Source organism: Ovis aries, chromosome 3 (genome assembly GCF_016772045.2).
Source record: "Ovis aries strain OAR_USU_Benz2616 breed Rambouillet chromosome 3, ARS-UI_Ramb_v3.0, whole genome shotgun sequence".
Classification (NCBI taxonomy): Eukaryota; Metazoa; Chordata; class Mammalia; order Artiodactyla; family Bovidae; genus Ovis; species Ovis aries.
In genome coordinates this window covers 138,437,860-138,561,201 of record NC_056056.1, presented here as the reverse complement: position 1 = coordinate 138,561,201, position 123,342 = coordinate 138,437,860, and the positions used below count along the sequence as shown (strand labels likewise).

Here is a 123,342-nt window from a genome sequence, read left to right as displayed (position 1 = left end):
CCAAGGGAAGGTCACTTCACCTCATTTGAGCCTCAGTTTTCTCATCTGCAGGATGAGCGTGATGACCACCACCTCAGATTCTTGTGGTCCTGTTATCACGCCCTTCCCCGCTACCCCCTCAATCCAGATGGTGCCCTGAGGACACGCCTCTGTGCTGTGTATTCTTCTGTCTCAGGCACCTGAAGCAGCACATAGCAGTGGATGCAAAACAGCAATTTGCTGAGCTGAATTCTATGGGATATGATGATGATGAAGAAATGAGATGTGCACGAAAGCTCCAAGCACGGTGCCTGGCTTTGGGGAGGCATTTAGCAAATGGGAGTTAAAGCTGAATTTGAATGACTCTCTCCTATGGAAGCAGAACCGGAGCCTCTGGCCCGGATTGTGAGATGGAGCCCCAGGGATTCAACCCTCTCCTCCGGACCCCCTCCGGACCAGTCGCAGAGGACCTTTGTCTGTCCCCCTCGCAGGGGCCCCTCCCCCAGCGCAGACCTCCCGGCCCCTCTCCATGCGGGCAGCAGCTTCCGCGGCCCCTCTGGGGCGGTGGGCGTCCCTGTGTCGGCACAGCCGGCTGGGCCCCTCTCCAGGGAAGGGGCTGAGGGGTGTGAAGGGCTGGTGTGTGTGACTTTGTTTATTTTCTCTGAAGGATCCTGCCTGAGCCCTGCTATAAAAATAACCTGCCTGGAAACCTCATCTCCGAGGGGGAGAAAGAAGCTTTTGTATCCAAAGAAGTGGCTCTGAGAGCCTCCCTGTACCTTCGTCCCAGCCCCACACATCAAGGAGGAGCTGGCCTAGGCAATGGGGGGCGAGGGCCCAAGTGAGAGGGGCGGGAGGGGGCGGCTGCTGATGGAGGGCATGGGGGGCTGCGAGGGAGGAGAGGAGGGGGCGGGGGAGGAGAAAGGGGAGGGGAGGCGCTCAGCAGCCTCTCTGCTAGCATGGCTGAAGCATCTCCATGCCTGCTTAACCCAGGAAGTTCTAAAGAAGGAGAGAGAATGAGAGAGGAGAAAGAAGAAATCAACAAGAGATACTCTGGATACCAAGAGAGGAACAAAGAGGAAAATCAAGTTCAGTGGAGAGGAGAGACACAGGGAGGAGACCAAAGTTAAAGCAGAAAGAAAACCGTGAGAAATGTTGTGAGAAACAGACCTGGAGCTCGAGAGACCAGAAGAGGCCACGGCCATGTTTTCAGATGAAGCTAAGGATCTGGTCCAATCCCTGGGATCCGTGCTGTCTGTGCACCAACCCCCAAGCCACCCTCACATCCCCACCCAACAAGGGGGAAGGCCGGGCCGGGCCAGACCTGGGCTCCAGGGGCCCACTTCTGCTCAGCTGCACCAGCTTCTGCTCTGCCTCAGGCTGGGCAAGGCATGAAGATGAGACTGACTCGGGTTTCTCAGCATATTCCTTCCCCAGAGCCAGGTCCAAAGGCAAGAAAAGAATCCTATAGGAGTAAAGGGAACAGGCCTCGGATTCAGGAGGCCTAGGTTCAAGTCCCAGCTCTCCCACTTTTGAGCTGGGTGGTCATGTACAAACCATTTAAAGTCTTATCTGTAAAGTAGAAAAATAATAAGTCCCCGTGCCCCAACCTCCCAGGGCCATGGGGCAGATCCACCGAAGGGTATCCAATGGACTCTCTAAGCTGTATGGTGCCAGCAAGACCACAGGAGGGAATGGCCCAATTGGACACATTTCTCTAGGCACTGGCAATGGGCTGATGTTGACTCAGGAATCATCAGAGTCTTAGTAACCAGACCACGCATGCCACCTGAAAGCTGCAGGAGAGGCTCTCCCTGCTGCAGAAAGAAGGTCAAAGAGGAGCCTCCAGTATCAGTCATTTGGAAAAGAATAGGTTCTAATACTAACCATGTAAGTGAAGTCCCTTGCTGTAAGAAATCACCCATAGTTCTTCAACACCAAATCTTGGGATGGAGCTACTTAGAATCAGAGTTTGGTAGGACACGTGCCATTCAAGATACCCTTGAAACTTCTGTTTAGGAGGAAAGTTTATGGGGCCAGCCGAGGGGGACATACACTCTCCCTGGGACTTGGAGCTGGTGTTCTTTGAGTGACATGGATTAAAGAGAAGAGGGGAGTCTAGGATACCTTACCTCTACTTCTGGAGGGAGAAATTAAAATGTGGAAAGTCTATAGAGGAAGCTCTACTTTGGGAACAAAGAGCCACGCAGCACAGCTGTCCAGCAAAGCTAGGAGAGGGCTCAACCACGACCACAAGCAGGCTGTTGGCACTGCAGGGCCTAAAGTGTTCCCTGTAGCCTGAGGCTGAACAGAGTCTTAAGGAAGAAAGAAATAGGGAGTGGGGCTGCCACAACAGGGCTGATGTGAACTAGAAAGGAGAAGGCTTGGTGGCGCTTCTGGGGCTATACCCCAAACTGGTCATCAGCAATGCATCTGAAAACCGACTCATGGCATGTGCTCAGGATGCTAATAACAATGATCATTCCAAAACAAACAAACAAAAAAAATGGTTAGCACTCCTATTTGCAGGGCAGGACTAGAGACTCAGACATAAAGAACAGACTTAGGGACACAGTGGAGGAAGGAGAAGGTGGGATGAACTGAGAGCGCAGCATTGATATATGTATATTACCAGGTATAAATTAGATAGCTAATGAAAGACAGTGAAAGTCTTAGTCACTCAGTCGTGTCTGACTCTTTGTGACCCCGTGGACCGTAGTCTCCTCTGTCCATGGAGTTCTCGAGGCAAGAATACTGGAATGGGTTGCCATTTCTTTCTCCAGGGGATCTTCCCAACCCAGGGATTGAACCCAGGTCTCCTTTGTGGCTCAGCTGGTAAAGAATCCGCCCCCAATGTGGGAGACCTGGGTTCAATCTGTGGGTTGGGAAGATCCCCTGGAGAAGGGAAAGACTATCCACTCCAGTATTCTGGCCTGGAGAATTCCATGGACCTTTATAGTCCATGGGGTCACAAAGAGTCAAACACAAATGAGTGAGACTGGCTTTCACTCCTTTTTTGCAGGCGAATTCTTTACTGTCTGAGCCACCCAGGGAAGCCTCAGATAGCTAGCTAGCGGGAAGTTGCTATAGAGTGCAGGGAACTCAGTCTGGTGCTCTGCGACAACCTGGACGGGTGGGACGGGACGGGAGGTGAGTATGAGTTTCAAGAGGAAGAGGACATGTGTATACCTATGATTGGTTCATGTTGATGCATGGTGGAATCCAACACAACATTGTAAAACAATTATCCTCCAATCAAAAATAAATAAATGAGTGAATGAAGTGGTTAGCACTTACTGCGAGTCAGGTGCTGTTCTGAACACTGCATGTCTTATCTTATCCGGCCCTGACAGTTATCCTCTGCAGAGGACTCCCCCAGCATCCGTCACACCCTGCCCCCACTGTGGAGCAGACTTGCAGTTTGGTAGGGTTGATGCCAGGCCGTTTCAAGGGTAGGACCTGATAGATCTGAGCCAATCAGGGTAATCTTATCATTCATGCCTGAGAAACTCCTTCAGCATGGTCCACGTGAAGCATAGGCAGAAGTTGATTTAATGATGAGGAAGGAAAAAATCACTCTTCTCTTTCATTTTTATGTTAGACTGTGATAGACACAGGTGTGGGGGCCTGGAACTGCTGGTAGCCATCTTACAGTTATCATAGGTGAGGTCAAATCAACATATCAGCAAAGCCAAGCCAAGCCAGGAGAATCAGAGAACAAGCTGAAGCCCTGATCAGACTACTCCTGAAACCCTCATGACCTTAGGATTATCTGTTATGTGAGTTAATGAAGTCTGTTGTTACTTTAGATAGTTGAGTTGGATTTTATTTATTTATTTATTTTTGATAACTTGCAAGTATCCAGACTGATGCAGAATATGAGGCCTAGGGAAGTTAGCAATTGTTCAAAGTCAAGTATGATACAAAAGTGATGGAGCTGGGATTTAAATGGCAGCTGAGAACCCAGGGGCTTCCCAGGTGATGCCAGTGGTAAAGAACCTGCCTGCTAATGCAGGAGTCTTAACAGGCGCTGGTTCAATCCATGGGTCGGGAAGATCGCCTGGAGGAGGGCATGGCAACGCACTCCAGTGTTCTTGCCTGGAGAATCCTATGGACAGAGGAGCCTGGCGGGCTATAGTCCATGCGGTGGCAAAGAGTTGGACACAACTGAAGTAACTTAGCACGCACGGACACTCGCAATGTGAATCCAGAGCTGAGGCTCTTCCAACAGCATCAAAGCTGTACTGGTTGCCTTCTGATGATACACCAGCTCTGTACTTAATCGCTTTTCATGTAATCTCATTGCATCTTCACGAAAGCCTTTAGAGGTGGAAACTACTGCTACCCCTGTTTTTGCAGATGAGGGAGCTGAGGTTCTAATGTGCTCACCATCACATAGCTCTCAAGCTGGAGAGTGCCATTTGAATCCAAGTGTCTGTGATGAGGCTGCCAGGTCTGGTCTCCGAGTTGGTGGCAGAGGCTGCCCGGGAGAGACCCAGGACCGTCTGCTCCAATCCTTTTGAGGATGAACTGATTTCTAATTTGTTCCCCGTGGGTCAGTTGTATCTCTCCATGGAGACTGCACAAAAAGATGAACCACAAAGGGAGGCTCAGGTCAGTTTTAGCCCAGTATTAGGAAGAACATTCCTCTTGTTCCAGCAGTGGAGCGGGCTGCCTGGGAGAATCTGAGCTCTCCACGGCTGAGAGGCCAGCGGACCAGGGGGAGTGGTACCTGGAGAGGTTAAAGCAAAGGCTGCCATTCTCCAAGAGCCTCCCCCTCCTTGGGCCTCAGTTTCCCCATCTGCACAGAGGTTGGGGCAGGACTAGATGACGGCTGAGGTGTCTTCCAGCTCTAACATTCTCAAAGCCTGGAATTCCCGGAGGCAGGACTCCAGGCCCCAGGGTCTGGCTGAGAGAACAGAGCCGTGGCTGTTTGGCCGACTCCATAGAACAGTGCAGCTCATTGAGCTAGCGGGTCCCTGAAAGAAACAGCCACAGGGCGCACGCAGGGAAGATAAATCCATCTGCGGGTCTGGTGAGAGTTGGTGAAAAAAATGCAGTGCTTGAGGGCCATCCAAGGAGAGCCAGTCTTCAGTTAGCAGGCTGTGACAGCGCTCTCACACAACAGCAGTTGCTCATGGGGGGCTGCGCTCTGCCCCGGCCAGAGGAAAGAGGGTGAGCGTGGAGATGACGGTCCCCACCGACAGACACCACAAGGATCAAGAAGCCCTACCTGCACAGGGCTCCTTACTGTGGGGTTCACTTTCTCTGGAGGTGCCCTGGGGTTGTGATTGTAATTAGCAAAGGGAATCCTTTTGGAAATTTACCTTGAATTAAACGGCTGTTGTTCATGTAACCCAAAAGGGTTTATTTCAGCAATATAGAGAGACCACCCTCACAAGGTGGTGAGGCCAGAATTAGACTGAGAAGGCCCCTGGGGTCTCCTTCCCTGCATATCTTTGGGTTGGACTAGAGACTCAGAGGTGGGCAAGACACTATCATGAATCTTCTGAGGGGCTTTCTGGGATATTTTCTCCACCCTTTGCTCTAATGATGACTCCTCTTTATGAGGTGACTATTTTCAACGTGCTTGGACATCTGCAGTCCTACTGACCTTCATTACAATTCACTGAAGTAGAGTCAGATAATACCATGCTGCCTAAGAGAGAATGCAGGGTGCGCTTCCTTCAGGAGCCTGAGCCTAAGCCCCTTGGCCCCAAAGCCTATGCCCCTTATTTCTGGCTTGCTGCCATCCCTCCACCCTCATTTTGGGGGCCACAGAGGGCTGATTTTTCCAGGCTGATTTTCCTCCTGCTTAGGGACAATGCAGAGCCCTTGGAGCTGGATTAACATTTTGACAGGTGCCAGCTTTGAAAAAGATAGGTATTCAAAATAAAGCAACTCAAACGGTAAACTAAGTATAAAGAAGTCCAGCAAAGTTTTGCCTTTTATCCTGATGACTACCTGTGTGCTTTTTTTAAAAAAGTCAAATATCAGAAATTACATGATTGATCTTTTGTTTAGTGACTCTGCCCTACTGGTGTCCCAAGTAGTTCCTAGCCCATTTTGGACTGCTCAGCCCTGAGGATATCCCACCATTACAGGTCCCTGGGCCCCTTGGTCACACACTGCTCTGCACTGAGAAGAAATCTCTAGAACTATGAACTTGGGCAAGGAAGCAAGATGTCTGTGCAGAGCAGGAGGTGATGCTGAAGGGAGACCAGGGGTACTTGAAGGGGATGCTGCATGTGGGGGCTGGCAGGGGGTGGCAGTCAGGTAAGCAGGAGGAACAAAGCCTGTCCAGGAACAGCCTTGCGCCCTCCCTGGCAGAGGGGGCAGGGAAATGAGGCCTCAGAAACGGAGGTTCTGCCGAGCTGTCAGTCATGTTCTTCCCGGGCTCAGGAAATGCCACCATGACCACCATCCTTACCCTCAGGGAGAAGATGGAGCCCAAATCTGGACGGGCCGAGGTAACAGCGTGAGAAGAATGGAGTTTTAAGAGTGTCCAGCAAGGGGACCAGGAAAGGGGGTGGAGATTCCCTGACCCCAGCTCCCTAGCGGAGTGGACCGCCTCCTCCAGGCCTCCCTCGAGGTAGACCTCCTTCCTAGCCCTAGGAATGAATGAACCTCCTTCATTCAGTCTCAGGTTCCTTCTAGACTCCAGTCTGGGGATAAGAAAGCTGAAATTAAGTTCTGGGATATCTATCAAGAATCCAGGGACTTCCCTGATGGTCCAGTGGCTAAGATTCCAAGCTCCCAGGGCACAGGTTCAATCCTAGTTCGGGGAACTAGATTCCCCCATGCCACAACTAAGAATTCGCCTGCCACCACTAAAAATCCTGCATACTGCAACTAAGATTCAGTGCAGTCAAATAAATAAATAAAAATAAATATTTGAAAAGAACCCAACTGGCATATTTTCCCACCTTTTTTCATTGCTGCAGAGGTTGAAGGGGGGCCTTGGGAAGGATTACAGGCAGAAGAAGATGCGGAGCAGTATTAACAAGTGGGTGGAGGAGTTCTGAGCCCTTTAATAGGAAATTAATAGGAATTTGCAAAACTGTTTTCTAAGTCATACAGAAATAAACAGCTAATAAGTCTTTGAGTCTCTGCCTTAAAAGAAGTAAAAGGTGTTTGTTTGGGGGAGCAGCAGGCACACAGTCCCTGCACACTGGTTCTTCCTGACACAGTCCTTCCTGCCTGCCCCATATCCTGATGTCCTGAGCCACCCATCCTCGTAGGGACCCCAAGGCATGATGGGTGCTGGCTGAGGCTGGAAGGGACTGGAGACCACCCTATGCTGGTGAAGCAGCCCAAGGTTCCTGAGGATGGAGACGGAGGACCATGTAGAATTCAGAGCAGTGGACAAAGAGGCCTTTGCACCAGGCCTTGGGGAGAGCTCTGAAGAGCCAGTGCCCTTGACCCAGCTTCCTTGCTGCCCTCAGACCCTCAAGGACCAGCTCAGGCAGACTTCAGACTCCAGCGCTTCTCTCCAAAGAGTGTTTCTTGTGTAGCTTTGAACCCCAAACACGGCAGTGTTGTGCCCAGTTCCTCTGAAATGTCACTGGAGATGGGCTTATCCCCTCAATGTCCTTCTGTTTGAAAAATAAAGCCTTTGGGGACTTTCCTGGTGGTCCAGTGGTTAAGGTTCCATCCCTGGTTGGGGAACTAGGGTCCCACATGCCATGGAGGGTGGACAAGGTTTTTTTTTTTTCTTTAAGATTGCTTAAAAAACAAAGTAAAGACCTTGGACTCAGGGAGTCCTGCTTTCAGTGTTAGTTTCCACCACTTAACTAGTTAAGTGATTCTGAGCAATGGACAATCTCCCTAAGCCTGTTTCCTTATCTGTAAATGAGAATAATGATATTATTCACTTTGACAATTGGTTGGTTTCCCAAGGCCTGGCACACAGAAAGCACTAACTAGACATCAGTATCATGGTTATTATTCCTAACAACTACCCCATCCTCCATTCTTTCTTGTTCCATGACCCATACCAAGCTTGACCCTCCAATCTGATGACCCCACCCCAGTACATGAGTTCATCAGATAAGAGCATCTCAGTCTGAGCCTGATCTTGAGTCTTCATGGAGGTAATGGGCATGGAGTTCCCCACCTGGATTTATGCAAATAGCGGTCATATGGGAGGACTTCCGACACTGACCTTAGATGATAAATGGACTTTCAATGGCTGCATTTGTGACACTTACAAAGCACATAACTTATGCATGTAGAGTCCTGAAATTTCAGGAAATTCACTGATCTTGGGGTTTTAGGGAGTTAAAGGGACTTATGAAAAGCTGGCTAAACTTACGAAATCTCTTTCCAGCAAAATATAAAATTCTACATGTTTTGCATATAACTTCAGTAAGTGTCCCTGTGGACCTTAATTTTACTTCTATTCATCTCCCAGTCCAAAGACTGAAGCCCAAAGGGGTTAAATGACTTGTCCGAGGACACACAGCTGGCAGAGAGCATAGCTGTAACTTGAACCCAGACCTTCAGAGTCCTCTCTCTTCCTCCACTTGAAGGAATGCCTCTATCCAGTTCTTTGGCTGAGTTCTCTCCCTGATACACCGAGGCTTTGGAGGTCCACGGTGGGCTCCCTGGGGACCGGGAGGAGGCTGTTCCAGGGTTAAATCAGGTAGGGCCAGGCTTCGGTAAAAGGGATTGAGACAGGCAAAGCCAGAGCCCAGGCTAGGAGCCAAGAGGTGCCCACACATGGTGATGAAGGGTTAACAGAGCCCAAGTGTGGCTTTTTGTGTGTGCTCGAGGGCAAGTTGGCGTGTGCGAAGGCGCACGTCTCCCCTCGGGTGTGTGGGAGCTACGGCCCGGGACAGCAGGCCAGCCTGGGAGAGAGGTGCCACCGTGTCCTGAGATGAATGGGCCTCTGTCTTCAAGGCTGTGTGAGCCTCTGTGTGTGCAGGTCCCATTAACTCGTCCTCAGCCACATGTGGAAGGAGGAGAGGCCTGGAGAAGCCCAAACCACTCAGAGTCCTGATTTTAGAATGAAGCAGAAGACAGCGAAGAAAGAAAATTATACTGATTCTAACTCACGTATTACTAGAGCTAGAGCTGCCGGGCACACACACGCATGCACACACACACACTCACATGCTCTGGTGCCCTGTCATAACCTCCTCTTCTCAACCCCATTGTCACCCTCCTGTTGCCCAGCTGAGTCCTTTGTCTGCTCATAACATTTTCAAACAGATTCTAGAGAGTTGACCCTATTTGCTTTTGTGGTGGTTTAAGTTTTGTATGGTGTGTGTCTGTCTGTCTTCTCCTTGTGAGTCTAGGCTTCTCTTTCCCCTGTCTCACCTGCAGTTCCCATGATGCACGCCCAGACCTCCAACCCAGCCCACAGGCCTCACTTGCACCATTGTGCCTGTGATGGACAGGTTTGGCCCAAGCCCTGTCCTGAGCCCCATGTTCCCGCCTTCCCCCCTTCCAGTCCTCCCTGGGCCCTTGTTGCCGTTGGCTGTGGTTTGTGTAATAGAGTGACTCCTGTCTGGGAGCAACCCAGAGCTCAGGACACAGGGAGACACTTGTCCAAACTTGGTATTTTTTCACCAAAAGAGCCAGACCACAGTGATGGGCTCAGTGGCCTGGCTGGGAGCCTTCCTCATCCCTCCAACCACTAACCTGGTCTCCATTCCCCTTGCTGGCCCTGGTTACCTTTGGTTCAGGACTTCTAGTTAGCCACTGGGACAACTCCTCAGTAGGAATCTGGCTTCTTATGTGAGGGGAGAAGGGAGATCTGGGTTCCGTGTAGAAAGAGCTGAGGCTGAAAGAGATGCCCTGGGGACCAAGGAATAGGACCACAGAGACCAATGACCAGCCGTATTCATCCCTCACTCCCCAGTGCCTGGCCCAGAGTAGGTCCTAAAAGAATTAGTGAGTGAATGTTGGATGGATGAAGGGATAGATAAGCAGATGTGTAGATGGGTGAATGGGTAGAAAGATAAATAAACAAGTGAGGACTCTTAGATCCAAGTAGACATTCTGATAAAACTAACCCGAGATTTTGGTCCAAATGTGGGAAAGAAGAAATCTGGGTCTAGAAGGTGCAGCCAACTTATTCCTGAGTCTCAAGGAAATCTTTCTTCCCAGGCCTTTTATAGCATGTCCTTGAGACGCTCCTGGAGGGCTGGGTTGGGTGAAACTGGCCTTTTCTCCAACTTCATGTTTTTCTTCAGGCCCCTTCTTTCAGAGGCTTCTCTGCCCACCAGGAAAGGTGCTCTGCAGCTGGGTGAAGTGGCTCAGAATCTGGGAGGAGGTCGATGGAGAGGCGAGGCTCAGGCTGATAGGGATGCCATGAAACAGGGCCCCAGACATAAAATGTTTCTAGGCTGGGGCTAGAGAAGTGTTATGTGCTGGGACCAGGAGTTGGACAATATTTTCCAGAACCCAACACAGAGGTCTGATGTAGGTCACTTGTAATTTCTGAATGAATGAATAAAACATTTCTACGTCCTCTTTACTCTGGATAATATCCCCTTTCCCAAAATGTATATAGAATTCTCAAGAGTGCTAGACCACTAAGGACATCTCTGCCCCCATTTGAACTCTTCTCACCGCCCCCTCCATTACCCATGGTCCCTCTCCCTCATCTTCCTCCTCCAGTCCCACCACTAGCTACTATGGTATTGATCCAGAAGCTGGGGGTGACAGGAGGGAGCAACACAAAGCCGCCATGTGTACCTGTCTGCATGTGTGCGTGTATGAGTGGCTGTGATGAGCTCAAGCTTCAGCAAAGGGCTTCCTCAGTCCACTCAGGACGGGGCTGAGGGTTGTAGGGGACGGGCGCAGTTGGTCCTCTGGTGCTTGACTGATGAGACGGCCAGCTCCACACCACCAAAAGCCGGCGCTATGGGGCTCAGAGACACCTTTCAAGGGTTCTGCCTCTGGCCAGATCCAGTAGATCTCTGGTGCTGAGATCTCCATGGAAGGAAATACTCCGAGCTCCTCAGGGGCTCTTGTCGCTGGAACAGACTCCTGAAGTTTAATCACTATTCCCTGCTGCAATTTGCCTTGAGAGAGTCGAATGGAGCCTTCCCTTAAAAGTTTATCCATGGTCAAATCTGTCCTCTGAATTAGACCTAGAAAGTCTGAGTTTTGACGCCTGAGAGGGCTTGCCTTTGGCCTGTGCTAAGCCCATTTTCTGAGCAGACACAGGACTGTTGGTTCAGGGCTGGCGAGAAAAGGCCTAGTGCGCCAAGGGAAAACAATTAGGAGTAATTACCATCAAGAGCGGCCCCCAGTGAGGGGTGAGGGTGGGAAAGGCCGTCTGTTTAAGAGGAAGCTGAAAGTGGCAGACAGATTTTGGGGAAAAAACCAGGGAGAGAGAGAGTGGGAGGAAGGGTTAAGTGTGTGTTGTCTTTCTTCTCCGGGAAGCCAGGAGGACCCCTCCCCCTCGGCCTCTACAGGGGCTCTGTGTCCGGAGGCGGCAGGGGAGAGCAGGAGGGCACCGGGATCCACATTCCTGAGATTCTCAAACCAGTCGGGAGAGGAAACTCCATACTGAGGGGCAGAGCCTGAGACACACTCAAGAGCGAAAAGATAAAATGGAGTGCCCTGTGCTGTGCTCAGTCGTGTCCAACTCTTTGTGACATGTATTCTTGCCTCGACAATCCCCAAGGACAGAGGAGCCTGGTTAGCCACAGTCCATGGGGGTTCTCGAGGCAAGAATACTGGAGTGGGATACCATGCCCTCCTCCAGGGGATCTTCCCAACCCAGGGATCAAACCCAGGTCTCCTGAATTGCAGGTGGATTCTATACCATCTGACCCACTAGGGAAGCCCAAGAATCCTGCAGTGGGTAGACTATCCTCTCCAGTGGATCTTCCTGATGCAGGAATCGAACCAGGGTCTCCAGCATTGCAGGTGGATTCTTTACCAGCTGAGCTACCAGGGAAGAACAGAGCACTCAGAATGCCTCCAAATGTGCCCCCATACATACCCCCTTGATCCCTGAGCCCCGGTAGGTGTGCATGGGGTCTGCTTGGTGTCTCCCTACTCACTACCCTCCAATAATATGGGTGATCTAGGCTTGGGGATGAGAGTCGGGGTCAGAAAGAAGGGCAGGTGGGGAAAGAGCTGTCAAGGAGGGTTGAGGAAATTCCTTAGTACTTCTTTCTAAAGAAGAAGAAATGAACCCCAGAGGAGAGGTGCCATTCCCCTTGATCCTCCTAAGGTGAGGAGACAAGTAAGGGCCTCAACCTTGCTCCTGAAGGAAGTGAGGACAGATTGGCCTGGGCAGACCTCATCACTGGAGGCTCTCCTTGGCTTCACGCTGGTGGGGCCTGTGAACCCTCCTGAGATGGAGCAGTGACAGGTCACAGACTTCTGGAACTCAGGCTCTTGGCTTGGAGTCCCTGTTTCTGTCAGTGACAATCTGTGAGACTTTGGGCAAGCTACTCTACACTCCTTGTCTTCTCATCTGAGAAATGAGGATAACAGAACCTACATCATACATTTGTAAGGATTAAATGAGGTAATATATATATATAAAGATTTGGTATATAAGGCTGGGGCCAGGCCTCAGTAAATGCTCACTCTTATTATTATTATTGGAAGAAGACAGCTCTAAGTACTAAGTGGATGATGAATTGGAAGCCAGAGGCCCTGGGGAGGGTGCACTGTTGACCACAAAAGAGGAAGTGAGTGAGGACTTGAATAGGGTGGAGGCTCTCAATACATAAGAGAAGCCCTGCTCAGAGATGCTCAATAACTGTAATTCATTCATTCTTCGACAGTTCTCTCCTGCAGCTGTTCTAGGCACCTGGGATGCAGCATAAACAGAATAGACATTTTGGTGGGAGGATGACAAAGCAAATGAGTAAACAACAGAGCCAGATATGAAATGCTACAGAGAAAAGATGAAGGGAGCTAGGGAGTGTGGGAACTGGGGTGTGGGATGATGGGGGAAGTAGGGGAGTGATTCAAGGAGAAGGATGTCTGGGGACAAGCCCTCCAGCTGTAGGAAGCTACAAGAAGAACCACCATGAGAGAGAAGCAAGGTGGGTTTGTTAGACAAACACCAAGGAGGCCGTGCAGCCTGGGGGGAAGCTGTAGGAGAGGTGGTGAGCTGAACATGCAGGCCTCATGAGCTGCGGTAGGCATAGATAAATTGGCTGGTGATGGGCTGATGGAAAATGGGGCACAGGTGTACAAGGAAGCAAAACTGTTTTTTCTGGGGTTCAGAAGAGCATCTGGTACAAACACTATATATAAAATATCAACAGGGTCCTACTACCTAGCACAGGGCATTCAATATCTTGTCATAAATTACAATGGAACAGAGTCTGAAAAATAAAAAATAAAAAGAGCATCTGGAACACAAGTTCATTAAGGAATGTGACTCCCATCCCCACTTCCCTTTGTGACTTTTTGCAGTGCCCAAGACCAATCCCAGCACCTGCTGGCAGAGGCTGACTGACCGCCATCAGCTCAGGTCCCCACTGTGAAGGAGCCTTCTCCCTGTGTAGACCCAGGTAATCATCAGCTATCTTTAGCCACACTGGGGAATCAGAAAACAAGAGTGGCTTGAAGGTTTTCCTTTCCACTGCAATCATTTTCATATAGCTGAAAAATTTTAACCATGTTGGAAAAATGTTAGAACTCAAGAATGCCCTGAAGATGACAAGGGACTCTTTTAACTCAACACAGATAAAACTATTTCATGGTGGGAGGTGGCAGAGAGGGAGGGAACTTATGTATACCTATGGCTGATTCATGTTGATGTATGGCAGAAACCCATACTACATTGTAAAGCAATTATCCTTCAGTTAAAAATAAATACAACAAAACTAAAAAGAAAAAACTGTCACCAGGATAGTAGAAGACTTTTTAGATGTTGGTGGATTCTTGTTTTATTCTTTGGAGTGTGAGTTTAACAGGGAGAGCAGTGGAAGCAGTTCCCGGAGGCTGGGTTGTGAGGAGAAAGAGGCATGGGAGGGGGCAATGAGACAAGGGACACTGTCAGCAGGGTGGTTGGAAGTCCCAACCGGTGTGCTTGGCTCAGGAGGGCTCTCTTGCCAACTGCACAGACAGGTCTGGTTTTAAAAAGTGCCAGGGAGCCACAGATTTGCATGTTATTTGTGTTTCAGGCTTCAATTCCAGGTATGTGGAATGAAATGAATGAAAGAACAGTATTCAGACTCCTGGTTAAGGGGTGGACTCGGGAATCCAGACCACACTGAGGATCCAATCACTGGTCCAACTTGGATCAGGAGACACACAGACACAGACAGAGACAGAACAAACAGTCAAAGAGACAGAGAGACAGTCAGAGAGACAAACACCATCGAGTTCTTTTTACCAGGGAGTTTCCAGTCAAAGCAAGAAAACGAAATCTACAGAACTTATTTTCAATAAATCAGCCCATAAAAACTAGGGACAGAGTCACACATGGATAGTCAGATTAAGGCAACATCATCTTTGACCTCTCCCCACATCTGCCCTCCATCATCTACACCCAGCTTCAAACTGGACCATATGCCTGTGTCTGTCTTCTTGATAATGTCCATTGCTTGGTACCTGCTTGGATTTCTAAATTAAGTTCTAAGGTTCCTGAGGATGGGTGGCTTTTATTTCCTTGGTCAAACCATCTCTTTACTCCACCCTTCAGGGCCCCCCAAGCCTAGTGCTTTAAACACAGGGCTATTTAAACACCTAGCATAAGGGATGAGGCAAATGCCCTCCAGGAACTTAGCTCTGGCCAACAGACAAGACACAGGCAGCATGTGAAACAGTCCATTTAAGGGACAAGGCTAACAGGAGGGGACCCACAATCCATGATGGATGTACTGGAAATAAAAAGATGGAGAAAACTGTATACAATAGAAAGAGGTGTGGTTAGGGAAAAAATACTTGCTTAGCTTCCTGGCAGAGACTGAGATCCTGAAGGGCATGCTGAACTGCTGAGGAAGTGGGTTTTGTTAAGTGGGGACTGAGGCATCAGGTTTGGGGCACAGAGGAGGCACAGCCTCACTGCAGGCTTCTGTAAATGGACCTTCTTCCTTGACTCCTGCAATGTTGTCTAAGTAAATGTTTAGTCAGTTGCCCCTACTCCTCCCTAGCAGGCCAGAGAGAAGCAACTGGAACTCCTGGCTTGAAAGAAGAGCATCAAATTATTCATCTGCCTTCAGCGGTTGCACAGATTTCAGTCCATTTCTGATGTAAAGGACAGATTACAATACATATGCCACGTGGAGTTGTACTGTTTGCTGATTCTAAGGGCTGTGGCTGTCCAGGTAAGAGATTTTGACATAAAGTGATCAGGGAAGGTTTCGAGGAGGCGGGCTTTGGGTGTGTGCGCACTTTGAGTGTGTGAAAGCAGGGAGTATAAGCTAGTAAGCGGTGCTCTGGCCTCCCTGTGTACCTCTCCCCACACGATTTCCTTTCCCAGCACCAAAGTTCTGAGGATGGAACCAGACTCTCCAGAAGTCAAGTGGTTGATGGTTACCCCTCAGTTTAGAATGGAGAAGTCAGCAGCTACAAACTGTTCCATTAGGGAGGACTGACCTGGGCCTTACCTCTAAGATTAAGCCAGTGCTAATACTGACCTTAAATTTGACTTTGAATCTCTACCTTGACTAATTTCTATTCCAAGCAGCATTATGGGCCTCAATATCATTTAAGAATCTTAGACCTTGACAAGACCCTGGACATGCAGTCCAACCACTCCCAGTTGGAATTACCCCACCCTCTGACAGGCCAGAGCAGCAGCCTGCACGAACATTTCCTCAAGGCTTATCCTCCAGCTCAGAGTCCCTTAGTTTCACATTTCTCTCTCACATTCATGTCTAAGCACTCCCTTCTCTTAGTGTTGACCAGCATGACCCAACTTACCTCATGTTACATCTCTCCCCGCCTCCACAGCTGGGAATAGGAATTATGGGCTCTTAAAAGACTACTGTTAGAATTCAGCAAGGCAAAATTGGCCTGGGCTGTTAGGAAAGATACTGGGCTGAGCCCTACTCATCCCTTCACAATTGTTAGGATGAATTTGAAGCTATGGATAGATTTTTCCTGGGCAGGGAAATATGGCCACTCGGCCAGGAGCTCAGCAGTAGTATGTCAACAGGGTCCAGTAGTCTTACACATCCTTTTCTGATGCTCTTGGGTACGTGAGCTTCCCAGATGAAAGCATCATATTCCATTCTCTCCTCCCCTCTACCTTAGCCCATCCAGGTGGAACAAGGGAGAAGACAAAGCCCAAGTATCAGCTGTCTCTTCATCCAGGTCAAGACGTTCGAGAGCTGGAGGGATGGCATGGGAGAAGGACCAGAGGCTGAAACATTACAAACACTGGGGCTCTGAAGTGAACGCTCCGACTCTATCCACTGGAGCCTTTCATGGGCCACGTAAACCAGGTGGTGATGGACAGACTATGCAATATAGTTGCTGGCAGTGCTTTTCCAGGTTTCTGTTTCTATCCCAGAACTTTGGGGCTAATATCACTAGAGGTAGTGGGCAGAAGATGCTAGCGCAATTACAGGGGCTAAACAAGAAAGAAGTTGACACCACAGAGAAGGATGAAGCACCTCATATACAGAGGAGTTAATTTTCACAGCTGCCAGGCCAGATGACTAAAGTACTCTTGCTTTCAGCCCTAAACAGGGCTCCAGGAAGCAACAGTGGGTCTCAGGGGGCCCAGTGACAAATGGGATGGAACTAGTCTTGAACCATGTATTCATTCTCAAATGGGCAGGAATGGTCTTTCTTCATAAAGGGTCCAGGAGTGATTGGTGAGACTATTTCTACTGAAGGTTACATATCTGGCATCTAGAGCTTATCATCCATCAATGTTCCTTTTTTAAGAGGCAGGTAATTATGGGGCTTCCCTGGTGGCTCAGTGGTAAAGAACCCACCTGCCAATGCAGAAGACACAGGTTCAATTCCTGGGTGGGGAAGATCCCCTGGATGAGGAAATAGGCAACCCACCCAGTATTCTTGCCTGGGAAATCCGCTGGGCAGAGGAGCCTGTGCAGTCCACGGGGTTGCAAGGAGTCGAACATGACTCAGCAAGGGAATAATGACAAACAACAAGGGAATTATGAGCATTGGGCACAGCAGAGAGGGGAAGACTGGAGAAAAGGAAAGCAGTAGGCTTTAGTTTAAAGCAGGTTAAACAAGATGCTGATAACATGCCCTTGGCCATGGAAGGCAGGAACGTCACATTCTTCCACCCTCCCACCCCAGTCATCAAGGCCCACCCTCAAAATGAAGAAGAAAGTTTTCAGATGCTAGTTCTGCTCTTCTTGGGCAGCTCTCTGGAAAGACTGGCCCCCACTATTGGTTCCCACTCTGGACCCCAGTCTGTGTCTCAGCCTGGCCCACTCACGGGGTGGTCTCAGGATCACTAACTTCACCTTGTACAAAACTGTATTGGTCAGAAAGCGGGGCCAAATTCAGACAGGCTTAACAATTCCTTATATATTTTTCAAAGTGCTTTTGTTGCATGTTTCATTTTCTGCTATACATGGCAATAAATATTTGTTGCTTTGGTCTGTACAAAAAGTCTGTGAGAAGGTAAGACAGATGTTATCTAAATGGACAAACAATAAATACAGAGAACTATCTTGTTCTGAGTTCCCCAGACAATAGCAAACATGCCTGAAAAACTCAGGTCTTTTGATTCATGGTCCAAAATCTATACCATATTGCCACCTTTCAAGTTGTCACTTCAATACATTAAGTACCAAGAATCAATGTACAGGAGTCCCACAATGAGCCTGCATGCCATAGCTTTCTAAGAGAATGTGAAAAGTCCCAGCAACTCATATGTAGAAAGCTATTTATTACCTACAGAAAACACCAAAAAAAAAAAAAAGGAAAAAAAGGGAGGAAAAAAAAAAGGAAGAAAGAAAAAAAAAAGAAAACAAAAAAAGGTGGTCTTCCCCCCAAAGGCAGGCAGTATGAAAAAGGTAGGACATCTAGTTGCTGGAGTGGAAACAGTAACATTCAGTTAACAATGGAATATTTAAAAAAAATAGTTTTCTTTTCAAATTGTAACCTGTGGTAACACATAGAAAAATGTACTAAACAAGCTTGATATAAAACAGAGTAAAATTTTCAAATAAGCCCAGGGAGAAAGCACAATGTTGGAAAGGATGAGGTACAAGGGAAGAGAAGAAAAGATCTCATACAAAACTACCTATTACAATACAGAAAAAAGTATAAAATGTTCCTATTTTGGAACTTAGGTACAAAATGACACTGGCATTGGATCGTTTCACTATCTAGCCTGAGGAGCGCTCAAAAGGTGGGGGAGATGCTACAAGGAACAAAAAGAATAGCAGTTTTTCAATCTCAAGTTGATCAGTCCAAATTCCACCCGTTTTCCAGTTGAAAATCTCGTCTTTCTCTGTAACCTCTACCCCAAGCCAAAATTCATCCAGGCCTCAAAATACTCTTAGGAAGTCCACAAACACCCTACACATAGGGGCTGGGATCTGTGTATGCTGGAGCTAAATTTGGAAAATGGTAATAAATCTACAGGCTAAAATGGTGAACACATTCAGCCTTAAAAAAAAAAAGCATATCCCTGTGAAATATATATATATATATATATATTAAATTCTCTGTGGTTAGAAACATATTTAAACTAGCTAGCCACAGACCAAACTAGACCTGCATTCATCCAAAGCTGGAATTTTATGCTAAAGACTGAGGTCCTTCTTCTTCTTGGTCAGAAGTAGGTAGCAGTAAAAGTGGCGCCTTTGTTACTCCACTAAACCACTCCCTGGGTGGGTCTTCCCCATATCATGTGCTGTGAGCACATGCAAACCACTGCTTTTAAGGAAAGGACTGCCTGGGACTTTGGGGTCCACCCAGGGCGCACATGTGGTGCCTCAGGAGGGGAAGAAGCTACAGATAAAACAGCCTTGTACAGAAGCAGACGGACTTCACAAGGGGCATGTAAAAAGGACAAGTCCTGGAGGACGGCCTTATGCAGGTGCCCCAAAGTCCAGTTTACAGTCACTATCCTGGTGACACATTTTGAAAATCATGTGTGTATGTATGTGTGCGTGTATATGCTGGTGGTTTTCATCCCTACGTTTTTACCCACATCCATTCCTACCTCTTAGTAAGGCCTAACAACAAGAGTTTATACGAAACCAAGAGTCCTTCCAAGCTTCTCTCAGGCCCCTAATTAAGAGACTGAGTGAGGCTGGAGCCCTTTGAAAACAAGATGGCAGAACTGAAGAAGTGAAAAGCAGTCTCTCTCTTCAGATTAGGGATGTCCCTCACCCCTTTCACAGCACCAAAGTTTCTTTGCAAAAATAGTATCTGAGATACAAAAGGAAAGGCAGATGTGCTTGTGAGTGCATCTCTCCAGGGCCTGGTCCAGGGTCAAGGACTTTACAAGAAGAGAGGGGTGGGAGCAGCTGTCTCCAAGGTCTCTGGCTGTAGACAACAAAGAGCTGGTCCCCCGCAAGTCCATGTCTGCTAACTGAGACGGTCTTCACAAGAGCTTTCGGTGGAGGATTTCCCAGACCATCCGCTTCCGGAAGTAGGGCATGTGTTGCTGTAGGGACAGAGAGACACCTTTATTTTCATTTCCTGCACGCAGACCTAACACTCCTTTCCTTCTTGAGGTTTTCACCTAAAATAGTCTCAGCTGCAGTTTTGGTCTTTCAAATTGCTCATTCTTCATTATGTGTGATTTTTTTTTCCTAGTGCTTTTTCTGATTACTATTGCTATTGCTACTTTTCATTGTTGTAAACCTAGAAGTTTAATTAGGTATCACCAGGAATCCCCTGGTTAGGAGTAGGAAATGGCAACCCACTCCAGTGTTCTTGCCTGGAGAATCCCAGGGATGGAGGAGCCTGGTGGGCTGCCGTCTATGGGGTCACACAGAGTCGGAAACGACTGAAGTGACGCAGCAGCAGCAGCAGCAGCAGGAATCCCCAGGCTATCATCCTCAAATGTCTCCAAGAATTCTGAGAATGGTGTCTAAATTCAACAAAGTCCTCTGTGTTGAACTTTTAAGAGGCTATGAGATCTGAGGCTTGAAAATCAAAACTCATTTTGCCCCAAAATTAAATGAACGGCAACAGTCAGCTCAACCCAAGGGCTGTGATGGAAAATCTAGTAAAGTCATTACTTTAAACAGAAGCAAAGGATTAAGTGGAGGACACCAAATAAACTATAATCTCTAGTCTCAATTCACTTAGGTCTCCAAAGGACCACATGGACAGAAATTAACGATCACAAACTGTAAGGAAGACTGATCAGCTGCATAAAGCGAGGGGAAGAGGGCAGCAAACTACACTAGATCAAGGTGTGGCCTGTTCCAAAACTTCACTGCTACCAAATACAGCGCAACTGAGGAAACTTGCTCTGGTCCCAGTTCTCTGCTTCTTACAGGATTTGGGGTAGGCAGTGTGCATGAGCAGAGACGGCAGCTCTCCTATTGGCCGGGATTCCTTGCCTACAATATGGGATGTATGGTGGCCCAGGATGTGGCCTATCATTGCCTTCCTTTCCCTACAGTGCGGCACAGGTAGCCGCCACCCTGGCTTATGAGCCACAGAATGAAGCAGAGCCCCTAGGTGGAGCAAATGGAGAGAAAAACATCTATCAGGCAGCCTGGAGACAGGGTGGTCACAGAGCCCCCTCCTGAAGGCTTGGCTTACCTGTGTGAAGTTGATTGGTCTGTCTTTGGTAATGCAGTCAGCATATTTGCAGGCAAACATGCCACAGTCGCTTCCATTCATCTGCTGTGGAATTTCCTAAAAGGCAAAAAATAACAAAAAGGTGACCTCTTTCCAAGTTTCCTTCCTTATTAAATTATAAATAAGAACCAAAGGATATAAATTTTCCAGGTTTCCCTGAATTCTGAAGAGATGATCCTGGTCCCCCACTCAGAATAACACAGGCTCAGAGAGCAAAAAATTCAGCATCTCAGTCCAGCCTGTGTACTTCATGTTTATCACACAGGAGACTATCTGAGATTTCTATGATCCCAAGAGTGTAAACCTGGTCCCTCCCACAAGGGTCAAGCAGCCTGCAAACATTTTCTCCCATAGATTAAAGTTTAGCAAAATAGCTGGGCGTGTAGAAAACCTAGTTCTTCATAAGAAATACGTTACTGATTTTCCCACAGATAGCTTACTCTACTCTATCTTCCCTGGCTGAGGTCAGGCCAGACACTTAGAAGGACGCCAGGGCCCAAGCAGTATGCTCCTTTTCTAACCAATACTCCAATCTCAGGATTTCCATCTCACCAAGATGAAACGTACCTGGCTTTTCTTGCTGAAGAGCTGCCAGCCATTGGTATCAAACTCTTTTCTTTTCTTGTCAATGCTTTCTTGCTTCAGATATTGCCTAAGGTATTGGGAGAGAATGAGATGAGCTTGGGGAGCTGCCACTGCAAGAATGGGGCTGACAATCCTCAGGAAGAATTTTCTTCTGCCATGTCTAAGGAAAACAGTATATATTGCTGGACAAGGAATCTTTAGAACTCCCACAGTTTATGCCCACTCTGTCAGCTCCAGAGAAGCAAGACCTCTGACTTCAATACCCAGGGTCCCTCTTCCTACTGTCCCCACTGAGGAACGAGTTTTGATCTTTTCCTTGGTTTATATGGTCCTTTAGAATTCAATCTAGTGGAAAGAAAATGTTTCTCTAGGAATGCTGGGGTATATATTTATTTATAGTCTTGATTCTTCTGTATAAAAATTCAATCCAAATCAATTAATCCACCTCATGGAACCCACCCCCTCCTGACCACAGACATTTTGGAAAGAGAAACAGGTGGAATGTAAACCAGATTTGCATTCTGGTTCCCAGTTGAGCCATTAAAGTAGGACCTGAGCAAATCAAAGTCATCTCTGTGGGTCTTGGTTCCTTTATCTGAAAAATCAGGAGGTTGGGGTAGATGACTTCTAAGTAGTTTCTGTATCTGTATGTCTATATCCACTCTTTATTTTCCTGCACTGGGACAGTAATTATGCCCATCAGGATGTATTTTGGGTATTACTATATTATTATTAAACTTTACTTAGATGGAAAATACCCATCTTAATCAATATAAAGATTTCCTTTATTAACCACTCCATTGAAGGTATCAGAGAATTGAGTTCAACAGCTAGAAAAACAACATATATCCAACACCAAGCTCTTTGTCTTTAACTCCCTACTTACAAGAGGATTCTGCAGGCTTCATTGTTTATCCCACCCATAGAGTCGTAATAGGTAATATTCTTCTTTCTAAAGTCCACAACCTGGGAATAAAAAAAAATCTGTGTGTTTATGAACTGAAGAAAATCTCAGCTTTTCCCTTCCCTGGAACTTGGAACCTTCTGCCAGATTTCCTATGAAATCATGACAAGTTTGATGGATACTTAGCATTATACCATGCTTCATCTGCAGAGGAAAGAACAACAGGGTGATTATTTACTCAGAACTATGCTGGGGGCTGACTGACTAATTGCCCTGAAACCCTTTTCTAGTTTCAGGGTCTCCATTTGCAACGGAGGCAACAGTGAAGACACGACGTGCTCTTCAGAGAATGTAAACTAAGTGAGATCATTTCCACACATTTTCAGAAAGATGGTAAAAGATTCTAGGTTTTGTTTCTTAGAGAATTTCCTTTAGACTTAATGCTTTTCAAATATAATTCAAAATAGGCTGTAACTTGTATACTTTTATTAATATATTAAGCTAATGTATCCATGTTCTCAGAGTCATGTTTGTGTTAGTTGCTCAGTCATGTCTGACTCTTTGCAGCCCCACAGACTGTAGCCTGCCAGGCTCCGCTGTCCATGGAATTCTCCAGGCAAGAATACTGGAGTGTGTAGCCATTCCTTTCTCTAGGGGATCTTCCTTACCCAGGGATTGAACCTGGGTCTCCCGCATTGCAGGCAGATTCCTTACTGTCTGAGCTACCAGGGAAGCAATAATAAATTATCAACTATGCAAGGCAAATCATGATTAGGCAGAAAATAATGGTCACAGAATCTGAGTTGGCAGCATCGTTAAGAAGTCACTTTTTCTCCCCATGTGTTCCTTGCCTTTAGGTTGCTTTGACTATAATTCCATTTTTAAGTATTTCCAGAAAAAAAAATTTCATAGCTGTTTTCAAAGTCTAAGTATCTCCCACTCTTGACAGGGAGTTTGCTAATCTATCCAATTTTTAGATAATTAAATGCTACTCTTTCAATCATCTATGTAGAACTAATATTCATTGCTCTCTGTGTATTCTATTATGTAGACTTCTTTTAAATTTTATCAGCAATAAAAGAGGCACTCACAGCAAGACACCAGTGCACTCCTAGGTGAATAGGCACCAAAAGAATGTCAACAGAAAAGACATCCACTTTCTTTGTCCAACGTTTCACTGCTTGATAACCAGCCGTTTTTAACTTAGTAAAAAAAAAGGTATTAAATGCATGTACACTCGGCAATCCCTTCTCTTTACTTCGCTCCATCAGCATATTCATGTAGAAATTGATGATCTGTGGAAAGAAAGTATATGTATTAAAATAGATACTCCAGCCTTTCAAAGCAGTTGTGTTGTAAGAAGGAAACACAGCTGCCATACTGCACAGCATAGGCTAGTTCCCTAACCAACTCAGTTATGACCTCAACACCCAACAGCCTAATATCCCTATATCAAATTCTGACTAGAAAAGAGGGGGGCTGAGGTGGTTATAAACAGTGAAAACATAAAAGGCTGATACATATATATATGGTTCAGGATACATTTGGGAAGATGTTGGCCAGACTTGTAGAAGGCTGAAGATCAGGTTAAAAAAAACTGGAAAATGAGGAGGAAAAAGTACTACAAGATTAGAGTCAGAGAAAAGGAAAGGAAGGAGTATGTGCAGGTACACATTACAAGCAGGAGTTCAGCAAGGTAAACACCAGCAGTTCCTCTAGTCTGCTGGGACTGTGCAAGCAACTTAAATAAACTCTGAGCTCAGAGTCTAGTGTTAATAAAAACTAAGATTAGTAGTTCAATCCTTCTATGTAGGTCTCCTGATTTTGCACAAAGATAGAAAATTCTGCCCCATAACTTAAGACTGTATTTTCAGCCTAACAAGTTACTTAGCAGAAGCAAACTGTTTTGGTCTCAAGTAGAACTGAGTGACAGAATAAACCATCAACTATATTGGAACAACATCTCTAAACTTGTAGTAGCTTGGCAACAACACCTTTATCCAGACAGACATGGATATACTATAACCTACATTATGTAAGACCTGAAAGTAAAACCACAAACATGAAGAGTCAAGTTTTCTCCTAGAATCTATAAGGTTAGCTGCCTTATATTTGTTGATTCCACTTATTTCAATATCAAGTATGAGTGAAAGAGATTAAAACGCTTGACATGGGAGATATGTTAATGAAACGATGTGTTCTCTAATAGTGACTACGTTGTCCACAGTTCCTTTAGGTCTAGGACTCCTTGGTATTAAAGCCTCAAAGTTACTGTGCCGGAAGTTACTGCATACTTATTTTATATGGCCAGCTGAGGTCAGGCCAGTGTCTGTCAACTGCAAGGAATGAATGGGCTAACTGATCCAAAGCTTGGAAATATGACTAAGAAAACAGGCACATTTTTCAGAATGCTTTTTGGGGAATGGGAAAACACCCCCGTCCTTTGACAAATATTTATACACTAAGATGCCAGAGCAGTGAGCTACTGCCCAACAGTAGGCAACTACATACTGGGTAGGCAGTAAGGAACACAGCCAGGAACACACTGGAGCGTGGTCTAGACTAGAGAAAGGGCCTATAGATGAGGATGCCTAGGCAGCTGCAGGGAAACCACATTCACCAAGAAGCAGCACTCTGAGGGTGGTGGGAAGGAAAGTCAGGACTGAACAAAGACACTGTTCTTCCTGCATCTCTGAAGATAGAGCAATAGGCTCAGGTTGTGGTTGATTCTTTCCCTAGTATGCCCAACAGGTAACTAGAGCTCAGTTATATAAAACAATGATAATGAATTAGGGCACAATTAGGATTGTAGGTTTCTCCAATTCAGGTTTTTAATCTCACTCTATCCTTGAGGTAAATGGTGCTAAAGGATGCTTGTAGGCTTGTGAAGGCAGCCAGGAACGCAGGAGGATCTACCTGCTCAGCAAGCACAGATTTCTTGGCTATAATCTGCATCTTCTGGTGAGAGAAAATTAGCAAAAAGGGATTGATTCCTCTGGTGTTCTATCCCATGATATTACCCATGCCATGAGGCTAAATCCTTCAATTCAAGAGGTGAAGCGAATAGGCAGACAACCTGTCAATCACTATAAGCCAAACCCTCCATGGGGGCAGATAAGTTAAATATTGCAACAGGCAATAAGGACTTAAGATGGAGGTGGAAGGAACCAGAGAGATAAGGACAGCCAAGCACATGAAAGCCACAGAGATATATCTCCCCCAGGTGCCCATCAGAAGGGCATATCTGGGATCATTACCCTGAAGTGAAAAGGGTGATATAAATGAGCATCATGCTACATACACCTATCCTATTTTTCAGGGGGAAAGTGTCAAAAACCAATTAAGCTTAGCTGCGCCTATACAGCCTGACTTGCTTGGTTTCTTATGTTACTTTATTTTGTTATTTTGACAGAGTGGACCTCTAAAGTTAAAGACCAAGCCAGCTGAACAGGAACAGAGACCTAGTGATCAGGGCACCACACTGAGAACCCCTCTTCTCTGCTTTACTTCCCCCTCCCACCAAGGTTTCTCCACTGTGAGGGAAATGGCCTCCTCCAAAGTCAGCTCATTACTTAGCTCTGGGGAGTGATCTGGGCTCTTTTTCATTTGCCCTGCATTCTAGGAGGAGGGGGCTTGGTGGCCTCACTGTTCCCTCCCATTAGCTGAGGATGTGTAACCTGACATCTGAAGCAGAATTTAGATCCAAGTTTCTCTCCTCAGTTTTTCAGCTATCACTCAGTCCAAATAAGGAAAATTGCCATAGTTCAGCCAAGACACAATCACACCAAAAAAAAAAAAAGCTAGAAGTTAGAAGAACAAAAAGAATCCTACACATCATCTCACAGAGGAGGGCTAAAGAGGAAGGAAAAAGAAACGAGAGAAGGGATCACAGTGTCTAAGATGAAAGAGAAGCAATGATGGTCAGAGCAGTCGCTTGCATTTTGTGACGGCAAGGGTCCCTCCCCTCCTGTGGCAGAGTCTTTCTGTACAAGGCACTCTTCTTAGCTCCAGAAGATCTTGAATTCCCTTTGGAACTGGGGACGAAGAGTAACAAGCCTGTTTGTCTGTGCCTACTGTTTGCCTTGCACTTGCCACTCTTTTGGGGGCCCACACTTGCCTCTGCTTGCTGCAGTCCCTGGTGCCTGAAGAACTGCCTTTCCTGCTGCCTTCACAGCCTTCGCTGTGAGCGTCTACTTGTCTATGCAATCCTGTTTGTGGGTGGAATGATTGTTTATGGTGTCTTGTTCCTTTGTGATTTTATGTGAAGAGCTGCCAGGCTAAGTTGAAAAAAGTGTTTCTTTAAAAGAAAAGTCTACAGTGTTTTCAAACTTAGCACTCAATCCTTTGCCTGTATGTTACCACAATGACACAAATGACTACTGCTATCTGTATCCTTCTCAAGCAGTAAACCAGACAAACTATTGCCTTCTCATGCATTTAGAAGTAAAATACATCACCAACAGTAAAGTCTAACTTTTAACCCTTCCCGATTTCACAAACTGAACCCTTATAACAGACTGGAAAAAAGTGTTCTAAAAATCCTGAGCATGACAGTGTTCTGAAGCAGAGATCAAGATAACTTTTAGAAAAGAAAAAGCTGTTTTCCTACTTTATCCCTCCAGACTTTCCCCTCTACCTCCTCATTCTTATTTTTAAATTAGACTTATCTGCCGGGGGCGAGCGTGACTTGTCAACCACAAACCCCAAAAGACTAATTAAGCAACAACCTCTGAATGTTATAAATCAGAAGGTCACTCACTCCTAAGACCTAACCTAATAATACTATAGAAACCAAGATAGCAGACTTAAGGGAAGCTCTGAGTTATGGCATCCCTCACTGTGCCCAGGACTTTTCTCAGACGCAAATTAAAGTAACAAACAATTAGAATCACTGCAAAAGTTTTAGAGAAAGACAGGTGGCGTCTACTTTTATGGAGTCATGACAACTGTAATTACTATTCTCCCTGTGACCTGACATAAATCCCTAGTTTATCAAAAGGACTAGTTCTATTACAAAACACTTTAGAGAGGTAATCTATAATGATGCGGAATCGTCCAATGAGTCATGTTAGAAAGACTACACTGTAACTTCCATTCTGATCATTAGCATATGGGAGACACCATCATATTCACTTAACTAATTTATTTCATCTAGTCTAATTTTCTTCCCTTCTGACTCAATCAGTTTTTATTTCCTAAGAAAAATCTATTTCCTGTGCTAGGTTTGTCTAGCTGAGTTTAATGTTTTATAGGCTGCTGCCTCTCTTACTGAGCATCACTTAGATTTAACATCTCCTTGGAAGCAATTAATAATTGAGACAGAGGTGCTGAAATCTTCAACATTCATACTTACGTATGAATTTGTCTATTTTCCCGTCCAGTTTTTTCAGCTTTTAGTTCGTGTATTTTGAAGTTCTGTTATTAGGTGCATACATACTTACGTTGTTACTCCTTTTGATGAATTTCCCCCTTTACCATTATGAAACGTCTATCACTGGTAATATTCCTTGTTCTGAAATCTACTAGTGTGATATTAATATAGTTACTGGACGGAGGAGCCTGGTGGGCTGCAGTCCATGGGGTCGCTAAGAGTCAGACATGACTGAACAACTTCACTTTCACTTTTCACTTTCATGCATTGGAGAAGGAAATGGCAACCCACTCCAGTGTTCTTGCCTGGAGAATCCCAGGGACAGGGCAGCCTTGTGGGCTGCCGTCTATGGGGTCACACAGAGTTGGACACGACTGAAGCGACTTAGCACCTTTCCTTTGTTTACTGTTTGTATGGTATGTTTTCTCCACCCTTTTACTTTTAACCTGTATGTGTCTTCACATTTAAAATGTTTTCTGTAGACATATTTTTAAATCTAATCTATAATTTCTGCCTTTTAACTGGATGCTTATATTGTCCAGTATGGTAGCCATTAGCCAGATGTAACTCTTGAGCACTTGAAATTTGACTAATTCAAATTGTGTTGTAAGTGTAAATGCATCTTAAGTGTAAAATACATATATTTTAGAGAAGGCAAAATATACCATTAATAATATTTTAATATGTATTACATGCCAAAATAAACATATTTTAGATTTATTGGGTTAAGTAAAATATATTATAAAAATTAGTTTTACTTATTTCTTTTCCTTTTTTAAAATGTGACTATTAGAAAACTTTAAATTACATATATGGCTCACATTATATTTCTACTGGGTATGTTGAGTTTGGTCATTTACATTTAATGTATTGAGATTGTTGTTTAGTCACTAAGTCATGTCCAACTCTTTGTGACCCCATGGACTGCAGTCCACCAGGCTCCTCTATCCATGGGGTTTCCTAGGCAAGAATACCAGAGTGGGTTGCTATGCCCTCCTCCAGGGGATATTCCAGACCCAGGGATTGAACTTGAGTCTCCTGCACTGACAGGCAGATTCTTTACCACTGAGCAACCAGAGTATTGACAAGGTTTGTTTTAAATCTACCATCATGTTCTTTATTTTTCTGTGTGTCTCATCTGTTCTTTGTATCCTTTCTCTGCCTTCCTTTGGATTGACTATCTTTTAATTGCACCTAATCTCCATTACCAGCTTCTTAAAATACCTCTGTTTTTTACTGGTTGCTCTAGCATTTATGTCTGTAACTTACTGTAGTCCATCTTCATAAAACATCATACAACTTCATACATTGTACAGGAATCTTAGACAAGTATATACTTTCATTTCCCCCCTCTTTTGTGTTATGATTATCATATATTTTACTTTAACATGTTATAAACCCTACATTGTTGTTGTTTTCTTTTTTATTTGACTAGTCCCTTGTCTTCCAGAGATAATAAAGGATGAGAGCATTTTCACTGCTCTTCATTCCTTGTGTAGATTGAAATTTTCAACTCAAATTTTTCCTCTGCCTAAAATATCCTTTAATATTTCTTAAAGAAGAAGTCCGCTGGTGATGAATTCTTCAGCATTTGCTTGCCTAAAAAAGTATAGACTTATTTCTTCAAAGATATATTTGCTGGTATAGAATTTAGGTTGACGGTTTTCTTTTTCCTTCAGTATTTTAAAGATGTAGCTACACTGTCCTCTGGCCTACATGGCTTCTGACAGATCTTGGTTCCTCTGTATATAACATGTCCCTTCTTCTGGTTGCTTTTTTCATTATTTTTCTCTTTATCAGTGGCCTTTAGCAATGTGATTACTATATATTTCAATATGGTATTTCTCTTTCTTGGGGTATGTTGAATTTCTTGAATCTGTCAGTATGCTTCCAAATCTGGAAAATCTTCCACCATTATTTCTTTAAACATTTTTTTCTGATACCACTTAACACCCCATCTTCCCTTCTGGGACTTCAATTACATGCTTAAGACTTGATACTGTCCCTGAGCTCACTAAGCTCCAGTCATCTTTTTTCAGCATTTTTTCTATTTCACTTGGATGATTCATACTGCTCTATTTTCAAGGTTACTAATTTTTCCTTCCACAGTATCTAAACTGTTAATCTCATTTCATGTATTTTTAATATCAGATACTGTATTTTTCATCTCTAGAAATTCAATTTGGATCTTTTTTTATATTCTCCATTTTTCTCCTCATAATGTCCACTTTCCTCTATTTACCTGAACATGTGGAATACTATTTATGGTATCTGTTTTAATATCTTTGTTGGCTAATTCTAACATATTTTTCTTTTCTGGGTATTTCTATAGTGATTGTCTTTTTCCCTTTGTTATATTTTTCTTCTATTTCATGCCTGGGAATTTTTAATTAGATGCTAGACTTTGTGAATTTCAGTGTTGTTGGGTTCTGTTGTTAGCAGAATTTGTTGTATTCCTTTAAATATTGCTGGGTTTTGCTCTGCGATACAGTTAAGTTACTCAGATCAGTTTTAAGCTTTTAAGACTTGTATTTAGGCTTGTTACCATGGGTCCAGAGCAGCCTTTACCTTAGGGCCTGCCTGTCTGGCCCCACTCTTGAGGCAGTGCCCTTTTGAGGACTCGCTAGTCAATGCTCTGCAACTCTTCCACTCCAGCTGGTTGGGACATAAACTGTTCTTGGCACCTGTGTTAGCGCTCAGGCTTGTTATGATTTCTTCTTTCTGGTGGTTCTTTCCATAGCCACTGGTAGTTTCTTGCCATATATGTGCAGATCAGCACTCAGCCAAAGATTCCAGGGGGGCCCTCTGCACATCTCTGGAGCTTTCTTTTTGTTCAGCAACTTCCCCACCAGTATTTATCTCACAAACCTTAGCCGCTTTGGCCTTCATGAACACTGTCTCCTCTACTCAGCAAGATTGCCAGGCACTGCCAGGTTTTTACCAGCTCTCTCCCTTTAGCACACCACCCAGGTAAGCTGTGGGAATCATAGGTTCATGCTTTTCACTTCTGTCTTCTTAGGAATCACTGTTATCCAGTGTCTGAAAATTGTTGTTTCAGGTGTTTTATCTACTGTTCTATTTGAGAGAATAAATCTGATCTACTTTATTCTATCATGACCAGAAGATGTCAAATTTATTTGTATGCCTAAATAATTTTCACATATTTCTAAATTTATCTGATGCTTTATAAAACAACTATTGGGCCCTCTAAGAGCAGAATTAGCAGGCCATAAAGAGAAACACAAAGCCTAAAGTAGTCCTCACTTCAGGATCATTAACGTGAAATCTTAGAGTTGGATTCCATAAGTTATTCAACTCTATCTTCAGGAAATAATACACAATTTCTGTTTGTTATTTCAATTGACATTTACTTAAAAATACTTCCTTTTGTTTCTTAACTGTGACTTTCAATCTACTTTTGCAACTAATTCCTCCTCTCTTTAACCCTGTCTTCCTTCCCTTAATTAGATATTTCTATCACTAATCACCAGACCTGGACTAGAAATCTCCATCTATATGTTCTCACCTTTCCAGCCTCATTTTGTAACTCTTTGTAAATAGCCAGTTCCCACATTCCAATTTTGAGAAGTTTCATTTTCTTACAGTGAGGTACAATGTTAATACTGTCATTAGTCCTCTGAATTTGCATAGAATTTAGCTATTCACTTATATATAAATCCATTCTTGCAAATATGTTGGAAAGCTTATTGCAAGAACAGGCACTGTGGCCTACTCTTCTTTTAGCAAAACGACCTGAGAAAGAGTAGCCTAATGGCTATTTGTACATATCTCAAATATAGGACTTCTTGATTTTATTTTCTTTATAAGCTAAATCTGATCCCTTTCATTTCTAGGATCTTATATTCTTTGTCTGTAAAATGTCAATCACCTTTCTTGGGAGAAAACTTTAATGAAGTCTATAAAACTGACATGAGAAACAAAAATAAAAGAAAGGCTATTAATGAAAATATCTATTTGAGGGAAGGAGACCAGGATTGAAGAGAGAGCAAATTATTTGCAAAATATTGAGGGTTCACAATTAAGAAACAATTAAGTATTTCAAAATGAGTATGAATACTTAGGATATCTACTAATTCCCCTTCAGAATGTTATCAGCTTTTTAAGGGCAGTAACTCTGAAAGTGTGAGAAGTGTGGTACTTTGAAAATGCTGCTTTTTAAAACACTTATTAAAGTACTTATTAAAATAGTTCTCATTATCATCAAGGACATGTGAACTGGCACCTGGTTTCAAAGTTAACATTATTCTCCACTCAGAAGATAAGGACTCCTTACAAAAGTTACGGGTAAATGTGGTAGAGATAAAGTAGACAAGGAATCTTTCCTTCCCCTTTTCTCTTCTAAATAATGTAATTTCCATTAACTTTGCTTGCTAAAAGTCCTCTGGTGGACCCAGGGAATGGAAAATATGTCCTGATGAACGCTGCCTCTGTAAGGGGGCTCACTGAGGTAGCTACCACAGTACATATAGCAAGAACTCAGCTCATGTCCTGCTCACTGCTGCCCCCTAGAAGTTTTTGGATAATTTACAACAAACAAGCTGCAATCCCAATAAAATAACTGGGTCTTCCCCATTTAAAAGCAGCAGGTAAAAATTGGCCAGAGACCTCACATTAATATCTTCAAAGAAAAATACTTAATTGGTGGATACTTTTGACTGCTCTTGATTTTCATTTTGCTCTTTGATTTGGTGAGCTCTTTTTTTTCCTGTTATTTTGACCAATGTTCTAATACCACTATTCTGGGCCACAAGAAGCAAGAGTTGTTTCCTGTAAAGCAAGATGGTATCTCAAACCATGCCTTCTTTACTATTCTTGGTCAAAGATATTATTCAAGGAATGATGGACTTCTGAAATTTTATCTTATAAACTCACCAAAGGCAAAGAATGGGCTAGTTCAACAGATCCCACAGAAAATCAACCTAATGGACATGATATACGGCTCTAAAATTCTCTCTATCTAATCCTGAAACAGGATCCAACTTAAGATTCTAAGGCAGTATGCTATAACAGATAAGACCCAATGCTTGACTCTGAATCCTGGCTTGCTATTACAAAGTCATGTAACTTTGCAAGTTTCTTAATCTTTTTATGTCTTATTTCTTCATCTATTAAATGGAGATGATAAAACTATAGCATCCATCTCCAAGAGTTGTGGTGACTATGACATAAGCAAAACACACAAATCACTTAGATTAGCGCCTAACATGAGGTAAATGTCCAACAGATGTTGGCCAAATATTAATATTTGGAAGGTCATACACATACAAGGCCAGGATACTGGTATCTAGACTATTTTGTTTTTGTTCAGTTGCTAAGTCAGGTCTGACTCTTTTGTGACCCCATGGACTGTGGCCTGCCAGTATATGGGATTTCCCAGGCAAGAATACTGCAGTGGGTTGCCATTTCCTTCTCCAGGGGATCTTCCTAACCCAGGGACTGAACCCATATCTCCTACATTAGCAGAAGGATTCTTTACTGCTGAGCCACTTGGGAAGCCCCCTAGAATATCTAGTGCTTACTATATTGAGTATCTAAAAAGTTTCCATAGTGATGAAACTTGAGTACACCCAAGATTTTAGGCAGGAATGCTCCTAGTAAGGAGGCAGGTACTTAGGGAAAAACCCCAACCTAGTTCTCTTCTTTTGCTATGAAAATATCCTTGTGAAATAAAACAGGCTCCTACAGGTTTAGGAATAAGACAGATCAGTTGGAAGATTCTAACACAAATAAGCTACATAAAATAATTAGAACATTCGGGAGCCAAGAGCCATAACACTTTTTAACTCAATACCTCAAATATTTAATAAAACTTCTTCAATGTCAGTTTTAAAAATATCATGTACAAATGTAGGCTATTTTAGAAAGCTTACCATTCATACCCTAAGTGACCTAAATACAGAGAGAAAGGTAACAGAAATGGATTTCTATATGGAAATCCCAAAGTATTCCTTCATGTGCTGTAACATGGTCAGCTATTAAATATTTGCTTAACAAAAGATGTGAACTGCATGGCAGGTAGCTTAAAGAGAGTAAAAATACCAATGAGTAAATGTCCTCTCTATCAGTATCCAAATCTTTGATACATAAAAAGGTAAATCAGCAGTTCCCAGACATTAAGGCACATTAAAAAAAAAAAAATCACCTGAGATGTTTGTTTAAAATGTGTTATCTCTACCATACTGCCTCATACTTAGTCAGGAAAATGGAGAAAGCTATGACAGCTGATTCTGAAGCAGGTCAGCAAGGACCACACTTTGAGAAACAGTGAAATATATAATGCCTTTAGTCTGTACTTGATGTTCACTTTCTATTTGAATATAAAAACAAGTGTTAGATTACCTCATCGTTGAGCCAGTTAAGGTGATTTAGAGTTTGAATATCTTTGCGTGTGATGGTCAAGCGGAATGCTTCACTCAGAACTTCATCCTGGTTCCCATTACGAAATACATTCTTTATTTCTTTCTCCATTTCCTAGGGAACCAAGACGTGTCAGAGATCAGGCATACATGGCCTCGGACGTACCAATTTCTCATCAATGATTCCCATGCAATCCTCAGACTTAAATCAACCATTTACTCCTAACATTTTGGTTATTATTCCTTCCAGTAATCTCCTTCCTCCCTTCTCTTTTTCAGCACATTTCAGACCCTTATTTCATATTATTTCTTGAGTCTGAAATAACTTTCTGCTATCAAATTTCCTAAGCCCATGAAAAGACCTAATTATATATCTTCAGTCCAAACAATTTCCTGAGAAACAGAATCTTTCTCAAAGGTAATAAGGAAGTAAAAGTAGTGATGTCTTTCAGACACATTTTCCCAGAAAAATGTGTTTTTTTTAATGTAAAAATGTAGAATTCAGCACAACTTTAGTGTTAATAAATGTGTTATACTTACCAGCTATATGACAGGTTTTCAAACAGAAGAATGAACTAAGAAACAGATTATTTTTAAATGTATGCAGACTTTTAAATTTTTAAAAATTTCCAAATTTTTATACTGAGTTTTTATTATTTAAAAAAAATAGTAAGGCTCAACTTACTATTTGATGTAAAAGTACTATACATATGCATTAAGTAAAAATGCACAGGAAATGAAACAAATTTACTGAATGCTTTTTCACTGAAATCACTACAAGTCACCCATAATTCTTTCCTGAATTTTCAGTAATCTTTGAAAAACAAAGCCAATATTGTTATGCAATACAAATGAAAGCAGGAGTATGGAATGCAATTTAAATACCAGGTGATCTACTACTGTTTTTTTCCTGTCTGTTTTTTGGCTGCACAGCTCAGCATTTGTGATCTTAATTCCCTGACCGTGGATCGAACACCCTGCAGGTGGAAGCACTGAGTCTTAACCACTGGACTGCCAGGGGAGTCCCTGGTCTATTACTTTTACGTTTGAAATTTGTCCAAAGAATTCTCTCTAAACACAACACTTGCCAGTATAGGAATTTATACTATATAATTTACCTCTGTAATTTCAGGAAATTCATCTTCGCTGTCAGTCAATTTATGACCTTTTTTCCCTGTTTCCTGGGCGATCGTGACCGGGATCTCCTTTTCAAGAGGCACACGAAGATGCAGTTCTACTGAATCATGTACTGAATGTTCCTGTTCCTGCAGTCTCTGAAAGACAGACCTTCAAAATAAGTGGAGTACAGAAATCTACTGCTTGTCTACGAACACTGAGGAGGACTAGCTGGACAGACTAAGAACACAGAGCATAGCAAGGCTATGCTACCATACTATCTTGCAATTCAACACCTTTGATTCCAAATTCAGGTAACCTTCCAAAATTAGTTTCAACTTGGATGTGCTATTCATTTGTATCTCAAAAACACTTTTTACCTGGTTTTGAAGCTGTAATGCCAGTGCTTTCTGCTCTTCAATCTGGCGCAATCTTTCCCGTGCTCGAGAATCATAAACACTAGTTCTAGGAAACAAAAAATGCAGACCACTTACTTAGCATCAAGAACACTGCTGATGCCCAATGAGCATTAAATATAAAACTCTCAGAGAAAAACCCTAAAACCCTTATACTAACTTATCACTACACTTGCTTTAAGACAAAGTGAAACTGCATGGTGTTACTGAAATTACCTTACTAGTTTTTTGAAATGATGAAAATTATTAGTTTGTTGCTAAACACGAACAAGTGACTTTTGTGGATATTTGTAAATGTGTAGTCTTTTTTTTTTTTTTAAACCATGCTTCTAAAATTAAGGAGAAAGTGAAGCTTCATTCTGGAAATCCAAAAATGAGATTGAATCCCAAAGATGAAAATAATACAAAAGATGCGGGTTCCATTGCTGGTTGGAGAACTACGATCCCACACACCCTGGGACAACTAGGTCCACATGTCACAGCTACTAAGCCCATCTGCTCTAGAGCCTCATGTCAAGGGTAGAGAGCCTTCATGCCACAATGAAAGATCCCATATGACATGACAAAGATCTTGCATGCCATCACTTAGACCCGACACAGCCAAAAAAAAAAAAAAAAAAAAAAAAATCTACCAGACCAAGGGATTTAGATAACCAAAGTGAATCCTTGAAACTAGAAACTAAATTTTCAGTGATTCTGCAAACTCCAGAAATTATATCCAATAAATTAGTTTTATCAATATGAAAATAAAGACATTTATTTTCCTTTCTGTTTAATAGCTAACTGAAACATTTTTCCAATTCAATTTAGTTTCAACAATTGTTACAGATTTAATAAACCTGAGCATAGAAATGTTCCAACTCCAAAAACTTTTAAAACTCAGTAACTTAGAAGTTATTTTATAAATAAATAGGAAATTTTTACTGACTCAAAATTGGTAGCAAGATTGGCTAATTGATTTCTTCTAACTGAAAAGAAAGTGATGAAGAGGCAAAATGATATTAAAAATAATTACTTACAATTCTTTGATCCACAGCTCTGCCTGGAAAAAAGTAGGACTATGGGCAGGAAAAGAAAAATGTGACAAATGAACAGACTTAAAAGAGTATCAAATATTTTCATCAAGAAAACAAATCATTTAAATAGTTTATACAAATGCTTTATAAGTATGTGATAAATAAAAGGACCTAAATTACATAAAACAATTCTAACTGGGAAGCAAAGGAAAACAAATATGAGTCATTTGCACACATATAGTTAAAAAGATGACCCAACATTCAGCAGAGAAATTTAGTTTAGCATGCTCCTTATTTGCAAGACAGACCAACATGATGTGAAAAATACATTATTTATCAAGGTAATATATTAAAACTAGAATGTTCCTCTTTCCAAATGGCTCAGATTGACAGATTTATTAATGGTTTAATAAAATATTATGGGTTGTTGGACTTTTTGTAGGTCTGCTTGAGTCAAAATACATTCAACCACATCACAGTAGATACTGAAAATTCCCACTCACAGAGTAGCCCATATTAAATGGCTAATGAACCAATGAACCAATATGGATAATTAGCAATACGACTCCCTTCCAAAGATGAGAGACTGCTTTTATTCCATGCAGCTCTTGCTGACAACCCAAGGGAATAAGGCTAACAGAGTCACAGGTATGTTATCTGTTCTAGAGCCTTTTTGCTCTTCTCAAACTTTCTCATGTCATTGCTCATCTTCCCTCTAACTGAAGGAGTTCTCACAGAACCAAATGAAAGGCAAGTGAGCACTTTTCCAAAGAAAACTTTCAGATGTACAGAATAAGTTAAAAGAGTGTCAAACTCGAAGTTAAGAGACTGGAATCTCTTAGAGCTGCCTCTGATTAGCTTTGTGACTTTGAGCAAGTCACTTCCCTTTACACGGGCCTCAATTTCTGGGTTTGTGAATATGGAGATGAGAGTCCCTTTCAGTTTTTAAACTTCTACAATCTGTCCTGTAAAGGCAAAAATAAGGGCTCAGAGGTAATCCTTTGCTCCTAAGCCTAACTTCTGAGAATCAGTATTCCCAGTAACCCTTAGTTTTGGGCTTTAGTGATAAAAATGCTGTTCTATTACCTATTCACTGTCACTGAGGTCAATAAGAGGAGAACACAGAGAAGGCAGCCTATCTCCTTAATGCAGTCAACAACTGATGTAACAGCCAAGAAAGAAAGTCACAGAGATCAGTGGAAGCACTCTGAGAGACTACTTAGTGTGTGATACTAAACATTAATGAACATGAGAAGACATCTATTGCACAATATGACGACGTGACAAGCAATCACCCAGAATTTCATGGTACTGGATCATGCTACTCAAATCTGCTCCCCATGAAAGTGAAAAAAAAAAAAAAAAAAAAAAGAAAGCCGCTCAGTCGTGTCAGACTCTTTGTGACTCCATGGACTACATAGTCTGTGGAATTCTCCAGGTCAGAATATTGGAGTGGTAGCCTTTCCCTTTTCCAGGGGATCTTCTCAACCCAGGGATTGAACCCAGGTCTCCTGCACTGCAGGCAGATTCTTTACCAGCTGAGCCACCAGAGAAGCCCAAGAATACTGGAGTGGGTAGACTGTCCCTTCTCCAGCAGATCTTGCCGACCCAGGAATCAAATCAGGGTCTCTTGCACTGCAGGCAGATTCTTTACCAACTGAGCCATCAGGGAAGCCCAATGCTCCCCATATTAGAATATAAACTTGATGAGGATAGGAATTTTTGTCTTTTGCATTTACTACTGTATGCTCTGTACCAAGAATAGTGCCTGACATCTAGCAGGCACTCAATATTTGTTGAATAAATAAATAATGTAAAGGACAAGCACTTCTCTTTAATGCATCAAGGTATCTATTGGCGTAGGAAAGCAACACACAGAAGGAAAAGCAAAATCCCTTTGCTTTTCAGAGATTACATATTACTTCTCATATAACTAATGCAATAAGCACCTACTTAGTGCTTTGTGTATGAAACTCTCTTAGAGAGATTTTACGTATTGGCAAAGCCTTATGATAATCCACAAATTATTAAGCCTCAATATAATGTGTAATAGGGAAACACTACTTATACTGTACAGAAAAGGAAACTGAGTTCAAAAGAATTATTTGCCCTGGAAGAGTCAGGGTTAGAAACTACTTCAGTCCAATTCCACAGACTGTGTTGTATTATTGTAAAATGTCTTCTAATAAACCAAAGCATTAAGCCACAATGGAGATGATGAGTATTTGGACTACTCAAGACAGTATTTCAAGCTTTCTAGGAAATTTGTTATTTAACAAAGATTTATTTACTAAGTACTTTTAATGCGCCACGTGCTATTATTGAAAGCAGGAGGCGGTGCAAAGATATTAGTAACACAAGGTACAGAGACAGAAGCACTGGAGGAAAAGACTAATGATATCTGGAGAAGCCAGAGAAATGTCCTGAGGAAGAAACCAACACCTGAGCCAGAGTTTAAAAAGCAAGCTAAGAGTGTAACAAGTCGACAAGGAGAGAAAGCAAACTCCAGGCAGAAGGGGAAGGGGTTGGAATGTATAACAACACAAAGGCATAAAATGCACGGCATATTCTGGGAAATAAGGGCAGATCTTCATTGCTGGAACTTAACCGAGAGGCAGTGGTGGGAGATTAAGGAGCCAATGAACCAAGCCTTGAGAGACTAGGCTCCAACTTTGATAGACAGCATCATCCAGTGAGCCTCACCCAAGACTACTTCTCATCCATCTCACTGTTCAGTCATTAGTAAAAGAAACTCTCCATAAAGGAAAGACAGACTCAGGAAAGAACTGAGAGCACACATTATATGAAATCAACTTTTTCCCAAGAAAGAACACCTATTTTTGTACATACATATAGAACACTTTTATAAGTGTTTTATCTATAAGTTTACCTTCACAACAATTCAATAGTAAGATATTAACACTGGCATTTTATTGGTACGGAAACTGAGGTTTAGAAGAGTAACTTGTTCAAAGTTACATGGAGCCTGGAAAAGGCAAGATTGGAACCCAGGTCTCACTCAAAAAAACCCCCTAAAACTATAAGGAATCTAAACTGTAAAGTCTCCTTGAGAAACTATACTAACCAGAGAATACTTTTTTTTGAGAATACTTTTAAAATATCCAAAAAGTTTAGAACATACTGGGAAATTGCAAAGATGTAGGGGAATTGAGATAAGAAAGAATATCTTATTATCCCTAATCGTTTCAATAGAAAATTAATATTATTATTATTCTAGCAACTGATTGCCAAGGCCCCATATGGCAGACATAGCAATCTAAGTATTAACAGTAACCTACTGGGTTATAATACTGGTTCAGCAATACATGAACTGTGAACTTCAGATGTTCAAGCTGGTTTTAGAAAAGGCAGAGGAACCAGAGATCAAATTGCCAACATCCGCTGGATCATCGAAAAAGCAAGAGAGTTCCAGAAAAACATCTATTTCTGCTTTATTGACTATGCCAAAGCCTTTGACTGTGTGGATCACAATAAACTGTGGAAAATTCTGAGAGAGATGGGAATACAGACCACCTGACCTGCCTCTTGAGAAACCTATATGCAGGTCAGGAAGCAACAGTTAGAACTGGACATGGAACAACAGACTGGTTCCAAATAGGAAAAGGAGTACGTCAAGGCTGTATATTGTCACCCTGCTTATTTAACTTCTATGCAGAGTACATCATGAGAAACGTTGGGCTGGAAGAAGCACAAGCTGGAATCAAGATTGCCGGGAGAAATATCAAAAACCTCAGATATGCAGATGACACCACCTTTATGGCAGAAAGGCAAGAAGAACTAAAGAGCCTCGTGATGAAAGTGAAAGAGGAGAGTGAAAAAGTTGGCTTAAAGCTCAACATTCAGAAAATGAAGATCATGGTATCCGGTCCCATCACTTCATGGCAAATAGATGGGGAAACAGTGGAAACAGTGTCAGGCTTTATTTTGGGGGGCTCCAAAATCACTGCAGATGGTGACTGCAGCCATGAAATTAAAAGACACTTACTCCTTGGAAGGAGAGTTATGACCAACCTAGATAGCATATTCAGAAGCAGAGACATTACTTTGCCAACAAAGGTCCATCTAGTCAAGGCTATGATTTCTCCAGTGGTCATGTATGGATGTGAAAGTTGGACTGTGAAGAAAGCTGAGTGCTGAAGAATTGATGCTTTCGAACTGTGGTGCTGGAGAAGACTCTTGAGAGTCCCTTGGACTGCAAGGAGATCCAACCAGTCCATCCTAAAGGAGATCAGTCCTGAGTGTTCTTTGTAAGGAATGATGCTAAAGCTGAAACTCCGATACTTTGGCCAGCTCATGCGAAGAATTGACTCATTGGAAAAGACTCTGATGCTGGGAGGGATTGGGGGCGGGAGGAGAAGGGGACAACAGAGGATGAGATGGCTGGATGGCATCACTGACTTGATGGACATGAGTTTGGGTGAATTCTGGGAGTTGGTGATGGACAGGGAGGCCTGGCATGCTGTGATTCATGGGGTTGCAAAGAGTCGGACACGACTGAACTGAATTGAACTGGATTACAGAGGAAGAAATACTTGGTACCTCTCAGAGGGGTTAAGTTTCATACAGAAGATCACATCTGACCTGAGACTTAAAAGATAAGAAAAAGACTACTGCTTGATAGACAAGTTGAAGGGGGAGAAGGGGAACATATCAGGCAGAAGAAACACTTCACATATTCATGTGAAAATATGAGAATACCTATCATCTTGTAAGTCAGCATATAATAAACACATGAAAGAATCCAGTATTTTGCACATGGCTCCTTCTTTCACCTCCACTGTGTCTCTCCGCAAATGTCAGCTTAGCAGAAACTCGTCGTGACCATCTAGATAAATGGCACTCCCAATCCCCAGTCTATATGTTACCCTGCTTTATTTTTCTTCATGGTACTTATCACCACCAGGTATATGTATATTTAATTATTTGTTATTATTTGTCCCCCATCCCTCTCCTTTGTTGTTGTTTAGTCACTAAGTCATGGCTAACTCTTTATAAGTCCATGGACTGCAGCGCGCCAGGCTTCCCTGTCCTTCACTATCTCCCAGAGTTAGGTCAAATTCATATCCATTGATTAGGTGATGCTATCCAACCATTTCATCCTGTCACCCCCTTCTCTTCTTGCACTCAACCTTTTCCAGCATCAAGGTCCTTTCGGTACAATTAGGATGTACACTTCTTGAGAGCAGGAACTTCATTTTGTTAACTGCTATTACCTTCAATGTCTGTACCAGTACCCGCACCCCTAGGCTATTAATAAATATTTGTCAAAGAAAAAATGTATGACAGGAAGCAAGGCATGTGGAGGAAGAGTGTTGAATACCATACTAGGAGTTTGGGCTTGATTCCACATCTTATCAGGCACTCTTGAGGGAGTTTAATGAATGATTAGATAAGCATTTTAGAAAGTTCACTCAGCAGAACTGAAGGTGGACTAACGAACAAGGCAAAGAATGGGTTAGAGAACACGGTGGAAAATGGCATGAAGAATAAAACGGAGGTTGGAGGAAAAAAGATCAATTAAGAAGTTACTAAAATAATTCAAACGACACATAAGAGTGGTCTGAATTGAGGCTGTTTTATATTACTTAACTCTTAGTGAAGAAATTGTGATTAAAGAGAGGGAAAACAATGTTAAGAATGTCCTTTAACCAAAGTTTACCTGGGAGTTGGAATCTGGGAGTCTTTCACTTTGAGTAAAATCACAGAGTCTGATCCTAAACAAAAAACACAAGAGCCTATCATTAACAAAATTCCACATGGCTGTACCTTCTAGATGTCTACGGCTTAAGTTCCCATACTTTGCTATATTCTATTTCCATAAAAATAACACAGCATAAGGATAAAGGAAAGACAGGAGAAAGACAGGCAGGTCCATTTTCACTGAGCCACAAACAGGGCTTAGTGAAGAGCCCGTCTCACAAATAAAGCCAAAAAAAAAAGTATATATGCCCTTCAGCATCTTCTCCTGGACTGCGCTTGTTCCCTGTGCTTCTTCCTTCTATTCCTGAGAAATAAGAACATGCCAAGATTTCTCAAAAGTCTTTAGTTCATGAACCAGTATGAGACTGAACAAGATGCAAGAGGGAAGGGAAGGAGGAAGGGAAGAGGGGGAAGGCAGAAAGAAAGAAAGCAACAGCTATGTGAGAAGCACCAGAGTCCAAACAGTACAAATTCTAGCATTTATTTTCTACTGATAAAGGTAGGAATCATATCCTTCTAAAGCACTATGATTAGAATCTTATTTAGAATATTTAATAAATGGTATAGGGAAGTAACTAAACCATTCAATATTGTATATTTGTTCCAGTTGAGTTGTATCTAAGCATCTGACATAAAATAAATGCTTCTGAAATTAAAGGCTTTTAATAATAATTCTCAGTAAATCACCTCACAAAATTTTAAGTTTCTGTGAATTTGTGTAGCCATATATATAATGACCCCTAAAATTTTTATCCCCAAGTGAGACTTTTAAGAAAGTAAGGAACAGATTAAAAAATTTGCTTTAAGTTACATGCCTAAATACATATCATAAATACACACATAATACATACCTAAAGGAGGGGAAAACTAAGCAAACAAACAAAAAACTACCATAGCAAAACCTTTAATTAACTGGAATTCCAAGAGACTAAATATTTTGGTTAGCTGAAAGTTAGACAGAAAATTCTGTTTTCAAAACTTGCTGACAAGCATTCCAAAATGCATAAACCTACTACACAGGTTTTATAAGTACTATTTATTTAAGAAATTTTACTTCAATTCTTAATTGATATTTCAAAACTCCTAGAACTTCAGGGTACTTAATTTTCATTGTAAAGTACTAGAAACAGAGACAGTACTAAAGTAGGTGGGCTTAATATACTCTGACACAAGACTGTTCAGGAAGTTAACCTTTTAAATATTATATGAAATCATTTGCCTCTCAATCATTTGTAAGAAAAAAGTAAGCTATTTATATGTTTCATTTACTCATGGCATGGCTAACTGAATTAAATGTATTTAAGGTATCTTGTATCTTATATCTTAATTAAGTTACATGTGTATTACTACCTTGCCTATAATTCATACAATTCTCATAGATCCAATAAACCGTTCATTGGTTACTGAAACTATAGTGATACAATTCCATTTTTACCTTCAGATTCTGTATTTGAAGCTGGTAAGTTATTTGCCTGATGTGAAAGAGAGTGGTCATGTTCGGGTTGATGGACAGGATCAGAATCTTTGGATCCAAATGTACCAGCATCTGGGGTGTAAGATGATAAGGAAAACACACTGTGGGACAATTGTTCCTGGGCAGTTAAAATGCTGGCAGATCCAGATGAAGAAGTATCAGAGCCAACGATCTGAGTTGCACAAGAGTTTCCATTTTTAAACAGTGGGTCTTTCAAAGTATTCTTACTGGAACTAAGACATCGAGACCTAGCAAGAAAAGAAAACAATTTCAACATCCAATAACAAAATGCAGAATAAAATTCATTTGAAATATGTTTCTGTGACTCACAGGTGTAAAGGAAAATGTGTGGTGGGTTTGGCTATAGAGAACTGCTTCCCTGTGACCATCTGTAGCAGCTGTCTGTAAATCTCTCGTTCTTCCTCTTGAACTGTCTATAAATTAAGAAAAAAAAATCTTAAATACATTCAATGAGGCAACGTTTCTCTAGGTAATATCTAGACTCTGAGAGCTCTCTTAAAGCTCTGGCAGTGTCTTGATGATAATTAAGAATTATGGTTCATTAATAATATTCTACAAAATTATAAAGCACATATAAGAGGAGTGAAGCAAATACTTGACAGTGTATTTTGGAAAATTATGGGGCATATATGTAAACAGCAGCACACAGAAACTGTAGGATATGAAACTAGAAGGCCATTTTTGCATCACTGATTGTCCCAGAAATAAAACATTAAAAAAAAATGAGGACCTCTAAACAGGACTCTAACAAAGTCCTTGACTCCTGATACCCGTTAGAAAAATCACAAGGAAGTAATTGCAACAGTCAAGATCAGAGCTGTTTCCTATTCTACCCAATTTTTAAGAGTGTAAGTACTTTCCAAAGATGGTTTTCATTGCCAACTTTCATTTATTCTTTTTTTTTCCCATGAAGTTCCAATACTGAATTTAGAGAAAAGCATATATTCCACAGCATAGTTCACTTACCAACCTAAACACCTACTATGCTCCAGGCACTAGAGATGCTGCGCTGAATAAAATAATCTGTGCCTTGGGGAGCTTACATTAAAGCTGAAGGACTGACAAAAAATAAGTCAAGTAGTATGAAGAAAATTGAAGAGAACAGAAAGCGATGGAGGAAGAATAGCAAGAATGGATAAGACTTCTCTAAAAAGGTGATATTTCTACAGAAGCCTAAATCAAAGGAATAAATCAGTCATAGAAATTTATAAAGAGTATTCCAGGTATTGGCAGAACAAATGCAAAGGGCCTCGGACAGGAATATGCTTGATGTGTTCAAGGAATAGTAAGGTCAGTGTGAATCACGAGAACAACAGTGAGAAATGAGGCCATTTAGCAGAGAACCAGTTTACGTGAGAACTTGTAACTAATCATGTACCTACTCTGCACAGATCTCCTGAAGTAATGGGCTGAATTCATGAAATAACATGCCCCAGGATTTAAAAAAAATCTTATATACAGTTTAATACAATCTTCAATTTTCACAAAATAATCTTAAACTTCATGCCAGTGCTAGCAACATACTACATTGCCATATTTCAATATGCACATAAGCATTTCATTCAATTACAAAAGTTTGTTAAACGCACAAAGAATAAAGCAAAGATTGAGGCAAAGGTAAAGAGACACTAAATTTTTTCTTCTTCAATCTTTTTTTTCAGTTCAGTTCAGTCACGTCCGATTCTTTGCAATCCCATGAACCGCAGCACACTAGGCCTCCCTGTCCATCACCAACTCCCGGAGTCCACCCAAACCCATGTCCATTGAGTTGGTGATGTCATCCAACCATCTCATCCTCCGTCATCCCCTTCTCCTCCTGCCCTCAATCCCTCCCAGCATCAGGGTCTTTTCCAATGAGTCAACTCTTCGCATGAGGTGGCCAAAGTATTGGAGTTTCAGCTTCAACATCAGTCCTTCCAATGAACACTCAGGACTGATCTCCTTTAGGATGGACTAGTTGGATATCCTTGCAGTCCAAGGGGCACATAGTAAATTTCAGTTACATTGTCAATATAATGTTATCAGTCTAACAAGATACACCTTGCACTGTGCAACTTGACAACCCCTTATGAGAAAGAGCTATCCTTAAATCTGAATAGTTGAGTGATCACAAAACAAAGAAGTAGTTGAGCATTTGGTGGCAAAATAGAACCAAGAGAAGAAACAAATTTGCAATGTTCTCTATGAAGAAAATAAATACCATTATCTTACCCCTTAGACCTTAATATATTCAAGACAACGGTGGTCCTTTTTTTTAGTGTTTGTGAAGAGACTGTCTATATATTTTTATAATTAAAAATCATAATTAATGCCTCTTTATCCAACTCCTTGCAACCCCATGGACTGTAGCCTGCCGGGCTCCTCTGTCCATGGAATTCTCCAAGCCAGAATACTGGAGTGGGTAGCTGTTCCTTTCTCCAGGATCCTCCCAACCCAGGGATCAAACCCAGGTCTCCTGCATTGCAGGAGGACTCTTTACCATCTGAGCCACTAGGGAAGCCCTTATTAAAACACAAATTTTCTATTATGAAAATTCTTAAAGTACATAATTGAAAGAAAGCAGCATCATTACAGATTATCAGGGTGTAAGAGAGATCTTTGCCAACTAACTCCACTGTGATCTATATACTGGAAAGCTGTACTATCTGGCACTTTAATGACTGAAATTCTGAATACTCTTCAATATAAATCTTGATTTCACTTTCCCACCATACCAAATAACTGAATCCACGATACTATGGGGTTAACAGTATGTTGTCTTAGAGGGTGGTAAAATGGAGGGAGGGAAGGGAAATCGAGGGAGGGAAGGGAATCAAAAGTGGAGTACTACACCTGGGTCATGGATATTAACTCTAAATTTTAGTTCACTTCCACTATCCCAACAAATTACATCTTAAAAAGCTTTGATTGTATTATCTTATCACAGGAAGAAAAGTAAAGCAGATATATTGGTGTAAGAGGCTACTCTGCATATGAAGAGAAGGCAAAGAAATATCCCCATCACTTAAAGACCTCAAGAGAACACCAAGAATAGATGAGATAGAAAGGATCTTTGTGGTACCCTAAATACTACAAACAAAAGGGGAACGTAGGCGAGGAATAAATCAGCTTGAGATGAACATATATGCACTATGACTACAAGACACACAAGGAGCAAGGACCTGCTGTATAGCACAGGGAACGCTAGTCAATATTCTGTGATAACCTATATGAGAAAAAAATCTGAAAGAAGAATACATATATGTATAACTGAATCACTCTGCTGTACACCTGAAACTAACACAATATTGTAAATCACAATTCAATACAATTTTTAAAAAAGAATTAAAAAAGTTAGAAACATTTCCCTCCTCCCTCCTATCACATAAAAAATGTTTTCTTGGAATAAATTTTTATATTTATAAATAAAACATGAAGAACCAACATGCCATTAAGTGACTCATCTAATGCAAATTATAAGAAATCTAGATTAATTCAACACAAAGTTGACTTTTAAAAATAATTTAACATACACAAAAGTCCCCAACAAATCATTTTCTTCAATAAATATATCTTCAAAGAAAAGCTTCTGTCTGAGCCTGAACAACCTCAGTCATTAGACAACAAAAAACGAACAGAAGTAAATGTCCAATACTCCAAATTATCTGAGGTCTCTTCAAGCCCCATACTGTCAGTTTAAACTGATTTATGATTTAACAGATGCTTGCTCCTTGGAAGAAAAGCTATGATAAACCTAAATAGTGCATTAAAAAGCAGAGACATCACTTTGCCAACAATGGTTCATACATTCAAAACTATGTTTTTTCCAGTAGTCATGTCTGGATGTGAGAGCTGGACCATAAAGAAGGCTGAAAGCCAAAGAACTGACGCTTTGGAATGGTGGTGCTGGAGAAGACTCTTGAGAGTCCCTTGGACAGCAAGGAGATCAAATCAGTCAATCCTACAGGAAATCAACCCTGAATATTCACTGGAACGCCTAATGCTGAAGCATCAATACTTTGGCCACCTGATGTGAGGAGCTGACTCATTAGAAAAGACCCTGATGCTGGGAAAAACAGGGCAAGAGGAGAAGGAGGCAATAAAGGATGAGCTGGTTGGATGGCGTCACTGACTCAATGGACATGAGTCTGGGCAAACTCAAGGAGGTAGTGATGGACAGAGAAGCCTGGTGTGCTGCAGCTCATGGGGTTGCCAAGAGTTGGACACAACTTAGCGACTGAACAACAACAATATTACTTGTTAAACCATTTTCTATTGAGTGAGCAAATTAAGAAATTAAGAGGAAAGGAAGCTATAATTGGGTAAAATATTAGAGCAAAGGAAGTTGGCTAATATTATGTTATAAATCTAATAAATGATCAAAGAAAGTTTAATAAGTTTAAGGATAATTAGTCAAGTATGTTTTTCTTAAAAAAAAAAAAAAAAAAAAGGAATAAACCCACCAGTGTCGTTTGTAAGGCAGCCCAACATCTTAAAATGCTGCTTAATACGTAGCACAGAAGCATGTCTGGAAGCAATATATAACTGAAAAGAAACTACCTGTGTTATTGCCATTTAACATTTCTATTTTTTTCTTAGTATTTTTTCTTTCCCAAACAGAAACTCACACCCTCTGTAACAGTACTAAGAGAACATTCTGTGATCATGGAAATGTTCCTAACCTGTACTATCCAATATTGTAGTCACTAGCCCAGTATGGCTAATGAGTGCCTGAAACGTGGCTAATGTGACTGAGAAACTACATTTTTATTTTATTTAAATTAACTTAAACAGCGCATATGGCTAGAAAAGTGAAGTTGCTCAGTCGTGCTGACTCTTTGCGACCCCATGGACAGTAGCCTGCACCAAGCTCCTCCGTCCATGAGATTTTCAAGGCAAGAGTACTGGAGTGGGTTGCCATTTCCTTCTCCAGGGAATCTTCCCAACCCAGATTGAATCTAGGTCTCTTGCATTATAGACAGACACTTTACCGTCTGAGCCACCAGGGAAGTCCTCAAGGGCAACATTAAAGAACAATATTATCTAATTAATAGTAACCTCTATTGTTCTTTAATGTTGCCCTTGAATCAGCCATCAGCCAAGTGGTAGTACAGCCACCACATGAATATTTCCAAATTCCTCTTCCTTGTATATATCTTCAAATCTCTGTTGTAAAACTGAACAGTAAGTGGTGACATGTTAATTCTATAGACGGCTTCATATTCCTGAAGATGTTAGACAACTCTAGATGTAAGATTATACACAATTCTCCTTCTTTAAACATAAGCAACAGCACCTCCCTAGGAGATCCCAATATTTCCATGGAAAATAACTTTTCCTCTAGTTTGTAAGTGTTCAGCAAGGAGATCCAACCAGTCCATCCTAAAGGAAATCAGTCCTGAATATTCATTGGAAGGACTGATGCTAAAGCTGAAACTCCAATACTTGGGCCACCTGATAAGAACTGATTCATCTGAAAAGACTCTGATGCTGGGAAAGATTGAAGGCAGGAGGAAAAGGGGATGACAGAGGATGAGATGGTTAGATGGCATCACTGACTCAATGGACATGAGTTTGAGTAGGCTCTGGGAGTTGGTGATGGACAGGGAAGCCTGGCGTGCTGCAGTCCACGGGGTCAGAGAGTTGGCCATGACTGAGTGACTGAATTGAACTGAACTGAACAGATAAGCTACCAACAATAATCTTACTTTAGTGGGAAAAAAGTAATATTTTAATCTGTATTATCTATAACACCTAAGACTAAACATCTAAATAATCTATTGAGAGTTTCATTTAATAAAGTTTGGTCCAATATTTTATCTTACTCATATAATACAGACTACTTCATATTTCTATACTACAAGTACCTTGCTTTTCACAGCAGATTAAAGGCCTAAAAACAACTGAGGTAAAATTTTCTGCAGCTTTTATTCCATAGGACAGGTTCAATCCTTGGCATCTTCTTGACACTACAGCAGGAAAGAGAAACCAGCCTCTCATTCTCCACTGACCCAGCCTGTGGCCTGGAGGGTAGTTTGGAAGGATGAAAGTATTTGGTCAGCCCAAGTCCTCAGGCTGGAAGTGAAGGTGAAAGAAGGCGGCGGGGCTGAGTTGTCCCAAATATTGGTTGGCTAGTGAGTGAATGGTGTGGGCTTACAATGTACATGGTTTGAAGGATACTCGTGATCCCAGCAGCCAGGAGGCAAGGAGGGGTCTGGGAGGCCTGCGTCCTGCTGCCATGCCCTCACTCTTTCCCCACAAGTCTCTGTAATCTGCAGACTGCCTAGGCTCTAGCAGAAGCACAACTCCTGCCACTTCAGTAATTAAAAAAAAATTATATATGCAGTAACTGATGGTACTAAATTCAATGTTATAAATGGTACAGTGAAAAAGAAATAGCTGTTGCTCAGCTATCACCAAAGGCAACTGTTGCCAGTTTTGTCTATCCTTCTCTCTGATGATTCACTAGTTTTGTCACCCTCTGTGAATAGTGTAGATTCAATACAAATTTAAAACCAAAAAACATACAGCATTTTTAACTAACCATGTCACAAATAATGAAGTTTTGCCACCTAAGAGATCTTCACCACCAAATTACGTAATTGTTTAGCACATCACCTGGTGGCTCAGAGGTTAAAGCATCTGCCTGCAATGTGGGAGACCTGGGTTCGATCCTTGGGTTGGGAAGATCCCCTGGAGAAGGAACTGGCAACCCACTGCAGTATTCTTGCCTGGAGAATCACCATGGATGGAGGAGCCTGGTAGGCTACACTCCATGGGCTCGCAAAGAGTCGGACACAACTGAGTGACTTCACTTTAGCACATAACACTATACTCTTGACTTCAGGCTCTGGAAGCTCTTAATGGGTAGGAACCACATCACCATGTTGTGTAGAGAAATCATACCACACCGGACTCATGCAGAAGAACTGGGTTGCAGGCTGACCATTTATTAGTTGTGTGACTTCTGACGTTTACTTTCCAACCTTGTAAAATGTGGTTTTGCCTCATCTCTTCCTATTTCATAGATTAAAAGAATTCAAAACAATAATATATGTGGAAAGCACACTGGAAAATCTAATGCTATCTAAGTGTGAGGTCATTATTATTCATTTGTATCTCCACAGCAACCAGTCCAAAGCTGACTAGATGCATAATAAATATTTAATTGAACAGGTTTAAGTACATTTCCTTACTTTATAGATTATACATTTACGGAAATGATTTTTTTCTTTTAAGTTTACTGAATGAATATAATAACACAGTGTCAACACATCTTTCTTGTGGAGAAAATTTATGATCTCAAAGATTTTACTCATAATGAAAAGATATAAATTGTTTAAGTGCCTTCTTGATTTTTCTTTTATATTGAGGAAAAACTATCCTGGTAAGAAGGGCAGGCAGGTATGTTATCAAATCCAGCAAGGTTAACAGTTTTGCCACATGAAGCTAGAGTTTTAGGAAGGGTGCAAAAGAGAAAAGAGATAGTTTGATGTACGAGAAGCCGCTCAGATAATACTGAAGATTAAGTCTGCTATCCAACAGGAATAAAAGATGGTAAGAAAAATATGCTAAGTTATCTCCTTAATCTTTTTAGAACAGATGACAGCACTCAAAGAGTAATCAAGGAAAAAAAAAACCAGAAAGGGTTAAGTAAATGCAATGGTTAATAAACATCTAAGTCAGAGGGAACAAATAGCTGAATGTAGGGCAAGTTTAACTCTTAGCAGCTTTTCCTTACCTCTTCTGCTGTGCTAATATGTCGTCTCTGAGTTTTCTTGGGGCTCAAAAGATTTCGACGACATGAACCACTCCAAGATGGACTTGAAACAGGCTTAATAGGAAAAGATTTTTCATATGCAGACACGTGGCAGTGATGGTTTGACTTTCCTGTAAAATTGTTTGATAATCCACTATAAAAAAAAAAAAGAGTTTGTAAGAAAAGACATGAAAATCTAGGCAAGTGATTTCCACTTTCAAGAAACAAAGTGGAATAACAGAAACAAAAAATTAACAGGTAGAATGACAGATGTACCTTGCGAGGGAAATACCCAGGAAATGATACATGAGTTGCTTTTTCAAGTTCTGCCCTTTATGAAGTCTTAAACAGCCAAACTATATAACTATCAAACACCTAAAATTTTATTTCTTAGTTTCACCATCTATGACAGAAAGCACATTGGATTAGATTTCTTCAGAAAATAAGGGTTCAAGGTACATTAATATGCACACATTTCCCTGCAGGCCCTCTTCCAGACTTTTGGAGGAAAATATTTTAAGATTAAATATGCAAAGATGAATAAAGCTGAAGTTCAAGTGAGTCTTTCAATTGAATTTTAAAGTTTGCTAAAAGGCCAACAGAGGGCTCCCATCTATCACTAAAAACAACTAGAAGGCTTATTATGAGGCTGCATCACTGTGACTTCTTCTGGCCTCTCTGCTCACCTCTTTTGAAGAATTGTTTCTTGATACCGTATCTGCTTCAAATAATGCAGAAAACTGACAATAAAAATATTTTTGTGGACTCAAAACCCAGTTTTATCTCTAAGGTTAGGTTAATAATTTATAGTTATTTCCTACGTGTTCTTCTTCATCTATTATCACCCAGCATAGCTACTTACACTCATATAATTTTCTTTCTGCTGAGGATGAAGAATAAATACATAGCTAACTAAGCTGAACTTATTGAAATGAACTTTTTAAATCAATACATGTGGTCTGAATCCAAATGAAATCAGATTAGGTCTAAAGAAAATAAAAATGTACATATACTCTAACTCTTTCAAACTCTGATTTTTATATGTGATGGAGTGGGTAAAGGAGCAAGAACTTAGAATCTCAGGAACAGGCTTCTTTTCTTAGATGGGTAGATGCAGCCAGGAAAAGATGGGAAGGCCAATACAATTTGCTTGGTAAGGATATAATGGATTCCCCACAGTGTCTTTTGTATTTATTTTTCCTAGAGTGTCTGTGTGTGTTTTAACACAAAGATTCTTCTACCTAAAGAAACAGCATGAGGGCATCCTGCAATGCCAGAAAGCAAGGGAGCTACCACCAACCAACAAGGTTGAATCAGACCCAGATGGAAGAGTGAAGGAGCTCCCACTGGCCACCGCTGTGAGAATGTAAGCATTAGAAGAGTAACGATTGTCATGGATGGAATTAATCTGAACTGATCTGAACCACATGAAGTGGCTAAAACTTACTTTGAAAATTGGTGATGAAAAAGAAAGATTTATTATCACATACTCCGCCTTCCCAGAGGGTAAACAAACAGCTCTAACTAATAACAAAAAAAAGCTCTCCCTTATAGCAGAGTGCCAATTAATTAGTACAAAAGAAATGATAAAATCATTTCAAAAATACTATTTCATTAACTCTAATAAAATTATTATCAGGTCAAAGGGGGCCAAATGGTACAAACTTTCAGTGACAAAATAAGTCATGGGGATGTAATATACAGCATGGTGACTACAGTTAATAATACCATATTTGAAAGTTACTAAGAGAGTAGATCTTTCTGTATGATGATGGGTGTTAACTTATTGTGGTGATCATTTCATAATATATACAAATATTACATTATTATGCTGTACACCTGACACTAATACAATGTTATATATCAATTATACCTCAATTAAAAAATTATCAGATAAGGGTTATCATTTAATAACTCTTAGGTTGATTTGAAACTGGTCATTCATATAATGCCAAAGTAACATCATTTAGGTGACATTTTAGTCAAAAGGAGGAAGAAAACCTAATAATTCAGGATCAGGGTGTTATCACTCTAATCCAGAGGTCAACCCAGCATCACTAACAACATGGTTGTAGGTTTTCTAATGTGATATAACACAGTATCAGATTTTACTCAAGCAAAAAAACCTAGTTTATAAAATACATGCCGAAGAGAGGACAAAATAATGATACTATGAGGAAGCATAGGTGTCAAATCCAAAAGGTAAAAATTATGCAGAAAAACATGTCATAAAAAAGGGGGTGCTATTCTGTAGTAGAAGAGCTGTTGTATACACATATATATATACACACACACACAGTATGTGTAATATGTATATTTTAAAAGATTTATGAGTTTTTGCCTAGCTAAAAGAATTTATGACATTTTGATTCCATAATTGTTCGACTTAGAATGAACAGAATGCTAGATTTCTAACTTACAGTCACTGAAAACTGTGATATAATTCCATGTATTTTAGGATCTAGTATTACTGCTGAAAGTCTAGAAAATTTATTATCTTAGTGATTAAAAAAATGTATATTAAAAAATTTTTGAATGAGGCATGAAACTTCTAATCCAATTCTGATAATATAAAGAAATACTATGTTGTAAAAAACAAACAAGAAATTAACAAGTGATAGAGTATTAGCTACAGATTTTGTTCCAGTTTCACAGAATGTTATGCTAGTGTCCACTATTTGTTTTGTCTTATTCAAGACTCCACGTTGTATTCAACTGCATTGAGCAGCTTAAGCTACATGCAATAATTTCTGGTAAATTCTCTTTTCATTTTTATGCTAAAAATATTTTCTAATTTTCCTTGTTATGACTTCTTAGATACACTTATCATTTAAAAGTGGACACTTAATGTTCAAATACATGGGATTTTGTTTAAAGTATCTTTAATATTAATCCCACATTTTGATACTAATTTCTCATTTAAATGCTTTCTTCTCTGCTATCACCCTCTAACTTTACTGAGGCTTTCAATGGCTAAGCTGAAGAATTCTCTTGGTAAATGTCACATTGCACCTGAAAATATGTGGGTTATTTTCAAATATCTTTTGATATTGACTTCTAACATAATTCCATAGTGATAAGAGAACAGACTCTGTATGATTTCAGTGCTTTTAGACCATGAAACTTTTGCTTCTAACCTCATGTCCCAGGATGTACACACAGTGCCTCCTGGTTCACAGTCCACAGGACTCGAATAGAGTTTATATATTACCACCACGTGAAAACTGTATAAATCTTAATCATGTTGAATTGGTTCACAGCGCTTTTCAGGTCTGCTATATCCTTTGACTTTTCAGTATATTCATTCTATTAATTTTTGAAAATTTGATGTTGAAACTCCAACAAAAATCTTAATTTATCTACTTAAAAAATAATTATAAAACATCATGGATCTATAAAGAAAAGCGAGTGCTATTCAAGACTGTAAGAAACTGAAGGGGGATAACTACTGATACAATTCTAGATTGTACAAACTAGCTGCAAAAGGATAAGGTCTGGACAAACTAGCTGTAAAGCATACTTCTGGGTCAACTAGGAAAATTTAAATATAATTTATTCGGTGTACAAGATAAAATTTACTGAATGAAAAAAGAGAAGATGACTGAAAAAGATTACAGAGGAGTATGCACAGTGTGAACTCATTTTTGGAAAAAAAATGAGTGTAAACAGAGGAAAATATCTGGAAGGATATATATATTAATGTAAGACATTACAAAGGTGATCTCTGATTGGTGGGAATATGATGTTTTTATTGCTTATTTTGTGCTTATCTGTATTTTCTAACTTTGTACAAAGCATGTACCCTGTTTCTATAATAACATTATTTTAAAAAATAGCAGTATGGCATTATTGGGTAAAAAAAAGCAACTTGCCAAATGATGCATACAGAATATCTTTAATGAAGTAAACATATTATACATTCTATAGTATTACACAGCATATATATCATTCTATATATAAGTAAGAGAGAGTGAAAGAGAAATGAACACAGGAAAAGATTTGGAGCAAACACATGAAGAGGAAGGGAGTAAGACTGTGAGTAGGGGTTAAGGGATTTTTGGCTTTATTGGCATTGTTTTAATTTTTACAATGCAACTGTATTAATGAATTCTTTTTTTATATTAATGATTTATAATTTTTTTTAATATTAAGAAGTAGGGAAGACAAATCCTAGGGGTACTCACACATGTTTCCAGAGGTCATGTGCTAATAATCATAAAATAAAAACTATCAAGTTGGTTTCAACTAACACCAGAAAGCTTAGCTTTGACTAAACAAAAAACTAAATGACCCTACATGTCTAAAATCTATCACCAGAGTAATATTTAAGAAATCATAAATACCATATAAAAAATTTACTAACATAAAGTATTTGAGGGGAAAGTTTCTAAGCCAAACTTCATCTGGCTTTAATAATCAGAATAAATTTGGCGAGGGAGTAAGCAGGGCTTATAAGTTAGGCTAACTACGATGAAGTTCTTTATGCGTGTATTATCTAAGAGAAATAGTGATCCAAAGTAAAAGCCTGCTTTGGTTGAAGTCAGGTCTCTGCTCACGTCAAAAGTCTGCAAAATGTGGTTTCTTCGCTATTAAAGTTGCAGAAATCGATCCATTTTCACTTTGGCTGTCATCAAAATTCAGCACCAAATAAATTAAAAGTTGAAAGTACAAAATGAATTTGTCCACATCTTTGTATTAGTAGTAAAGAACCTGCTTGCCAATGCAGAAGATGTAGGAGATTCAGGTTCAATCCCTGGGTTGGAAAGATCCTCTGAAGGATGGCATGGCAACCCAGTCTAGAATTCTTGCCTGGAGAATCCCATGGACAGAGAAGCCTGGCTGGCTATAGTTCATAGGGTCACAAAGAGTCAGACATGACTGAAGTGACTTAGCATGCACACGTATGCACTATGGTTTAAAGTTCAAAAATGGTGTTACTTCTTAAAAGTGCCAAAGTGACAACTGTCCTATGGCCATTTTCCCTTATAATGGAGAAAGGGCTTGTGAACTAAGCAGCCAGAATACTTACCTTGAGGTCTTTCGGGTTTCGAGGTAAAGACTTCGGCTGTTTCTTGATTTTTGTAAAGTTGAACCTGATACCGGAGTGGAATTTCTCCACTGGCCATTTGCACTCTGGCCAAAGGTTCTTAGGTCTCCTGAGCCAATAAAACTGTCTGAGGAAGTGTTGTCTAGAAGAATAAAAGTTTGAATAAATTAAACAAATACCTACAGTGGTTCTCCATATGACTGCAACCATGTCCAACATTGTATTCCAAAGTAATGTGGCATATCACCATGTCTCTCATGGAAGAAAGATACCAGTCTCAACTGCCAGCAAAGTCTGCAGTAAGGGAACTTCTACAAACTATAAGTGATTCAGCCATACTAACCTGAAAATTGATGAAGGAGCTGAATCCTGCCACAGCCATGTGCCTTATCTGCATCAATGTGACTCCGTGGTGTCCACCAAAAGTCAACATTTTACCCCAACTATATCTTGCAAGCACTCCCAGGCCTGGGCCTGAAAGAAGGTAGGCCAGACCAGTAAGAAAGCAGGTGGAGGGCCAAGGAGAATTGTAATTCAAATGAACAACAGTTATTGCTTAATAAGCAGCTGGTGTCACTCTGTTTTTAATTACCATGTTCACGACTCAGGGGCTCTGTCTAAGAGCAGAGATAACCTAATTGCTGCTTATTCTGGCCGGCTTATGGCAGGAATGACCCATGATATGCATTTGGTTCTGGTATGATAACTTCAGTCATTGAATGTTATGATCAAACATACCAATACTCTGATACTTGTTACTGCAGTCAGACTAAGTGAGGATTACTTATTATTTCAGTTTTATGACTTGTAGCTTACAAACTGAGATGATAAAAATCTTTCAGTTTCAGCTAGGAGTAGGATAATTTTTATATTCTCCTCTATCAGCAGGATGGGACAATTTAAAACAGCACCTTCAAAATAAGTTCAGATGTTAGCCAATGTGACTGAGGAGCACCAATGGAAAGGTAAAAATGTAATTCTCTACTTCCAGAATTTTTGTCTAATGCCCACATCATTTTGAAGATCCTCTTTCAAAGCATATTACTATAGAATTTTGCACAATATTAAGTATTTGCTGTTTAAATTACTTAATGTAGCTTTTGATACTCTTATCTAAAAAGTAAGGCAACTGACCAAAATACTAGTTTTGTATTGTGGATTTTTTTGAAGTTGATCAGGATTATCAGAATTTAGGGTAAATAAGAGAAATAAAAGAAATAGTCAAGGGTGGTATTAAGTACCACCATTACTGTACCAGTGTATGACCTAATCTAATAATTAAATTTATTTTCATAATGAATTACAACTTTTTCCCTCTGCAGCCAACAACTATGCTTGACTTGACATCTATTACTATTACTGTAAAAATAGAGACATGAGGCTAATGAGTTTCATTAAAGGATCAGAAAATCATTATCTTTAAGCAAAGTAGTAATGATAGAAATCTGTTTCTCATACTTTTTGCTAAAATTTGATTAGGGAATGATCTAACTTTAGCTGTCTACTTGAGGAATAAGTCTACCAAAAAATGCAAATTTGAGACTAAGGATAAACCAGAGTAGCCACTTTGATGGTATCTGACAGACGTCACAGGTTTTTTGGCTTTAAAATTAAAGGAGAAAGCACAGGATCAAGCAATCTATTTCACCAGAATCACTCAGTGATATTACTGAACAATGCTCTACTGCTGATGTGATCAAGCAAAGTTAGAGGGACCACCAAGGAGGCTGCACTCTCTTTTAGTATTGCCATCATTAAGAAGTCAGTTTGCAAATGCCACAAATAAGATTACGTATGTGTGTGTGTACACACACAGCACTATAGGGGAATACACCAAAATTTTAATTTGGTGATGGAATTACAGGTATTTTTCTACTTTTCTATACACATGTTCTATAGAGACAGGCAATATTTTTATGGACACTGAAATTTCATATTAAAAAAGTGTGTCAGGCAATCACTTACAATGAAAGTAACTATCAGTTGCTCCTATTAAGTTTCAGGTTTGTTTAGTTCTTATGAATACAGGATGCTTCAACTCATCTTACCTACTAAATGTCAGTTTGGCAACCTAATTTAACATATTTTACAAAGATAAGACATTGATAACGATTTTAAGCATGAGCAAAATCATTTCTTTTCATCTTGAGCTACTTTTATTTAACATTTAGAATGTTTTAATTTTTTTTCCAAATGTGCTCTTAATAAAATCAAGAGGTCTTGAAGTCTGGTCAACAATAAGTTATTAAAGTGAAAATGATGCATTTCTGCTTTCTAAATTTTTCTTTTAAAATCAGCTTTAAAAAAAAAAACCAGCATTTTACATGGTCTGATCTTGGAAATACTTTAAAAGCTTGATATAGAGAAGCAGATCCAGTAAAGTGTAAATGGAAAGCTGTAGACTCTAGATTCTAGTTTGAGCTTTTCCTGCGTTTGTTTTCACCTTAGTGGAGGAGTAGATAAGGTAAGAGAGGAGACAAAAACCAATACGGTCATAATGAGGAGACTAAGGCAAGTAAACTGAGGACCCATGTCTAGCCCAATCAAATCAAGGTGAATGACCACAGAAATTAACGTGTAAATTATCAGAAAAGAAAAGGAAATAGCAGAAACAATATTCTGCAGGCAGGACTTGGAATAAACAAGAATGGGTGTAGCAAGGCAACAAAGTTTAAAAAAAACTACACAGTAAAAGGATTTGAATTACAGTTTTCAGTATGAGAAAAAAAAAGCATACAGATCTTTGGCATTCACAGATTTAAATTTCTAATTGTCAGAGAGCAACCTTAGCAGTCTGTGAAACACCATAAATTAGTTTGGTCACAGACTAGATTATATTTGGCAGAGGCATAAATCTGAATCCTCTGCTTCAGGTTTTAATTTAGAGAATGAATGTAATGGCTCAGCGTCTCCATTCAATATGGTTTTATTACTCATTGTTGATAAGTCATCATCACATTTAAAGTAACTTACAAATTTTTTTCTTTTCCTAAAAAAAAAAAAAAAAAAAAATGGCCTTTCAAGTGAGAGACAAAAACTCTGACATAAGATTTTGATGTAGGGATCAACTTGTGGTATGAGGACAAACATAGAAAAATAACCCTCAAGAATCATGTAATTGAGTAGAAAGCCAGCAATTTGTTAAATACCACCAGTCAAGAATACAGAGACCTGAGATGATCTCAGAAATACCCTTTGTGAATATCAAGGGTCTACTGAAATTTAAAAGAAGAAAGCTAAAAACAAATGTTTTTAAGTTATGTATTTATAATACCTAAAAACAATGAAGGTGAAGGGACCTAAACCATAAAGAAAATGAAGGAAATGTAGATACACGCCCATTATCTTAAATCACAGCCCCTTGGATTCAGTTGTATTTCTACATTTAAAAAAATTTTTGAAATTTTACAAAGATAATCTGGCATATATTATGTACTGCTTCTAAGTATAACCTGAAGCAGCACCTTGTTATCAAACATACTGATATATCTATAGTGAAATTCATAAATATTCATATTTACAGAGATTTTTAAAAAAGCAAAACATAAAATAGTTAAATATCAATTCATGTAGTTTTTTGCCAAGAAAAGAATACAGCTCAATCTTGATGTCAAACAAATCACGATAAAAAGGTTTTCAGAGCCTTTTGAATTTTGGGATTGGACGTAAAGGACTGTGAATGTGCATATAAATTCCATGGGTTATTAGAAATCAACAGAAAAAGGTAAATATGAAGAGTAATAGGTAAGCAGAATACTTTTTTAAAAACTGGGTTAACAAAAGATGGTATGTTTTGAATCATACAATGTGTACATGGATATATACTGACAGAAAAACAGAAATGACCACAGAATTAAGTAAGAGTTGAATTAGCCAGGAGATATTGAATATAATTTGAGTATAATTTTCTATATACGATTGTTTATTATTAAATGTAATTAATATTAAAGGTAATTACTTTAAACTGAAACCAAATATTCTGTCCAATGGTAAACCAGCAAACAAAATTACAAGCATATATAGCTTGAGTTCAAATGAAAATATTAATGATCTGATTTCATTATCCACTCAACTGTCCTATTCATAGTATTAATACTAATAACCTATGAAGCCAGATTTCAGGCTCTCTGCTCATCAGAAAGAACTTTTCAACAACAATGATGGCAGAGTTACTTTCTGAAAAAATTAACTGATTTTTCTATACAATTAAGCACATACTATGTGGAGACCATTTCCCACCCTGGGAGAGGAAATCCAGTGCCCAAGGTAAAGTACCACCCACTAAATGATATTTAAATATAATATAAATCTCAAAGAACATCATACTAACGTCTTTTTAGGGGAGGAGATCTCATCTTGCTGAATCCTGAGGAAGCCAAATAAGAATAATTATTATTTGCATTTCATATTTATTATCTCAATTTATCCTTATAAAAATTCCACTGAAACAAGTTCAATGGTATGGCTAATATTCCCATACTTGTGGTCAGGTGAGGAGATGAAAGCATGAGGAGTGAAAAACTTTGGAAGACCACTACAATCTTCCTGGGTCATGCTGCCAGGAGGCTAACCAATTAAAAAACTCTTAAGTTTCCCCAAGACAGAGCCAGATCATTACAAATCCAAACCTTAAGAAGGGGGCAGATGAAAAGTAAGGCAGGCCAGGGGCCAGGAATAGCCTAGAGAATGCCGATTTCTGTTATGGATCACAAGTTGAAAAGGCAAGCCCTTGAATATGCAAGCATGGCTGTGGCAGGTGCTAGACAGAAACACATAGTGAACATTTCCTGCCCTAAAGGAGGGACAAGCTTGGGTAGAAATAAGTTTTCAGAATTTATGGTTTTAAGCCAAATACAAATAGGCTAGCTCTGTGCTTTAAATCAGTACAAAACAAGTATGCTTCACATTACATACACATATCTTAAAAAAAAAAATCCAAAACCAGAGTTGTACTGCTTTTTACAATGGCATAATAAGCAAGTAGGAGAACTGATTCCAAAAAAATACTTTCTCTTTAAAAAATGTTCGGTTGAGACTAGATTAGTGAAGTATTATAGCAACCACAAATAGCTTACTAAAATGATGTTTTAGTAGAAAAAAATACCATTTTGCTTTTGACAATGTTTTCACTTTTAGAGACAGTAAACACAAACGATTTGCTAAGAAGAAGACTGAAAGGTAGGAATGCCTTGACTCCAAGTAATGTGTCATACCTGAATAATAGTTTGGATTATAAGCTGCACTTCTTGTAGAACAAGTGTAAGACCGGTCCAAATTTCCTCGCCTGGAAGGTAAAATCTAAACAAAACAAAAAAATTTTAAGCCATATTTTTAACAATAAAATGCAATAAAGATTGACACTAGGAAAAATATACAATTAGACAAGATTATGACACATTTCAGAACAATTAAATATATGTATACATATGATAAACTGCATGCTAGTAAGAAAGGAAGAAACATAGACAATCTGATGAAATGACTAAGGCTTCAAGGGGAAAAATGGGAAAATATCTGTTAAACAACTTAGTTCATAGAATGCTCATTACAAGGTAATATGTATCTAGTATATCCTGTTCTCAAAGCCAGCTGTATCACACAACAAAGCAGCTGACAAAATCAACCTGGTTTTGATTCTTTTGATAACTTAACAGGACAGTTCTTAATCAGGGGTGCTCCTGTGCCCCAGGACAAATCTGTAAATGTGGAGATATATAATCAGTTATCAAAATGATTACTGGGGTCAGATGCTACAGGTATTAAGTGCCCAGGGGTTTGGGATGCTAAACATTCTGAACACAGCAAATAACAGTCTTATCCAAACTAGTAATGGCTTCCTACTGAGAAAGACTACTTTATTAACAGTGATCCTCAAATCTTAATGTGTATATAGATCAGCTGGAGACTTTTTAAACTACAGATTTTGATTCAGTAGGTATGGAGTAAAACTTGAGATTCTGTATTTCTCATAAGCTCTCAGATGATGCTGATGCTCCTGATCCGTGAGAAACTAAGCTTTATAGAACAGAGAAATCTCAGAGCTGTTGTATATTTTCAATTTCCTCCCGTTTAACGCTCAGCTATTTTAAGACACCAGTTTAAAAGATCACTGATCCGTGTATTGGTAAATAAAATATTGAGGAATAAGAGTTTTCTAAAAGGTACCATTCTCCAAGAATTCATACATAGCCTGGTTCTTATCTTAACTTGAACATATTGAACAAAATTCCAAATACTAGTATGCGAAAGTTGCTCAGTCATGTCCAACTTTTTGTGACCCCATGGATCATACAGTCCATGGAATTCTCCAGACCAGAATACTGGAGTGGGTAGCCTTTCCCCTCTCCAGGGGATCTTCCCAACCCAGGGATCAAAACCAGGTCTCCCATATTGCAGGCAGATTCTTTACCAGCTGAGCCACCAGGGAAGCCCAAGAATACTGGCCCTTCTCCAGAGGATCTTCTCAACCCAGGAATTGAACCAGGGTCTCCTGCATAGCAGGCAGATTTTTTACCAGCTGAGCTACCAGAGAAGCACTAGTATAACCGATTCTAAAAGTTTACATATTTGCCTGTGTTTTCAAGTGTGGCAAATAAACTCTATCAGATGAAAACTTAAGACTAAATAATTCATTAATTAAGGAAAGAAAATTATTACTAACCTGATGGTCAGAAAGTGAAAGCTGGTCCTCTGAAAAACCTGTTTGTGACAGGAGATGGGTTTTGAATATGGAGTTGTGGTTCATTAAAGTTACTTCTCCAGCATCCATCCTCATCCTATCAGCAATATCATCTGGGGAGAGTCCAGATTAGTTCAAGTCACATAATGCTTCAATATTTATTTTTCCATGAACCAATCTTTTCACCTAATAAAAATGAATTTTCCCAAACACCTCTACAATCAAATAAAACCTCTCCTTCACAACTATTGGCAAGAAATCTCAAAATGTCCCTGTCAAAAAAAAAAGGGGGGGGGCCCATGTGCAGAAATTGGTTAATTTGGAATTGAGATCATCTACTGAACAGTTCAAGACTTGTACAAGAATAAAAAGAGCTTAATTCAAAGTTTTAAAAATAATGAAATCTTCCCAAAGGAAAATTTTGATTTTTTAACTGTAGAAAAATATTAAATATTAAAATATTAAAAAAAGGGAAAAATTTTACCATTCAAAACAAATACTCTTAACCCAGTTTATTTCCTATTTAAACTCAAAAAGGTACTGTAAAATTTAATCCATGTGAAAATTTTCCCTGCAAAAAGCATAATTTATTCATACAGCTCTTAATAGACATCAGCTCAGTTACTGCAATACTGTGGCAGAACCCTACTTTTATAACCATTTTTTGAGGGGTTTATTACTACAAAAGAGCTAGAACAGAAACAAATGAGAGGAAGGGAATTCAGTGGTTCACACTGTTATCAGCAATGAGAGAAAAGGGAAACAAATGACCAGGAGAAAGAAGAGAGACTGAGCAAAAGGAGAAAACAGTACAGAGAAGACTAATGTGGACTTCAAAGAAACATACGCGATGTTATAAGACCTAACTGTATAAGTTTTTCATCCTATTCCTAAACTGACTACTAGTCTTAAACTTATTTATATTGCTCCATTACAGACATAAACTACTATGAACAGAGGAAAATGTTCCAATAACAGTTAATTCTCAATGCTACTAGCTAAATGAAATTAAAATTTTACCTTCATCAAATTATTTATCATATAATAAGCAGTATGAAGTGAAGTGAAAGTCACTCAGTTGTGTCCAACTCTTTGGGACCCCATGGACTATATAGTCCATGGAATTCTCTAGGACAGAATACTGGAGTGGGTAGCCTTTCCCTTTTCCAGGGGATCTTCCCAACCCAAGGATCAAACCCAGGTCTCCTGCAATGCACGCAGACTCTTTATCAGTTGAGCCACAAAGAAAGCCCAAGAACACTGGAGTGGGTAGCCTATCCCTTTCCAGTAGATCTTCCCAACCCAGGGATAGAACCAGGGTCTCTTGCACTGCAGGCGGATTCTTTACCAACTGAGTTATCAGGGAAGCCCATATTACACAGCATAACAATATTAAAGAACCAGTTTGCCTGAGCTTAAAACCTGGCTTCACCAATTATAGTTGTGTGATCCTAGGCAAGTTTCTTAAATCTCTGTGTCTCAGATAATAACAGTACCTACTAGATGTTCCTGCTCTTTAGCGGCTAAGTTGTTTCTGACTCTGCGACCCCATGGATGGTAGCCCACCAGGCTCCTCTATCCATGGGATTTTCCAAGCAAGAATACTAGAATGCACTGCCTTTTCCATCTCCAGGGGGTCTTCCTGATCCAGGGATCTAACCCTTGTCTCCTGCATTGGCAGATGGATTTCTTTACCACTGAGTCACCAGTGAAGCCCACCTACTAGATACTATTAAGTATTTTAAGTACTTAAAAGGCCTCGCACATAGTAATACTTGGTACTATGTATTTGGCTTTTTAATACAATGAATGAGAAAATGCTTTAAAATGTTGCTATAAAGAACAGCCCAACCAAAGGAAAATTGTTTGATATATTGTATTATATAATTAGGATGCGATCTCCTTTAAAATTATTATTAACACAAAAATCCAAATATTGAAAATATTATTAAGCACAGATGCAAATATTCTTTCATTCCAGCTTAACTAATTAGAGTAAAAGGATTGAACACTACTTCATAATCAGTCTTACCCATGTCAGGTGTTTTCACATCACTGACTTCAGCAAAGATACAAAGTCCTATAAAAGAAGACAGAAAACAGAAATATTACATTCTGAAACATCTCTTTCATATAATTATAGAACATGAAGTCACTCAGAAGTGGTGCTTTTATTCTTAGTGAAGAAAAAAAATAAGATGGTAAGGCAAGTTGATGGGAAGAGAATGGAAATTAAAACGAGCCTAAGGTAGTTCCAAACATTTCTGCAACCTGTGCTATACTAAAGAGCGATTATGGGCTACCCACAGACTACTATAGCACAAAGCAGGTCAGGAGAGCCAACACTTTGGAGGTTAATTTGCACAGGATCATAAAGTTAGTGACAGCACTGAAATTACAACCTAAATGTTCTTCCCAATCCACTGCTCTATCACCTCATGCTAGACCATTTTATAAACAAGTAACAGATCTTATAGTAGCCCTATTAAGACTTCTCTTCCCCATGTCTTACAGGCCAAACAAAAAGTAATAAGACATTCTGAGGACAATCAAAGAACTTATCACAGTTGTACTAAATACGGCCCCCACCCTCATCATTAACCAAATGGTTACAAATCAAAGCCCCTTTGCCTATACGAAATTTTCTCCTCAATGTGTCTAATTTGCCCAGAAAAAGAAGTTAAAAGCCTAGCTGGTGGAACTAGGTTAATAAACACATCCCAGGATCAAGGCTTCTTGGAAGATTTACAAAGAGATGACTAGGGGTGGTACACTTATTTATTCATAATCTTATCACCTATTAAAAGACTGAGCATTTCACCAACCACATAGCACTATCAGAGCTTCAACTTAAGGAGACTGAATGATGGTAACAGGAACCCTTTATGGTCCCAACACCGAAGTGCACACATCAAGGAAGGCTGCTTGAGCTTTTCTTGGCATAGGTACAGACTAAGCAGAGTTATTATCTGATTACCCAGTCTTGCCAGGGGAGTTACGCAAAGAATTTAAGTCTTAGATTAAGGCTTCAAATATATTTCCAAATGCTCAACTTACTATAAGGTTTCTATCTGGTAATTCTCCAGATTATTCTTTTCCCTTCTTTCTTTTTAAAGAAAGCCAAATTCCCTGGTCCCCTATAAAGGGGAAAATGTCCTATCAACCAATAAACTAGCAGTGACTTTCTCCCATTTCACTCTTTTAAGCCATTCCATAACTGTCACCACTAGTCTTTTTTGGGGAAAAAAAAACAAACAAACCCCACAAAGTTGTATTTTCAATATTTATCGTATTTAACGTTTCAAAACACACCTGTTTGGCTTGGGTGGGGAGGGGTGAGGGGACATTTATTTCAGGGTTAGTTTTAAAATATTTTCTCATTTTCTACTGTCCAATCATTTCAGCACTTCCAATGATCTCTAGGACACTCTGCCTCTCTTTTCTTCCTGTCCCCTAGTTGCCCCAGTTCCGAGGGCCCACGGGCCAGGAGTTACCACTAGTCTTTTTTGTTATATTAAAAGTAATGCCAATTTAAAAGCCTGGTGCCCATTGGAACAATCCCATGTTAACCTCCTTTGCACTGCTGAGATAGAGGTGAAAGGGAAGCAAGCAAGAAATCAAAGAACGTTGGCAATTATATCCAGAGAGGTTTAGTGACTTGCCTGAAATCACAAAGATGGGACAAAGGAAAGACAAAAATCTAGGCATCCTCACTTATAAGCAGATGCTCTTTCAACAAACATCACAATATTCACATCCTTCAACATATCCTTATTGAAGGATTCATACACTTGGGCAAGATAAAAGTAATCTCTAGCTAAATTTGGGGAATCCACCCATTTTTTACGCTGCTGCTGCTACTATTTGGTAGCCAAGTCCTGACTCTTTCGACCCTACAGCTTGAAGCCCACCAGGCTCCTCTATCCATGGGATTTCCCAGGCACATCGAGCTTCTTTGGTGTGCTTATGCTATTTTCTTTTTGCCATTGTGCAAGTATAATGGGAGAAAGGATATTTTGCCCCAAGATTCAACATGAAATGTTGGACCTGGAACTTCTGATGTCACCAAATTCTTTCAAGCATGAGAAATTTTTCCTTCTAAGAGTATTCTAGTGCTTCATTTTCTACTTCACATCAGTCATTTAATTTATGAAAAAAACAAGTAATTACAGGTATTCAGTTGAAGTCAGATAAACGGCTGAGCACAAGATAACAAAAAATCTGAAAGAAAAAAAAAATGATGGCAAAGTCCTGACAATAACAGGACGTAATGAGCATAGTAAGACAAACATGCAAAGAGGTGATTATAAAAGTGAACATTTAGAGCTACCATGAAGCTATCTGAAAGTATATACTGAGGAGAGGCACTGTACAATTAGCTTTTTGCAGGACCAAGATGTAGTAAGAATAATTTCTGATAATGACAAGGGTGTGGAAGTGATCATGTGAATCATCCTATTACAAACTCTGGAAAATTATGTATATGAAACAGTCTGCACTCTATCATTATGCAATTTTTGGTTGTCTTTCATATTTCTACAAGGCATCACTCAAATTAGACTCTAACACCTTAAAATCCTTAAAAAAAAGATTCACTTTCTTTCACACACACACACATTTACTGTGCACCAATAACACAGAGTGGACTGGGGATACAATGATGAGGAAGAACTGGTCCCTGCTGCAGAGAATCTGTCAGAGGGAGGAAACCAGATTCATCAACAGATACTTAAAACAAGGTAATAAAGCTGGTGCAACTGGTAGAAGGTGTAGGAGTCAGGTATAGAAAAGGAAAGACTTCCAAAGCAGTAGTCAAGAATTACATCACCTTATCTTGAGGTAGAAGAACCTGTTTTTAATTCATTTGCTGCCTCTAGATCTGTCATCAGATGGGTGACAGGAAGACCATCTTTGCAGTTGGGATAATTAATTGGAATTAAGTAAGAGTGAGTGAGGCTTCTCCACAACAAATGAGGGTTCCAACATGGGACTAAAGGAGAAAAGGGAATCTCTAAACTAGCAGGTTAACGGATCATTCTTAAAGACATGCTTAAAGTTTCACTGTAACTGTAATTCCAAATTCAGTGTAACCTATCTCTCAACAGAAGCCCTTAACACAAATTATCTTTATAAAGATTTAGGAGGTGATACGATCTAAAATCATCCAAAATCACCCACTTGGAAGAAGGACCCTAAGTTAATTAGTTGGGGGCCTCTAAAAGGCATAAATTTCACAAGAATCACCCCCACCCCAAATATAAAAAGCAAACAAACGTGAGGTGAAATGACTTTAACAAGGCTGACGAGAAAGTGATAAAGCAGCGAGTTACTGCCAACAAGATAGTGGAAATACTGCAAAGGCACCGATAAACAGAAATCACCAAGCTCAAGAGAAACTGGGTATATATCCAGAGAGATCACGTTATAGGGGACGGCAAGAAAGAGACGGTTCGAGGGAATTTACCAGGAGGCGATAAGCCAGGTAAGCAAACGGCGGCAGTTAAGGGGATTTTCATAACCTGGGCAGGAGGGTCCAGACGTTTCTTTCTGGTGGTGGCACTAGCGGTATCACATCTCTGGGAGACACCACAGAGTAAAAGAGTTGGAGAAATGTTTACATGAGACGCAGAAGTAGTCGAGAAATATCTTTCAAGCCTCAAGGAAGGCGGGAGGTGAAGCACGCATAACAGAAAAGCTGAGCTTCCCGATGAAAACAGCTTTCCCCTGAGAGACCTGCTCTGGCGGGAAAGCCCCGAAATCCCAACCGGCCTTTTCCTCACGAGTAGGGCTAGGCGCTGAGATGGGGCGGCCGTGACCGTAGGGAGACGGCCTCTCCTCGACCCCGGAGAAAGAGGCCTCAAGGAACGGCCCCGGGAAAGCTAACTAACGGCCACCCGCCAGATCGCGGCCTCGGACAGCAGGGGGGAGAGGTGGTCCCAGGGGGCGGGGCAGAGGAAAAAGCGCACTCCCCACAGCTGTCCCCGCTTCCGTCCAGCCCAGCCCAGGCTGCCGGGCCCAGGCCCGCTCTGCCTCCCGGTCAAGGCTCCCTCCATCCTCACCCCTCCCCCAGCTTCCCGCCGCCACTCACCGAACCGGAACCGGCTGCTATGCGAAGGGGTTTCCGGCCGGGCGCGGAACGCAAAACCCGGGAACCGCCGCGAACCGGAACCGCCTCCACAACACCGGAAGAGCTGTTCCGAGGCTGCGGAGGAGGAGGGGGTGGGGCGAGAGGTCAAAGAGCAGAGTTGAAGACCCGCGGAACGCCTGCGCAGTGTGGCGAGGCCTCAGACGCCAAGGGACTCATCTAAGACTGTAGTCATAATTTCCTCTTTCAGTCTGGGCTTTTTCTCCTTCTCCTTATTAGAATACTGTTAGTGTGCCCATCGTCCTTCGCTTTTCTCTGTTCCCTCTGGCCCCCTTACCCGCCGCCTTCTGGTTCCGCTCGGCGATTTCTGCTCACGTTTTGGTTTCCATGGCAGCTTCTCTCTCTGGCTCTTGAACTGCAGGAACCGGTGGCCACCTTGACAGATGTAGACCTGAGCTAAATCTAGGCCGGGCAAGATTCACGTTTTAGCGAGAATCACAAAACGTTAGTGCTTGTAGAGGTTACTGGCCATCATTTAGTCTACGAGTTTCAGAGAAGTGGAATCATTTCCCAAAGTTATAAAGTACATGGCAGATCTGGGACTAGGAAACAAGTTTCTTAACTTGCAGTCCTGTGCTCTTTGCAGCCTATCATGCATGATTGGCTATTGGGGAAAAGGTGGGCCGGGGGGTGGGGGTTGGGGGACAGCTTGGGATTGGCTTAGGCTAGACTCTGGAAAAGTGGGGAAACTTCCAGAACGATGGACGAGTTTGAAACACTCCTCCAGGAGGTGTGAGGAAAGTTATCTGGAGATCCATCCCAGGATTCTGCTCTCTGAAGAACTAGATGACCATGTTGTTGTTCATGGGAGTGAATTGATTAACCTTTATTCTATATTTTTAAAAGAAAATAATGAGAAGGCATACATTTGTTCATTTAGACTTGTCACCAAGTCCCTCAGCTTGGTGGGCCTCAGGACCCAGGCCCATCTAGAAGTCTTGGAGAAATGCTTCTGAGTAAGCACTCTAGACCCAGATGACAGCCACAGTCAGGTCAGACTTGGTTGAGCTGGAGGCCTCCAGCCTTTAGCTCCTTTCAGCTGCTGGAGAAAATGCTTGCTGAGTTCAGGATATCTTGTCCTGTCAAATGTATGAAAGTAGATAGTATGTATCACTTCATATGCTGACATTTTATACTTAGGACCTAAGGCCTATTAGTATTGAACATACCTGGTCCATGTCATTTTTGTCCATCTTAATTTTTCCACAGATCTGTTGATTTGCATTATATTCTGTCTCTATTTCTAGGAGGCAACCATGCGTAAAGTGGAATTTCATCTGAAATTTTTCATGTGTGTAACTCAGTCTCGCCAGTTAGTCAGGACTCCTCAGAGAACAGGTACCATTGTCTCCTGATCATATTCCAGTAACAGAATGGATTCTTTTGCCAGGAATCTCAGTATAGGATATGAGACTTACTAGTGGGAGAAGGCAATGGCACCCCACTACAGTACTCTTGCCTGGAAAATCCCATGGATGGAGGAGCCTGATGGGCTACAGTCCATGGGGTCACTGAAAGTCAGACACGACTGAGCGACTTCACTTTCACTTTTCACTTTCATGCATTGGAGAAGGAAATGGCAACCCACTCCAGTGTTCTTGCCTTGAGAATCCCAGGGACGGGAGAGACTGGTAGGCTGCCGTCTCTGGGGTCACACAGAGTCAGACACGACTGAAGCGACTTAGCAGCAGCAGCAGCAGTGCAGAGGCAGTCTAGCAGTCAACTGATCTTGTTTATTCCATTCTCACTATGATAAAATGTTTATGACTGAGTCCTGTCTTTTCCCTTCACAAGTGTCAGGTGAGATTTTGGCCTATTATGCGAGGATAGCCCCCAGGCAGATAAGAAAGACTTGGGAGTTGAGATAGAACAAGATTTATAGCACATGTGCTGGTAGTAGGTGTATTAAATGTATGAACACTCCAAAACCTATAAGATAAATATAATCCTGAAGGAAAATGGCTTTCTCTTCCACCCCAGTCTTAAAGTTTCTAGGTTTGTGTTCTGCTTTCACCTCTTTTATGTCAAGAGTATAACCTTTTGGACGTAAGACAGTTATTGATAAGAGCCATCACTTCTCTAATTTTTTCACTGGATTTATGCATAAAATGCCCTGGACAGCTAGCTGAGAGCCAAATAGAAAGTGAAAGAGAATAAAGAGCACTCTCCTCCCTGAATCCCACCTTGAGGATAACCTAGAAATGTTTTTTTCTCAGCTGAAGAAGCTTCAACTTCCAGCATGCTCATACAAAAGCCACCGTCTGGGACAGATGCCTTGGAGAGTCTAGATACCGTGGATGATCCAGACACTGTGGAAGGCATACCCATTATTGAAAATGGTGAGGCATGTGGTTAAGCATGGGGGAGGAATGTGGAAAGGGAACACTGGAAAGTGAAAAAATTGTGAATATCATTATAAATATGGGTAGACAGACTAAATTTGAAAAATTAGTTAAGACACAAGAGAGAAAATTGTGTAGGGTGGGTGGGGAGTGGAATCTGTGAAACTGTAGAAAGAGGGACAGTTCCCTTTATGAAGAATAGCTTGATTTAATCAATAGTAAGTCATTTGGCTCTTCCATAACTGTAAGCTGCTAATCTGGTTTATCCTATTATTAGGAACTTTGATATATAAAAATGTGAAAGACATTTAAGAAAAAGATTAAGGAGTTATTATATCACAAAGTTATTCCAAATATTGTAAAAAAAATATTCACCTTCAGACTCCATTTAATAACACATTTCTTTTGAATATTTTAAGTAGTATACAACTCTTAAGCAATTTATGTGAAACTTCAGAAATACGTTTCTGAACGTGTTTCTGTGTTTCTTCTCAGCTTAAATATATCTGTAGTGGAGTCAGTTCACTGCAAACATTTATTGAGTTCCCACTATGTGCCCAATAATATACTAGAAATGATAGAGAGGTTGTAAATATATATTTTTACATAAATGACAATGACATGACCTTGTCATTGTCTCAGTAGTTTACAGTTTGGAAATGTTTTAGAGATTAATTAGTCCAATTCCTTATATTTTTCAAAAAGAATTTAGGTCTAAAAAGGTTTTCCTCAAGAAGTTAAAAAATTCTTTGGTGTAATCACTCCCAGCATCTATGAAATATATAGCAATATTTATTCAATAATTTTTGAGCACTTACTGTTTGAAGTAATTGTATTAATACTCGTCTCAATAGGAGATGAGAAAATGAACTAGATGCTTTCCCTCTCGCCCAGAAACTGATAATTAAGAAGGGAGATAATATGAGACAGTGTGTAACTCAAAGAGCTTGATAACTTTGGTTCAAAGTGTTGAATTTCAAAAGAGGATGCCTTGGAGATGTAGAAAAGGGAGGGGCCAGCTGACTGCTTTGGCAGAGCTTCACTGAGCTCCAGTATGTTGGCAGGGCACCATGGGGCAGGATCCAGTCCTAGGCTTTGAAATCGCATACACTGTAACCTAATTCAGTCTCCTCAGTGTTCTGAGAGCTAACCAGACTCACAGGCAAATGGTTTGTATACAATAGTCCCAATTTATTAGGCTCCTGGAACAATATGTATCCATATATGGCAACTATGTGTGGTCTGTGTCCCTTTAATCAGACTTGCATTGCCCATGCATAAAAAGCTGCTAGGTCAAGACATAAGCCCAACTGGTGGACTTGTCCTACAGTTTCCTGAATTTGTATAGATTATTTCTTATTTGCCGCCTTCTTCTCTGCTTTTCCTATTCTCATTTTGCTCTATACCTAATACTCACCTCAGACCCCCTTTGCTCTGATGACCCATTTGGACCTGCCTTTGTGGTTTGAACTCAGCATTATCCCATGGACAATATTTTGCTGTTCAACTTCTGCCTTTGAGCATTGAGGCCTCAGGTAAGAGCTACATTCAACCCTTCCAGCTCTCCCATTAGAGACTGAGAATCAAATATCTTCCCAGTTTGCCCCATTGGGACCTCCATTCCTCCTTTTCTGCCTTTCTCCCTGCTTGCCTCCCTCCTTCATCCCCTGCTTCTTTCCTTCCTTATTCCTTCCCTGCTTTCTTCTTTCCTCTCTACCTCCCTCATCCTGTCCCTCCTTCTTTTTGTTCCTTCCAAGAAAACTTGTTTAGGATATACTATGTCAGGCACTGTACTTGGCACTGGACATAAAGTAAACAAAGTTAGTACATTGCCTGCCCTCATGAAGTTTTTGGTTTTGTCAGTGTAAGGCAGTAATCACATAATCACATACATGCTTAGATAATTAGAATGATGCTAGTACAGTGAAGGAATACTCTATAATCAGAGTGCAAAACATGGGATCTAACCTGGCCCAAGAAGTCAGAAAGACCCTTTCTTAGGAAGACTCGAGAGATGAGTATACATTAGCCAGGGAAAGGGAGAAGAAGAGTTTTTAGAAAAAGGGACTGTAGGCTCTGAAATGAGGAGTTTGGCTCGTTGCAGGAGTAGAGAGACCAGCACAACTTGAGGGAGGGGAGGAGTAGCTGTAGCACCAACTCTGAAAATAGTGGAAGAGCAAAATCATGCTCTCCTTCTAGGTCTTACCACTCCCAAGCTATTGGAAGTCACTGAAGAGTGACAGGGTCATATTCATGTTTTAAAACAATAATTGTTTTGCGGATGCATTGGAGGGGGCAAGAGTGGCTCCCTGCTTTGGTGGGATGGGTAACGTCCCTGTCTTGCTCAGTTCCTCACATCTAGGCAACGCAGCCTTGTAGGGCATGAGTGAGGAAGTCAGCCGTCAAATAGCACTGAGGTGAGCCCAGAGTTACTGATGCCCCCAAATTCCCAGACCCTGGCTTGATGTCCCTCTGTGGCTGCTGCTGCCAGCCTGAAAAGTTCACAGGGACTCCAGGATGTTTTTCTCCTTACTTAAGTGAAGCTATATATGGAGGTGCTATGCTCTGGTCTTCAAGCAAAATGGAAGACATTTTGCTTCCAGTCTCACACCAGGCATGCAGGCAGCTGCCGCTGTTATTTTCTTCAACTCCCTGCCCATCAGTGTAGACAAATCAGCCTATACTATAATGAGGCAGGCTGAATGTGTATGTGTGTGCTTCTGGCCTTAGAGGACTAGTTCTCAACATAAGGAAGTCATTTGATCCTGCACTGGGGCACAGCAAGGGAGTGAGTTTCCTAGGCCCCTGACCTTTGTAAAGAAAGGTGGTTAGTATTCCCAGACAGCTGAGGTTGTGGGATGACTACCTCCATGACAAGTACAGAGAGGCAGTAGGCAGCTTGGTGGGCCAGACTATAGTTCAGCAGATCCAACTGCTCACTAGACCTCAAGCTTAACTTTGAAATAGTGGAGGTATTTCAAATCATAAAAGATTATGCTGTTAAAGTGCTGCACTCAATATGCCAGCAAATTTGGAAAACTCAGCAGTGGCCACAGGACTGGAAAAGGTCAGTTTTCGTTCCAGTCCCAAAGAAGGTCAATCCCAAAGAGTGTTCACCATACCGCTCAATTGTACTCATCTCACACGCTAGGAAAGTAATGCTCAAAATTCTCCAAGCTAGGCTTCAATGGTACATGAAGGGTGAACTTCCAGATGTTCAAGCTGAATTTAGAAAAGGCAGAGGAACCAGAGATTAAATTGCCAACATCCGTTGAATCATAGAAAAAGCAAGAGAATTCCTGAAAAACATCTGCTTCTGTTTTATTGATTACACCAAAGCCTTTGACTGTGTAGATCACAACACACTGTGGAAAGTTCTTAAAGAGATGGGAATACCAGACCACCTTATAACTCCTGAGAAATCTGTATGCGGGTCAAGAAGCAACAGTTAGAACTGGACATGGAACAACAGACTGGTTCCAAATCGGGAAAGGAGTACGTCAAGGCTGTATATTGTCACCCTGCTTGTTTAACTGCTATGCAGAGTACATCATGAGAAATGCTGGACTGGATGAAGCTCAAGCTGGAATCAGGATTGCCGGGAGAAATATCAATAATCTCAGATATGCAGATGATACCACCCTTATGGCAGAAAGCAAAGAAGGACTAAAGAGCCTCTTGAAAGTGAAAGAGGAGAGTGAAAAAGTTGGCTTAAAGCTCAACTAAGCTTAAAGCTTCATAAAACTAAGATAATGGCATTTGGTCTCATCACTTCATGGGAAATAGATGGGGAAACAGTGGAAACAGTGACAGACTTTATTTTGTGGGGCTCCAAAATCACTGCAGATGGTGACTGCAGCTGTGAAATTAAAAGATGCTTGCTCCTTGGAAGAAAAGCTATGACCAACCTAGACAGCATATTAAAAAGCAGAGATATTAGTATGCTGACCAAGGTCCATCTAGTCAGAGCTATGGTTTTTCCAGTAGTCATGTGTGGATGTGAGAGTTGGACTATGAAGAAAGCTGAGCAACAAAGAATTGATGCTTTTAAACTGTGGTGTTGGAGAAGACTGCTGAGAGTCCCTTGGATTGCAAGAAGATCCAACCAGTCAATCCTAAAGGAAATCAGTCCTGAATATTCATTGGAAGGACTGATGCTGAAGCTGAAACTCCAATACTTGGGCCATCTGATGCGAAGAACAGACTCAATGGAAAAGACCGTGATGTTGGGAAAGATTGAAGGCAGGGGGAGAAGGGGATGACAGGGGTAAGACGGTTGGATGGCATCACTGATTGGATGGACTGGGAGTTGGTGATAGACAGGGAGGCCTGGCCTGCTACAGTCCATGGGGTCACAAAGAGTTGGACACAACTGAATGACTGAATTGAAGTGAACTGTGCATAAGCCTCTTCTGTTCACTGATGGGCAAAAAGCCCTGGTAACCTGTGACTGCTGAGCCCACTTCTTACTGGGCTGCAAATGGGGGAGAATGCCAGGAGAGCAGTGTTGCCCCCACCTGCCTCTTCTGTCACAGCTACCCCCACCCTCAACCCAGAAGCATAAGACTTACCTATCATATTCTTTGCTTTGTCTAAGCTATCTATCACCAACATTGCCTATGCCTCTACTTTCAGTTCCTTTGATAATACACTTAAACCTTGGCAGTTCATGCAGGCCAGACGTGAAGCTATCCCAACACTGTGAGCACAAATGATTTATACAAGTGTTTTCTGCCCACAACCTAAGTTCCTTCCAAACAGGCATACTTGCTTCCTACAGTAGAGACAGGATTCTCCACATATAGATGCTATGTTATCATGATCCCAGAAACTGTATTCTTGCTAAAGGAAAATCAGTGGGAGCTCTGCCTCTATCAAGATTTACTTCATCTCAACACCATTCAACACTGACCTCCCAATCCGAAACTCCCAGAAACAACTCCAAAGAACTTGTGTTTTTGCAAAGCTAAAATTCTCAGAGCTTTTATAGTGTCAACTAAATTGGAAAGATCACTGAGTAGGAAAATAGCCTTACAGATGCTTTTCTTTGAGTCAAATATTCAAGGATACCAGTAGACTTAAGGAACACTTTTGTTCATCTTCCACTGATGAACAAATAATTTTATTTATTTTCTTGGAGTACCCTACTCTGAATGGTTCCTTATTAAACTACCTCTCAGTTAACCCTCTCATTTCCCTCTGAGGAAAATGTATTGAAGAGTCTAAAGATATATCCCTTGGACTTGCTAAACTGCTCAGCCTTTAACGTTATGCTCCATGAGGTGTCAGCAGGTCTGAAGTACAAGATTCACACCCAGTATTGTCTTGTATAATGATTATATATCATCTCTTCCTTGATAACCCTCAAAATTTGCTACTTTAAGACAAGAAAAAGTGTGTCTGGTTCAAGCTTGAGTCTTCATACCTCAGCTAAAGACTTCATTTACCTCTGTGCTTATCAAGACTTGAAGGTGGTGCTTCAGCTGTGGTGGGGGTCATCTTGTTACCTGTGACCTCTGCTTGAGCTAACTTTCTCGAGAAGTCGATCCTCATTGGCAGAAATGACTGCATAGGAACCACCCAGGCCTTTGAGACATGCAGCTTTATTCTTCAGGTGTTGGTGTTCCTAGACCTCCTCAACTTAGAACACTGGTTCTCAAACTTTATTGCACATCTGAATCACTTGGAGGGATTGTTAAAGCGCAATGCTGTGCCTCAGCCCCAGAGTTTCTGATTCAGTAGATTCCAAGTAGGGCGCAAGTATTTTCATCTCTGACAAGGATCCAGGTGATGCTGAATCTGCTAGACTGGTACCGAGAACCTTTAATTAGTGCACTGGGTCAGAAACTTTAATACTCATTGCTAGTAGAGGCTGCAGTGTGTCCAGCAGTCATCCTATTCCAACTCAAGCTCCAGTGTAGACAGTGGTTTCTTGCGTACACCTAGGGTCTGTCCTCAGGGAGCTTCCATTCTAGTGGAGGAAAACAGACAGATAGCATGTTAGTCAGGTAATGAGCAGATGAGACCCAGGGCTTGTGTAGAAGTGAGAGGAACAGGTAGATACTTGTTTTAACCCAGAGAGAGATGTTTCACAGTATCAATCCACCAAATCATAGTAACTCATTTCAGTTCTGGGTCTAGTCCAAAGGACATCTTGGTGATCTTCTGGTATGATACTCCTAACTTCTTCCAGCTTCAGAACCTTTGCATTTGCTATTCTCCCTCATCTCTCTTGTTTATTCAGACTTCTTCCTGGAATGTCATTTCAGCAAGATTTTCCCAGAATATTCTACTTAAAATGGCACCCTTGTTGCTCCCCTTCTTTGCCCTGCTTTATTGAATCACTAGTTGACTAATTTATTCATTATCTGCTTTCCTCACTATTATGTAGGCTCCATAAGGACAAATGGGATTTGTTTTTCCAATCCTGGATCCCTTTGAGTCTAAAATGGTGTCTCACACGTAATAGGTACTCAATATTTGTTGACTGAGCACATGAAACCTGTAGTATGCTGTTTCCTGTTCTCCAGGGCTAGAATCACACCCAGATAACTGACGTACCTACTTCTCATCCCTAGATGTCCTGGTATACTGTCACTAGCTATCTTCTCATCGCAGAGGTCTAAATATAGATATGTGTCCTTTCCATAGTCATGACGCCATCCTAGTGGAAGTGAATGGACTCAGGACTATGCCATACAACATCCTCTTTATCGTCTTTAATCTATACCGGCCTTTAGAAATCAGTGTCCAAGCAATCTGTCCTCAAGCACTGCTCAACTTCCTCGCAGTACTGTCTAATTTTATCCCAGTTTGAAGGGTCCTCTCCAAAGCTGTCTATCTCTTCATTTCCTACCATTACTTAACAGGGTTAATGCATAGAGCATATGAACCAAGATGCTTTAGAATACCTCAGCTGGTTTACTCAAGTGCTCTTCCTGTCTAGGTACTATAGAGTTCTCTTTAAACATCTTTTACTTCTCTCCACTAGAATGCCTTCTTTTATAATAATTATGACTTTTTTCCCCTACTGTTTGCCTGGACTTCATGTCAACACCCCAGTAGCTGTCTGATACCCAGAGAGCTCTGAGAAGACTAAGAGGACCTTCTGGAAGCCTCCCTGTACTTTGAGGATCTGTGTAAAGAATATGTCTTTCATTGCTTAATACCAGGATATGACATATAAGGGGAGCTCTCATATAAGATAGTTCTCTTTTGTGCACATTAGCTTTACCTGATGTGCTGAAAACAAGAAGACCACCACTAGATAGGACACAGTATAATAAATAGTAGTTTTAACCACGTGGCCTTCTACGTCCAGATGACTTTCTTCTTATGGGTTTACCTCTTATTTTCCCCTTACTCTGTGTCAAGTTCTCTAAAGCCTGAATTCTAGCTACCAATCCAAACAACTGAAGAAAGATGATTATATTTTGGAAAAAATTCTAGACTTCCAGCAGAACCCTAACTAATTCCTATCCTTAAGTCATTAGAATGGCCATAACCCCCCACCCTTCACCCTTTGACAAGTTTGTTTGAGAACCCCAGGTTCTTTTTGAGTGCAAACTCAGGAAATTTCAGTGTTCTCTGGAGGAGGGATCCACAGTGTCCTTTCCAGCCCCCTTAAACTATACCAGCAATGCAAATAATCTTATGATGAAAGCAAATTCAGCTACTGGCTTAGTTCAGTCACTTTGAGATGTGTTTTGGCACCAGTTCTTGTTTGGCTGCCTAACAGGCTGCTTTGTTTTATGACTTCTGGTCCTTAGCTCTGCTAAGCTGTGCACTTTATTCCTTACTCTTTCCTTAGGCAGCCTAAGATAGGACAATGTTTAGACCCCTTTCTCAAAGTCTTCTTCCTCAGTTACCATATTCTGTTTACCCATAAGCTCCACACACCAGCACCCTGCCTGGAAGGATGCTTCTCAGCCTCCGCATTAGAGGTCTGAGGATTAGGTATAAGATATATAAGTATTTTCAAGAATTTCCCAGATCTCAAAATTCTCTTCTGTCATCAGTCTACCATCAAATTATACGTCCAAATTTTGAATCATTAGTCAACCAAAGCTCACTAACATGCCCCTTCCAAGTTGTTAAGGTTCCTGAGAAACTATATTTGAAATTTAAAAGTTGTTTGATAAACAGAGAATTATGAAAAAATAAAATGTGTGGTCTTGGAGTTTAAGATTAAGGGAAATCCATTTATAAGGAGCTATCGTGGTTTTATCATATCATCCATCTCTCTAATGCTGGAATATATTTCCTCTGGTGTTCTTCTCTCAAACAGTACTAAATACTACTAGAGTCTTACTATCCAGGCCCCAATTTTTTTTATTCCGCGTGCCCTCAATTAATATATTGTTGTCACAAAAATTTGATATATTGCAATTTGTGATTGAATTATTGATTTCTCAAATATCTCCCAGGTCCAATGAGATATAACTTCCTTTGAACCCTAGATAGTCCCTCTAGATGATAAGCCTCATGAGAGCTTATTATACCTCAGTACCTGGCACAGTGACTGGCACATAATGAGTTCTCAATAAATATTTGTTGACTATATGAATAAATTAATAACAAATTGGGGTTTCTCAAAATTCTTATCAGAAAGACATTTACAGCCATTTCTTAATATGATGTATTTCTTCCATTAGCTACTCTCTATATTGTGTTGGCTTTTTACTAATTTAGCTCTCAGAAAGTAACATCTTCAGTTTTAGAGACTGCACTGGGATGACAATAGGCAAGGCCTAGTCCTTCTGAGAAAATTCTTTTCTGTGACTCCCACCTGCAGCTGACCTGTAGTTTCCCTAGGTGCCTTCTAGTTTGATGTTTCTTTCAGTGATCCTCATGGGGGTGATTGCTCCCTGGACAGAAAAGGGGATCCAAAGGACCAAGTATCTGGGGACAAGGCTGGACTAGATGACATTTCCTTGTCTTCACCTAAGTAAGGTAGACTCAGTAATGCAGTAATTCATTAAGAACTCCTACATTAAGATGTAGAAGTTAGTAGTGGGTAGAAAGGGGAAGGGGTAGATTGACTTAAATTTCAGCCTTTATATTCCCTTTTGGAATTAAAAAGCCCAGAATGTATGGACAGCTCTTCCAGCTTCTCCTTTTTAAATGCAGATTTATCAAGATATAAATCACATATCATAAAATTTATCCATTTAAAATGTATAATTTGGATTTCTATCTACCAGTTCCCCATTCCAATTCCCCAGCTCCAGTTCAAGGAGCTTGAAAGTCACACTCCATGCTAACAAAAAGTAATAGTAAAAAAAGACTGAAAAGCCAGTAACTCTTCTTGAATCTATCAGAGCGGGGAGGACTCGGGGCAAACAGCTAACTCTAAAATTGGAGAGACAAGCAAGTGAATACAGTTCATCACAGCTTACTGGAGCAGAGACTCAGGAGTAGAAACCTTGGGAAACACTGAAGGGGTAGGAAAACCTGAACTGTAATTGACAAATTGCTGGAGACTCAGTGCAGACAACTCTGGGAGTTAAAAACTATAGGAGGATCCAGTCAAAGGGGGGCCCTCACAATATTGTGAGATTTACTCCCAGGAGTTTGACCAGATTCGCACAGTAAGTATCAGAGAAAAATCTGGTTGGGCTTCCAGCAGGGGGAAGAGAAGAGGAACCATTCTGAACTAAACCAGAGTGTTACTGAGTTTTAGCTTTTATTTCTCACCTCAAGATAAGCCCAAGAGAGGCGAGTTGATGTGGCAAGGAGTAACAGCTTTATTTGGAAAGCCAGAAGACTGAGAAGATGGTGAATTAGGGTCCCCAAGAAAACATCTTTCCTTAGTTAGAACTCTGGCTTCTTTTATAGTAAAAGGGGGGTAAATTCCCATTTCCTATATATATTAATTTCTTCCTTGCTGTAACCATTTACAGGTGGGCCTGGTCAGGAGGTTTCATGTGAGCTAAACGAAGGTATATTGGTATAACATTTATTACATGGGAGGCAGAGTTTTCAGAGATGGGCCATTATGTATAATTTAAGCCTACAGACAACATCCCTTTAGTGAGTAACTTGTAGCAAAAGCAATAGAATACAAAAGTTAAAAGTAAAAGAAACATCTAATATGGAGTCAGATTTGTTCTTCCCTGTTATAGGAATACTTTGTTCTTCTTAACAAGGCCTGCCTTCTGGAGAAACTAGTTAACCAAAGCCTAACTTACTAGAGTAAGTTATCAGAGTCTAACTGATCTGAGGAAGGGTAATACTGAACTCCAGCCCACTCTAGCTGTCCTATTCCATCTAAGAGGGCCAGGGAGAAAAAAAAAATCCAAGAAACACTTGTGAAATTTGTAGTCCAGAGGCATAGACACAGTAAAAGGCTGAAATCTAATGATAGGACTAGAATGCTTTCCTTCCCCAACACCTCACCACTATATTATTAAGGCCTATTTACAACCCTTTCTTTTACCCAGTATGTCATGTCTGGCAACCAAGAAAAAAATTATAAGGCATATAAAAAGGAAAAAAACAGTGTGAAGAGACAGAGCAAACATCAACACCAAACATGGCAGGGATGTTAGAATTATCAGACCAGGAATTTTAAACACCTGTGGGATCGCACAGAGTCAGACACAACTGAAGCGACTTAGCAGCACCAGCAGCAGCAGCATGATTAATGTGCCTTAAAATATCAGTAGATGGCAAGTAGGAACAGACAAGCAATATAAGCAGAGAGATGGAAATCTTAAGAAAGAGACAAAAAGAAATGCTAGAAATGAAAACCCCTGTAACAGAAATGGAAAATGCCTTTGATGGACCTCTTAGTAGACTGGGCATGGCTAAAGGAAGATCTCTGGGCCAGAGGATATATCAACATAATCCTCAAAAATTGAAAAACAAAGTAAGACTGGAAAAAACCCAACAGAATATTGAAGGACTGTGGTACAACTACAACAGATGTAACATATACATAATGGGAATACCAAAAGAAAAGGAAGGAAGAGAAGAATTATTTGAAACATTGAAGACAGGATTTCCCCGAACTAATGTCAGACATCAAATCACATATCTGGGAAGCTCATAGAACAACAAACAAGCTGAAGGCCAAACAAAAACACCCCTATGCCTAGGCATCTCATTTTCAGTTATGGAAAATTGAAGATAAAATTCCTGAAAGGGGGAAGAAACACCTTACTTAAAGAAGAACAAAGGTAAGAATTATATCTGACTTCTCCACAGAGACCATACAAATAAGAGAGTGGCATGCGTGCTCAGTCACTTCAGTCATGTCCAACACCTTGCAACACCTGTAGCCCGCCAGACTCCTCTGTCCATGGATTCTCCAGGCAACAATACTGTAGTGGGTTGCCATGCCCTCCTTCAGGGAATCTTCCTAACCCAGGGATTGAATCTGTGTCTTTAAGTCTCCTGCATTGGCAGGCGAGTTCTTTACCACTAGTGCCACCTAGTGGAGTAAATATTTTAAGTGTTAAGAGAGAACCACCCGCCCCCGCTGCACCACCAATCTATAATTCTGTACCCTGTGAAATTATCCTTCTAAGTGAAGGAGATATATGTGAGACAACAAAAGAGACATATGGGAAGAATTTGGACTCTGTGGGAGAAGGCAAGGGTGGGATGATTTGAGAGAATAGCATTGAAACATGTATATTACCATATGTAAAACAGATCGCCAGTCCAGGTCTGATGCATGAGACAGGGTGCTCAGGGCTGGTGCACTGGGATGACCCTGAGGGATAGGATAGGGAGGGAGTTGGGAGGGGGGTTCAGGATGGGGAACACATGTACACCCATGGCTGATTCGTGTCAATGTATGGCAGAAACCACTGCAATATTGTAATTAGCCTCCAATTAAATTAATTTTTAAACAGTAAAGGAGAAATAAAGATTTTAAGGGGATGAGATGATTGGATAGCATCACCAACTCAATGGACATGAGTTTGAGCAAGCTCTGGGAGACGGTGAAGGACAGAGAAGCGTGGTGTGCTGCAGCCGTGAGGTTGCAGAGTCAGACGTGACTGACATCACAGTCATGACAGACGTGACTGAGTGACTGAAGAACAGCAACAGTAAAACCAAATGGAGGGAATTTTTTTGCCAGTAGACCTGCCTTGCCAGAAATGTTAAAAGCAGTTCTTCAGAGAGAAAAATAATATAGGTCAGAAACTCAGATCTGTTTAAAGAAAGAAGAGCATCAGAGAAGGAATAAGTGAAGATAGAACAAAACCTTTCATTTTTCCTAACGGATCTAACAGGAATTTGTTCAAAATAATAGCCACAGTTGTATTCACTTATGTACGCTTATGTGTTTATCATGGGCTTCCCAGGTGGCGCTAGTGGTAAAGAACCTGTCTGCCAGTGCAGGAGACATAAGGCACAGGGGTTCAGTCCCTGGGTTGGGAAGATCCCCTGGAGTAGGGCATGGCACCCCACTCCAGTACTCTTGCCTGGGGAATCCCATGGATAGAGGAGCCTGGCAGGCTATAGTCCATGGGGTTGCAAAGAGTTGGACACGACTGAAGAGACTTAGCATGCGTGCACCCATGTGTTTATCATGTATGTGCTTGTTTATGTTTATATGTAAGTGAAATAAATGACAGAAGTGATACAAGTGATGGGAGGAAGGAATTAGGCTTATTTTGTTGTTATGACCTGTGAAATGACATAGTGTTATTTGAAAGTAGACTAGAATTAGTTGTAAATGTATGTTGCAAACTCTAGGGCAACCACTAAAAAAAAGTTAAAAGGTATTCCTGCTATGCTAAGAAAGAAAGGAGGAAAAAATAGAGTCACATAAAATACTCAGCTAAAACCACAAAAGGCAGGAAAAGAGTGGAAGACAAAATAGAAACAAAAAACAAGGACAACAAATAGAAAATTGTAATGAATATGGTATATATTAATCCAGTACTCATTTTGAATGTCAGTGGTCTAAATGTACCATTGAAAGACATATTATCAAAAGTCAATCTGAAAACATGACCCAACTATGTGTTGTCCACAAAAAATCCACTTTAAATATAAAGCTATTTATAGATAAAAAGTAAATGGATGAGAAGAATATCCCATGCTAGCACTAATCAAAAGAAAGCAGGGGTGGTTGTATTAATTTTAGACATGGCAGAGTTCAAAGAAAAATTAACAGGGTTGAAGATGGGCATTACCTAATGATAAAGGGGTCAATTCTCCAAGAAGATACAATTCTTAATGTGTATGTGCCTTACAACACAACATCAAACTATGTGAAGCAAAGACTGATAGAACTAAAAGGAGAAATAGATGAATTAACTATCACAATTGGGGACTTCACCATCTTTCTCGCAGAAGTGGACAGATAAAGCATACAGAAAATACGGACATCAGTGATCTCAACGCCATCAGTGAACTGAATAATACTGATTTCAGCAGTTCGTCCAACAATAGCTGAATTTACATTTTTCTCAAGGTGACTTGATTCACCCATGCATTCATTCATACACACATGATAACATATTCATCATGACAGACCTCTGGGCTATAAAAAAATCTTAACTAATTTAAAAGAAGATAAATTATATAATTGCTGCTCTCAGATCACAGTGGAATTAAACTAGAAATCAGTAACAGAAAGATAACTGGAAAATGCCCCAATACTTAGAGGTTAAACAACACAAATCTAAGTAACACTTTAGTCAAAGAAGAAATCCCAAGATAAATATATTTTAAACTAAATAAAATTAAAAGCACAATTTATTAAAATTTGTCAGATGCAGAGGAAGCAGTGCTTAAAAGGAAATTTATAACATTGAGTGGATATATCAGAAAAGCAGGTGATCTAAATCTTTTATAGTTTCCTAAGTTTCCATCTTAGGAAACTAGGAGAAGAACAAATTAAATCCAAAGTGCTCAGACAAAAAAATAATTGGAAATCAGTAAAATTGAAGACAAATCAATAGAGAAAATATAACTAAAAGCTAGTTTTTAAGAAAGGTGAATAAAGTTAATAAATCTCTGGATAGGTTAACTAAGAAAAAACAGAACACAAATTACTAATGCCCAAAATGAAAGGGGGGACATTGTACAGATTCCGTGAAAATTATGATAAAGGATGATAAATGAATACTACAAACAGCGCTGTGCCCACAAATTTTGTAACCTAGGTCAAATGGACCATTCCCTTGAAAGATACAATCTGCCAACATTCACACGAGGAGAAATAGATGATTTGAATAGGTCTGTATTAAATAAGCGGAATTAATAATTATTAACCTTCCAAAACAGAAAGGGTCTTTTCATGCACTTATTGGTTATTTGTATATTTTCTTTAGATACATGTCTTTTCAAATGCTTGCCTATTTTTCTTTGTTACTTTCACAACTTTATTTAATATTTCATTGAACAGAATATATTTTTTGAAATTAATAGACTTTGTTAGAGAAGTTTTAGACTTACAAAAAATTGAGCAGATTGCAGTTTCCATATATCCTGGCTGTTTTCTGCTCAGTTTCCACTATTATTAACATCCTGCATTGGTGTGGTACATTTGTTACAATAGATGAACCAGTATTGATACATTATTATTGACTAAAGTCCATACTTGACATTAGGTTTTACACTTTGTGTTTTATGATTCTGTAACTTGACAAATGCATAATGTCATGTATCCTCCATTATAGCTTCATACAGAATAGTTTCACTGTCATAAAAATCCCTTGTGTTCTGCCTATCAATTGCTCCATCTCTACTTTGAACCCTTGGCAACCACTGATCTTTTCGCTGTCTTTATAGTTTCACCTTTTCCAGAATGTCATATAGTTGGAATCGCACAGTATGTAGTATTTTCAGACTAGTTTCTTTCACTAAGCAGTATGTTTTAAGATTCCTCCATGTTCTTTTTCTTGGCTTTGTAGGTCATTTTGTTTTATTGCAATATCCAATGGATGTATCACAGTTTGTTTATCCATTCACCTTTGGAAGGACATTTTGGTTGCTTCCAGTTCCTGGGAATTTTAAACAAAGTTGCTATTAAACATTTATATGCGGAGTTTTGTATAGGTATCATTTTCAACTCACTTAGATAAATATCTCAGAATATGATTGCTGGATCATATGGTAATGCTATATTTAGCTTTGTAAGAAACTGCCAAAGAATCTTTAAAAGTGACTATACCATTTTACATTTGTATCAACAAAGAGTTCTTGTTGCTTCACATTCTTGCCAGTATCTGGTACTGTCAAGTTTTCATTCTAATAGATGGTAGTGGTCTCTCTGTTTTAATTTGCAGTGCCTAATGACATGATTTTGAGCATCATTTCATATGCTTATTTGCCATCCATCTGTCATCTTTGTCACGTGAGGTATCTGTTAAGATCTTTTGCCCATTTTTAAATTGGTTTATTATCTTTTTATGGCTGGGTTGCAAGAGTTATATATTCTCAATACCTGGTCCTTTATCAGATATATGATCTGCAAATATTTTCTCCCATTCTATGGGTTGTCTTTTCACTTCTTTGATGGCAGCATTTGCAAAAAGTTGACTTTGTGTAGTCATATGTTTTATCTCCTAGTCACGTGCATTGTTATTGTTTGCAGTATGTGTAGGTGCAGAAACAAAAGTAAGCATGAGGAGGGACGGTAAAACAGCAAGAAGGTGAGAGATGGCTGTGGAGAGGGGTTGAAACAAGGCATGGGTGGAGCAGTGGAAAGAGTAAAGAGGAGCTGGGTAAAAGGATGCACCTCTTGCTCAAGTAGTACTTGATCCATGTCCCCAGGATGGATTCTTCTTGCTTTGTGGCCCAACAGATATGATTGGCTCACTCTCAGAATCCTGCATCCCCTTCTACTGCAGGCTTGAGAATGAGGCTGTCAAGGCAGGGTTCTTGCCTCTTATTTTAGCGACTAAACAACGAAAACAACTGTCATTCCTCGCTAGCTTCCCTGTATTTTCTCTGAGAAAGGTATGTAAATGCAAAAGGGGTTTTTGACATCCCTCATGAGTTTGAGGAAACTCTGGGAGACAGTGAAGAATGCGCGCTGCAGTCCATGGCGTCGCAAAGAGTCAAACCCGACTGAACGACTGAAGAACTACATAGAAAATGTCAATACCAGTGATCAGTGTTCCTCAAGGGCAGGGATTCTGTTTCACTTATCTTTTCATCTCTCAGAACCTAATACAAAACCTGGCAAACAGACTTCCAATAAATGTTTAAAGTGACAGAAGGCTTTCCTGGCGGCTCAGACGGTGATGAATCTGACTGCAATGCAGGAGACGCGGGTTCAATCCCTGGGTCGGGAAGATCCCCTGGAGGAAATGGCAACCCACTCCAGTATTCGTGCCTGGAGAAGTTCATGGACAGAGGCTACAGTCCATGGGGTCGCAAAGAGTCGGACACGACTGGGCGACTAACTCTTAACAGAGTGACAGAGGTGGGAGACAGTCGACAGGGCCCGAGAGGGAGGCTTATTTTTAGTTGCGGGGGATGTTTGAATGCAGAAAAGCCCCGGCTAGGAAAGCTGTCTCTGAGGACAACAAGGGGAGCAACGAAATAAAACCTGGTTCCTACTGTGTACCGGAGCTGATGCCTCCGGAGCTGGATGCGGGAACCCTCTGAGGACCGGAGAAACTAAGACCCTGTAGCGTTTGTGCTGTGTTCTTAGGGGGAGGGGGAGGGGGAGGGGGAGGAGAAAGGCGAGCAGAAGCGGGAGGAGCCTTGCGGCCGGCATCAGCTTAGTGGAGGTTGAAAAGCCTCTCCTCTTTCCCCTCCCCGGCGCCTCCACCTGGCTCCTCCCAGTGTTCGCCAAGCTCCCCTCCCCCTTTCCCCAAGGACAATCTGCAAAGAAGCCCGGGCGGAGGAGAGCTAAGACTCTAAGGCAAGAGGGGCCCTTGGGTAAAGAGCGAGGAGGATAGCCAGAGCAAGCGAGGTGGGAATAAACGTGCTGGGAGTTGGCGGTGGGAGAACAGAAGGGAGCAGACAGGGAAAGAAGAGGTGGTGCGGCATCAGAAGGAGGAGCTGAGGGGGGATGGGTGACGAATCCTAGCCCCTCGACTCGTCCCTCTCGTGCACACCCTGTCTCTTTGCCTGGGAATCAGGGATGGGTGGGTGGTGCTCCGACCTAGTGGCTCTCGGCAGCCTGACTCCTACCCTGGCACTCATCCAGTTCAAGTCAGTGCACCTAGGATGCTGCCTCGCCTGTTTTTCAACCTCCCTCGGGCTTCTCTGCGCACCTGTGATTTTATATATAGGTTTTAACATGTCTATTTCTACATGTGTGTCACTGTTGATCCATTTATTTATGACTCTGCTTGTATATCTGTGTCTTGTGCCTCTATAACAATTTTAGAGCTGCAGCAGAAGAATTTGAGCTGGTTTTTTTTTGGCAGGTCAACACTCCCAATCTCCCCCCCCCCCCCCCCCCCCCCCCCCCCCGTTTATGATGCATTCTCTCCGTCACTGAAGCCTCTGTGGGTGGAAGATCCCTGTATGGATTTCTAACAGGGATGAGCTCCCAGAGTGAATAAGCAGAGGAAAACTCAGGGAAAAAGGGATTGGCACAGTACTCAAACGTTCTGTTCTTTTCTTTCCAAAATTTTGCCTTCCTATTTGCAGCAACCATTTAGGCTTTCTTTTCTTGAGAACTGCAGAAATTTGCACATGAACACTCATTAAATAGGAGAGTGTCTCTGTTCTTGTTTGTATTCCTCTCTCTGTTTGTTGCTATCTGCTTTCTTAAGTCCTGTTTGTATCTGTATGTGTTAGAAGTATCCAAGCATATTTAATTTTTTTTCCTATATTTGTGTGCCTCTTCTGTTGTCAGTTCACTGATGCTTTACTGAATGTCTGTTGTTATGTGCATAGGCTTTGGTAGGCTGTGGGAAGCTTAAAAAAATGAAAATGATCCGCCAACCCCCCAGGAGTTTTCAGTCTAGTTAGGGAAAATGACGTTAGCAATCTTTAGTATCTGCAAGCTTTTTCTTTTGAAGGCCACATAGTAAATGTTGTAGACTCTCTGTCGCAATAACCTACTCTGCTCTTGTAGCACAAAAGCAGCCATAGATAATTATCAAAAGAATGTGAGTGGTATGAGCACTGAAATCTGAATTTCATATAATTTTCATATGTCATGAAACTGCTTTTTCGACCACTCAAAATGTAAAAACTTTTCTTAGTTTGCTGCCTTACAAAGACATTGGAAGGGTTCAACTTGGCTCCTGGGCTGTAGTTTGCTGACTCCTTATTTAGCCCAACCTTTTCAACCCGTAAGAAGAAACTAAAATATCACATAAAGCAATAATTCAGTGCTAAGTGAGTGATCTGGTTTCAGAAACACTATGTGATTTGAGGAGGTTCAGAAAGCAGTACTCCTTGACCTATGGAAATCAGTGAAGGCTTAATAGGTTTACCAGGGATGTGACTAGTACAGGCCTTAAATAATGGAGTAGGATATTGATCTGTGGACAGAGCCAGGATAGCCTTCCACACAAGTGATGCAATGTGCACAGGCACAGAAGTGGGGAGGAACAAAGTAAAGGTTAGATGTTAATGGAGGAGAAAATTTGCAGGAGCCCAGTTTGGAGCCCCAGGCAAGAGTTAGGTCATGGAAGCTTTGAATGCAACCCGAGAAGTTTGGGTTTATCTGTCAGTACTGATTATATGCAGCATATCTCTGAACCTGTGTTTGTTAACAACACTATGTATGTTTGTGTATGTTTTCTTCATGAGTGTCTCATTGCATGTATTTTCTTGGCATGTGTATGGATTTATACGTGGATGTGACCTGTGTCTTTATCAGGAGCTACCCTGATTGCCCCCCAGGGTTCACATCTGAAACATGAGCTGCACTTAAAGGTCATCAGCTCCTGATCGTGTGAATGAGTCCTCTCTCCGCTGAGGCCTCAGAGGCCTATGACCTTCCTTTGGAGGTTTATTTGGTGTCTGAAATAGAGTGGAAAAGGGAAGCGCAAGCAGAGGGAGACCAGCTATTGAAGAAAACAATTCAGATGGAAAGAGGCCATGAGGACAGAAAAGAAGGATAACGGAAGATAATAACAAGGAGAATAATAGGGTTTAGTAACTGGTTGTGATTCTTGAGAGTAAAGAGGAGATAAATTGTTAAAATAACAGCGGTTAGCCTGGATAACTGGGAGAGGGATGATTCAGTTGACATTTTTATGGATGTAAAAGTATGTCTTGTATTTTCCTTTGAGAGAGAGAAGTCCTAAAGACAAAAATATGAAGGTGTTCCCATGTTATGTGTACATATTCATATCTATGTGGCAGTGATTTTGTGTTACTCTTCCCATTTGGTAGTGTTTAGTGTGAGGGGCAAGGCCTGAAGATAAAGGATCAAGAGATGCATAGGAGGCAGAGACCCTGAGAGGGATGGGAAAAGCCAGAGAAAGTCCCTCACCATTCCTAAGCCTGAACCATTATTTACCCAAGCTCCAATGTACCTGTATAACCTGGAACTCCTGTTCCAACTTAGCACATTTCCATAACACCCAACTCAAATCTTAACCAAAACCCAGCGTACTCTTGTTTTCTGCTTCTGCTTTGTTGGTTCGCAGTGCCCCAAGCCTCATTTGATTCCTGTCCTCTGCAATAGCCCTTCCCTTCATTAAAAGGGAGGACCCTGTGAGGCTACCTTAACTTTTTTCCTTTCTCATTTCTGTTTGGTCACCCACCCTTCTCCTTGACCTTAGCTTCTTCTCCAAATAGGCTCCAGTTGGGGTGGGAGGGATTAGCCAGGACTTTTGCGGTCTTGGGCTTGATTTCTGTGACATTTCAGCCTGTCATTCTGTGAGGGTGTGGTTCTTTTCTGAAAGAAGTCCAAAGATCCCGGGCTGCAAACCTCAGACTCAATATAGTGGGACAGCCTGACTGAGGTGGCTCTAGCCAGTCTAACAGAGCCATCTTCCAAGTTCGTAGGAGTCTTGGTCCCATTGTATCCTAACTGGCCATTCTTTTGAATTCTAGAGTGGATCATGACCCATGAAGAGCACCATGAAGCCAAAACCCTGGGAATCGGCAAAGCCATCGCCGTGTTAACCTCTGGTGGCGATGCCCAAGGTAAGGAAGAGGGCCCAGCGTGGGGAGAGGGCCTGGCTGGGAGGCCCTCCAAAACCCACAAAAACCACAGTTGGGAGGCCCCCTTAAATTTCCTGACTCCCTTAGCCTTAGCCTGTAGAACAGAACTATCCTCCTTAAGATCCTCCTGCTGTACATTTACACAGGGACCTGGGGCTTCCCCCAAAATCTCTGTTAGGTCTAAGTCCACAAGTGCTTTTGGATTTTACTTGCTCTACTTTAAAAAAAAAAAAAAAAAAACAACTTTTTATTTTATATTGGGTTACAGCCAATTCACAGTGTTGTGATAGTTTTGGGTGGGGAACAGAGGGACCTAGCCATACGTATACATGTATCCATTCTCCCCTAAACTTACTTAGGTCTTCATAAAGCTTCTTTCCAAGTTTCTCTGAAGATCTGGGACAATTTGGGTCCTTTGGGACTCAGAAAACTGGTGTTTTCTCGAGCAGGATTGGAAAGGAAACTAAAAAGAGATAAAATTGTTGAGAAGGCAGTAGGTTGGTTCACTCCAAGTACATTGGAGATGCTGGGAAAAGGAGGGGATTTGGAACTGGTATTTGATGGGCTCTAGCAAGTCTTTAGGAGCCGACTCTGGTGTCAGGGCTCCTGCGTGGACCAGGGTCAGGCGCCTCACTCTTGCAACACGTTTCCTTCTACTGGGCGCACGTCTGCGTCATTCTGCTGTTCTCTGTTTTCTCTGACCTCTCCTGCTCTTCCATTCCTTTAACCCTTAAACAAACAGGAACGGCAGCAGTTAATCAGTACAAACCAAAGGGAGTGGAGGGTGGGTGGGGGGCGGCAGGCCGAAGAAAGCAAAGCCCTCTGGCTTGAGTCTAGGAGACCTGGGAGTCAGAACTGTCAGGTATATGGAAAGATGAAGAGAGAACGAAGGGGATCTCAGCTGGCCTCCCCTTCCCTCTGTACCGCTCTTCCCTCAGGTTTTTAAACACCCACTTTGTGTAGAGCCCTGTCTTGTGTGTTGTGGAGAAGCTGGTTTCCTTTGGGAACTGTAATTTAATGAGGAAAGATGTCATATGTTATTAAAATTCTTAATAAATAACATAATAACATAAATAACAATAATCAAGTGTGTCTTAGCCCGCTTATCCCACTTAGCCCACTCTATCCTTATTCTTAGGATAGAATCCACTTATGTATTGAAATGGTAGGCCTTGGTTGGACTAACCAGGGAAGGCTTCGTGGAAAAGATAGATTTCGAGAAACTGAACTCTTCATTCAAGTAAAGTGCGTAAATCAGTGCGCGATGCAGTAAATGCAACACCAATTCAATGGAAAGTGGACTGTTGGGCATCTGCTGTGTGCCAGACAGGATGGGAGACGCTACGCCTTCATCAGGGGAAGATTCACCCGTCGTCCTTGTTCTTATGACTCTTCTAACTAGTATATTAGTAAAGCTAGACTTTAAGTATATTTTAAACTAATGTTTAATTATAATTGTGATATCTGTTATGAATAGGAAAACAGAGGAAGGAGGCAAGAGGCTTGAGTTTAGGAATAGTAGCCAGGTTAGGAACACAGACCTGATTTCTCTTGCTTCTCTCTCCTCTCCTGGAAAGAATCTCATATCAGTACTGAGTTCCTCAGCATAAACTCTGAGTGTTGGTCCTAAAACCTTGGTAGGATGGCCTGTGGAATTGGATTGTCAAATTAGGGGAAGCAAGAGCCCGCTAAAAATCCAGATGAGGTCCACAGAGTTATGAATTTATGAAGAAGCAGAGCTTTCTGGAGAGGGAAGGAGGTTTAAAAAAAAGAAGTCTAGGATTTAACATGGGTCCAAGAGCAGCAGAGCCCTTACAGCTTCTGATCCCGAGCAGAGAGACCCTTCTAGAGACAGGCACCGTGTACCCAGGGACACATCCCACTGCAAAGCCATATAACATCACAGGTGCGTGTCAGTAGGGACTGAGAGTGGTAGGATAGAATTCTTGGGAGGAAGGAAGCGCAACAGCAAACTCAAAGTAGATTTGAGAGCTCCCAACTAAAAGGTCCCAAGTGAAACATTTTGAACAAGTGTTTAATTATAATTGCTCAAACATTTAATTATAACAGCTCAAATGCAGAAGTGGCCTGCATGGAGATAGGTTAATGGGGCCCTCGTTCTCCCAGGGAGAGGCACAGGAAGGTTTTTCCCTAGAGGCTGTAGGCCACATGGCAAAGAGAGGTCAGCTCTATAAGATCTAGAGGAGCCTCAGCTCTGTTGTTCCCTGACCTTAGCACGGTCGCTGCTGCTGGGTTGCTTCAGTTGCGTCCGACTCTTTGTGACTCTATGGACTGTAGCCCGCCAGGCTCCTCTGTCCATGGGATTGTCCAGGCAAGAATACTGGAGTGGGTTGCCTTGCCCTTCTCCAGGGGATCTTCCCAATCCAGGGATCAAGCCCACGTCTCTTAGATCTCCTGCGTTGGCAGGCAGGTTCTTTACCACTAGCACCACCTATTAGCAAGGCTAATAGCGTCTTAAAATAGAAGAGTGGCCAAGAATCAGACATCCTGAACTCAGAAACTGGGCTGATTAGATGCCAGATCCTAACCCCCTCTCCAGCCCAGAAGTGGTCCCAATCCTCCTGAAACCACACTACATTTGGCCTAATGAAATGGGCATATTCTGCTGGAAAGGACCTCAGTCACCTGCTCTATCCATCTGTCCTCAGACAGGCAGTCTATTCCAAAAGCATATTTATCCTATTTTTAAAGGTTCATTGGAATAGGATTCTATTCCCTCTCCATAGCTGTTTAGGATTTACAACTTTTAATTACGTAGCCATCAGAAAGTATAATTATATCTAACAAACATTTGCTCTTCATGTCCTTTTTTTTTCTTATTCAAAGTTCAATTAAGGTAGAAAGAAAAATTTTAGCAAAAAGATAGTGACCAAGTCATTTATTTGTTTTTCTCCTATCTCATGTCATAGACCTATCCCCTGTAGTCCTCCCTACAGCCTCTTCCCAACAGGCCGTAATTGGAGACTCCAAAGTACGTGCTTCTGATGCTCTCCAGAGTCCCTCGTGGCTGTGCCCAGAGTACCCCTGGGTGGTGCCTGTAATCTTATCCTTCGTCTTGCTTCTAATAAGGCAGACAGCTGGTCATGGAGGGTTATTTAGGGCAACATGGAACAGCCAAGGACTGGCCTGGGACCAGAACAGGCCGGTGACGTTAAGTAGGAGAGCCCAAAGCATTACTGGGACTTTCTAGTATAATCTATATAGCCCAGTCTGTGACTTCTAGGGAACTAAGGGTACAGAGGCACCTAGGGGTTGTAAAACTTGATTTCTAGGAAACACTCAGATATTCATTTCTGAGGCAGGGAGGATGACCTCTGAAAGTTGGTATGGTAAAAAGGCAGAGGGAGGGGAATAGAGAATCTTCTTTTCTTGTGGGATTTTTCTTCTGCCCAAGAGACTTGGATGTTTCTTGTCCACCATCTATTGTTTGTTTTACACTTAAAACCTTTGAAGTGATTTGTTTTCCTTTAATTTTTTTCTCCCCTACCCTTCTTCAGCTCAGGAGCAGGAAAGAGCTTTCCAAGCTATACATTTCAGAAAAATATTTTTTCCTTCTTTCGTAAGATTACAGATTTATACTCCAGGACTCCAGGTATCCAAAAGAGAATCCCATAGGCCTTGGGAAAGTCTAGAAAATAAACAGTAGTTTCATATTCATCCTGATTTTTAAAAATTGAATTTATTCATTTTTCCTAAAGCTTCTGAAAAGGCCTCTCCCTTCACAGATTTTTTCACTTTTGATTCCTTCAAGTCCATCAGTTAGATGTCTAGACTTTGCCTTGGTGATGTAATAAGTATATTTGGACATCAGTGCTATCCAGTGACCTTTTGTTGGCAAGCCCAACCTTCCAGTTCTCATCTCAGATCAATTATCAGACGCCTATGGCAAAGTTCCTACTTCTTGAAACTGTCCCCTTTGGCTTCTAAGATGTTGCTGAGTCCTGGTTCTCCTCCTGTCTTTCTTGCTGCTCCTTATTCATTCAACATTGGTGTCCCTCAGGGTTCCATTCTTTGCCCCTTTCCCTTCTAATTTTACCTATTTTCTCAAGATGGTCTTCCGGGTCCACATGGATGACCCACAAGAACTTCAAACTCAGTAGATCCAGATATGACTATATCATCCCCAGCCCGATCTTTCCAAACCCAAACCCACCTCCACTCAGCTAACTGCACAGTTTTCCCTGGGGCCCAAGGCAGTCATGGGGCATGTCTTCCTTCCTCTCCAACACCTTGAAATCTAATCACATACTGATTAGATGGAAGTCCCATTGCTTCTGTTTCCCAGGTTCTCCTGTCCAGTCTCTGTTTCGTCCCAAGTGCCCAGTCGAGGCCCTGATTGTTTTTGTCACCGTGGCCAGGTAGCCATCTAATGCGAGTGTCCCCTCTTTCCAGTCTGTCTTCCGCATTGCTGCTAGAGTGATCTTTCTGATCCATAGAGCTCATTATGTCCCTCCGCTCTTCAGAGATTCTCCAGTGACTATAACTTTTATGTTTTATAAGATACAGACCTCTTTAAGAATCAATGAATGCTATGGACCTTCTCCCAGAAGAAATGCCCTTGCCCACAAAGCTTTTCATACAGTTTCTTGGGGTTCATGGATTCCCTGAAACCTTCACCCGTGGATCCCCAGTCAAACCCTGGCTTCCAGAATAAAAACTAGCCTTCCCTCAATGGGCACAGGTCCCTGCCCCGCTGCACAGCTTCATCTCTATATAGTTTTCCAGTTTATTCTTTATAACACAGAGTTAGTAAGGCTACTGCTTGACCCTCAACTTTATTTGTGCTATTCATCCTGCCTATAACACTGTCCCCAGATTCATCCATCCGACCAAAAGATTTGAAAGGAAATTATCCTTTAGGTCCCAGGACAAATTCAGTCTTTTCTGTGACACCTTCCCTGACTTCCTCCTGGCATCATAGATGCTTCTTCTCCTTGTCCCCATTGCACTTTGTAGAAATCCCCTCCATATGGATCCAAATTAGAACCGCACTATAATTCCTCCCATCTTTTTTTTTTTTTTTAATTTTTTAATTTTTTGGCCTTGCTAAGCAGCATGTGAAATCTTAGTTTCGCAACTAGGATTCATGCCCCCTTGCAGTGAAAGTACAGAATCTTAACCCCTGGACCACGAGGAAAGTCCCTCTTCCCTTGTCTTGAGGACCATTCCCAAGTCCTTTATCTTTGTATCCCTAGACATTCTGTCATCCCCTGATGCATCTTTCCCAGTGCCTGTATAGAGTTAGGAACATGAGAGGTATTTAATGAATATTTGTTAAGTAAGTGAATAGTAAGGCATTCAGTTTGATTTGGAGCTTAAAGCCATGTAAAACCAATAGGTTTGTCGACCTGCAAACAAACAAACCTGAAAAATAGATATTCTGGCCTTTTTGATTCTATTCAGTTCCAGATAGCTTTGGATTATGCAATAGTTCATGATGGATTTTAGCCTGCTGCTGCAGATTTTTCCACTTACTGGCTTCTCGAGTGCTTACTGGTATTTCTCCAGGCAAGTTAAGGACCATATGAATAGATTTTAGGTTGAAACAAAAACGTGTAATGTGTACAGGGCTACCTGAGGGAGGGTGATTAAAGTGGTTCACAAGAAGCTGATCTGTCCTGGCATCACTCTAAGCCCTTCCTCCCATTATAAGGTACGACAGGGTTACCAAGATTAAGACCCAGGAATGTCTCACCAGTGAGGCTGCTGAGCACTAGCAGTGGCATTGTTCCTACTGTGGTTGTCCGCACAGCCCTGTGTTGTATGTGGTGCCAGGTCAGCTCCGCCCTGTACTCTTGGAAGACAGGGTTCTTGTCATTGAGCAGCTGCTAGGAGAAGGATGGTGCTCACAGATGAGGATGCGGGAAAGGCTCTCCCCTCTGTTCAGGCCTGGTTGTTTCTCCCAGTGGAGACAGTAATTTTCAGCACGATGTTTCAGTTCGTCATACACATGCCACACACAGGGTCACAGGAAAGGATCAGCACCGGAGAAGGAGAGCATAGAGTCTCCACTGCTTATGCCTGCACGCTTGGTCACAACCTCTTCTGGTAGTTTGGGAGCCAGAGGATCTCATTGCGTGGCGCCCACGGGAACACACACCAACGCAACAACACTAGAAAGCTGTGTATGTAGGGGGACTGGGAGGATCCACCAGCCAGTAATGGACATGCTCAGGGTCACTGAGCCCAGAGTCATGTCTTTGTCCTGAGAAGCCTATACAAGCCGGATGCCAGATTCACTGCCGAAGACAAGGAAAAGCCTCGTGTAGCCATTGGGATTAGCATGGAGGTCAGCAGTGTTGGTTTAGACATTTCGGATTTGGATTCAAAGCTGACCTCATCCTCGCTCTGTAACCTCAACCTATTTGAGCTTCAGTTTCCAAGTCTGAAATGGAGGCAACTCCCGGGTTGTGGGAAGGATTAAATGAGTTGACGATTGACAAGCATCTAGCAGCATCTGACCCCACAAAAAGCATGTGAGATGCTTATTCCCCAGGTTGCCCTGGCATGGAAACGTTTTAGAAAGATGGAATTTTGGGAGGTTGGGGAGGCGAATGGAGGTAAGTTGTGTAATGTTAACATTGAATGAAGTAATTCAGGGTTAATGGGGAGCACAGAAGACTTGGATGAGGGGATTCTAGATTCAGAGAAAAGCCTTGGAAAAGGACTGACTCAGGTCTTAGAGCCCAGTGCTACTTTCCTTAGGAGTAACCTCTCTCTGACTCTTTCCTCCTTGCAGGTATGAATGCTGCTGTCAGGGCTGTGGTTCGTGTTGGCATCTATACTGGTGCCCGTGTCTTCTTTGTCCATGAGGTTGGTTCTCTGCTCTGATCCCCATCACTCTGTGTTTTCTACTCCCTCTCCGCACCCTCTCTCCTTTTCGCCTGGTTATGTGTCTAATTGCTCTTGATTCTGTGTCCCTAAGAATCACTCCTTCCCGCTCTGGGCTCCAGTAATGATGGTGGGGCCCAGAGATCTGCAGACCAGGTCCTCGTGTTGCCTGTTCAATTTAAAGTAAGAATCAATTCTTCCTTCCCTTCATCTACCCCCAAACAGAGAGGGAAGCTGAAACAACTTAGCCTCGTCCTGAGGCTCGGACGAGTCCCACTCTGTTTCTGCAGTTGTCTTACTTTCCAGGGTTCTAACTCCTTGCTTCCCTCCTCTCCTTTTCCTCTCATCCTCTGTCCACTCTTCTTTCCTTAAGGTCTGTCTCCCTTTCTTCTCTTAAGTGTTACCATCTCTCTTCAAGTTGTGTTTCTCTCCTTTTCTCCTTCTAACATCCCTGTCTTTTTTTCCTCTTTTGCTGGTTATCAAAACCATCTGTCATCTAGTTCCCCTGGGAGGAAATGGGATGAGCCATAAATTAGAGAAATCGAGATTAAATGTTAGGAAGGGCGCATCCTGATGTTTCAAGAATGAGAGAAACTAGAAGAGGGTATTGGAACAACTGATGTCTCCTTCCTTGGACTGTGTTTTTCTCAGGAATGGGAGGTGACTTGATTCTCAGAGAACCTCTTCCCAGGGACCCTGTCTTAATCCCGGGGGTTTGGGGGAAGCCTAGCAGAGGCTGAGTGGATGTAATGTACCCCACAGGGTTATCAAGGCCTGGTAGATGGTGGAGATAACATCCAGGAAGCCACATGGGAGAGCGTCTCGATGATGCTTCAGCTGGTATGTTCCAGAGGGCTCCGTCCCCTGTTTGTGCTGTCTGTGTCTCACCCCATTTGGGTGGGGCTCATGGTTTCCCGAATCCCCTGCCATGTGGCTTAGTAGAAAGGGGTTCTATGACCACAGAGGGGCTACATTTACCCTTTACTCTTTGCATTTGAAAACATCACCCTGGTTTCCTGGGGCAGGATATAGGGTTGGGATGTGATCATAGGACGCTTTGTTCTTTATAGAAAGGTCATAGGTGAGACTTGAGGAACTGGCATGTAATGGGGTGCTCTGGAGTCACGGGGAAGGTCAGGCCCTGAAAATAACCTCATCAGGGGACTGGAGCCAGAGCCAGAAGTAGAGCTGAAGTTTGCCAGTCCTCATGTTATGATGATGAGGTGACCCGAAACCGGACCTTTTAAGGAAGGAAGGAACTGGGATAGCCTTTTAGAGTTTTAAAAACCCCGAGATGATCTTGATTGTATCCGCAGCCCCTTTTGCTACTTTCTCTAAGTCATTCTATACCCGTTTTCTGATTTACTGAAAAATCTACACATTACATTTGTATTCTCATTCTTTACCTCAATCCCCTAAAAAAAAAATCCATGAGGAGAAACTTAATGAAGCACTTAGTGAAGATTTTAAACAGGCAATGGCACCTCCATAAAGCAGTCTGAGAATGAGCCAAAATTCTTCATCAGTACCCAGAAGGCATGGATGCCCAGAGTTCATATGATTTGTGAAAACCCTGGGCGTGCTATCCTGTCTTGGCGTGTCTACAAGCTCCTGGGAGTTTAGGGCTTTCCCTGCTCAGAGCTGTTTTTCCTGTGAACGCCTGGGTCTTGTGGGTCCTCCCACTGGCACACAGGTCTCCAGGTGCAAAGGGGAAAGGACTGGCAGTGCTTGGCCCCTGCTGAAGTCACTGCTCTGCTGCTTACATGTCTAAGATGAGAAAGATGGAGGTCATTTTAGAGGCCTACATACACGTGTGTATTCCCTAGGTCTCTTTAGGACAGTTGCCATGACAAAACCTTCAGTGGCACAGGTCCATCTTAACCATCTTCTAAGAGGTGTAGCAGAACGTGGGAACGTGGGAAAGACCCCGTGATGCCTCAGCCAGCACCATCTCACCTTCCTTTAGAAGGGACCAGTGGGAGAAAAAAAAAATCTCAGTGAACTACAAGGAGGTGAAAAACAGGGAAAGTTCCATGTAGGCTCATGCAAATCAAGCCGAAAATCAAGATAAAGTGAATAACCTTGAATGCAGTCAAGGAAGCTAGCTAGGCAAATGAAATAGAAATGTGTCAAAGGGAATTGAGACTCACATGTCTTCCACTAATGGCTAAGCTTGTACAATTATATGCCCTTAGACAAGAGACTTAAACATCAGTGTTCATGATTCTGGAGTTTGAAACTCATGTGAATTTTATTAACCCTTTTCATGAAGAATAAAGCTTTAAAACGAAACACACACACACACATACATGAAGGGGCCAGTGACTCTTCAGGATGTCAGGGAACTTCCTTGGGAGCCATGTGGTGATGTTGGGATGGGGGAATCCTAGCCTGTTGAGCCCAAATTTGGCCTTGTCACCTGGGGATCTGACTCCCACCTCTTCCCCAAAGGGAGGCACAGTGATTGGAAGCGCCCGGTGCAAGGACTTTCGGGAGCGGGAAGGCCGGCTCCGAGCTGCCCACAACCTGGTGAAGCGTGGGATCACCAACCTGTGTGTCATTGGGGGAGACGGCAGCCTCACTGGGGCCGACACCTTCCGCTCTGAGTGGGGTGACTTGTTGAGTGACCTCCAGAAATCAGGTGAGCTGCTGCTCTGTCAGTGCGGTTTCTGCGCATGTGCACATCACCCGCCTCCTCTCATGGGAGAAAGTTGTTGCCCAGACACAGAGGCAGTCTTTGCCCTCCTCTTTTTGCCATTGTTGACAATTGCCATGGACTGCAGCCCCTGCCCTCTCCAGCCACCTGCTCCGTGGCACTGGGGACCTCACCCAGGGCCCCCTGCTTTGCTTCCCCTCATCAGGCAAGATCACAGCAGAGGAGGCTACCAAGTCCAGCTACCTGAACATCGTGGGCCTGGTTGGCTCAATTGACAATGACTTCTGTGGCACTGATATGACCATTGGCACCGACTCTGCCCTGCACCGGATCATAGAGATTGTAGATGCCATCACTACTACTGCTCAGAGGTGAGGGCCCAGGAGGAAGAGGTGTGGGAGGATGGAGCTGGACTAGATCAGCTGGCTGAGTACTAGAAAAGGTGAAAGTGCTTGAGCTGTGATACTATTGTGATCGGTTTTCTGGGGACTAGAACACTGTTTTTAACTAAGAATTACCCCTGGAGCACTTAATTTTACTGCTCCATACCATAAGACTCGCCTCTGGCCACTGTCTACCCACACGTGTTGCTCTGCGGGCTTTAATACCTGTGGGATCTCCTAAATGACGTAAGACAATTCCAGGGCCCCCCAAGCCTTTCCAGCCATATCAGAGGGATCGTAGAGGCCATCATGCCACAGGTGAGATGGGAGGGACTCAGGGGAGGCAGTGCAGGAGAATGGGGGTACAGAGGGATGGCAGTCTCCCAGGGGCGATCCTGGAGGATTCCAGGTCAGTCGAGTCCTCTCTCCACTTCTTTTCCCTTTGCCTCTTCCCTTCCTGGTCCCTCCTTCCCAGACACAGTGCCTTAGTACTGACACCATTTCTGCAGTGCTTTCTCAGGCCTGGGAAGGATACCCCGTGGCTAAAAGCGATTCCCCTGGGTCTTCCAGGTCTCCCACAGCATAAACATATACCGAAGATAGGTTCCTGGGCCTCGATGTGGGTGGGGGCCCACAGGTCTGGCCGTAGGAACATTTGGACTGTGTAAGCCCTCTGTCTCTCTTGCAGCCACCAGAGGACCTTTGTGTTGGAGGTGATGGGCCGGCACTGTGGGTAAGACTGCGCCCACCGTCTTGTTTATTCCGTGTACAAGCAATAGCCCTTTCCTCTTCTCCGGAGACCTGAGGGGCTCCCCGTGGGGGCAGATCAGGAGGTCTACACACTTTTCTCAGTGTGGCCACCTTTCCTCATCCCCACCCACCTCCCTTACACACCCACATGTGCACATGCAATGTGAAAGAGCAGACAGTGCTCTGAGACTGGGAGCCGCTGAGGCAGGTGAGTGTGAATAGAAGGGCCTCTTGAGGGGCAGAAGCTCACTGAGCAGCTGTCTCGGTGGGGCTCCTACCATCACCCCAGTGGTGAAATGGGGGCTCCGCAGGCCTTCCACCTCCAGTGGGACCAGGTGGCCTTGTCAGGAACGGGGGAGGCTGGCCGTGATCTGTGGCTCCTGCCGTGACACTACCGGTTCTCATCTCAGGTACCTGGCCCTTGTCACGTCCCTCTCCTGTGGGGCCGACTGGGTCTTCATTCCCGAGTGTCCACCAGATGACGACTGGGAGGAACACCTTTGTCGTCGGCTCAGTGAGGTACTGGCAGTTGTCTTGCTCTTTAATCCCCTTGCCCTGTTCTGCTGCTGATGGCTTTCCTATCCATCAGTTTCACGACACTGACCATTTTGCCCTTTGTTCTCAACCAGACAAGGAACCGTGGTTCTCGTCTCAACATCATCATCGTAGCTGAGGGTGCAATTGACAAGCAGGGGAAACCAATCACCTCTGAAGACATAAAAAATGTTAGTATGGGTGGAGCCAGAGGGGCCGTGACACCTTACCAGCCCCGAGCCTGTTCCCCAGTAGTTTCCGAGTCTCCCCTTAGTTCTTGTGCACGTCTGTCCCTGAATGTCCGGCCCCCTGGTTTCCTCCCACCCAGGGATCATTACAAGATAAGAGGCTGAGTCATCCTTGGTTTATCTGGGTCCCTGCTTGATTCCTCTTCTTGACTCTGCATCTCTCTCTGTCCCTTCAGCTGGTGGTTAAGCGTCTGGGATATGACACCCGGGTCACTGTCTTGGGGCATGTGCAGCGGGGTGGGACACCGTCAGCCTTTGACAGGATCCTGGTAAGTCACGGGGCTCTGTGGAACCCTCAACTTGCTGTCCTTCCGCAGCACAGGGGCTTCAGCCATTGCTCACGTTGCTCCGTCACCAGCCTCTGGACTGCAGTGGGCCTTGACTCATTGCCACATGCTCCAGAGTTCTCCTTTGTTGCAAAAAATGATGGGAGACGCTAGGCTTCACTAGGGTCGAATATCTTACAGCCTGAGTGAAAAATTAAGATCTAACCTTAGACACTGTTTGTACTCCCATCCTACTTTCATCAAGAAGGGAATCTTACTCAGCCCCAGTAATCTGTTGATAACTATAGTGGATATGGTTCCCTGGAACCAGGAAGAATCCTTGGGGGCTCTTCTGGCAAAAGGAGGATGCATCATCAAGCTTTAGATGAAATGTGGGTCAGAAGGTAAAGCCCAGGGAGTTCTAGGCTATAGTCCTTAAATGTGGAACTCAGCTTGTGATTTGGAATGGGCCTTGGATGACCAGGTCCTCCAGGCCGAGACCAGAGGGGAGGCTTGGACCAGAGCGGCTTTGCTTCCTGCAGGGCAGCAGGATGGGTGTGGAAGCAGTAATGGCGCTTTTGGAGGGGACCCCGGACACCCCAGCCTGTGTGGTGAGCCTCTCTGGTAACCAGGCTGTGCGCCTGCCCCTCATGGAGTGTGTGCAGGTGGTGAGTACTGACCCCAACCCAGCTTCCTACTAGCCCCCAGCCCCTGTCTGTGTGAGATCTGATTGGGAGAGAGAGCAGCTTCCGGGGCTGCCAAGGCGGGTGCAGGTGGGGAGGCTGTGTGCCACAGGAAGGAACATGAGGGGAAGGCACTCGGGGGGCTCTGTGCAGGAGCTGTCCCCTCTCCAAGCCTCAGTTTCCCCATCTGACAGACGTTCCTAAAGAAGATGCAGACCGCTACATCCTACCTAATGAGACCCAATATCTCCTGATACCCACTCTCAGGAGACATGCAGTCTCTCTCCAAACCTTATTAAAAGCAGGGGAATATTATCAAGGTTTGGCTGGATAGCTTATCCCTCACTCTGATTTCTCTCTTGAACCATCATGAGGTTACTGATAAGTATTCACCTTGAGCGTGAGTGTAAGGATTGGAGAGAAGATGTGTAAGTGGTCTGGAAGATGCTGAGCACTCAGGAAATATGGCTCTAATTATAGAGGAATCGCTCCTTTGATACCACAGAGCAGATGCAGTGGCTGGGAGCTGAGGTGTCAGGTTGCCTCTCAGGCCTGGCTGCCCAGCTCCTGTATGCTTCTCTCTGAGACTCGGCAGTCCTAATGACTTACAGGCCAGACAAGCTCCAGCCTCGCCTGGAACCGTATCTCTGAAAGCCCCCCAGCTAGAGCATTGACTCTCAGAGCTGAAAGCAGTGGAAGCATGGGGCAGGGATCAGACTTGCTTCCTAAGTGGTCATCTGCAGATGACCAGTCTTAATTTTCTTATTAGCTTAGAGGCCACCATGAGGCTGGAGCCCTGGGTGTAGAATGGAGGGAGATGCTGTGTTACTTGTGTGTGCTCTGCCATCCTGCACATCTTCTAGTAAATAGAGCCCAGATTTAGCCCTTTTCTTCTGCTGCTTGTTACTCAGAAAATTAAGGAAAAACACAGACACTTCTTCTGTGAAAGTGTGTCGGTGGGGGTGTGGGTACTGAATAGGCAGGGTCCAGTCCCAAGCCCAGAGCCGGGCAGAGTCTTGGTGTGGGATGGGAACCCAGTTGTGTGAGGAACCCTGTGCTGATTCTGAGTGTTGCCCTTCTCCCTCAGACCAAGGACGTGACCAGGGCCATGGATGAGAGGAGATTCGATGAAGCCATGAAGTTGAGGGGCCGGTGAGGAAATGACCAGGAATTCGCTAGCCACAGAAATCAGACATCAGAATGAAGCCAAAAATCGATGTAGCACAGACCCAGAATAGGAGCTTCTGTTTTCTTCTCTTCTTATTGTCTGTGTAACAGTTTCTTCCCAAAGAGAACTATTGTGAGATGGCCAGGAGGCTTGGTTCACTCCCAGGATTCTTTCCCTGGCCTTAGCTTTTCACAGTTTGTTATTGCTGTATGTGGACCCAGCTAGATCATGAGGGTCTCTAGGCAAGGGAGGGGGTGGTGCTCAGGGGTGTTTGGTAAGTTTATGGCCTCTTTATGACCACCTGCTCCCCACGCCCCACCAATCCTTGCTCAGGCTCCACTTCTGTCCTTGGAGGCTTGCCCTGTGGAAGTTCACGCTGGGAACAGAACTTCAGACCAGATCCCCTTGGCTGCTGGCCTTGGGGAATGGCCTGAAAACACCGCTCACTCTCTCCTTTTTTAGGAGCTTCATGAACAACTGGGAGGTATACAAGCTTCTGGCTCACGTCAGACCCCCAAAGTCTAAGGTACTGGCAAGCTGCTGTCTCCCCTTCCCATTGGCCCTCTTTCTCCCTCATCCTCCCATTATGAAGGGTGCCCCTCAGTCCACTCAGCCTTCAGCCTTGCTAACTTCTTTGCCTGCCTGTGTCTTCAGTGCTGAGACCTGGACACCACTAAGTTAATTTTCTCTCACCCCAGAGAATGTTCTTAGTGTGCCCTGGAATGTCTTGAACCCAAGACCCACATCCGCTTCAGGGCTGACAAGATAGCATGCAAGGAAGGGGAAAGAAGCTCATGTGTTATTTCTCTGAGCAAATCTGGAGTAATCACATCTAAGTGTATTTGAACCATCTCTTCCAGTGGTGTAGTGGTTCTTAATATTTTATCACACTAGCATGATCTGGATTGCTTATTAAACACGCATTATCTCCTCACTCCGAGGGAGATCAGATCAGGAGTGGGGCCAGGAATATGCAGATTTAATAAGCTCCCTGGGTGGATCTGATACAGCAGGTGGTCCAAGGATCCTACTTTGACCAATACTGCTCTGGAGGGTCTCGTGTTCATTGTGTCATGATGTCTGGGATCAGGAACCGCAGCTTTATTGATCTGTGGTGAAGACTTCTGTGTCCCTGCTGTGTGTGGGGGTGGGGGGCAGACTGTGCTGGCAGTCCCTGGGGGAGGGCTGTGCCATGAGGACTGTGAGGGGCTCAGGCCTGCTCCCCTCACTGACCTGTCCCCTCCCTCCCCACTTCCTCCTGCAGAGTGGCTTGCACACGGTGGCCGTGATGAACGTGGGCGCGCCGGCTGCGGGCATGAATGCCGCTGTTCGCTCCACTGTGAGAATTGGCCTCATCCAGGGCAACCGAGTGCTGGTGGTGCACGATGGCTTCGAGGGCCTGGCCAAGGGCCAGGTGAGAGCTGCGGGCCGGGAGCGGCCGGCCGGTCTGTTCCCCTATGTTCCCCATGCCCCACAGCCTTTTTCTTGGGGTTCAAGCAGAAGTAGATACAGGAGTCCCCCCTTTGCTGCAGGGGACACATCCCCAGTGGATACCTGAAATTGTGAGAGCACCAAGCCCTGTGTACGGTAGATCCTTGAACAACTTGGGTCCAGCTGCGTGGGCCCACTTACATGCAGAAGTTTCTTTTTTTAGTTTGGCTGTGCTGCACATCTTCCATGATCTTAGTTCCCCATCCAGGGATTGAATCTGGGCCCATGACAGTGAAGGCGCTAAGTCCTAGCTGGACCCCTAGGCAGCTCCCCAGAACTTGTAAATGGCAAGCACTGTGGTACTGTGTGATCCGGGGTCGGATGAACCCATGGGTTCAGGCGGTGGATATGAGAGCTGACTGTAAAGCTACACGTGCATTTTTGACTCTGGAGTGTGGACACCCGCGCTCCCATGTGTTCAGGGGTCGGCTCTGTGCTACGTGTTCTCCCTATACTAACAGGCAGGTCGTGTACACAGCGTGGGCCCACTGGACAAAGGGACGAGTCACGGCTCAGGTGGGATGAAGCAGAATGGTGCAAAATTTCATCACGCTGCTCAGAACACACCATTTAAAACTTAGGAATTGTTTATTTCTGGAATTTTCCACTCAGTATTTTTGGGCCAAGGTTGACGATGGGTAACTGAGAGCTTGGAAAGTGGGATCACAGATAAAGAGAGAGCTGCTGTATTTAATTTTAGGGCAGGGGGAGGAGGCAGGAGGCACTGAAATGAGCCCTTTGCAAACAACATGTCTGGTATAATTCTCTATCCCAGAGTTCAGCACAGGGCCTGGTATAAGATTTGTGAGTGAGCCGTAAGGGTGGAGGACGTTCAGTGAGGTGGGAGAAGCTGGTGCCTGGCACAGCTCTGCTAAGGGGATTGGCTCAGGGCTCGAGCAGTGGTGTCAGACCATGATGCAGACCTGTGTGACCTCTCCGCACAGATCGAGGAAGCTGGATGGAGCTACGTTGGGGGCTGGACTGGCCAAGGTGGTTCTAAACTTGGGACTAAAAGGTGAGTGGCATTCAGGATTACTTCCACCTAGTCACCCTAAAGGTAGCCCTTGCACGTGGGCGTCCGTTCATTTGGTTGGGGTCCACTGAGACCAGTGCAGTTGTCTGGGTCCTCAGAGGGCAGACGTGTCCATGCAGACATCTGTTAGCAGCTCTGGCGACTCCGAGCCCCAGCGTGTGTCCTTGGATGGGGTGAGAGTGGGGTAGGAAGGGGGTGCAAGTTAAGAAATTATGAACACAGTGCCTTCTAATGCTTGCTTTTCTCTCCCTCAATTTTGCTGTCTCTTCCCCCAATTCTATTCCCCTCCCCTCTCCCCAATCAACTAGGACTCTACCAAAGAAGAGCTTTGAACAGATCAGTGCCAACATCACGAAGTTTAATATTCAGGGCCTTGTCATCATCGGGGGCTTTGAGGTGAGCGTCCCTGCCATTTCTTCCCTCCTCCTGCCCCCATCCCTGCCTTCTCCCCCTCATTCCTGCCCCCGTGGCTTTGTCTTCTCAGGCGTACACGGGAGGCCTGGAGCTGATGGAGGGCAGGAAGCAGTACGATGAGCTCTGCATCCCCTTCGTGGTTATCCCTGCCACTGTCTCCAACAACGTGCCCGGCTCGGACTTCAGCGTGGGGGCTGACACTGCCCTCAACACTATCTGCATGGTGAGGGTCCCCGCGGCTTCCCAGCCCCTGGCTGGGACTCCAGTCCCTGGACCGAGTCTGGGCTAGGAAGTGAGCCAGTTGATTTGTACCAGCCAAGTGGCAGTGTGAGAAGAACAGTCTTCAAGCTCTGTGTTTGCCCACACTGCACTTAACACGTTGTGTCCATCCTCGCTGTGAGTCCTCTAGCCTAGAGATGCATCTGTACTCCACACACCAAGTGATTTTTACGTTCTGGGGTCCTCCATCCTAGTTCCCCTAGTCCAAGCACAGAAAGGGTAGGAACAGCTTCCTTCTGGGGGAGGAGGTCTGCACTGCACTTGCCTGATGTGCCTGCCATCCTTGTTGGCGAGAACTGGAGGGGGCGCTGGGGCCCTGCTGGCCTAGGGGGACATCGCTTCAGAGTCGGGTGATGGTGGGGCCCAGAGAAGTGACAAGAGTCTCATCCCTGACCCTTTCTCTGATGTGTTGTCTCTGCAGACGTGTGACCGCATCAAGCAGTCAGCGGCAGGCACCAAGCGCCGTGTGTTTATCATTGAAACGATGGGCGGCTACTGTGGCTACCTGGCCACCATGGCAGGCCTGGCAGCCGGGGCTGATGCTGCGTATATTTTTGAGGAGCCCTTCACCATTCGAGACCTGCAGGTAGACGGCTACCCAGAGCTTGTTAGGAGGCTCTCCCCTGCCCCATTGGCCCCCATGTCCCCGTGGTGACCTAAGCTGTGAGAGCTTAAGGCAAGGACAGAGCTGATGGTCTGTGGAGTCCTAGGAAGAGTGCCGGGCAGGTGTGCTGTGGTGTGGCATTCTGTATGCGGTGCCGCTTTTGTTGGAGCATTCATTTGAAGGGTGGCTGCAGCTAAGCCCTTTATGTGCCTTTTTGCATTTTATTTTCACAACAGCCATGCACGGGATTATCTGTAATATGGAGGGATTATCTCCATATTACAGATGAGCAAGGTTCAGTGAGGTTATAAAACTTTTCTAAACTTTGAGTAGGCAGTTTAACTGATTGAAAAAGTCACGTCCCCCCACTTCAGATTTTTCTTGCTACCAAACAGACCCCTAACTCCATTTTTGAGGGGATCCCCTTTTGATCCTCATTTCTAAAATCTTCGTTCACTCGAGCCACACACAGGAGGGTGACAGGCTGCGGGACCTCACTACTCCAAGGGCCCAGCCGTCAGTGGAGGGTGATCCTCTCCCTCTTTCACCCCTGACTCGAAGCCTAGATGGGGGTGTTTTCTCCACAATGAGTCACTGCTGTACACGAATACCACCCATTTAGAGACCGACACCAAGGGCAGCGTTGGCTCTCTGAGGGTGGAAGAACTGAAACCCCTAGAAAGGGAGATCGGGAGCGGGGGGAAAGGGGCTTCAGACAGTTTCCACACTCTCTCCCGCTTTCCCTCTGCCTGCTCTGTCCAGCTCAGCTGGGTCTTCGCTTATCTGTCTGTAGTGACCTTCTTAAAGGGATTAGGTGCGGGCCAGCCCTGAGCTGTCAGCAGCCCTCCCTCCTCGTGTGCCTCTCCCTCGTGTGCCTCTCCCTCCTGTGGAGGCCTGCTCAGCAGGGTTTAGGACTTTCCATTTCATTTTCAGGTGAATGTGGAGCATCTGGTGCAAAAGATGAAAACAACTGTGAAGAGGGGCCTGGTGTTAAGGTACCTCGTCCCTGGCCTGCTCCTGAGTGAGGAGGAGCAGCAGTCAGACTTCGGCCCGGGCCAGACTGCATCCCTGGCTGGCACACCCTGCGGAGTCTGTGGATACAGCGCGGGAGAGCCTGGACCCTGGGAGGAGATGGGACTGGGAGGGACAAAGCCCACAGAGCTTGGAGGAGGCAGGGGGGGGGGGGGCCAGCGCCCGGCACAGGCTTCCGTCTCTCCTGCAGGAATGAGAAGTGCAATGAGAACTACACCACTGACTTCATCTTCAACCTGTACTCTGAGGAGGGGAAGGGCATCTTCGACAGCAGGAAGAACGTGCTGGGCCACATGCAGCAGGTGGGGCAGACACACCATGCTATCACCAGACGGCCGCAGGAAACCCCAGCCCAGCCGGAGTCTCCCAGTGGCCTCCCACCTGCTGGTGGCTGATGGGGCCGCCACAGCACGGGCCTGCAGGCTCTGCAGTCACAGAAGCACAAGTCTTTACCTGGAAATGGCCTGATCCTGTGCTTCATCCTCTTTATTTAGGGCAGAGTTTCTCCACCTTGGCACTCTTGCCATTTTGAGCTGGAAAACTTTTTGTGGTGGTTCTGTGTGTCGTAGGATGGCTTAGCAACACCCCCAGACTCTACTCACTAGATGAGCCCTCACTGGTAGCATGCCCTCCCCACTTGTGTGACTGAAAAAAAGTCTCCAGACATTACCAAATGTCCGCTGGGGGCCCAAGTCATCTCCAGTTGAGAACCACTGCTTCAGTGAAGAAAATGAGGCTCAGAGAGGAGAAGTAATTTTCCCAGAGCCGCTAATCAGGCTTGAGTGAGGCCAAGATGAGCTGGCCCAGTGCTTTCCCCATACACCATGCTGCCTTTGTGGGCACCCCGTGAGATGAGTGTGGGCACCTTGCCAGGGTTGGGCTCTGTCTCCACTCAGGGTTTCCAGGGGAAAGGAATCCGCATCCAAGGCAGGACTCACTCACAGATGCTGCTAGTGGTCGGAGACCTGCCCCATCCCAAACCTTCCCTGCTGATGCCACTTAAGTGTTGACCTTTGACCTTTCTGTACCCACAGATGAATTCACATTATCTCATTTTGAATGGGCTTATCAGCTCCTGAAGGAATGGGGTACTATTGGATAAAGTATGAAGACCTCTTTTCTGTTTTTCCTTCCTTCCCACTTTCCCACTTACTTTTGCATTGTTCAGAGAAACTGCATCACGTTTTATATTATTCTAAGGTGCTACCAAGGCACCCAAATTAGGTCACAGGGAACACTTGTTCATCAATGGTGACTGACAAAAGCTGCTAGGCTAGTGAAGGGCAGCGAGCTGACCAAGAGGCCACGAAGATTAGGAGTAAATGAACAGGGTCATGCAGCCAGGGAGCTAGAAGAGGCAACTGGGAGACCAAGCATCCCCTCATACTAATTACTCCTAGAGCTGAAAAACTGCCAGACGTGCCAGCGCAGCTCGCCCTGGTTCCCTGCCCGCTTTCAGGATTTCCTTTCATAGTTAAGACTTCTGGATTCCTGTTTCTGGTTATAAACTTGAGACCCATCCTTTAATTTTTCTCTATGTATTAGCATGTCTTCGCCACTTCATTAGAGTCCTGCCCCTTGTAACTTTTATCACTCTTTTTCCAGGGTGGGAGCCCAACTCCATTCGATAGGAATTTTGCCACTAAGATGGGTGCAAAGGCTATGAACTGGATGTCAGGGAAAATCAAAGAGAGTTACCGTAACGGTAGGTGGGGTAAGAGGGCGAGCTGCTTTCCTAGAGGCTGGTTCCCAGCATAGAAGCTGACTGACTATCCCTGTTGCAGGGCGGATCTTTGCCAATACCCCAGACTCGGGCTGTGTTCTGGGGATGCGTAAGAGGGCCCTGCTCTTCCAACCAGTGACTGAGTTGCAGGAACAGACGGATTTTGAGTGAGTACATCTGCCTCCTGGGGTGGTTCCCTCCCCAGTAGTTGCTGAGATCTACTCTTCCCAGGCTGTTCACGTCTTCAGTCCTTTTTTCTTAGGATTAACATATGTAGTCATACCTACTTCAGATCTGATGCTTAGGTCCCAAATTCAGCCTCTGCTGTTGATCGGGGTGCTGAAGATTAAATCATCATCTACCTCGTTCCTCTGTAGGCACCGCATCCCCAAGGAGCAGTGGTGGCTGAAGCTGAGGCCCATCCTCAAGATCCTCGCCAAGTACGAGATTGACCTGGATACCTCAGAGCACGCCCACCTGGAGCACATCACTCGGAAGCGGTCCGGAGAAGCTAACATCTAGGCCTCTTTGCAAAGAGAGGAATGGATTGTCTGCTCGTGGTCAGCTCACCCCAACAGACCCAAGCCCATGTATCCTCACGTTTCAGTGCATTTTCCATTAGGTTCCTTTTACTCTGTAACTGCAGCCATGGTCAGCTCTAGCCAGGGAGCTGGGGCGGGGGCTGTAAGTGGAAGCTCCCTGTATGTAGAATTTCTCCTGACTTCTACCCCAGCTTCCTGTCACACAAGGCTGGACTCCTCTAGTACCACTGCTCGACTTCAGTTACTCGGTTAGAATTGTCCTAAAAATAGGCTTTATTTATTTCTTTGTGATAACAAGGTCATGGTTCCTCTACCACTGTTAGGACAGTGACACACCATAACTACACTAATAAATGCCAACTGGTCACTGTGCTCTGGCTTCTCCTCATATCATCTCATATCTCCACAAGTGCATTCCTGTCAGCCCCAAGCAATGGACTCTGTCCCGGCGGATACCCGGGAAGAGGCAGCCTGTGTGCTAACTCCGTGTACTTCTGTTCTTGGGTCCTCTCAACTCTATGCAGGGTCCCAGCCATAGGACACCATCCTCACCCTCATCCCACAGGCAGTCCCTCCCGCATCCTCTGTAGCCAAGGACACTTCCAAATTCCCTAAGCATAAGGTTATGTTTAACCTCTTGGTCATACACCCATTACCCAGCTTTGCTTTTTTTCCAGCCATTCCCTAATCTCTACTCCGACAATCCAGGGTTCTTCCTTCTCAACTTTTCCCCCTGTGCTCCTTTCTGGATGAAAGCCAGACTCCATCCCAGTGGGGTGACATGTACATTATGAATGCCTGGAAAACAGAGACATTCAATTCTGGACCTTGTTTGGTGGGTTGGTTGAAATGCTGTTTCGGAAAACCATGAGTTGTTGGTCAGCTCAGTTTGTTTTCTGTTCCACAATTCCTCCTTAGCAAGTACCCATGTAATACAGTTGGTCCTCAGGACTGGGTCTACATACTGTGCCCTGAACTGATGGGATGCTGCCCTGTCAATGAGAGGCTTGAGATTAGAGTCCAAGAATCAGATCCTGGCTCTTGGCACAAGCATACATATCTCTCCTACTAACACAGCTTTCTCGCTTGCTGAAGCAGGAAGGAGGTTTGGGGTGTTTCAAGGAACAGAGGAAAGGACTGCCTAGTGCTTCACTTTTGCTGGCTATCCAAAGTATCACTGCTACCCCCTAGAAACAGTTCTAAAAAATGACCGAGAACTCTTGTCAGAGTCCAACATTAATTAAAGCAGCCAGATGTTCTCTGTACAGTTCTGTAAGGGGAAGAAAAATTAATAAATATCAAGCACTGTTATCACTGATTCTTCAAAACAGCCTATGCAGGTGGTGTGACAGTCTGAGATGACACTGGGACTCAGGGCAATAATGTAAAGAAAAGTAGGAACAGTAGAAATTTCCAAACTTGCTTTTAGACCTTTTTATTTCCTTTTTTTTCCTTATGTGAGCAAAAACACCAATAACAAAAGGACAAAACAGACATACTTTTTCAAATTAGCTGTGTCAGCAGATACTGTTCATTTTTATTTATAGTTCCCAATCAGTTAAAAAAAAAAGTCTTTCACATTTGCATAAGGTCATCTAGAATCGACAACTTGATCTAGCTTAGGAACATGAAGAGGAAGAGTACCTAGACTTAAGTATTGTTCACTAAAACAGATCTCTTTTGGGTAGGTGGGTCATCTCAGAGGAAGCTCTTATGAGTGCTTTTCCCCCACTCCCCAACTCCACCCACACCACCAAGGTCTTTTTGTGTAGATCAGTAAAAAGCAAAGTTTCCAAAACAACTGAAAACAAACTCCAAACTCTTAGCAGAGTGAATGAAAGACACATGAGACAAGGCAGCCCAGCCCACGTCCTCCCCTGCTAGAGCAGACACCTCCCTCTATGGTGGGCGCAGGAAGAGCCTACCAAGCCCACTAGCACAAACTGGCTGTCAGGAAGAGAAAGAACTGCATTTGAAGGAAAGTTCTTAGGATTGCTTAGAACCTTCTATCTCTTCTACTACATGGAGAGCAGCAAGATAATCTTTCTAAAATAACACTGCTGAACTACTGTAAGCCTTGGGCACACTCACGGAAAAGCAGCAAAAACTGCCCTTCCCTTCAGTGGTGAGAAGGGGCCAGTCCCTTTTGAATGCCCGGGGATGATTCTAGGGACATCCGGGCCAGTTCTGAACCTGTGCACCATCTGAGGCAGTAGTTATCTTCATCTTTGGGCTGCAGCTGTCAGCTGGAATTTTCTTAAACTTCTTTGCAGATCAATTAAAATGTTTCTAGAGCGATTCTTCTGAAAGTTAATCATGTTCCCAAAGGCAAACCAAATGCACATGCTATAAATACTCTTCATCTGCCCAGAGAAATTCAGTCTCACTGTTGATTTCTTTCCCTAAGGAGGGTTGGGGACACCTCTTCCTTTGCAGGGTGCAATATAAAAGGCCTAGTAAGCAAGAAACAGAAACAAAAGTGAGGGACATTTTTTTGTTTGTTTGCTTGGTTTGGGGAGGGGAGGTGATGTGAAGGTTACTGTTGTGACATGTTGCCTTGAAATATAAACCACACAACAGGAGCAACTGCTTTTCCTGTTTTCCAAGACAGACGGTGCTGCAGGGCAAAACCTTACACAGAGTTGCCGGCCTGACGTCTCCTCCAGGCTATTCTACGAGTAACAGGTATTCCTTCAGGGAAGCTGGCAGAGGAAGGCCCTTGACGGCATCCGGCAGATACTGGAGTCCCAGGCTCCGGCGCACAGCATAGCGAGAGAGTGTTTTTAGAGTCCCTGGGGCTGAGCACAGAACAGTCAGCTTTTCACACAGCTGCTGGTCTTTGGCCACTTCTCGTGGCATGGTGCCATTTTTCCTTAATTCAAAGTGTCCAACAGCTCTGTGGAGGAGCTCAAAGCAAGAGTCCTCTTTCTCTGTCCCAAGCCCCCTGACTAGCAGAGCCACCAGGCGGGAGATGGGCGTCTGGCCTTTTAGGTTGATGACTCTGACCTCTGCACCGTAATCAAGAAGGATGCTGACGCTCTCAAGATTTCCCTTCATGGCAGCCCAGCTAAGCGGGGTGTCATTGTTGTAATCCAGGGCGTTGACAGAGGCCCCACTCTCTAGGAGGGCCCGCACACACTCAGCATTGTTCTTAAAGGCTGCCCAGTGAAGCGGGGTGTCTCGGTTACCATCCAGTGCGTTGGGGTTTGCACCATACTCCAACAGGACCTCCACACAAGCCTCATCTTTCTCAGCTGCATAGTGGAGGGCTGTTCGGTTATAACCATCCAGGGCATTCACCTGTGAAGAGGGAGCGACTATATTACAGTGTATGGACGATGGGCGGGCAAAGAGGCTTGCCTGTGCCTAGCCACTGTCTTTGCTATGTGATTTTCCGAACATGCAGGTCAACAAGCAATTCCCAGGGAGTTGTGACCAGGATGGAGCTGAGGAGCAAGCAGGAAACAACAGCCCCCAAACAACCAACACTCTATTATGCCCATTGGTTAGCTGGCCTGCATCATCTAGGGTTTCGCTGCCACATCCTTATTTACTGTTCCCTAGGACCTCTACCTGGAGAAGGCGATGGCACCCCACTCCAGTACTCTTGCCTGGAAAATCCCATGGACGGAGGAGCCCAGTGGGCTGCAGTCCATGGGGTCGCAAAGAGTCAGACACGACTGAGCGACTTCCCTTTCACTTTTCACTTTCACGCATTGGAGAAGGAAATGGCAACCCACTCCAGTGTTCTTGCCTGGAGAATCCCAGAGACAGAGGAGCCTAGTGGGCTGCCGTCTGTGGGGTCGCACAGAGTCGGACACGACTGAAGCAACTTAGCAGCAGCAGCAGCAGGACCTCTACCACACAGTAAGGGGGAAGAAACAGAAGTCTAAGTACTTGTAATTACTCTGATAGACATTTATTGGAAGGCAGCTTGAACCTACTGGCAGAGTAAAAGTTCTGGATTATTCTACTTATCCTGACTCACTCTGTATCCTGTGGCTAATGGCAACCAGACTGAAAAATAATGAAGTCAAGTTTCTGCCCATGTAGCTCTGCTGTGTTTTTTAACCACACAGAACAGCTCAGAACTATTCATCCAAGTCAGCCCCCTGCAAACATATGTTGTGGGGTCATGAGAGAACCTGGAGGAAAGCATGCCGAGGAAAGAGCACAAATCCTCCGATGCTGAAAAGCCGCTGGCTTGCTAAACTCAGCATCTCCTATAATATTTGGAGGCTACAAAGATTTCATTTAAATCCTAGGTTTAAATAGCAAATTTTCTCCCCCATAAAATGCACTAAAAAAACCCCACCCCTGAAATATTTAATCTTCAATCTTCTATTAGCTAAAAACTGAGTTCAATCTTCTATTTATCTAAAAACTGCCCCCTCGCCCCGGGGATAGTCTCACTTTCATCATTGCTATTAATCACTGGCTTTCACTTCAGGGTCGCTCACGAAAGTTACGGGGTAGTTCACGACAGGCAGAGAACAGCATGGTTGTGTGGAGGTGGGGATGCTGGGGGCTAGAGCAGGCTTACCCACCAGCGTGTCTGGGGCCTGCACACCTGCTTCACGGCATCTTTGATTCGAATGACTGCCTCAACCTGTGCACCCTGAAGATGGCACAAAAGCCGTCAAAACTGCTACTTTATTTATTTAACAGGCACTTATTTAGAATAATGATTACTACATGCCAGTGTTCTAAACAGTTTCAACCTTATGAAGAAGACACCATTTATCATCCTCATTTTATAGATGGGGAAGCTGATGCAAAGAAAGGTTAAGTAACCTGTTCAAGATCACAAAGCTGGAAATGACAGCTGGAATTCAAATCTATGAAGTCTGGGTCCAGACTCTCTATTCTTTTATTCATTATACTATGCTGCTTCTTGCTAATGCCAATAAAAGTTAATCTAGTTTTTTTATGTTAAGATACATTAGAAAGAAGATAACAAGATATGGTAAAACAGAAAAAAACGAACGGGCAGAAAGAGCACAAGTAGCTCAATCCCGAGGAAGGGACTGACCCACTGACTGATTTTCCAGTCATAGACATGTGAGAAGTGCATGCTGGCAGCAGGTCTCAAGTGGTTTAGATCGAATCAGGGTTGAGGGGACTGAACAGTCAAAAGAGGATTAAACAGAAATATAAACAACCCCAGAAGGAAGGCTGGGAGATTAAGGGAGATAAAAATTACCTCTTCCCAGAGCCATGGGCAGTGTATGAAAGAAAGGCAACGGAATGAAGTACTCTGGGTGATTTACCGTTACATTTTGTTTGAATATTGGCCACACCAAAGTTACCTAGAAGGTGGGAGCAAGAAGGTGGGACGAGATAGGAGAAGAGACAAAACATTTTAAGGAAGTGTGAAGCCCAAGTTTTAGTGAATCACTGATGTGACAGTGTGAAAAAAACATTACCTCAGCTCCCTTTTCCAGCAGTAACTCCACACAGTCTGCATCGGACACCATGCAGGCACAGTGCAAGGGCTTCAGCGTGCCGTGGGTACAGTTCACATCTGCTCCCTAGGGACAGAAGGAAGCTTCAGTGGGTGTGCTCAGCTCTGGCTCACCAGGCAGGACAAGACTCAGATCAATGTCTGGGGTAGGGGTGGAGAAGGGGTCTAGCTCTAACTGTATTGTAAATATACTACCAGCCCCAGTACCTATTCCTGTTAATTAAATGAAATTACAATGCCAATATCCAAACCAAGAGGATACACTGAAGATGAATGAAAGGAACTATTGATGCCTTAGATCAAGTCATTAAGTTTCTCCATAAGCTAGCCTGAAAGATGGCCCTGGGGATGGACACCACTAAGGACATAACCTTGCATGTAAAAGCAGTGGAACCTTATCACCAGGCAGGAAAGCTGGAAAAGCAATAGACTTTCTCTGGCTACCATGCTCTGAAAAAGTCAGGAGAACTGGCATGCTCTTCTTGCCATCTAATAGATGACCATCACTAACCGTAAGGTCATCTTAATGTTATGTCTTTGTTTATAAACATATATAGCATATACTTATAAACTAAGTGGCCCCTTGGTATCAGCATTCTCTGCCACCTAGCCCCCACTGGTACTTCTGTTTCGTATCTGATGAAGGAGCTGGAGACACCACGGTCTGACCAAAGTCACAGAATGACTCAGCAGCAGAGCTGGAATTAGAATGTGACAAAGTTTCTACTGCTGAGTCTTCTGATACCACTTTTGCTGAGAACAAGCTAATGCTGTCTGACTTTTCTTCTCACAGCTGTGCCACACAACTCTGAAGCAGCTACAGAGCTCTAGGCTGTAAACAGGATTCTAGAGTTCTTCAAAAGAATGTACAGCAGTAGCCATCTGGATGCATTCTCTAGAGATTAAAAAAAAAATTTACCCTGTAACTTTTCTTCAACAGGAATAATATACAGAAAAGCATCAACGCCCTTCCAGGATACTAGCCGTTCAACAGAAGTACAGAATAGTACTGGTTAGACAGCAGACAGTTAAAGTGTTTCCTTAAGTCAAAAATTACCATGTATTTTAGGGATTGATAATCTCTATAGAGCTGTAAGTGGTAGCTGTTGTTAGGATGATAGAAGGCCAGTGATATCCCTCCATGTAATTATTAACTACAAGGGTTTGAAAACCACTAATGCTTTGCTTGCCTCCTTCTTCCCATAGTACATGTGTAGAAGAGTTTGAGCTTGCTGAATCCCATATGCCCATACCCAGAGAGAGATTTTATAAAGAGCATGAAACTAGGGTTATCTAGAACATAATTCCCAAAGAAAAATATCATTTGCACAAAGTGAAAGGCAGAAGAGAAGAGAAGCAAAACGTATGTTAATGGTTAAGTTAATACGTTTTAGAATATCATAAAACCTGTAAAAACTCCCTGTGATCTTGCGGTGAGTCAGAGCTGCAAATCTGTAATCTATTAGGATTCCCCAGGAACTCTCCCACCTCACCTCCCCAAGGACTCCTGCGTCAGCCCAGTGCACTCACCCCTCTGATGAGGTCCTCTACATTGTCGTGTGGGAAGGAGCGAATGGCAGCGATTGTTCGGATTAAGCGCTCTGAGAGAGAGTATTTGCTCTGAATGCTCTGCATAATATACCACATACTGGAACTCATCAAGGCTCAGAGTACGTTCACATGCTCCAAACTGCCTGAAACAAAGATGTTTTAGGCATACACAATACCACTGAGCACACCTGTCCTTAGGGTTAGAGGTTCTCCAAGGCCTTCCCACTACTAAAACCAGATTTCAAAGAGTCAATGACTCATTAATACCATTCTTCCTAATCATAAGAAGGAGAATATGATAGTTGCTGAGTGAGCTGGGTAAACTGGACAAAAGGATTCTGACCCTGAGAACCCCAGCTCTACTCTCTGGCCTCGTCTAGCACCGGACTTCCCCAAATGCTCCAAGCTCCCCATGGAGCTCTTTATGGTTTAAAAAAGATCAAGCCAGGAAAGGGATTCCTGTAAAGGCCAAGGATTTCACAAAACATGTGTTTTCCTCCTCTGAATTACGTGGTCTTTATTATCAGCACCCGCTTTAGGTTACTTGTTACATTTGACCTTGCAGTATAGTTATGTTCATACTATTTTTCAATCTAAACTGTAATTAATTGGGAGGCAAGGTTCTCGTCTTCTACTTTTTTAGACCATCTCAGGCCAGCCACAGAGTCTCACAAAAAGTAGCTATTTAATAAATACTGGTTGATTGACTAAAGGGTATACGAGTGATTATTACCTGTGAGAAGAAACAGAACAAATGCATTTATGTTAATGATGACAAGCCATCTGTGAAATACTTTAAAATGTCTTCAGCAAAGAAAAAAATGAGAAGTTTTTGAGGTGAAACTCTAAAATAAGGAAGGAATGCCAAAGTATAATTACTCTGGGGTCATCTATGTAAAATTAGGAAAAAAGTTTAAAAGTTCTGACTAATGATATATGTTTGCAGTTGCAGGAAAATAAGCAGATTTAAGAGTGAAAAATGAATTTAAAAATTTAATAATTGGCTATTTGTGACAACTGAGAAGTAGACCTGAGTTCTGTGTTGGAAGAAGAAAATCATGCAATATTGGCTCAGACAATAAAGAATCTGCAGGTCTGGAAGATCCCCTGGAGCAGGGAGCGGCAACCCACTCTAGTATTCTTGCCTAGAGAATTCCATGGACCTGGCAGGCTATAGTCCATGGGGTCATAAAGAGTCAGACACAACTGAGCGACTAACACAACACAATCAAAACAATACTTAAATTCAACTATGATAAAAAGTTTTGGCTCTCTAAGAGCCATATACCAGTTGGGGAACATTTAAGATTACAGCAAAGAAGGCAGAGCATTTCTATGAAAAAGCATATATCAAAAACTGTAAAGAAAGCATGGTATGCTCTCTAGGTGTAACCATTTAGGAATCTAGGATCCTGTCAAACCATAAGCTCCTTGCCAGTAAATAGAGCGTTATTTTTAATAGTGCCTGGCACACAGCAGGTTCTCAATAAATATTTGTTGAATCAATGTACAGCTTATTACTTAGGACCCTAGAAAAATTTAAGATGTACAGTAATTAGACATCTTATGTATATGATGATTACTAAGGGAAAAACACTAAAATTTTTTAATTTTGGTCATTTCATACGATGTAACTTTTTTGATGGACTCTCCTCTTATACATTATGTAATAATACTATAAACTCTTCCATCTTGCTACTGGGTAGCCATTTATATGTTTAAAATATATATAGAATTAATTAATGGAAGTTAAAAATCAATTCATAGGTATCAGTGATTCAAATTTGGGTATTCTCCCTACTTTATCAAGAACAAAGCTTATTTATTCTTAATAAGCTTACACACTTTTTTATATGCCTCTCTGAAATTTTCCAAATAGTTTAGACTTGGAATACGTTTTAATCTTTGCAACAGCTCCTCAGAGACAAGAGTCTGTATTTTACACTTCTTTGTTGTAAGGAAAAAGGGGAAAAGGTACAGATGTATTTGAGTCAGCGATTCCAAAAACAAACAGAGCATCCAAAGTGGAAGGCTTAGCCCGAAGTGGTTCTGTTAAACATTTCTGGGTCATGATAATCTGAAAAAAAAAAACAAAAAACAAAAAACCAAAAAAACCCCCAAAAACTAGGCCCTTGCAATCATTTTCGGCGCTTTCTTGCACTCCAGGCTAAGAAATCCTAACTCAGAATACAACCACTAGTTCTCTGCGGCTGCCTCAAAGCTCCTGCTGAAGAGTGAAACTTCGGGGCACATTGACAACATTCACTGTCAGGAAGCATCACGAAATCTAGACTCGACATATCGCCAGACAGCAGCCCGTGCACGGTTTGACCCTCTGTGGCCCCTTTCCTCTGCTGGGGCAGAAAGCTCCCTCTCTCCCATTTTCTTCCACTTCGGATCCGAAGAAAACACCAAGGGGGTTTTCTTAATGCGAAGCTAGAAGCAAAGGAGGGGAGAGGCGACATTCAGCAGCTCTAGTGCTAGGGAGACCGGGCTTTCGCCCACGGGCTGGGAGGCCCGCGACCCGGCGAGGCGCGCCCCTGCCCCACCGCACCAGCTGAGGGGGCTCGCGGCAACTAGGTCTCGCCGAGTCTAAGGGGCGGAGGGCGAAGACGTGTGGTGTCACTTTCCGCACGGGCTCCGCAAAGACCACAGCAATCCCAGCAGGTCTCGCGGGGCCGGTACTGAAATGGGGTCACGAAATATGCCGGGGAGCCCCAAAGGCGAACCAATCCCCGCCCAGATCTCCTTAAGGCCCGGGACGAGATCCCAGCCTCGAGGGCTGGCAGATCGCGAGCGGGGAGTGAAAGTGTTACTGGGCGTGGTGCTCGAGGTTAGGAAACCTGATTGCGGACATTCCTGCAGCGGGGCGACACTCACCGAACCGTGGGGCTGACCGGGGTGGTGAAAGCGGCTGTCAAGGCGTGACCCGGAAGCAGAAGTTGTCGCCCGAGGGCTGCTCTGTTTACAGGTTGGGCGACTGGGATGCGCGCGTGCGCACCGACCACCGTCCGAAGGCGGAACGCGCCTGCGCAGTCTTGCGAAGCCGCTTCCGTCTAACTGGTTTAATCAGTTTACTTTCTAGCCGCGGCAAAGGCTTTTGCGCAGGCGCAATGTGGCGCTTTCGGCCGCAGCTGCGGGGCTCGGTCTCTGGCGGTGGTGGGCAAAGAGCTCATCAGCTGCTGGCTGTTTGCCCGACTCTGGCCCTACGTGGACCAGGCTTGCAATGAGTTCATCCGAAACCTCCCCTGCCTCCTTCTGTCCCCATCTGATAATAGGACCTGAATACCCCTTTTCCAGATTATTCCCAGACTCGCGACACTGATTCTATTGGTTTGGAGACTAAGCTGTTAGTGAGCAGTATCTTTGGCAAATAAGAGACTTCCAGCATTTTTCATAAAATATTGGAACGCATTTATGCTTCTTTGAGCATTGTCCACTCTCGAAGGAAACTATATTAAACAAGCACTCAAGAGGAGGTACTAGTCCAAATGTTGAAGGCTGAAAAAAGATGTACATGCTTAACATTAACCTTTCCCAACCAGAGACGCTGACACCTCCGAGTGAAGAATTTTCCGTGCAAAACATAAATATTTTGAAGCCAGCGGCATGTAGTGGTCCGTGCATAGAGTGAAGCAGCCTACACAAGCAGACTAAGTGCTATATCTACCCTTCAGCCACTCCCCAAAGCTTGCTCAGAGAAACAGTACTTTACCAGTTTGAGAGTGAAACAGGGCCCAGAAAGTTCTGTTTATCGGTGAGGAAATGGCGAACTGGAAAGGTTCAGCGAGGCTCCTGACTTCCAAACTGAAAAAGAACTTTTCCGGGCAGGTATGTGTCCCCAACCTCCTACCACTCTGCTATGGTGAGATAGTTCAGTTTTTCAAAAGGAGATGAAACCTAGATTTAAAAAATGTGAATTGCAAATGTTGGCAATATTTGTTTTAAAGAAAAATTTCAGAAAGAGGCAACATTCAATTTCCAAGCCACCATTTCCA

The 123,342-nt window shown here is 42.7% G+C and overlaps 3 protein-coding genes across 25 annotated transcripts; 1 reads left to right on the top strand and 2 right to left on the bottom strand.

Annotated features, from left to right (window-relative positions):
* Positions 1 to 17,396: 17,396 nt before the first annotated feature.
* On the bottom strand, positions 17,397 to 69,310 carry SENP1 (SUMO specific peptidase 1). 7 transcript variants are annotated; one of them, XM_042246791.1, is made up of 19 exons: positions 68,594 to 69,240; positions 65,162 to 65,209; positions 63,112 to 63,242; positions 61,664 to 61,748; positions 60,781 to 60,816; positions 56,433 to 56,592; positions 51,386 to 51,557; positions 43,975 to 44,078; positions 43,606 to 43,892; positions 42,130 to 42,184; positions 36,453 to 36,491; positions 35,398 to 35,482; positions 35,020 to 35,175; positions 33,885 to 34,016; positions 23,245 to 23,448; positions 22,136 to 22,215; positions 21,232 to 21,316; positions 20,626 to 20,721; positions 17,397 to 19,513 (listed from the first exon to the last, which is right to left on the bottom strand). In XM_042246791.1, exons 1-19 carry the CDS (start codon positions 68,643 to 68,645, stop codon positions 19,451 to 19,453), a joined length of 2,070 nt encoding a protein of 689 aa, XP_042102725.1. In that variant the 5' UTR covers positions 68,646 to 69,240; the 3' UTR covers positions 17,397 to 19,450. The 7 variants fall into 7 exon arrangements, with proteins under 7 accessions (XP_042102725.1, XP_060268667.1, XP_027823198.1 ...); XM_060412684.1 differs by lacking the exon at positions 60,781 to 60,816 and having other exon boundaries at positions 68,594 to 68,705; positions 69,189 to 69,240; XM_027967397.3 differs by lacking the exon at positions 60,781 to 60,816 and having other exon boundaries at positions 69,218 to 69,310.
* Positions 68,540 to 112,701, top strand: PFKM (phosphofructokinase, muscle). 13 transcript variants are annotated; one of them, XM_060412675.1, is made up of 25 exons: positions 68,540 to 68,611; positions 70,522 to 70,612; positions 71,491 to 71,613; positions 91,561 to 91,653; positions 98,432 to 98,505; positions 99,286 to 99,363; positions 100,975 to 101,164; positions 101,385 to 101,550; positions 102,251 to 102,295; positions 102,723 to 102,831; positions 102,942 to 103,037; positions 103,271 to 103,363; positions 103,903 to 104,028; positions 105,131 to 105,195; positions 105,674 to 105,737; positions 106,476 to 106,625; positions 107,647 to 107,717; positions 108,044 to 108,131; positions 108,220 to 108,372; positions 108,850 to 109,014; positions 109,966 to 110,027; positions 110,255 to 110,366; positions 111,670 to 111,769; positions 111,849 to 111,954; positions 112,165 to 112,701. In XM_060412675.1, the coding sequence occupies exons 2-25, from the start codon at positions 70,531 to 70,533 to the stop codon at positions 112,307 to 112,309; spliced, it is 2,556 nt and encodes an 851-aa protein (XP_060268658.1). In that variant the 5' UTR covers positions 68,540 to 68,611; positions 70,522 to 70,530; the 3' UTR covers positions 112,310 to 112,701. The 13 variants fall into 13 exon arrangements, with proteins under 13 accessions (XP_060268658.1, XP_042102717.1, XP_060268659.1 ...); XM_004006406.5 differs by lacking the exon at positions 68,540 to 68,611 and adding an exon at positions 69,364 to 69,441; XM_042246782.1 differs by lacking the exon at positions 68,540 to 68,611 and adding an exon at positions 69,364 to 69,718.
* A 1,047-nt stretch (positions 112,702 to 113,748) lies between these two features.
* On the bottom strand, positions 113,749 to 122,288 carry ASB8 (ankyrin repeat and SOCS box containing 8). Of its 5 annotated transcripts, none has more exons than XM_042246794.1 (5): positions 122,225 to 122,288; positions 120,078 to 121,780; positions 119,324 to 119,487; positions 117,756 to 117,860; positions 113,749 to 115,629 (listed from the first exon to the last, which is right to left on the bottom strand). In XM_042246794.1, exons 3-5 carry the CDS (start codon positions 119,450 to 119,452, stop codon positions 114,997 to 114,999), a joined length of 867 nt encoding a protein of 288 aa, XP_042102728.1. In that variant the 5' UTR covers positions 119,453 to 119,487; positions 120,078 to 121,780; positions 122,225 to 122,288; the 3' UTR covers positions 113,749 to 114,996. The 5 variants fall into 5 exon arrangements, with proteins under 5 accessions (XP_042102728.1, XP_060268669.1, XP_012029769.1 ...); XM_060412686.1 differs by having other exon boundaries at positions 119,324 to 119,483; XM_012174379.4 differs by lacking the exon at positions 120,078 to 121,780.
* Positions 122,289 to 123,342: the final 1,054 nt, after the last annotated feature.

Coding starts and splice junctions, on each gene's coding strand:
- SENP1 (XM_060412681.1), bottom strand. CDS start 68,645: ATGAAAATCCCCTTAACTGCCGCCGTTTGCTTACCTGGCTTATCGCCT. Junction 60,817..61,663: donor TAATCCAAACTATTATTCAG/GTATGACACATT, acceptor TGGCTTCCTCAG/GATTCAGCAAGATGAGATCT. Junction 21,317..22,135: donor GAAGCCTGCAGAATCCTCTT/GTAAGTAGGGAG, acceptor CCAATACCTTAG/GCAATATCTGAAGCAAGAAA.
- PFKM (XM_060412673.1), top strand. CDS start 70,531: ATGCGTAAAGTGGAATTTCATCTGAAATTTTTCATGTGTGTAACTCAG. Junction 101,165..101,384: donor GAGTGACCTCCAGAAATCAG/GTGAGCTGCTGC, acceptor TCCCCTCATCAG/GCAAGATCACAGCAGAGGAG. Junction 105,738..106,475: donor TCAGACCCCCAAAGTCTAAG/GTACTGGCAAGC, acceptor TTCCTCCTGCAG/AGTGGCTTGCACACGGTGGC.
- ASB8 (XM_042246794.1), bottom strand. CDS start 119,452: ATGAGTTCCAGTATGTGGTATATTATGCAGAGCATTCAGAGCAAATAC. Junction 117,861..119,323: donor TAGAGGACCTCATCAGAGGG/GTGAGTGCACTG, acceptor TTCTGTCCCTAG/GGAGCAGATGTGAACTGTAC. Junction 115,630..117,755: donor TGCTGGAAAAGGGAGCTGAG/GTAATGTTTTTT, acceptor CCCTCTTCACAG/GTGAATGCCCTGGATGGTTA.